This window comes from Oryx dammah, unplaced genomic scaffold (assembly GCF_014754425.2).
Source record: "Oryx dammah isolate SB20612 unplaced genomic scaffold, SCBI_Odam_1.1 HiC_scaffold_9, whole genome shotgun sequence".
NCBI lineage: Eukaryota > Metazoa > Chordata > Mammalia > Artiodactyla > Bovidae > Oryx > Oryx dammah.
In genome coordinates this window covers 37,124,968-37,269,146 of record NW_024070193.1, presented here as the reverse complement: position 1 = coordinate 37,269,146, position 144,179 = coordinate 37,124,968, and the positions used below count along the sequence as shown (strand labels likewise).

The 144,179-nt window shown below is 42.9% G+C and overlaps 3 protein-coding genes across 8 annotated transcripts; 2 read left to right on the top strand and 1 right to left on the bottom strand.

Annotated features, from left to right (window-relative positions):
* Positions 1–31,698: 31,698 nt before the first annotated feature.
* CRBN (cereblon) lies at positions 31,699–55,556 on the top strand. The gene is made up of 11 exons (XM_040245970.1): positions 31,699–31,805; positions 35,247–35,359; positions 35,966–36,168; positions 36,997–37,146; positions 41,391–41,550; positions 47,719–47,781; positions 48,845–48,929; positions 49,513–49,628; positions 49,966–50,030; positions 50,932–51,063; positions 52,426–55,556. The coding sequence occupies exons 1-11, from the start codon at positions 31,739–31,741 to the stop codon at positions 52,604–52,606; spliced, it is 1,335 nt and encodes a 444-aa protein (XP_040101904.1). The 5' UTR covers positions 31,699–31,738; the 3' UTR covers positions 52,607–55,556.
* TRNT1 (tRNA nucleotidyl transferase 1) lies at positions 53,691–73,307 on the bottom strand. 6 transcript variants are annotated; one of them, XM_040245972.1, is made up of 8 exons: positions 73,248–73,307; positions 71,995–72,168; positions 68,880–69,073; positions 62,429–62,567; positions 57,708–57,834; positions 56,434–56,627; positions 55,637–55,890; positions 53,691–55,450 (listed from the first exon to the last, which is right to left on the bottom strand). In XM_040245972.1, exons 2-8 carry the CDS (start codon positions 72,140–72,142, stop codon positions 55,202–55,204), a joined length of 1,305 nt encoding a protein of 434 aa, XP_040101906.1. In that variant the 5' UTR covers positions 72,143–72,168; positions 73,248–73,307; the 3' UTR covers positions 53,691–55,201. The 6 variants fall into 6 exon arrangements, with proteins under 6 accessions (XP_040101906.1, XP_040101908.1, XP_040101905.1 ...); XM_040245974.1 differs by having other exon boundaries at positions 71,995–72,142; positions 73,248–73,290; XM_040245971.1 differs by having other exon boundaries at positions 73,222–73,284.
* On the top strand, positions 72,563–137,705 carry IL5RA (interleukin 5 receptor subunit alpha). The gene is made up of 12 exons (XM_040245961.1): positions 72,563–73,296; positions 74,681–74,756; positions 104,400–104,484; positions 106,329–106,474; positions 107,440–107,578; positions 111,442–111,595; positions 111,670–111,857; positions 114,297–114,442; positions 118,127–118,265; positions 131,303–131,399; positions 132,741–132,825; positions 137,181–137,705. The coding sequence occupies exons 1-12, from the start codon at positions 72,563–72,565 to the stop codon at positions 137,259–137,261; spliced, it is 2,070 nt and encodes a 689-aa protein (XP_040101895.1). The 3' UTR covers positions 137,262–137,705.
* Positions 137,706–144,179: the final 6,474 nt, after the last annotated feature.

Sequence of the window (144,179 nt, the reverse complement as noted above, 5' to 3'; positions counted from 1 at the left end):
TTTCCAGTGGTCGTGTATGGATGTGAGAGTTGGACTATAAAGAAAGCTGAGCGCTGAAGAATTGATGCTTTTGAACTGTGGTGTTGGAGAAGACTCTTGAGAGTCCCTTGGACTGCAGGGAGATCCAGCCAATCCATTCTAAAGGAGATCAGCCCTGGGTGTTCATTGGAAGGACAGATGGTGAGGCTGAAACTCCAGTACTTTGGCCACCTGATGTGAAGAGCTGCCTCATTTGAAAAGACTCTGATGCTGAGAGGGATTGGGGGCAGGAGGAGAAGGGGATGACAGAGGATGAGATGGCTGGATGGCATCACCAACTCAATGGATATGAGTTTGGGTAAACTTCAGAAGTTGGTGATGGACAGGGAGGCCTGGCGTGCTGTGGTTCATGGGGTCACAAAGAGCTGGACATGACTGAGTGACTGAAATGAACTGATGCTTTTCATATCCTAAATAATTTTATAGTTTAAAACATGCATATCTGCCCCTAGGTAATTGTTTAAATAGATGCATCCCTTTATAGCAGGGGTCTCAGACCTCACTGCCTCCGAGGCCAGGGCAGGGATGGATGCATGGCTAGCAGCTCAGCTTAGCTGACTACTGCTTTGTGAAAATCTGAGCACTTTGTTACTAGTTTTGCTTTTTTTTTTTTTTTTTTAAAGAAAAAGCCAAACATGGACCTTTTTATGTGAAATTCATTAATGTGAAATTAATATAATTGTAGCAAGTGGCTCAAAAAAAAAAGAAAAGAAAATGTTGGCGAACACAATACATCCTCAGGTAGAATTTGGCCTATTTTTAGGCTGTCAGTTTTCCATCTCTGCTTTACATTTTTTCATTAGTCCAGTTGTCTCCCTTGAGGGGAGAGAATTCTCTCCCTGTGGGAGCAGAGTGGAGGGAGAGAGACTCTGGGGGTTGGTGGGGGACACAGGCAGACACTGACCAGGTTGGAGCTGTTACCAGCTTCTGTCCTCCATAATGAGCAAGTGACATAAAAGCCCCAGAGAGACGGCCAGACGGCCAGAGGAAGAGAGGAGACAGCCAGGTTAAATCCTGGGCCACTCTTTTATCTCTTTGTCTTCTTTTGGCTTTTTAAACGTATTTTTGTCGAGTTTATTTTTTAGAGCAGTTTTCGGTTTGCAGTGAAGTTGAGCGGAAAGTGCTGAGCTCCCCTGCACCCGGTCGCCACACAGCCTTCCGCACCGTCAACACTGTGAACGAGACAGTGCATTTGTTTCAGTCAGTTCACCTACACTGGCTCATCGTTCGTCCATGGTGTACGTTAGTCAGTCTGGGTGTAGGTGTGTTCATTCGATGGGTTTAGACACTTGCATGACATTCTCACTCGGTGCTTTGCCCTTCATCACTCCCTCCCCCCAGCCCCTGGCAACCACTGATCTTTTTACCTTCTCCATACTTTTACCTTCTCCAATGGCTGGAATCAGACAGTGTGCTGCCTTCTCAGATTGGCTGCTCTAGCTTAGTAATAAGGAGTGAACTTTCCTCTGTGTCTCCTCATGCCTTGACTGCTTATTTTTTAGTGCTGAATAACATTCCATGGCCTGGGTAAACCAGGGTAAACTATTCGCCTACCAAAGGACATCTTGGTTCCTTCCAGGTTTGGCAATTATGAAGAAAGATGGTATTATACACATCTGATGCAGGTTTTTGTGTGGACGTGGATTTTCAGTGCTTTGACTAAATAACAAGGATTGAGACTGCTGGATTGTAGTTATGTTCAGTTTTGTAAGAAAGCACCAAACTGTACCGTTTTGCACTTCCACCATCAGTGTATGGAGTTCCTGTTGCTCTGCCGCTCTTGTCTTTCTTTTAATACCTGATATAATGTATTGTTCTCAGCCTACGGATGGATATGCACTCACCGGGTGACTTGGTATATGACGTTGCTGCTTCAGGAGCCGGGCCTCAGAACAGCTGAAGGAGGAGAGCCCTTCTTCTGGGCCTCGTGGGTTTGGCGCGTTGTGAAAGGTGGACGCCACCTGCCAAAGCGGCGTGTCGCCAGGGTCCGGCCAAGGCACCAGGCCCTCATGAGCTCTCCCCGTGTTCTCTTGCTTTTTAAATTTTATTTATTTATTTGTGGCTGAGCTGGGTCTTCGTTGCTCCACCCAGACTGTCTCTGCTTGCAGCGGGTGGTGGCCACTCCCTCACTGCGGGGCCCCGGCTTCTCCCTGTGGTGGCTACTCTTGCCGCAGAGTGTGGGCTCCACGGCGCGAAGCTTCCAGTAGTTGTGGCATGTGGGCTAGGTTGCTCCTTGGCGTGTGGGATCTTCTCAGACCAGGAACTGAACCCTTGAGCCCCGCATTGGCAGGTGGATTCTTAATCACTGGACCACCAGCGACATCCTCTCCCTACATTTTCACCGAGAGAAATCTATTTCCTCACTACTATTCCCGGAGGAAGTTGGGCAGCATAGATTGTTAAAGATTTTTCCCTCAGGCTTTTAAAATAGCCCAGCCTTTAGTCTGAGAGGTAGTAAATTGAGCTGAGTAGAGATATGGATAAAATTAGGAAGCCCTAAAGCCTGGGTGGTAGCACACTTAGTCTTTTAACTTCTGTAATCATTTTCTTCCATAGCTAGGCTCAATATCATGCAGGCAGAAGACAACTTCATTGTCTCCCGTTATATAGTCAGATTCACCACTCGGATGAAATCTTGGCGGAATCTTAGAACATTCAAGGGTCATGCTCAGCTAATTATAAAATCTCCCAATGACTTTTAATTCTCAAAAAACAATCTCAAATCAAGGAATTAAAATCTTCTTTCCGGTGTAAGAATCTAAAAGTCTAAACTGTTATCTAATAGTACGTCTTGCTCAGTACTGCCTTGGCCTTTTAGTGTTGCTGAAGCTGGAGGAGATGGTGGGAGCCCACTGCTTTCCTTCTTGGTCTCCTGGTCCTCATCAGCGGGCTCATACTCCAGGCTGGGACCAGGGGGTGGCAAGCAGGTGAAAAGGGCTCAACCTCATGGGACTGAGGCTGCCATGAGTTGGCATCAGGACCCTCTGCACTTGGAGGATGTTTAAATCTCTTTCTCTTTGGCACATTTTTTTCCCTAGTTGGGTTTTTTTGTATGTTTCTCAGTGATTTTGCTCTAGGACCCTCCAGCTGCCCTGCAGGGATATTTCTCTTCATCCAGTAAGATTCCCTTCCTTAGGCTCTGGAATTAGATAACAGGAGTTGACATCATTAATAAATTACCCAGACTCCATGTCTCAGTTAATCTATCCTTGAAACAGGACAATAACAGAATCTACCTCATAAGGCTCTGAAAGTGATTCAGTGAAGTTATTAATGTAAAGTGTTTAGAGGTTGTCATATGGCAAGATACAGTAATAAACATTGTTATTGTTAATGTAATGTACTAATAATTTGAAGGCAATGTCTAGAAGATTATTACCAAAGACACAAATTCAGTGTCAAAGAGACTGGGAACTAGTTATGGAGAGTTCTGGCATAGAGAAATAAGAAATATGTTGTTACACGTGATGATGTGGTAAAGTAGAGAAACACCGGACTCACTTTCAGGAGACCCAGATTTCAGTCCTAGACCTGTTATCAACTGCTGTGTGTTCTTGAAAATGTAACAGAACTGGTCTGTTCTGCATCTCATGTCCCTCCCTGCATTTTGATTAAGGAACACGGTTTTCTGTTGATCTTTTGTTTTTGCTGGTTTGGTACCAGCCAAATTGTATAGACTTCAGTGTCTTCATCTTGAAACTGGAATCAGAAGCCTAGCGCATCCCAAAGTTTTGGTAAAGATCAAGCGAGATGCTCTGTAAATGAACACACCATAAACTCTAAATCCTTCATTCAGTCCCTCAGCAAACATTTATTGACCAACCTCAGTCCCAGATGCTATAAAACTGTAAACTATTGCCAACATGACCATTAAGGAACTGGGTCAACTCCAGTGTTTCTTCTTGCCCTAAAATTCTTGGAATCAGATCATATGAAAGAAGGAATCCTTCCCATTTTCCATGAGTGGTCTCCACCTGGTAGCACAGTAACTCTGTCCTGTTGCAGTTACCATGGTGATGGAAACAAGCTGTGTCCGCACTGCCCAGTTTGGGAGCCACTGGCCACATGTGGCTACTGAGCACTTTCAGTACAGTTAGTGCTATTGAGGAGTTGAATGTTTAATTTTGTTTAATTTTAAATAGCATATTTAAATAGCTGTACTTGACTAGTGGCTACTAGTGAAATACAGTTTCCAATACGTATTGGAAAGTGAACAGTTCTAGCTCCGTAAGCACAGGGTTCTGCAGGAAGGAAGAAAGAAATGGAGACCAGAAATGCAGTCCGATTTGGGAGAGACACTTGCTGCTTGGTGGGAGTATGTGTTTGACTGCAGATAGTTCATTTTAGTTTGTTTTAATATTGAACTCTGGAACTTGAATGACTGTGATGTATCAGGAAGAGAGTCCAGCTTAAATTGTAAATGTCTGACGATTACTTTGCCCTGAGAATGGAGTAGGGGAAATCCTTAAGCTTTCTGTTCTGACAGAATATAATTATGTGTGTTTCACGAACTCTGAAGAATCAGGGATTTATTAGAAATTTCCCACTCATTGGTCCTTAAAACAGGCATAAGATTTAAGAGACACTAAATACAAATGTTCTTCCTCCATATAATAGTGAATGATTTAGAAAACATATAGGAAGTGCTTCTGGTTCTATAAATCAGACACCGCTGGATGGTATTTAAGACAGGTAGTCTTGCAAATTAACACCCTGAGCAGATGTTTGGCATGTCTTTTTGAAAACAGATACTCGGAGATGCCTGGTATGGCCACAGGCAGGACAGATTCCAAGTTCATTCTCATGCCAGACCTGGCCTTTTCCCTATTTCTGCAAAGGCAGTGGAATTTCCCAAATCTATTAAAATGAGATAGTCAGAAAAGCTCTGTTTCTCCTCTACTATTCCCACAGAACACTTCTGTGACCTCATGTGTGAGCTTTCTCACACCAGCCAGTTCTCTGACCCCAGCAGGGTGTCCTGCACTTCAGTTTGGTTGTGACATTGACAACCTGGCTTTAGGACAGAACCCCCAGGTTAAACGTCCGGACCTACAAGGCTGCCCCACTTCAATGCCAACTGCAAGTCTCAGGTTGCCACCTGTGCTCTGACCAACCAGCTGTAAATCCAGGTTCCTGCAACCCTTTGGTTTGATAATTTGCGAGAGAATGGCTCACGTAACTCAGAAAAACAGAATTCACTGCTTTACTGTAGAGGATGTAACAAAGAATAGAGGGGAACAGCCAGATGGAAGAATGTTTCCTTACCTTTTCCTCCTCCTGCATTCCCCTTGCTTTCCTTGGCCTGTGGCCTTTTCCTCCATTTTTAAAGCACATTGGTTTAACCTCTGCTTCTGTTGTCGTATCTCTTTTTTTTCTCCCTTTGGCCCTCTTGCCTTCCACTTAGAAATATGCTTGTGATTAGATAAAGTCCACGCAGATAATCTCGGATAACCTGTCATCTTGAGATCCTTAAACCAATTACATCTGCAAAGTCTCTTTTTGCCATGTAAGGTAATACATTGATAGACTATGTGGATCAGCTTGTAGATATGTTTGGGGGCCATTATTCCATCCCAGAGTCCTAAGCAGGTAGCAAGCAACCTGAACAGTGAGTGTGCAGCAGCTGTCTGCTCTGCTTGGGCCAGTGGTTCCCTGAGTGCTTCCTGGACTTGGAGCATCACCCAGGAACTTCATAGAAAAGTACATTCTTAAGCCCACCGCAGACTTGCAGAATCAGACACTCTAGGGAGGTGGAGCTCAGCAGTCAGTATTTTAACAGGCCCTTAGGATGATACTGAGCACCGCTGGAATTGGAGAACCACTACCTAGGGAATCGGAGAAGGCAATGGCACCCCACTCCAGTACTCTTGCCTGGAAAATCCCATGGACAGAGGATCCTGGTAGGCTGCAATCCATGGGGTCGCTGAGGGTCGGACACGACTGAGTGACTTCACTTTCACTTCTCACTTTCATGCATTGGAGAAGGAAATGGCAACCCACTCCAGTGTTCTTGCCTGGAGAATCCCAGGGACGGGGGAGCCTGGTGGGCTGCTGTCTATGGGGTCCCACGGAGTCGGACACGACTGGAGCAACTTAGCAGCAGCAGCAGCCTAGGGAATGATGTAGGGAACAGACTTATACTCTGTTCATGCTCTTGGAAGCAGCAGTATTTCCTTCACTCTGTTTTTTCTTTAATTTCATTATTTTTATTTTCCATTATGCTGGCTCTTTGTTGCTGCATGGGCTTTTCTCTCGTTGCAACGAGCAGGGGCTGCTCTCTAGGTGCGGTGTGCAGGCTTCTCCTTGTGGTGGCTTCTCTTGTTTCAGAGGATGGGCTCTACCGTGCACAGGCTTCAGTAGCTGCAGTTCCCAGGCTCGATTGCACAGGCTCAGTAGTTTGGGCACACAGGCTTAGTTTCTCCGTGGCATGTGGGATTTTCCCGGATCAGGGATCGAACCCGTGTCTCCTGCATAGACGGGCGGATTCTTTACCACTAAGCCACCAGGGAAGCCCTTCTTTACTCTTTGTCAAAGAGAGATGCCTTTAAGTTTTTTATAGGTTAAATTTCTGTAAGATTTAATGTCATCATGTATTTGTCATAGTTATTCTCTGCACTGCATGGGTTTTCAGATGGCTTATGAAATCCAGTTAAGTTCCCTTTTAAGTAGGTGAGGTTTTAGTGCAGTTTTGTTATCACTGGGATATTTGTGCAAAGAAGACAGGAATTGGAGGAAAGGGCAGTGGAGGGCGTTGCTCCTCTCCCCCTTATTCCCTTCCCCTTTTTACCACCCCATCCCCAGTCCAGCAGAGCAGGCTTGCAGGTATTGGTTACAAGTCAGCAAACACCTTGTTGGAGGAGGTTGGTGAAGTATCAAGCCACTGATGTACAGAATTAGAAAATGATAGAATCAGAAGAGGTCTGCAGAGCATGTTTCCAAGGCTCTTATTTTACAGGGGACTCTGAGGCTGAAAGAGGTCACACACAAGGTCACATGATTAATGTGTGGAAGTCAGGACTAGCAGGCCAGATCCCTGATTTTATGCTAGTCAGGTAGCATCTCCGAGACACATTAAAAGTATGAGCTGCTCTCACCCAACACAAAGAAACTTGACTAAAACAAGGTGAATCTGACCAGCTCTCATTTTCATTAAGGCTCCACACTGTGAGGAGAATCAGTTAGCAAAACATGAGGATTGAGTTATTGGCTCTAATGCCGGAGCAGAATGAAACTGAAATTTATCTGAGGTGTGTCCAGAGCAAGAGTAGATATAAGAAATCATTATAGTCCTATAGAAATAAAAATACTTTGAAGGCAGAGATAAGAATATTAGAAAATCAGTGGGGGACCCGAGGTTTATGAAGCCAGTTGCTGGAGGAGGTGGAGGGGACTGAGGAACTGCCAGAACAAAGGGGAGGGGTTATTATGAGAATAATATGAAAATCCAGATGCTAAAATATAGTGCCAACCCAGGAGTTCTTAAAATTTATTTTTAAGAATGAAAATATACAAGAGCTTGCTGAAGAATGAAGGGGAGTATTTCCTTTCCTTTGCCCCAGAAGATGAAAATGATGATGACTTTAAACAGGAATGTGTATAGAGATGTAGGTGGGGCAGGACAAGGAGGGAATGGAGATCCAGCGAAGAAGCAGGAGAAAAATGTAGAAATTTGTCACCATGGTCTAACATATTAAAATGTGGGGCTTTAAAATAACCAAGAGAATATTTTATTGTTTTTTTTCTTTTCTTTTTCTTTTTTCTCTTTTGAGAGGGAATAAGGTTATTCTAGTGATAAATACGTTTTGGAAACTGATGAATTCAAATTATTAGCATCAGTACGTAGAGTCAGACCTCCTCCCAAGAGAGGATACCGACCCACTTACTAATTTTCACAAAGATAGGGGACATTTTTTTATTTTAAAAAACTAGTTGAGCATTTTTAATGCCTTTCTTTTCCCATCTGCTTTTGTTTCTTTATTCATTATTAGAAAGAGAGAGGCTGTGTGTGCGTGTGTGAGAGAGAGAGAGATATCCAATTTCCCTCCATGCACTCTCTGTAAATGTCAACTACACCATCTGGTGGTGACTGAATATATGTGCACTTGGCTTAAAAAATGAAAGTCAAATTCAAAAACTACCTGGGCTTCCTTCGTGGCTCAGACGGTAAAGAATCCATCCGCCTGCAGTACAAGCGACCTGGGTTTGTTTGATCTCTGGGTTGGGAGGATCCCCTGGAGGAGGGCATGGCAACCCACTCCAGTATTCTTGCCTGGAGAATCCCCATAGACAGAGGAGCCTGGTGGGCTACAGTCCATGGGGTCTCACAGTCAGACACAACTGAGCGACTAAGCAGAGCACAATATCATGACTTCTCATTACCTTCAGTCATTAAATACCAGTTCTGATGTAATGAATACAACTAGGATTCAAAGTAAAAATTAACTAGATGCTTGTTGTGGAATATTTGTTATAAAATGAAGCACAGTTAAAACTTAGTAGATACAAAACTCTTACCAGATTCTTATTCATAAACAAAGCTTGAGAAATTTCCGAGTCTGTGACGGCAGTTGTAAAGGGTTTCATTTTATACCCACACTCAAGGGGGTTCCCCAAAATCCTTATCCTTCTCTACTTCAGCCCCTTATTATTTTTTTTCAGATTTTTAAAATAACCTTTTGTTATTTTATTTGCTTCTTTGCTCCAGCATTGCTTTTAAAATGATGTAACTTTCACAACAGTAGAGATTGCTTTTCTGTTTTCCCCTGTGGTATCCCCCATGTGTATAGTAGACACTCAATATAAATACTTGTCCAATGAATTTAATTGAATTTAAAATACTTTATAATATGTGAAAAAAAATTTTAAAAGCAGTTATATGAACAATAAAATTAGAGTAATCTCTTTGAGTGGTGTGGACTAACATTTTTTCAAGAAATTCAGTCAAACTGGTTTGGATATATCTCTGGTAGTTTTAGAAACTGCAGTTTTTGAGACCATGCTTCTGACAGTATAACCACTAGCATGCATTCCTTTTTCAGTGGGGTGATATTAGTTTTGAAAAGCCTCCTTATTTAGGCTGGGGTCTTTAGGACTAAACAGGTGCCTTTCAGAATCACTGATCAACTCAAAGAACAACTTAGAAATTCACATTTTGACGTTTACCAGACTCCTCTGGGTTATGAATTGACGTTTATATAACTGATTTAAGTAGGCCCCACCACTGGGAAATAAATGGGGAAACAGTGGAAACAGTGTCAGACTTTATTTTGGGGGGCTCCAAAATCACTGCAGATGGTGACTGCAACCATGAAATTCAAAGACGCTCACTCCTTGGAAGGAAAGTTATGACCAACCTAGATAGCATACTCAAAAGCAGAGACATTAGTTTGCCAACAAAGGTCCGTCTAGTCAAGGCTATGGTTTTTCCAGTGGTCATGTATGGATGTGAGAGTTGAACTGTGAAGAAAGCTGAGCGGCAAAGAATTGATGCTTTTGAAGTGTGGTGTTGGAGAAGACTCTTGAGTCCCTTGGACTGCAAGGAGATCCAGCCAGTCCATTCTGAAGGAGATCTGTCCTGGGAGTTCTTTGGAGGGAATGATGCTAAAGCTGAAACTCCAGTACTTTGGCCACCTCATGCGAAGAGTTGACTCATTGGAAAAGACCCTGATGCTGGGAGGGATTGGGAGCAGGAGGGGAAGGGGACGACAGAGGATGAGATGGCTGGATGGCATCATCGACTCAATGGACGTGAGTTTCAGTGAACTCTGGGAGTTGGTGATGGACTTGGAGGCCTGGCGTGCTGCGATTCATGGGGTCACAAAGAGTCGGACACGACTGAGCGACTGAACTGACTGACTGACTGACACCACCGGGAGCTTCGTAAGTCGCCAGGCTTGTCGATGTCAGTACACTGGAAGCAAAGTGCTCACCTCTGCTTTCTTGGACATGAACTTAGTCACATAACAACAAGGATTCAATTTCAATCACAGTGCCACGTTTGTACTTTGACTTCTGACAAATACCAAGTGTTCCCTGACGCATATTCTAATCATGCAAAACCTACTCAAACAGCAGAAGAAATGGTGGCCAGATAACTGAATTGAACATGGATTTGAGTTGGACACTCTGCAGATTTTATTTGCCATTGAGTTCATTCCATTTAGAGAGCAATCTTGTGGGTTCCCAGAGATTCTTCTAGGGGGATTGTTCACTTTACTGAGAGATCAATTTTCCTGGCAAAGGAAAATGGGGTGCAGAGGGATTAACCACCGTAGTAGTGAAGTCTTGGTCGTATTTAGGGGAGGGGATGTGCTCTGGTTGGCTCTTTTTGCTCCCATGGTTGGTATGCAATGGACAGCTTGTAGGCAGGAATGATGGATGGGTGGGTGGGTGGAATGCTGGATGGAATGTTGAAAGATTACGTAGATTCAGGAATTTAAAGACAGGGTGAACAAGAGTAGAAGAGAGATTGGTAAAATTGTCAAGATCCCCACAGACTCTCTGCATTTATCCTAAATATTCTGATACATCATGTGTTGTATTCGCCCCCGATTTTATTTGACCTTTATTTAAATATCATCTCTCTTTAGCAACAGAGTAGTTTTGTCACTTGGGATTAAAAATGGTATTTTTGTAAAATGGCAAACCATCTTGACATTTCATTACAAACTTTTTAACAAATTCCTCTTCTCGTTCAAAATACTTCTTCCAAGTAGAACAAAGCTTCCCATCAGTGGTTTTGTTTTAAAATGCTTCTTTGCAATGTGAATCCAGAAGGGCCACGTGGAGTGGTGCAAAGAGGGTCGGCTGTGAGCCAGGAGGGCTGGAGCCCACCGGCAGCCCCTCCTCTATAATCCTGTGACCTTGAGCAAGTCACACCCCTTTCTGGACAATGTTTCTTTGTCAGCAAAGTGAGATATTTAGCCGAATGAGCTCCTGTAGGCTGTGTGTTTTTTAGAATCACTTTGAGGCTTTAGATTTACCGCCTCTCCCCCCGACCCCACCCCCAACCCCAACCCCCTCCCCCCTCCATGCCTCATCCTTGGCAGCAAAAAAAGAAAGAAAAAGACTTTCCTGAAGGCCTCCCTTGAATATATTGAGGGAGGCAGAACAATGCCCCCCACCCAAGATGTTTGTGTTTGATCCCTAACCTGTGAATGTGCTACCTTATGTGGGAAAAAAAAAAAAGGATTTTGCAAATGTTATTAGATTAAGGACTTTGATGTGGGGAGGTTAGCAGGGATCATGCAGGTGGGCTTGGCCTACTTATTGGTCCTCAAAATCAGAGAACACTTCCTGACTGTGATCAGAGAGAGATGTGATGATGGAAAGAGGGCCAGAGAGGTCATTGGTGGTTTGAAGATGGAGGAAGGGGACCAGGAGCCAGGGAGCATGTGCTGCCTTCACAAGCTGGGAAAGGTGACCGAAGAGGCTTCTCTAAAGTGTCCAGGGAGGGCCAGTGTTCCTCTGGCCTCGATTTCAGCCCAGTCAGACCGACCAGGACTTACAGAACTGTAAAGTAATACATTTGTACCATTTAAGCTGCTCTATTTATGTATATAAATACACACATATATTCAGCCAGAATAATTTTTCAGCAACTCTAGGAAAACTATTGGACAGTCTAAAAACACACTGCGTAGTTCATAACAAATGCCACTCAGGCTCAGCCACTTGCACAGGCATGCACCCAGCGTAATAGTAAAAGAACCGTCAGAGGCAAGTAGTATGTACCGTGTAACTCTGGAGCATAAAGGTAATTGATCTGGTGTGAGAAACCTGGAATCAAAAGCAGCATCCCGATAGGTGTGAAATCACAGAGCAGAAGGGGACTGTCCATCTCCCAGGCTGCCTTCTTCATTTCGCAGGTAACTAAACTGAGACTCAAAGGAACAGGAACTGTCCCCAAACAAAACCTGAAGTCCTTTCTGCTACAGGGGAAAGTTCTCATCATTGAGAAGAAAAAAGAAGTTCCCATCATTGAGAGGAAAGCAGGGTTGAAAAGTAAACTTCCATCATGGTATCTTAGAATCCACATTGCTTGGGAGGGCTGCAGCCCGGCCAATGTTCCTCTGGCCTCGATTTCAGCCCACTCAGACCGAGTAGGACTTCTGACTTACAGAACTGTAAAGTAACTTGCAAATCAGCAGTGCATCACCTTCTGAGGTCTGGGTTCCCAAACCGGGAAACTGACCCCAATTTGAGGAGGCACCAAGGGAAGGGAAGGTAGCTGGCATATATGAACTGACACACAAGCAGTCAGCTCAGGCCAACATATCTCCAAACAAAAAATAGAATCTCTGCTTTAACATGGTCTACAGTACACTTTGTCCTAAATTATCTGGAAAATGTGGATATCGTCGCTAGTTTGTTTGATCCCTTAACATGATGGTCACCATTGAGAATGTTAGAGGTAGTTTACCCCTCAGTCAGTTCAGTCACTTAGTCGTGTCCAACTCTTTGTGACCCCATGAATCGCAGCATGCCAGGCCTCCCTGTCCATCACCAACTCCTGGAGTTCACTCAAACTCATGTCCATCGAGTCAGTGATGCCATCCAGCCATCTCATCCTCTGTCATCCCCTTCTCCTCCTGCCCCCAATCCCTTCCAGCATCAGAGTCTTTTCCAGTGAGTCAAGTCTTTGCATGATGTGGCCAAAGTACTGGAGTTTCAGCTTCAGCATCATTCCTTCCAAAGAACTCCCAGAACTGATCTCCTTTAGAATGGACTGGTTGGATCTCCCTGCAGTCCAAGGCACTCCCAAGAGTCTTCTCCAATACCACAGTTCAAAAGCATCAATTCTTTGGTGCTCAGCTTTCTTCACAGTCCAATTTTCACATCCATACATGACCACTAGAAAAACCATAGCCTTAACTAGACAGACCTTTGTTGGCAAAGTAATGTCTCTGCTTTTGAATATGCTATCTAGGTTGGTCATAACTTTCCTTCCAAGGAATAAGCGTCTTTTAATTTCATGGCTGCAATCACCATCTGCAGTGACTTTGGAGCCCCAAGAAAATAAAGTCTGACACTGTTTCCACTGTTTCCCCATCTATTTCCCATGAAGTGATGGGACCAGATGCCATGATCTTCATTTTCTGAATGTTGAGCTTTAAGCCAACTTTTTCACTCTCCTGTTTCACTTCTATCCAGAGGCTTTTTAGTTCCTGTTCACTTTTTGCCATAAGGGTGGTGTCATCTGCATATCTGAGGTTATTGATATTTCTCCCGGCAATTGAATTAATATAAGACATTCCACTTCTAGAATGCCCGAGAAGCTGAGGACACAGCTTCTTGAGGGAGATTGGAACAGAAAGCACTCATTATTGGCCTCTCTTGTTCTAATCAGCAGTGTTTGGGAAAACCAGACTCCTCATACTCCTCTCATCCACGTAGCACCATGTGGACCAGGACTATTATCCAGCAGTTACCCAGACACTCAGCTTAATATACTATTAGCAGTAGATAAAGACGTCCATCCAGAGCCATTAGGTAACCTGGGATTTGATGTGAAACCTAATCGGAAGATAATATTCTAATACTTCAGACGTCAGGCCTCTGCTCAGATTGCTGAGATCATTATTCCTGATTTCTCTAAATTCATGCTCTAATAAAGAGGCACACAAATTGCTTACCTGTCAAGTGCTACCATTTTAGGAGAATTCGCTGTACTGTTAATGCTTAAGGGACCAGGGAGTTTCAGATTTGGGGTATCTGCTTTCTATTTGATACTCGATAGGTGTCCCTGTGCTAGTTTGAGATCTCATCCTAGAAATACAATGCATATGTGAGAAGAGTCATGTTCAGTGAGCCCTGGGCCTGGATTCTTCATTTGCAAAGATTGATAACACAGTAAAATACTCTTAACTTGGAAACTGTGAGTAATAAAATGTAATCTTTCTTTGATAGTTCTGAATGCACTTTAAAATTATGCATTTCCTTGGAGTCACTGCAGAGAATATAACTTTTTATAGATCATGGAACTATAGAAGTTTGGGAGTCAATGGAACTTTATGTCATTCAGTAGAGGGTTAATAACTAAGTTTGGTATACTTGCCAACTACAGTCGATGGGTATGCCTGTGGTGTGCCATGCTGAGAAGGAGTTTTTCGTTACTCATACTCAATAGATGAGTGTAATGTGATCGATTAGCAATGTCTTCCATGGGTGGGAAGAAAGAAGTCACTGGCAGAGCACATATTTCCTGTCCTTAAGAATTCCAGCCTCTTCATTTTTGGCTCAGATGATAAAGTATCTGCCTGCAATGTAGGAGACCTGGGTTCAATCCCTGGGTCAGGAGGATCCCCTGGAAAAGGGAATGGCTACGTATTCCAGTATTCTTGCCTGGAGAATCCCCAAGGACAAAGGAGCCTGGCAGGCTGCAGTCCATGGGGTTGCAAAAAGTCGAATATGACTGAGCAACTAATACTTTCACTTTCAGCCTAAGGGCAAGCGGAGATCGTAGGACTGGCCAGAATCAACCACCTGGTCTGTGGTTGAACTGGACGGGCCACTAATATTTTTATCATAGCATACCACTTCTGTAATATCAACTCACAACTTCTAGAAAATAGAAAATCAAGTACTCATTTCTTGGGTATCTAAAAACTTCAGGAATGAAAAAGCACAACAAAGCAGAAAAGGTATCTGGATGGTGATGTATTAGGAAATTGATGACAATTCATCAAATAGTTCAAAAGAATTTGAAAATAATTTTCCAGTGAGGCATCATGTGGTTTTAACAAATATAATTGTATTTTAAAATTCAGTTTAGACACTCAGGAAATATGTTTGGATGCCTTCCCAATGCAAGGGACTATATTGGAGTAGTGAGAATAGTAATGAGACATTCTAGGCAAAAATCCCTCAGGATCCATTCAGGAGATATTTCCTGAGCACTTGCTTGAGTCAGACAGTGTACTCAGTCCTGGAGATTCAAAAATCAAGTAAAACTCTGCCTTGAAATAGTTCTTCTCATAGTAGGCAATATCTGGCACCATAACCAATAGTTATAACAGCTATGTTTTGCCTTCTAGGTTTTTAGAGGATTCCAAGAAACCCAATCTAGAGATGAGGCTCCAAAGCAAGGTAGAGTGTAGTAAGGGATAAGCTGGTGATTTTTCAAAGTAAGTATCCAGTATAAATGGGAAACTTCAGGCTGTAAATATTTTAATCTTTCATTGAAGTGGATTGGATTTATTCATGTTCTATGTATTGTAGCTGTGGTTTATCATTTCTGTTACTGTAAGATATCACCCTATATAAGTAGACCTCAGTGTCTTTATCCATTCTATGGTTGGAGGATATTTCTGTTAATTTCAGATGGGAATTATCACCAAAAATATTTCTATGAACATTCCTCTTTTATTGGAGTGTAATTGCTTTACAGTATTGTTAGTTTTTGCTGTACAGTGAAGTGAATCAGCAATATGTATACACACATTCCCTGCCTGTTGGACCTCCTTCATACGCCCCACCATCCCATCCCCCTGGGTCATCAGCGTGCATCAAGCTGAGCTCTGTGCAGTATGGCATCTAAAATAACTGTTTTACACATGGCAGTGTATTGATGTCAAGCCTAACCCCCCGGTTCATCCCACTCTCCCCTTCCCCTGCTACGCCCATGTGTCCATTCTCTATGTTTGCATCTCTGTTCCTGCCCTGGAATTAGGCTCATTTGTACCATTTTTCTTGATTCTGCATACATGCATTAATATCCGATATTTGTTTTTCTCTTTCTGACTTACTTCACTCTGTATGACAGACTCTAGGTCCACTCACATCTCTATAAATAACCCAGTTTCAGTCCTTTTTAGAGCCGAGTTACAGTCCATTGATCTATGCATTACATCTTCTTTATCCGCTCATCTGTTGATGGGCCCTTAGGTTGCTTTCATGTCCAGGCTATTATAAGTAGTGCTGCAGGGAACATTGGGGTGTGTGTATCTTTTTTAATTATGGTTTTCTTAAAAACCAGAGACATTACTTTGTCAACAAAGGTCCATCTAGTCAAGGCTATGGTTTTTCCAGTGGTCATGTATGGATGTGAGAGTTGGACTATAAAGAAAGCTGAGTGCCAAAGAATTGATGCTTTTGAACTGTGGTGTTGGAGAAGACTCTTGAGAGTCATTGGGACTGCAACGAGATCCAACCAGTCCATGCTAAAGGAGATCGGTCCTTGGTGTTCATTGGAAGGACTGATGCTGAAGCTGAAACTCCAATACTTTGGCCACCTGATGCGAAGAGCTGACTCATTGGAAAAGAGCCTGATGCTGGGAAAGATTGAGGGCGGGAGGAGAAGGGGACGACAGAGGATGAGATGGTTGGATGGCATCACTGACTCGATGGACATGGGTTTGGGTGGACTCCGGGAGTTGGTGATGAACAGGGAGGCCTGGAGTGCTGCTGTTCATGGGGTTGCAAAGAATCGGACACGACTGAGTGACTGAACTGAACTGAACGAGGGTTTATGTCCAGTAGTAGGATTGCTGGGTCATATGTAGTTCTATGTTTAGATTTTTAAGTAATCTCCATATTGTTTTTCACAGTGGCTGTACCATTTACATTCCCACCAACAGTGCAAGAGCATTCCCTTTTGTCCATACCCTTTCCTGCATTTATGGTTTGTAAATTCTTTGATAATGGCTATTCTGACTGGTGTGAGGTCGTACCTCATTGTACTTTTGATTTGCATTTCTCTAATAATTAGTGATGTTGAGCATCTTTTCATGTGCCTCTTGGCCATTTGTATGGCTTCTTTGGAAAAATATCTGGGTCTTCTCCCCATTTTGTGATTGGGTTGTTTGTGTGTATGTGTGTGTGTGTGTGTGTGTGTTTAATCAAGCTTCATGAGCTGTCTATGTATTTTGGAGATTAATCCTTTATCCATTGCTTCATTTGCAAATACTTTCTCCTATTCTGAAGGTTATCTTTTCATCTTGTTTATGATTTCCTTTGCTTTTAAGTTTAATTAGGTCCCATTTGTTTTTGTTTTTATTTTCATTACTGTAGGAGATGGATAAAAAAAGTTATTGCTGTGATTTATGTCAAAGAGTGTTTTCCCTATGTTTTCCTCTGAGAGTTTTGTAGTGTCCAGCCCTACATTTAGGTCTTTAACCTTATGCATGCGTCTCTACTGGGGCTATCCCTATGACATAACAGCTGGGTCACCTGTATGAGCATTATGGAAGCCCTTCCAACAGTTTCAAAAGTGACTGGAACCAATTTAAATCCCTACTAGCAGTGTTGGAGAGTCCCCATGTTCCGTATCCTCATCACGATGTGCTATTTTCAGTATGAAAGTTAAGTTGCTCAGTCATTTCCGACTCTTTGTGACCCCGTGGACTGTAGCCCACCAGGCTTCTCTGTCCAACTTAATATTAATCAGTCTGGTAGGTATCTTACAGTTTTAATTTGCATTTTCCTAAATTACTAAGAAAGTTGAAGACATTCTCAAATTTGGTGGGCTTGCTTTGGTGAAATATGTGTTCAAATGTTTCGCTTGTTTTAATTTTGAACTTTTTTTTTTAAATTTTTGCAACTTCCTTGATAAGTTAGATTATATTCAAAGTAACAATTTCTTACAAAAGACCCCACCAGAGTGCTTCCCCTGGGGTCTGGTCAGGAAACATAGAAAACCCCCAAGTTACCTGGAAGGAGAGAGTTTAACACAAAGAATTATTAGCTAGATAGACAACTGTAGTCTCTGTAACTAAATATCAGTCCGAAAGAAAGCACTAAGGTCTCCTGGAGAGCAGCTGCAGGAGACAGTTACCCCGCCTCTAGGGACTGGAGGGAAGAACTCCTAAACGCTCTTAAACTCAGAAGCCCAGAGAAGGGGCCTTCGCCCAGCCTGCTGAGCAGGAATTTGGGTCTCTGAGGAGGAGACTCAGCCAGCTGGTGTTTGGTCTCTGAGAAGAGGCGATAAGGCTACTCTCATAAGTGCTGGGAAAGCTCCATACTGGATCTGACTGCTGGTATGAGAACAAACTCACCCTGTTGCGATGAAGTGCTTGGTGTCTTAGGGACAGGAAGCCGTCCTGAAGGCTTAACATCTCTTCCAGCCTCGCAGGATCCCGCTAGCGCCCCCTATTGGCGTCTGTGAAGCAGAGTCGAGTTTTCCTGTCTGGCGCCATCATCCCAAATGGGGGAAGAATGAGGTCAGAGCTAAGAAGGTGAAGGTTGCTCAGTCGTGTATGACTCTTTGCGACCCCATGAACTGCAACCCCCCAGGCTCCTCTATCCATGGGGATTCTCCAGGCAAGAATACTGGAGTGGGTAGCCGTGCACTTCTTTGGGGAATCTTCCCAACCCAGGGATCGAACCCAGGTCTCCCACATTGCAGGCAGATTCTTCACCGTCTGAGTCACCAGGCAAGTCCTAAAGGCGCTTAGTACTTGTCAAGAGAACATGAAAGCAAAGAGTGTGGAAGGTACAACCAACGAGGGGCTTGGATCTAGGCTTGAGATGTGTAATAGTTCAGAACTGCTAACTTTTAGGAGTTCAAGTAGCTGACCTAGGAGTGTACTTACCGCATGCCCACTTGCGTAAGGCATCACCTACGCTACATCCCAGCTGCTACTCCACGAGACCTTAGTGTTTTCCTTTAGCCTAATATTTAATTACAGAGAGGACAGTTCTGATCCTCACACCCTATCTCACAGCAACCCCTTTGGATGAGAACTCTCACTACTCCCACTGAAAAGGTGAGACCACAAAGGCAAGAGAGTTGAAATCATCTGCCCAAGGTCACACAGCCAGGAGATGCAAGTAGAATAAATATGTAATTCAGATTCATATAACTCATTTTTATTTTCATATTCAAATCCCAAAATAAAGGGGATTTACTGTAAAACTATACAGAATTATGGTAAATGAGACATGAAAATTAATAGCAGGTGTCCTGACTTCAGAGAACTCTTACAGTCATCAATATTTTCTGGTCATATGAGCTCATAAAAATATGGCAGATGGCATCAATATCTTTCCTTCTTTACTTTTTAAAAAAAGTCTTTATCTTTTTTTAGCTGGTATTTTCAGGCATCCTTGCCACTGTGGTGAAAAACCACACATTCTATTGATGTGTTTGAAATTACTTTCACTGACTGGTGCTTTGATTTCTGTACTTTCGCAGATGGTAATTGGGTGAGAACAGTCCTTCTTTGTCTTTCCTAGATTTGAAACCTAAACCCAAGCTGCTCCCAAAGCTGTAACCAATAGGAAAACTCCCTGGTTTGTTCCTTGGCTGCACGCGATTGTTTGAATGCAGTTGAAGTACCTGTAGGCCAAGTGAAGGCACTTTCTTTACCTTGAACTCGGCCTCTACATGCAGATCAGCTCTAGGTTTGGAAAAACTATGAGAACTTGTTTGTTTATTCTGAGACGAAGTGTAAGGTGTGCTAAAAATATGACTTCTTTTAAAAGATGAAACTGTGCAGCAGTCTTGTGGAACTAGGGGGCGTAGCTAGGACTCCCTGGACAGCCTCTGACTCTCAGGTGCTGTGCGTTCACTCCCAGCCCCCTCAGCAGTGTCTCCTGGCCCTGCCCTCCCCCGCCAGCTGGCCCTCCCCCTGGCAGCCAGATGCTGGGAGCAAGGGCAGACCTGCTGCCAGGACACCTGGCTCTGGGGAAGGAGGGCTGCTCAGCCGGCTCCTCAAGGTGCGCTCTCCATGCAGCCTGCCCCCAGGTCTCTGACTCGCCAGCAGTCCGCACTGCATTGCTCTCCTCTCCGCACTGCAGTGAACCGCCACTAACCCGGTGCCTTCAAGGGTGCAGATTTATCGCCTTACTCTTCTGAAGGTCAGACGTTCAACATCAGTCCCAGTGAGCTGAAAGCAAGGTGGTGGAAGGGCTGTGTTCCTTCTGGAGGCCCTGGGGAGACTCTGCTGCCTTTCCTTTTGCAGCTTCTAGAAGCCCCTGAGTTCACTGGCTGGTGCATCGCAGCTTCTCCTCTGACTCCGACCCTCCTGCATCCCTCTTATGAAGACCTTTAATGATCATATTGAGTCCCCCAAAGAGGCTCAGGTGATTCTCCATCTCAAGATTCTTCGTTTAACACATCTGCAAAGTCTCTGTTGCCACAGAATGTAACACACTCATAAGTTCCACAGACTGGGTGTGGACATCTTTGGAGGACCGCTGTGGTACCAGCCTGTGCCCCAATCCCCACCCCAGTCTCTCTGCTTTCCTCCTATTTCTCAGGACTAAATGCCCGTTGTGTTTGCCAAGGCTTTCACCACACCAGCCTCCCTTCCACTCTGCCTGCTCTCCCACACAGCGTGCTTCAGCTTTGGGCAGATAATGACCCGTCCTGCCTTCAGCTGTAGTGACTGAGTTCTTTTTGGAAACAAACTGGCCTGGGTTTGAATTTCCAGCTCTGCTACTTCCATACTGTGTAGGCTTTGTAACCACACTTACCCCTTTCCTTTGTCCTGACTTGGGGTCTGGAGGCCTATACTACTTTTTAAAATATTGAAATATAGTTTTTGTATTAATTTCAGGTGTATAGGAAAGTAATTCAGATATATATAGTGGTGGTTTAGTTGCTGAGTCATATCTGACTCTCTGAAGCCCCATGTACTGTAGCTTGCCAGGCTCCTCTGTCCATGGAGTTTCCCAGGCAGGAATACTGGAGTGGGTTGCCATTTCCTCCTCTAGGGAATATATATACACACACACACACACACATATATATACACACACACATATACACACACACATATACATGCATACACACACACACACAGACACACACACACACACACATATCTTCCCTGCTGGCTCAGACAGTAAAGAATCTGCCTACATTGCAGGAGACCCAGGTTTGATCCCTGGGTCGGGAAGATCCCCTGGAGAAGGGAATGGCTACCCACTCCAGTATTCTTGCCTGGAAAATTCCATGGACAGAGGAGCCTGGTGGGCTACAGTCTATGGGGTTGCAGAGAGTTGGATACAAATAAACGAGGAACACTTTCATTTATATGTGTATGTGTGTGTGTGTGTGTCTCTCTCTCTATATATATATATATATAATCCACATCTATATATCTCCATTTTTTTCAGATTCTTTGCCCTTCTATGTCATTCAGAGTATTGCTGTACAATAGGTTCTTATTGGTTTTCTGTTTTTATATACCTAGTGTATTTATGTTAATCCCGAACTCCTCTAATTTATCCCTCTCCCCCTTCCTCTTTGATGTAACTATAAGTTTGAGTCTTTTTGTTTTGTAAATAAACTCATTTGATTCTTACCTTTTCAGATTCTACCTATAAGCCATAATCACATGGTATTTGTCTGGCTTACTGGACTCAGTACAATAACCTCTGGGTCCATCCGTGTTGCTGCAAATGGCATTGGGTTCTCTCTGGAGCCGTGCCTCTCACAGGATAGACTATGACTAGAGAGGCAGGGGATGGACTTTTCTGTCTGTCACGTTCTTTTTCAAGTTGAATCCAGTCCGGCAGTTGTTGATCAGCCCCATCCCAGCACGGGGCTCACAGAGGTGAGTGAGGCTTGGTCCCTGTCCTCAGCAGACACACCACAGACCAAGGGACACACAAACGCAACATTTCAAAATAAAGTGGCAAATTCCATGGTTGCTTGGCGAGATCAGGACAGATTTTTGGATTTAGGGATGCTTGAGCTGAGTGAGGTAGGAAATACTGTTGCAGGAAAAGGGTTTTGCCTTTTTGTATTCATCGATTACATCACCACCCAAGGCATTGGGCCAAACCATCATCAGCAGAATTTATGCTTGAGTGTTTCAGAATAATAAGAGCTTCACCACTCTGTTCTTCTAAGCCCAAGCCTGGCACAGTGAGAGCTTTTGCTGGGGGCCTGGCTAATCCCAACATGCTCTGCTTTTCCAGAGACAGATCTGACATAAATTTGAAGGAGCTCCATCACTTTGCTGCCCAAGCATCTTAGCCAACCCAAGGAGACTCCTGCCAACAGGACAACAGCCCTGTGATAAAGCACAAACAATGTCAGGCTGGATTGTAGATCAGTGCCTTTCTGACTTTTTAGATCTTGACTCCTTAGAGCAGTGTAAAAGTCGTACCTCTGTCAATCCTGTGTGTTCAGGCTTTCTAGAACAAAAGAACCCCAAGATGGCTAAACCTTGGGGTGAACACAGTAACAATAAGATCTCTGAAAGTGCTTCAGCCAGCCAACATAATGATCAGTAAAGGCAAATCCCAGCATAGTTCCTCAGCTACGTTAATTCATGCATCAGTAGGAACAACAGTCTAGGACCAAGACCAGCGAAGACAGCGCAGATGCAATCATGTAACGTGGACTCATCCCAGGAAAGCTCTGGGGACCCTGCATCTCCTGCATGCACATTCTCAGCAGAGGCTTTGCAATGCTGCCAAGACACTGGGTGGTTGCCAGACTTCTTGATGAAATATAAAGTTAAAGCCTTGAACAAAGTCTAATAATGGCCTGGTATTTTAGCTTATGTAAATCAAGTTTTAGTTACCCTTATTTTTAAACTGTATTTATAAATAGTCCTAGTTGTGTAGCAAAATGAAAATCTATGGGTTTGTGTCTGCTGTCTCCAAAGAAAAGACTTTGACCCTGGGATACATGTATAATCCATCCAGGGAAACCCCTGCCATGTATAGTGGACTCAAGGCCACACCCTAAGAAACACTGCTCCCGAGAAACCAGTATCCATGCCTCGCCTCCCCACCCCATAGATGTGCTTTTCCAGGTCCTCTCTCCTGGGCTTCCCTGGTGGCTCAAACAGTAGAGAATTTGCACGGAAGCTGGGCAGTGTCTAAAGAAGAAGCAATAGTGCTCTAAACTGTATGAAAAGGACGAACCTGGAGGTATATGCAGGCAGTGGAGGGACAGGGTCCCAGAGGATAGGACGAAGGTTAAGGTACATCCTGTGAACTAAGATCTGAATTCACAGAGTGATAGAAAATGAAAGCTCATTAAGACCCAGGAAATCACTCAGTCTTGACCCTCTGTCTTCACAGAAAGTGACTTGTGATCATAAAAAATAGAGATGATATCACCTACATCTCAAGATTGCTGTGAATTCCGTGAGAGGATATGTGCAAAGCATGTGTATCAACTGGGCTCAGAGAAAGCATTTAATATGTGCTTTCTGGTCAGTGACAGAACGAAAACTAGGTCCTCTGACTTAGAGGAAGTGCTCTGCCTGGCTGCCAGGAAGCCCAGGTACACGGGAAACTCGTAACAAAGCATCAGCCATCTCAAGAGTGCAGTCCTGGACGCAAGCTCTGGTCCACTCAGAGGGACTGTATGTGTCTCTGTTTGGTTAGCAGTGATTATCAAGCCCAGTGTATGACTCTGTCCTCTTCTTGGGTCCTTAGTTTTGATTAAGCTTTCGGATCGCTAATGTTAAGTCCGTAAGTAATTTTCAAAAATGTATCTATTTATTAGTTCTGGCTGTGCTGGGTCTTCATCGCTGTGCGCGGGCTGGCTCTAGCTGCAGTGAGCCGGGGCTACTCTCACAGTGCGCGAGCGTCTCACTGTAGCGGCTCCTCCTGTTCAGAGAGCAGGCTCTGGGGCACGTAGGCTTCAGTCACTGTAGACCAAGGGCTCAGTAGTTGAGGATTCTGGGCTTAGTTGCTCCGAGATATGTGGGATCGTCCTCCAACAGGGACTGAACCCATGTCTCCCGCATTGGCGGGCGGATTCATATTCACTGTACCCGCAGGGACACCCCTGTAAGTGATTTTTGTGAAGGGCGGTGAGTGAGTGATACATCCCTTCAGTGCTTGCTGAAATGTGTCCCTTCCTTCCAGCAACCGTCCTTGTTCACCTGGAAAAGAATGTGGACCGTGGCCGCTGCACTGGACACTTTGCCATGGTGCTTATGTCCTTGGTTCTCCCCGCTCTGCCGTCAAGCTAGAGCACAGCCAGGAGCAGAGGTTACGTTGCAGTGGTCGTTCTGTCTGCGAGTGGCTCATTAGCCTTCTGCTCCTGGTAGGGTTAAGCTCCCCGAGGACAGGCACCCCTCTGTGTTTTCTTGTACTGGCAGTTTCCCCGGTTCCTGTAATATCACCTTGCACACGGCAGACAAGCAGCGAACAAGCTTGTTAATCTGAGTTTGAAGAAAGACAAGTGATTCAGAGTCTGGAGTCTTAGAATGGTTTTAGTCTCTGAACACTTTCAACTTCTGTTCTCAGCTCTGGCCCTGGCTTGCAAATCATCTTAGAGTTTTTCTGTCTACTTGGCTTTCCAGTTATTAATAGTTTCTCTACCGAACACATTATTAGATTATTTTATCCACTGTTCTATTTTTCTTGAAGTTCACATTTCTTGTGCACCCACTAATAACTTTATATGACATATCTTTCCTAATTAACACCCAGATTTTTCGCTGCTTTTTGATGTGAATGATAAACTGAATTCAGTGGCAGCTAAAAATTTATTTACTAGAATTTGGGGACCTGTATCATCTTCACACTATTGAAATCATATTTATTCAGACCCTCATTTGATCAGTTTTTCCACTCTTTTCATGTCCCTCATGAATTGCTTGACTTTCTCACATACTACAGATGCAATGAGATACCTTATTGTCATTATATCTGCTTTGGTCATTGTTCTGATCTCTTATTTTTGAGCTGGTAGCTTATGGAGTTACTTGATTCCTGGCCTTGGGTCACATCACGGTGTTCTAGAACTGTCCAGGGATTGTCAAACCACAGTCCCCCTTAAGTGTAGAAGAATGACGAGAGCTAAAAGCAGAAGCCTCAACTGTCCCACTTTCATTTGTTATATTTATTTATTTATGCATCTGGGCAAAGTATTCTGCAACATATATATGTGTATATTTCTGAATATGTATATACATGTATACGTACGTACATTCATATACGCACACATGGGCTTCCCAGGTGACAACAGTGGGAAAGAATCCACCTGCCAGTGGAGGAGACACAAGAGACTCAGGTTCGATCCCTGGGTTGGGAAGATCCCTTGGAAAAGGAAATGGCAATCCGCTCCAGTATTCTTTTCTAGAAAACCCTTTGAACAGAAGAGCGTGGTGGGCTACATTTCATGAGTCTAGAGAGAGTAGAACAAGACTCAGCAACGAAGCACATAAACATGTGCATACACACGTCCTTAGACATCCATGGAAAACTCCGATTTGGTTCCATCGTGTGGCTGATGTTCCTCATGCAGCCAAAGGACAGAGTGTTTTGAAGTCACCCTTGGATTCAGTTTGCCAGTGAAATGTGTGTGGCGGGGGCAGGTGTCGCTGGCAGGCAGGAGCGTTTGAGAGGCAGCGCTCAATTCGTCAAGCTTTTTCTCTGCCACAGCAGTCAGTGATTATCGACCTGTTTAAGATAAAGAGGTGCCACAAGATTGAAGCAGACTAGACTGGGGACATCTCGGAGAAGCCCCAAACCCAGACAGACCTGATGTGGGCCAGAAGCACACTGTGTGAAGCCACTGAGATTCTCTTTGAATGGCCAAACTTCACACATCCTGGCCGTTACCCTTACGACAGGCAAGGCCAAGAATAGAAGGCCAAGGAGAAGATGTTGAAATGACCCAGTCTAGATGGCTGCTGGAAACAAGGCGCTGACCAGAACCCAGGACTCGGTGCTCCTTGCTTTGCGTTCATCCTCCCCGATGCTCCAGGCGCCTTATCTGCGGTAGGAACAGCACACTGCTGTGGGGGGAAGCTCCTGGGTGAGTCTGAACACAGTGAACAAGTTTAAAACCATAAATTGCCCCACATTTTACTGTCTTGCAAAATCGCCCCTCCTTTACCTGTCAAGTCAGAGATGGATGGGATGGAAGGAAGTCTTAGTGAATTGCAGCTCTGAGTATCATCTCCCATAATCATTTTTGCGAATAATCCAACATGCTTGGGACTTGAATAGGCTCTGGTAATACTACCATAGCAGTGAAAGATGTATGTAAAGGTGTTTCTTTGAATCCCAAATTATTCACCATATTACTGAAATATGAAAGTGAGTAGTTAATGAAATTGTCAACATTTTGAAGGAGCCATGAAATATCCTTACTCCATCTGGTTTTATGCCTGCTCTCTCCCCTCTAGGTCTGCATAAAGCAGACAGGACCCATCTTTCATTCCCTGGTAACTCTGGGATTTACAGGATAATAGATGCCCAACTGCACATCCTGAGACAATGGTTGCTAGACCCAGCACTCGAAAGAGAAGGAAGGAAGAGCTGCATAGCAGGACTGAGCATTTCTTTCCCCAATACTCAAGAGTCCTCTTCAAAAAAAGGATCTCTCTGCTTGGACAAGTTTTGCAAGCTCTTTGTGGTTAATGGAAATTAGGAACATGAGAATTACCACAGTTTTAATTCCAAAGATTTTTTTTTTTCTTAAGTTACTCACAGCACAACTATAGTTAAAAAAAAAAAAAAAAACAAACTCATGAAAACGATGTCCTTGAAGCCTGAATCTCAGAGCTACAGAGGATTCAAGATCCCTAATCTCAATCCTTTCTTGTCAAAGGCAGCTAAACATGGATATGAATCCTCACATGGGTTGTTGGAGACGGTGTAGACCCAGCACGATGCTCCAAGCTCCTCTGGGCCATATGATTCGTTGTACAGACTGGCACACTTTGGGGAGTGGAATGGGGCGGTGGGTGCCCTGGTTCACTGGACACACACCACAGCTGTCCTGGGCCAGTCAGGGCATGGCGCCACTCTCCCAGTACATGCTCATACGTCAGGTTGCAAGCACAATGTCGATGGATTCTGGCAGGTACTGCACTGGCAGGCTGGGGTCTCCGGTGGGTCTGTGGGATCTCTTAGTTGCCCTGCAGCATGTGGTATCTCCTTGGACCAGGGATCGAACCTGTGTTCCCTGCATTTAGATGGGCCACCCCATGTAAAAGGGCAGCTGCCAGGTTTGGTTTAAGACATTTGTTCCATGCATGAATCTAACCTGCAGTTGCCAGATCTTCCCATTCTTAAAAGGAAATCGATAACTGCATGTGCCAATTCATTCAAAAACTCAAAACACCACAAAGACCAAACACATCCGCAGAATTCTCACTTGGGGTTCACCAGTTTTTGACCTCTGTCTTAAGAACGGTAGAGGGAACTGTCATACCGGAACACGCAAAAGGCCTCCGGGGGTGACGTAAACCTGGTACTTTACATGTGCTTTTGCATAAAAGGTGAAGAATTGGAAGATTTACGCAGTTCCGAAAGTAATGGATTCCTCCCTACATTTTTCTTGTATTTATTGATGCATTTAATTGTTTAAATGATTTGTTTTTTGAAATGTTTGGTTGCACCAGGTCTCTGCTGCTGACCACAGGGTTTCTCTAGCTGTGGTGCACGGGGACTACTCCTCATTGTGCTGAATAGACTTAATTGCCCCATGGCACTTGGAATCTTCCTGCACCAGGAATCAGACTGTGCCCCCTGCATTGGCAGGCAGATGCTTATCCACTGGGCCACCAGGGAAGTCCTCATCCCTTCCATTAAAAATGACAACAGAATATGCCTACAAGTAAATCTAGCTGTGCTTTTTCTGAAGTTCATAATTCTTTTCAAAATCTCTTAGGTGTTTGTACTCGCTTGGCTCATTTTATTGGGCAAACCAATATGGACCTTAATCTTCATCCCTGCAGGAGTGTATAGGAATGAAATCGTTTTCTTTAATCATATAGGAACATCTTTCCCTTGTCACCGTTCTCCCTGGCTGCCAGGACGACTTTGTCTGCATTACATCAGCCAGAGTTGTGTCTCATGGCTCCCACGAGCTGCAGAAGATCATGGGGGAGGGGACTGGGGCATGATGGACTGAGAGCGGACGTGAGCCCACGGGGCTGGGCACACCATCGCCCCAAACCAAAGGAGGGTTCTTAGTCAGGGAGAAGAGAGGAATTGGTGCTGGATAATCTCCCATTAAGGGTGCCATTCATTCATTCACTCTGTAAACATTTTTTGAGCACTTACTAGCTCTTGGGACACAGGAGTAAACAAAAGAGGCACAGATCTCTGACCTCTCCCACTGAGTTTACACTCTTGAAGTGAGGTTTGTTTTTTTTTTTAATAATTTTATGTATTCATTTATTTTTGGCCGTGCTGGGTCTTCGCTGCTGTGTGAGCTCTCTCTAGATGTGGCGAGTGGGGGCTTCTCTCTAGTTTGAGGGCACGGGCTTCTCACTGAGGTGACTTTTCTTGTTGCAGAGCACAGTCTCTGGGGCACATGTGCGTCAGTAGTCGCAGCTCCTGGGCTCTAGGGCACAGGTTTAGTAGCTGTGGGGCCCAGCCCTGGTTGCTCTGAGGCACGTGGGGTCTTCTCAGTTAGCGATGTGACCCACGTGGCCTGCATTGGCAGGTGGAATCTTTACCACTGAGCCACCAGGGAAGCCCAGTGACGAGGATATTTTAAAAAGTAAGCTTCACAGTAGTTTAGAAGTTGATCAGTCCTCTGAGGGGAAAAAAAAATAGATAAAACAGAGGAGGAGGATAGAGGGTGATGAGACTAGGGGTGGGGTTGCAGTTAGATGTTGGATAATCTGGGAAAGACTCCCTAAAGAGGGACATTTTATCAAAGACCTGGAAGATGTAAGGGAGCAAGTTGTGGATCCACATGAGGAAAGAGCATTCCAGGAAAAGGGAGGGGCTAGTGCAAAGGCCCTGTGATGGGAGTGGCCCCCTGCTTGGTTTAACACAGAGGCCAGAGCAGAGGGAGAGCCTGCAGGGTCACGGGAGGTCAGGACATGGGGGCCACTGGGCGGAAGTGGCTTACAGTGAGATGGGGAATGGAGGCGTGGTTCTGAGCAGGGTGTCACTGGTCTGACCTGTGCTTTACGGGGCTCACTCCAGCTGCTTTGCTGAGGATGATCTGTGGAGACCAACAGTGGAGGTCGAAAAACCATTATTCCAAGCTACTGTAGTAGCTTGACTACTTAGACCAAGGCAGTAGCTTTCTTTAACACATTAAAAATATACAGCATATGCAAATGATAAAAAAGCAGAAAGGAGCCAAAAAAAATTGTCTTCCAAGTCTGTGTATCCCTTTCTACTAACATAGTGTATAGACATCAGAAATTAAAAGTACAGTGGGGCCTTTTTGATTTGTATTTTCTCTCATCTAATATCAGCCTCAATTTTATCCTATTAAAGGTAATTCTTGAACTATAAGACAAAGCTCTTATAAGTTTGTCTTATAAGACAAAGCTATAAGTTTCCTTTCCCACTGGTTTGCTGAGCTTCTTATCAATGAACACATTTCACAGAAGCAAGAAGAAATGTGAGCTACTCTGTGTGATGGCTCGCTTCAGGATAAAGTTACCCAATTAAAAATAAATGGTGAATGATCATGTTTTCCTTTTTGGTTTTAATAACCAGGGCTTAATCCAAGAAACCTGCTTGCTGAGATGTTTTTGTTCAGTAGCCATTTGTTGTTACCCCTATTGAAAGACATAGCTATGGATGACTGGGTAGACTTGGGGTGGTGGGGGGTAGGGAGGGATGAAATGAATGCAGGAGCAGATGGTGAATGTGAATGAAGGCAAGGGAAAGGAGGCAAATGGGGGGTGAAAGGTGCACAGATGGCAGCATCGGTGACCTGGGGGCCGAGCACAAAAGAAGAAAGAGGCGCAAGTGCTTTTCCAGCCACATCTGCTGACCCCGCCAGGCTCACAGCTGTCCTCTCTTCCCCACGGGATTCTTGGCTGACCCAGGGTGCACAGTGCTGGTGCCACCTCTGGGCAGGACCCGGGCAGGTCAGAGCTTCCTTGTTTAGGGGCCAGATGTTTCCTGTGTAAAGAAACTTCTGTTGGAGGTAAGCACAGTTCTTTGAAATTCTGTGGATCATAGAACTATAAACCGAGACTGATAATGTATATACTGTGTACTTGTAATCACCCTTCTCCCTCCCTCCTTCTCTCTCTCTCTCTCTCACACACACACACACACACACCCCTTTCTCTCATAGTTCTATCATTCTTGCATTTTGCTTTCTCTCATCCTTCACCTGTCTAGAGTGACCATCTTACTTTCAATAACCCATCATGATAGTATATCTTATGTAACTGTTATTAATCTATAACCTGTAATAGTTATATATAATCATAAAAGGCAATGCTATCATGAATACTGCGGCCATTATTAGCTAGAACAAACCTGAGACACTGCTTAGCCTACTCTCGTTTGGCAAATGGATAAACTGATCATGTTTTATGGCTAGAAGCCAAAAAGGATTGATCAAGGTCACAGAGTGGTGGTTTGGGGACAGAAGGCAGAATGGCACTGAAAGGGTCCATCAGCCTCTCTCCCAAGGAGATTTTCGGCTTTTAACTTTGCAGCGAGCAAACTTTGGGAACAAACGTATTTTCAACTATTCGATTCATTATTTTCTTCCGAGCAATGCTGTTTCTTCCTCTCACCCTTCTCCCCACCATGCTTAGGTGTTCTATTTCATTCACTGAAAAGAGTGAAAAGACACTAATAAAGCTTTTGTCCATCATCCAAATAGCCCTCTGTGCACCAGTGCTGACAGAGTTTTGGAGGAACAAGGAAAAGTAGCTTTATTTCGTTGCCAGGCAGAGATGGAACACCAGAGGCGAGTCCCTCTGAAACTGTGCCCGCCTCCCTGGGGAATAGGGGGAAGTCTTATAGGCAGGGCTCATGGTCTGGGGTAAGCGAGCAGGATGAAAGCAGTGAAGTTGTTGCAAAGCAGTGAAGTTGTTGCGATCTTTCTTCTGCAGAATTTCAAAATGGCCACAAGTGGCATCAGGCAGCTAGATAACTGGGTCTGGTGGGCTCCTGGTTTATTGCCTGTGACCTTTCTGAAATGAAGAATGCTACGGGGAGTGTGGGCGAATATAGCTAATTTACTTCCTTGTACAGCAGAAACTAACACAACATTGTAAAGCAGCTACACTCCAATTAAAAACAAAATGAACGCCAGGTGATTCAGTGGAGTATATGATTCACACAGACTCAGAGAGTGATTGTGGAGTTCTTTTGTGAAGGACAAGTCTAGGTACATGTACTGTGAATAGTAAAAGGTAAAGTAAAACTAGGGTTGCTTAACTCTTACAGGCTGTTTTGCCATTCACTCTTCCCTTTGTTTGTTATTAGGAAAACCCCCTTTTTTATTTCTCTTGTAACACAATGACTCATTTTAGTTGCAGTAATAATGAGTAAGCTATTTTATATTGACAATCTCACTTGCCCATCATAAGCCTTTCTCTGTTCTCTTACCATTTCTAGTATTTGTTTCAGACCAATGCTTGTTAATTTTGGAAAAGATATATGAAAACTACTTTTGATTGTTGTAAAGAAACTAAGGTATAACCCAGCCGTCTTTGGAATAACTGATGCATTTTCCCAGTCTTCATGTATACAGTTTTTATTTTAAGAATTGGAGCTAAGGCTGTATAAATGGGTTCCTATTTGCTTCCCGTCTCCCTTGTCAAGAGCAAGGTGGAGACTGAAGAATCTGAGCCTGTTTCCCTATGTGTGTGAAATGTCCTACCAGGGACGGGGACAGGCGAGGGCTCTGTACCAAGCGCAGCGAGCACAAGGGCAGCTGACACAGCGCTTAGTCCCTGCGGTGCCGGCCGGCACGCCAGTGCGCTGTCCTCCCCGCGGGCGCCGCAAGGGGGAGCTGTGGCCCGGGGCGCAGCGACAGCGGCACTGCGCCGGCTCTCCCCCTGCGGCCCGGGCGCCGCCCTGTCCCAGGCTCCTTTGCGGGTAAACAGACATGGCCGGCGAGGGAGACCCGGAGGACGCTGCGCACAACATGGGCAATCACCTGCCTCTCCTTCCCGGTAACCGTCTGGGGTCTGTTCCTGGCGGCGGGAGGAGGCGAGGCCAGAGGCGCAAGTGGCGCGGCGGGGCCGGGGAGGCGGGCGGGTGGTGCAGAACCTGCTCGGGGCCGCGGGCCTGGGACCGTGGTGGTTCTTGCTGCAGCTCGGCTCCCCCTAGTATGGGGATGAGGGTTTGGGGAGGGAGGAGGCTGTCCCCAAAGGCAGGGACTCCGTGCTCTCCATCCTCTGTGTGCCCAGAACTTGGCTCCAAGGAAATGGCGTGAAACTGGGTGGGGAAAGAGGGAGACTGGGGCTGCCCAGCATCCCAGACTTTTCTGAGACTTCATCCCCCCCCCCCCCATAAGAGTGACAGCTAATTTATGAAGTGCTCCCGTGTCACTGGCCCTGCCCCAGGCATTTTGCGTGCATTTTTCCATTTTATCCTCCCCACGTCACTGTTGTAGTCCTGACCTGGTGGGTGAGAAATGAATTGGCAGGTTAGTGTGTGACTTGTCTAAGGTCACACAGTTGCAGGGCCAGGAGTCCTAGTCAGATCTGTCTGTCTGCATAGCTGGTGTCTCTTAACCACCCAGTGCCACGCCGGTGTTTGGTCCGTTCTTAGGCTTGTAAGGACATGGTACAAGTACATGGTAGAATACACCTAATTTTAGATACTTAGAACTGGGATATTAAATTTGGGATTCTCTTTCCTTTATGTTTTGTGAAAATTTACACCTTGGCCTTATGTTGGAATAGTGGGCAGAAAAAAAGTCTGGAATAATTGTACAGTTTTGTCATGGAATGCTGTAGACAAGAGTTGCCTTGCAAGAGGTGTATCAGCCAAACTGAGACTATTAGCGGAGTCACTTCACTGTGTGCCAGGAAGTGTGTTATGTATCCTGAAGGTAAAAAGAGGTATAATGCACAGTCTGATACTTGCAGAAGTTTTTATCATGTATATATGGTTCTTGAAAATATAACTAGCAGAAGGCCATTGATGTAGGCCAGATAAGTAAATCGTCAGAGGGAGGGATTGATTATGGCTGAGAAGGACTGGGGAAATGCCCTGTGTTGTACTACAGACATCCAAAAGCATTATGACCTAGGATAGGCTTGCAGAAGATAAGGCCTGGAAGGTAGGTTGGGTCGGAGTGTTGGAAAGCTTGCATCTCTCACCAGTGGGATCGTGAGTTTGTTCCATGGATTGGAGAGAAGCAGTTATGGACTTGAGACCTAAGGGAAGCTGTGCTTGGAAGATGACTTTGCCCACTGGGAGGGGTGTGGGCCAGAGGAGGAGGAGACTGAAGGCACGCCCCCGCTGTATGGAAAGGACCTTTTCCATGAAAATAGATTAGAATCAGAGTCAGTGGTCCATCTGGAAGCAACCTAGCTGAACTGAATTTGGTCAAAGAGCTGAGCTGTTTTTTTCAGAGACATCAGCCCAACTCTGTCCGTGCCAAATCCAGTGTGTTAGGGAAGATGCTGATGTTCTGTTGGTATCCACATGGTGCTCCTGCATGAGATGAGTCATCACACTTCACCCTGGTAGCTCTGAATGGTGTGTTTTGTCGAAAAAAAATGGAGAGCGCAAGGGACTCAGAGAGATTGTCAATATAATAGTCATACTCCTGCAAATCATATACGACTTCTTTTTAGAAACATTCATTTGTCTATACTTCCATGGAGTATGAGTTGTTTGGAAGAGTAATTCCCTTTAAGTGCTTAAGTAGTTGCTTAATATTTAAGATTTGAAGAATCTGTCCCAGCCAAAAAAAAAAAAAAAACCAACATAAAATGAAATAATACATAAACAGCCAAGTAGGGGGAAGTGAGTTCCAGCCATATATAGGAGAAAGGCTAGTTTACATGAAGGAAATCCTTTTGAGATGAAGTCAGAATAGTTAAAATGTAAACTTAAAAATTAAGAGTTCTAGCTTTTGAGCTAAAAGTTGACCTTTAAAACTTTGCATAATAGAGTGCATAACAGAGCAGTAAAGTGTCAAAAGTGCATAATGAAAGCCATGCTGTCAGAATTGTGAATGCAAGGAAGTAGATGCAGTATATTTTTGTCATCGGTTTAGATTTTTCTTTATCTCTTGGTCTCATTGAATTTTTTTGTTCTTAGGAAAATTTTGTATGCAGTGTTAAATCACTGAACATTTGAATTTAAGTTGAAATAATTAGGTTGTTCTCTTTGACAAAGCCTTATATCTAAGGACTTTGTAAGAATTAATAGAAAGGCCAAAGCAGGTGCCATATTGAAAAACATTTATGTTTTCTTGTCAGGAACCTAGCTGGAGGTGGTTAGATTTAAATAATGATATACACAGCAGAAAGTAACTGTTTTGCAAAGCTATTTTATCTATTTAGAAGTTTATTTAGGAGCTTGCTTGCTTTTTAGCCCTTTCCTCTTTCCTTCCTTCCTGTCTTCCCTAGAAACTCTAAATGCTTGAAAAAACTTTATAGAGATTGTCTTGTTCATGTCTGTCATTTTTCAAATGAGGAAACTAAGGTTTCATCATGTGGGGTGAATTGTCTACTGTGTCAGAATTGGTTCCTAGTGAGGGAGAAGAGATACATCTCCTGTGCCGAAGAACTTCAAATAATTTATGCAGGCAGTCACCCTCCAAGGAAGGGACACAATCCCTACCTGCCCCTTAGATGTGGGTTGTGCTTTGTGGTTTGCTTCCCAAGAGTGCAGTGTGGAAAAGAGGGGAAAGGAGCTTTCCAGCGGAGAAGCCTGACCAGTACGGCCCCACCAGTGGTCCAGCTCAGCTTCAGCAGCTCCACGTCACGTCAGCAGTGTGCACCCTTGATTAGACGTGATGAGAATGGCTCTTCACCTCCCTGGGCTTCCTCCCCAAGAAAATTCCGACTTGAGGGACATTCTACAAAGCACCTGACCATTAGTCCTCAAAACTGCCAAGGCCATCAAAAACAAGGAAAGTCTGGAGACCCTCCCAGCCCAGAGGAGGCTAAGGAGACCTGACGACTAAATGTAATGTGGTGTCGTGGGCAGGGTCCTGGAACAGAAGTAGCATAGTAGATAACAACTCAGGAAATCCAAATAAAATGTGTTTTATTAATGGTGCTAGGCCAACACTGATTCCTTGGTTAGGGCAAGTGTGCCACGCTAATTAAGATGTTACCTATTGAGAAACAGATGTGAGGTATAAGGAACTCTCTACCATCTTTGCAACTTTTCTATAAGTCTTAAACTATTCTAAACTTAAACATTGATTTAAGAGAAGTAGTTAGAGGCAGACCCAGCCTAGACCCCCCTCTGGCCGCCTCTTCACAGTCCTGTCGAGATTCCCAAGTGTGGATGGTGTTCATAAGAACTCCTCTTCCCACGGGCCTGGAATCCCTAAGAAGGAACTATGTATTTGAACGGGAACATAGCTTTTACATCTCCGTCCCTCTGTTTTTTGTTTTTTTGCTTATAATACTGTACTTTTACAGCAGAGGAAGAGGAAGAAGATGAAATTGAAATGGAAGTTGAAGACCAGGATATCAAAGAACCGAAGAAACCAAACATCATAAATTTTGACACTAGTTTGCCGACATCACATACAGTATGTAACTTTGTATTAGATCCAGTATGAGAGATGCGTACATTTAACTGTAGATAAAAGTTCTTGAAAATGAATGACTGCTTTTAGCATTACCTGATATTACCTCACACTTGAAATCGTGGATGAGGATGTGGGCTTCTTACCAACTGATAAATAGTGTTAAGCTGTAATTTTTAAGCAGTTTGGTACTTTGTCTATTACAAGTAATTCTTTGCACACTTGGCACCCTCCTTATATCTTGGCCAGTAATAGAACTATTAAAGTACTGCTTATTCTCTGTACCACAGGGTTCCAGGATATTATTTAACAAACTAGCATTTTATACTTGTCATTTATGCTTTTCAGACATAGAGGTGTCGAGGTTAGTCAGAATCAAATATTTTGAGCTTAAAAAATGATCTTTAATTTGTATATGAGAGAGTCTGCACAAGGAATTGAGAATTCTCCTTCCAGGAGTCACAGATTTCCCTGTGGGACGCTGATACGGCAGGTTTATTATTAAATAGGTGTACCGTCCACGCGTGTCTGTCAGTTTGCGCGTTAGTCTGTTGAGCTTGTGTTCCACTGCCTGTCCGTAACGACTGAGCCTGTGTGTGCCCTCTGCAGTACCTGGGCTCCGACATGGAGGAGTTCCACGGCAGGACTCTGCACGACGACGACAGCTGCCCGGTCATCCCGGTGCTGCCGCAGGTGGTGATGACCCTGATCCCCGGGCAGACCTTGCCTCTCCAGCTCTTCAGTCCTCAAGAAGTCAGTATGGTGCGGAATTTAATTCAGAAGGATAGAACCTTTGCAGTGCTTGCGTACAGGTAAAATCTTAGAGTGAACTGACTTGAATACTCTGTTGTGCACTCACAGGAGAGGTTGTTTTAAAGGCAAAACTGACTACTACTTTGCCTGCATAGAAGTTGGGACAAGGCTGTGAGGTGAAACACTTGCATAAAAAGCTTGCAAGTGGAAATTGGAGTATTTTGCCGTGATCATTACGATCTAAGTCAAGCTTTAACTTTCACACACAGTTAACTTTCTGGTATGTGAAAGTTTTAAAATCATTAATACATAATGAAGAACAGTTCTAGAACCTTATTTTCAAGAGCTGTCTTCAAGAAAAAGAGGGCTTTTACACTGTAAAGGATGGTTTTTACAAAGGAGTGACTATTTTCTGTCTCTCAAAATTCCCAAGTTGTCCTCTTGTAGACAAGTGGTAAGTTGAAGCTAAATGTCGTGTCCCATGAGAACTAGAGGAAATCAGTGGTGGGGGCAGGAAATTGATATAGGAAGTCCCCGCTCCCCTCCCCCTTCAACCCAGTGCAGAGCTGCTGATAAGCGGCAGAAAGGATGATCTGCTGAATAAAAGAATGTTTAGTTTGGGAAATGACAGTTTAACCCCTGTCAGCTGTGGATTATTTTCAATGGCTAGAAATCTGTTCTTCTGCTAGTGGGCTCTAATTGTACTTCCTGAAGCCCTCTTTATATATCTCAGTTCCCCGTGTGATTCTAAAATAAATAAAATAAAATACTTTGCAGTGAGAATGATTGCTATAAATTGTTCTCCCATGTATATTGCTTTTGTCAACTTTGCATATTTGAAAATTAAATGTTTAAAACTGTTTCCTTTTTAAAATTTACCTTGGAAGTAATGTACAGGAAAGGGAAGCACAATTTGGAACAACAGCAGAGATATATGCCTACCGAGAAGAACAGGATTTTGGAATCGAGGTTGTGAAAGTGAAAGCAATCGGAAGACAGAGGTTCAAAGTCCTTGAGATCAGGACACAGTCAGACGGGTAAGAAACACTGTCTATCTTAAAACTCCTCAAACTTCGTAAAATGAAGTAGTTTTCTTCTATTTTGTCTCTTTTGCTGACGTTCATGTTTTATAGCGTTTACCTAGTTGTTCTTCTCCCTTTGAAAGTGCAGCCTGGGGTTTCTAACTTTGCTGTGCATCACAGTGACCTGGGCAGTGAAACCACAGACACTTGCCTTCCTGCCCTTCCTCCCATCCCTAGAGAGTGACCGGTCGGGGAGGAAGCCGTGGCATCTTTTCTGATGATGTCCAGGTGACTCTGATGCCCCTCCAGGTTTCGGAGCAGTGATGTAACCCCAACAGGCAGTGTCATTTGGGACAGGCCTTCTTTGGGATTGAAGACATCTCTTCAAATTGGGAAGGGTGGGAAGTCAGGGCTGGTGAGCTGTGTGCAGCCTCAGGTGCCGCGAGAGCTGCGCTGGTCACGCTTGCCACCCGTTCCGTCTGGGTGTTGGAGACCACGTACCCTGCGTGCCCATCTCCGCCACACGTTCTGTCACTGCAAATGTTCTCTCACCGCAATGGATCATATGTTTACTAAGTGGTCAGGAAGTGCTTGTCACCCCTGTGCCTTATACAGTTTAGAAATGCTCTGAGTGTTCTATTTAGCACTTTAAAGGAATACCTCGTTTTAAAAAATGCAGTTCACTTTGCAGACCTCCAAAAAAACCACAGAGCATTTGTCCTCATCACTGTGTGTTTCCTTTATAGAAATGGTTCTTAACTCTGGCGCATAAGAATCACCAGTGAATCACTAGTGAAGTCTTAGAAAGATACAAATTCCTGGGTCCTCCCAGCCTTAGAGAATTGGTCTCTTTTCTGTAGTCACAGTTGAAAATCTTGTCAGAACTCTGTATTGGACAGGTAATGTCTTCTGAAATCAAGGATGTTCAGAGGGCGGCGGTGGGTTTTTTTTTTAAGAGTTAAGAATATGAACCGCATGAGGGCAGTTTCCACATGGTGGGCATTCATAAATATGAGTGTACTCAGCCCCCCTTCGGGGCTTGAGCGAGCATAGGAGCAGGAGGGGTGGAGTGCTGGAGCCCACGGGGGTTCGGTGCTCCCCGCCTGTTGCTCCCTGGAGCTGTCACTCGTGGAACTCTCACCGCGCTGAACACAGGTGGTCAGTGTCGTGCTGTCTGTCTGTCCCTCAAGAGGCAGGCTGCTCAGGCCAGTCGATGCGACTCCTGTGTGTTCTGCACTTAGGACCAGGAGTGTTCCATGGATGAGTGAGCATCCCCCTGAGGGCCCTGTGCTGAGACAGCAAGCTGTTTGTGCCGTGGGTTTTACTGACAGTTCATTTTAAAAGTACTTCCTACCTGTGTGCTTATAAAATTTTGAATATTAGTGAGTACTACATTCCAGAAACCAAAGTAGCAAATTGACTTGGGGAAAAGTATATTTCTGAGGCTGTCGACATCAGTGACTTGTGATTGTGGAAAATTAGTTTGAACACAAGATGGCAATAGAGCCTTGACTCTGAAAGCAAGTAAACGGATGTGCATTGGACTCAAGTGGAGATTAGCATCAAACTGATGAGGCGGGACAGGACTGGGAAAGGGCCAGTCCTTGGACCACCACCACGGCTTTCACAAAAATGTCTGTCTTAAAAGACCTCCGTGGAGTGAGAATCCTCTGGGTCCCCTGCCCTTCTGGCCCTATAACCACCTTCAGTGGGATGGTGAGATGGCAGAAGCTAGAGAGGATGTGCTGCAAGCCCCTCTTTTTTTAGAAAAGGAATCTGAGTGCGATGGAGATAAGACGTTTGCCCAAAGCTGTACGGCTCGTGGGCACCACTGGTGAGTTCTAGGCCCCCGACTTCCAAACCAGGGCTCTTCCCACCAAACCACAATTCCTCCCTTGCACATTTGCAACTCAGGCCAGTTTCTTTGTCTCTGTAATGTAGGACCAGACAATAGTGATGTGTCTTATTAAGACTCTTCACATATACAAGGTGTACTGCTGACCTTTCCAAGTTGTGTCTATATTTATTCGACATCTTCTGAACAGATGGAATTTTTTTTTGAAAAATTAATAAAAAAGTAGAAATGTATCATTGCATCTCTATAGGACTGTTTTAGAAAAATACTGAGTATTTCTTACATGTAGAGAGGAAGGGGAGATTAATAGTCTATTTGTAATTATAAAAGCCCTTGTGCTTATCATAATTGAGGTGAGTTTTAGTCATAAAGGTGATTAAAACTAGAATTCATGAAAAACATACATATATATCCTAAACATTTTAACTTACAATATGTAAATGCCCCTTCATTCGTTTCACATTTGACGGTGAGACAGGGCCCGTCTTTATGGCGGGTCTGCAGATGGAGCTGACATTAGTCTTTCTTGCATCAGTTGCTCTCACCACATCACCTGTGTGCAGCGCACACCTGTAGTTGTTCTTTAGAGAGATTCCGAAGATACTCACAAGGGCTTTGAGCACAGAAACCTTTCAGAGTCATGCACTTTTCTCCCTATTAGAATTGTCTGAACCTGATTTGAAAGCATTTTTTGGACTCAAGCTAGTGTTTCATTAAAGCAGTTTTAATTTTGTACTTATTTTCCTGGTTGTCATAGTATTTACATAAATTACAAAACAACAGGGCTCTACTAAATAGCCCAGGGAACTATATTCAATAACCTGTCATAAACCATAATGGAAAAGAATATGAAAAAGACCATATATACATATACCACTGAATCACTTTGCTGTATGGCAGAAGTGAACACAACACTGTAAATCAACTGTACTTGAATAAAATGTTTTATAAAGCTCGTTCCATTTCAAAAAATATTTGTATAAATTATATACCTATAATTGCACAACAACTGCCACAGACAGGTTGGGAAGAAACAAAACTAGTTTATGTTATAACCAAAACTCAGCTGCTGGGAGAAGAACCAGCCGTGTGTGCAGCAGACCCTGGGGTGCGTCACAGAGGAATAGATAGCAGTGTCCACCCTTGAGGCGATGGACACAGCTTTTGTACACTAATTATTAAAACGATCTCTAAGCTGATGTTTCTGTAACATTAATGTTTGTATCATAATAAAGTCTGAAGGATTAGGTGAGGAAAACATTATTTAGTTATTTTTGTTTTTAATGAGCTGTAATAACATAAGAACACTTGAACATAGTCAGATTTATGTTACCATTTTCCAAAGTCATGTAGACTTAAATTTGAGCTTGCAGGAAAGAAATGAAGTGAGTGGAGTGTGTCTAATATTATCATGACAGTGAACCTACATATTTTCAGACATGTTTAGCTATTTTCATTTAATAAACCAGAAGAAGTATGAAAGTGTCATAGGTTTTTGTGGATTGAGACAGTGGTCACAATGAAAGACCACTTTAGACTGAATAAAAACATTTTATTTAAGTATAGTTGATTTACAGTGTTGTGTTCATTTCTGCCATACATGAACATGAATAATAGTGAAGCAGATTTGACTTCTTCCGACTAACAGTGTTTTTTGTTCCAGCATTTGGATGTGTTGATACTTTCTGCATTTGAAAAGTTATAATAGGAGATAATTCTTTCAGTGCCTCCTAAGACAATGGCTTGGAGGTACAGCCTTTTTGGCATTAATTCATGAGAAGATACTTACAATTATGATATTCTCAAGTAGCATTGTTGAAGGATGACTTTACTATATGAGTAGAAATAATTTTTAAAGATAATATGGATTTTGATTCTTTGCATATTCAGGGTAAATGTTTAAGAATGAGAAAAGGAGCGCACATAGAAATAAGGCTACGTATAATTCTCTAGTCTTATCCATGTAAAAGGGTTCTTGAGTTTCTCTTCCTTTACCTACTTACTTCTTAGAATAGGTGATTCGTGAGAAGGGATAGAGGGGTGGGGTGGGGTGTCCAAGAATGAGAAATTTTTATAGAAGTATCAACACATCAGGGGTTGGTGGTATATTGATTTTTTAACTTTATTTCATTTACAGGCTTTGTCTGAAATGTAAAAACAGCATTTTCCATTCCACAGTGAGATAGAAAAATCTTTTGTTACCTTTGGTTTTAACTTTGGTATGATTTATGAAATACAGTATTTTTTGAAAATTTCTTGTATCTTAATATCAGGATTTGATTAATATGTTTAAAAAAGAAAACCTTGAAAATCTTAGTACTTGAAGCTATCCGTAATGGTTAGAAATGTAGTGATTAGAATTAGTTTATCCTAAAAATGAACACCGTGCCTGGTTCTCTTTCAGAATCCAGCAGGCTAAAGTGCAGATTCTTCCTGAGTGTGTGTTGCCTTCGACCATGTCTGCAGTTCAACTAGAATCCCTCAATAAGTGCCAGATATTTCCTTCAAAACCTGTCTCATGGGAAGACCAGTGTTCATATAAATGGTGGCAGAAATACCAGAAGGTGAGAAACTGATTTTTTTATGCATGTTCAGAAAGCAAAGACAGATTGCTTTTTTCCTGTTTAAAGAAAGAAACACCAACAACTCTCATGATTCTTTCCCCAGACATCTTCTGAGCAATACTATTGTTGCATTTGTTCATAGCTGGAGTTTCTAAAATTTCATAGGCAGCTGTTGATGTAAGAGCAGTTTGCAAAATCAAGTAAAATGTTACAATACTGTGAGGTATTCCAGCTACTATGCCTTTAAGTTATGAGTTACTTTGCTGTGGTTCTGAATGCTGCAGGAAACGCTTATTAGACTGGTCACAGGAGGCGCTTGGCTCTTGAGTCATAAACACCTAGACTCAGGGGAGAGTGTGGGAGAGAACTCAGTGGCAGTTGCTTCCTCCTTGTGGGCTTCTGAAAGGAAGCTGTTTTTGTGCAACAGTATGGACATCACCAAAACTGGCTTGAGAATAGGCGCTCTTTAAAAGTATTGTCTCTAGGGCATTAATTCCTATGTATATCCTTTTGACTAGATCATTCTCGTAGGACAAATACCAGTGAAACTTGTTTGTACTTATCTGTGAGATGTATCAGTTTTGAGTATAAAAAACCTAATATTTATGATTTCTCCCTAAAGGAAAAAAAATTCTAGCGTCTAAATTTAATATTACTTTTTGAGATATGTCTTTTAAAAATACGGAAAGACAATTTCTATAGTAACCTGAAGAATCCTGTACTAATCATCAAAGGTTTTAATTTTGATGTAGATTATCCTAGGGTCCTAATTTGAGATAATAGCTCAGAGGTAAAGAATCTGCCTACCAGTGCAGGAGTTCGGTTAATCGCTCAGTCGTGTCCGACTCTTTGCAACCACATGAACTGCAGCACATCAGGCTTCCCTGTCCATCACCAGTTTGAGGAGCTTGCTCAAACTCATGTCCATTGAGTCGGTGATGCCATCCAACCATCTCATCCTCTGTCGTCTCCTTCCCCTCCTGCCTTCAATCTTTTCCAGCATCAGGGTCTTTTCAAATGAGTCAGTTTTTCGCATCAGGTGGCCAAAATATTGGAGTTTCAGCTTCAGCATCAGTCCTTCCAGTGACTATTCAGGACTGATATCTTTTAGGACTGACTGGCTGGATCTCCTTGGAGTCCAAGGGACTCTCAAGAGTCTTCTCCACCACCACAGTTCAAAAGCATCAATTCTTTGGTGCTCAGCTTTCTTTATAGTCCAACTCTCACATCCATTCATGACTATTGGAAAAAACATAGCCTTGACTAGACCGACCTTTGTTGGCGAAGTAATGTTTCTGCTTTTGAATATGCTATCTAGGTTGGTCATAACTTTTCTTCCATGGAGTAAGTGTCTTAATTTCATGACTGCAGTCACCGTTTGCAGTGATTTTGGAGCCCAATGACATAAAAGTCTGTCACTGTTTCCATTGTTTCCCGATCTATTTGCCATGAAGTGATGGGACTGGATGTCATGATCTTTGTTTTTTAAATGTTGAGTTTCAAGCCAGCTTTTTTACTCTCCTCTTTCACTTTCATCAAGATCTTCAGTTCCTCTTCGCTTTCTGCTGTAAGGGTGGTGTCATATGCGTATATGAGGTTATTGATACTTCTGGCAATCTTGCTTCCAGCTTGTGCTTCATCCAGCCCAGCATTTCTCATGATGTACTCTGCATAGAAGTTAAATAAGCAGAGTGCCAATACACAGCCTTGACGTACTCCTTTCCCAATGTGGAACCAGTCTGTTGTTCCATGTCCAGTTCTAACTGCTGCTTCTTGACCTGCCTACAGATTTCTCAGGAGGCAAGTAAGGTATCCCATCTCTGAAGAATTTTCCACAGTTTGTTGTGACCCACACTGTCAAAGACTTTGGCGTAGTCAGTAAAGCAGAAGGGGATGCAGGGGATGAGGGTTCAACCCTGGGTTGGAGAGATCCCCTAGAGAGGGGAAATGGCAACCCACTCTAGTGTTCTTGCCTGGAGAATCCCATGGACAGAGGAGCCTGGCGGGCTATGGTCTGGGAGGGTCACAGAGTCTGATGTGACGTAGTGACTAAACAGCAAAGAGCTGAAGTTCACAGTAACTTGGTATAGCTGTGCAGTACTTTTGTTTTCGGACTTGATACAGGTACTTTTTTTTTTAATCTAATCTTTTATCTCTTTAGCTGTACCGGCTCTTAATCGTGGCATGCAGGATCTTTCATTGCCACGTGCAGGATCTTTAGTTGCAGCTAGAGGGATTTAGTTTCCCGACAACGGCTCGAACCCGGGCCCCCTGCATGGGGAGTACAGTTGTACTCTGGGCCACCAGGGATGTCCCCAATACAGATGCTTTACATATACTTTAAATCATGTTTATTTGACCAGTAGCACAGTGGGAGATTTTGCTCTGGAGTCATTTAGTCCCAGCAGTGTGTCGGCCCCGGGTGGTACTGAGGTGCTCTGTGGCGAGGTCACTGTGTCAGGATGCATAGTCTCTCAGGATTTAGATAGCTGTGGGTTTCAATCGTTGGATATTTTTTCCCGGAGGTATTAAGTACTTTATTTATATAATAGTTCTTCCACACCAAGATTTTTTTGTTAAAAATTCTTAAGCATTTAAAATTTCTAAGTTACCTCTTAGCACAGTTCTGAGGATAGAGTGAGAGTCTGTGGAGTTAATTCCTGACTTAAGTGCTCTGGACAGCTAGTTCTCTGTTTTTTCTGTAGGATCTTGACATCTTAAACCTGAACTTGGGTTAGACAAACAGAACTTTTAAAAATCTTTTGTGTGAATTACTGATTAACTCCTTCCTGTTCTGTGGCTAAAGCACCTCAGCTTGTTCGTGTTGAATTCAGGCGTAGGCCTCTGCAGGCGGGTTGTCAGGCGTTAGGAGCCAGATCCTCTGACCTGCCCCTGTTGTCTTATTTCTCCAGTAATTCTGGATTCTCAAACATTGGCCCTCAGTTTTCTTCATGTTCAGAACTGCTGAGGATTAAACAGAAGGTGCTGAGGAATGAGCGAGATATAAAAGGTGTTCAGAGCTACAAATGCCTTCATCTGTGTGTTTTTTCTGATCGTTCCGTTGCTTACACTTCAGGTAGAGTTTCGTAGGTTCTGAAATTTGGATCTAGATCACTAGGCCAAGGAAAAACACCAGCCGCTCTATTTTGGACTCCAGGCATCCTGCAGACTCTGCCTCACTTTAGAGAGCCCACTGGGAGCCATTCTGCCGTCATGGGGTGGGGAGTGCAGGGAAGGGCTGGTGGAGGCACTGGGGGGGGGGTTCCGGGGGCCCTGGACCCATCTCGGGCTGTCTCGCTGCGCCTGCATTGGATGCTGACTTGTCACAGTGCTTGTCTTCAGGCCGACTTGGGGCTCGGGCCAGCCCTCTGTGGAGTTTACTCAGTCTGACTGCCGTACCTGCCACGGCCCCCGCAGGGCCTCATGCATCTTTGTGTCTTAGAAGCAGTTCTCGAGGCCAGAACTGGGAGAAGCTTAGTTGATTCTTAAATAACTCACTCTAATCGGGTTGCCACCCACTTTTCCACCAGAAAATGATACTTAAAGGATCTAGGGGTGGAGTGGAGTCTTCCAGAAGTATATTCAGTTGACCTTGAAACTGTGTACATAACCTCTCAACATTTGCCATTGAAAACAAAACAATCGAAAAGACAAAAGTATTTACGCTTCGGTTATCTTCCTTCTGACAAGGGAACACTGTCCCTTAGGATTGAGAAGTTAGGTCAGTATAATCAGGCAGTGCTCTTCCAAACCCACTTCTATCTGGAAACCTTTCTCATTCAGTGATTCAATCTTTAAAACTCTAGTTCTTTATTCCCTCTTCTCACAGTGTCTTTTTCTCTTTACTGTAGCGAAATTCTCTCAAAATGAGGAAAATGTTGTTTAAACCTACTTCGAATACAGTGTATATGTTTCTAAGGATACTCCCTTCTTGCCCACACTGCTCATTTATAAAGCCCTTCCATGTTAATGAGAAAAGAGTATGAAGTGCAAAAAAGTAATGTGGAAATGAGGTAAGAAAGTGACTGAAGCTCATCTTTCTGGTCTCTGCTAAATTTATAAGCTCCTGCTTCTCATATGGAGCGGGGAAGAACTGAGCGTAACTCAAGGGCAGGAGCCACAAACAGGAGCTCACAGGTTAGCTTCTCAGTCTCCCAGAGTTTCTTTATGAAAACACAGATAGATATTCTTACTTACTTCCTTTTTCTTAGGTAGGAGGGTCCATGCTGTCCTGGCACCTTGTTTCAAGAGTGCAGGAGATTCTTCCCTCTCTGGTTTTCAGAGCAGTTCTTATTTTGAAAGCCGTGCAACATTCTCTGTATTAATGACGGACCTAGACTCAGTTATGTACACAGATGACCTTTCATGTAGGTCAGTATTTGAGAAGTGAGATTACTGGATGTCAGGGCAACTGCATTTGTAATGCTGACATGTATTTTCAAAGTTTCTCCCTTGAGATTGTTCATCTCTGTACTCGGTGTTTCAGTAAGGCTGCACAGTATCCAGCTCAATTTTTGCTGATCTGGTTAAGTGAAATACAGGAGCTTGTTGAGGGTTTACCTTGAATTTCTCTGAATGTGAATGATGTGTGACATTTTGTGTTTAAGAGCATGTCTTATTTCCTTTAGTTGGAATTGTCTTCCCCCTACTCTTTATTGCTAGTTCTTCACACACTTTTCTGTGTGTAAAGGAAGCTTATCCCTTTACCTGCAGTTAGTTTCAAACATTTTCTTTCATTTGTCATATTTGTCTTTTAACTATTTTGGTGGTCATATAGTTGAATTTTTAATACTTCTGTATTCTGAATCATAGCTAGCAATACCTCCCTGTGTGAAGGAATCTTCATTCATCAAAGAAACGTGTTGTTTTTTCCTTTTGACTTCATTTTTTCTTAATGACATCAGAATGTAAGCTTTGATCCATGTGTAGTTCTCTTGGTGTGATTCCAGCACCTGTCCAGGTAGCTGTGTTCACTCAGCACACCTGTGCTGCCTTATAGACCGGATTCCTGTTTATTTTTCTTCTGCTCTGTAATCAGTCTGTCTGTTTATGCCCCACCAGGATACATAACATAACTGTTGACGGGTTGTAATTTTGTAAGTAAAAATATGGCCACTAACCCCATCAGAGCTTTCCTCTTTTCAAGATTTGTGTGGTCACTATTGCTTATTACCTTATCCACAGGAACATTAGAGTCTGCTTTTGTCTTGGTCCAGAGTAGTGGTAAGAATGGCAGTCAGGGCAGTGGTACTTACGGATGGGAGAGACGTCTTGCAGCGGCAGGCTCTGTGTAGTGTAGGCAGAGGCTTCCTCCAGTGGAGGAATGGTTTCCCAGCACGCACTGTGAGCTTGTAGTTGTGTATCTTCCATTACGTGCTTGCAAGCCTCAGGATCTAGAAAAAGCTTACCATTCCATTCCAGTTCTTACAAGCAAGTAGGATTTGATAAATGAAACAAAAACTGTCGTGTTTCGATCACTTGGATGTTATTTTCATCGTTTCCGTTGCTGACTGCGCGAGGACCTAACACAGCAAGTAACTCCCGCGGTCACTCTAACTTGCCGTCTGGTCTTGCAGGCACAGCGCCCCTTCCCCGCCCAGTCTCACGTGTCGCCCTGTCAGTGAACGGCTTCTGTACAAAATTAACAGGTCGTAGATGTGCAGGCTTTGTTTTGTATATAGAGAAGATGTGCTCGTTCTTTATATTGTGCTTTTTTGGGTCAGCTGTAGCACCCTCTCTGGTGTAAGCATATCATACTGAACTGCTGTTGATAGCTGGCTAGGCTGTTTCCAACCTGTTGCTCTAACAGCACCACTGCAGTGCATCCTGGCAGCGTCCATGTTCTGTGTAGCACTTCTCTTTCCAGATTTTCTTGGTGGCTTTTACACATCTGTTCAGATGAACTTTAAACTGCTTCTGAATTTCAATTCATTGGTGTCACATTGAATATATACTGTGAGTCTTCCCATCAGTTACTGAAATTTTATAGGAATTAAGTAAAAACATCTTTGTCAAATATAGTCATCTCTTATGGGATTCTCTGCAGACTTTTTCATCTTTTTTGAAATTAGAACGTCTTTGTGGGCCAAGATCAGTTTTTAAATGTGGTTCCTTCTACCCTACGATCTTGATTCTGTGGTGTTTAAGTGACTTTTGTTTTCTTTTCAGAGAAAGTTTCATTGTGCAAATTTGACTTCATGGCCTCGCTGGCTGTATTCCTTATATGATGCTGTAAGTAACTTACATTGAAAGTTTTGCTTCTAGGAGAAGCCATGTCATAAGGGTCATTAGATGAAACAAGTGCCATTATATTTTTGGAACTAGTGCCATTCATTTAAGAGGAAAAGGCAGGAATCACTGCCAGACAGACCTGCCTTCGAACGTATAGGTCTTTAGTTTTCTGTCAGTGGATAGTGGCTTGTAACTTCAGGACAAGATGCTGTGGCATCTTTGGGTGTGTTAAGCATTTAAACTTTTGTTGTCAGGTTAGAGTTACATTTAGAAAAATATAGAACCCTTAACAGGGTTTTAGTTGTCTTGTAAACAAGTATGTCCACTTCTTTTGCCTGCTTTTAGTGTACTAATTGATGTATACAACAGTGCTTTTTCAGTTCAAATTTTTTATATTAGGCATCATGACAACTTGAAAAATTCAGTAAGAGACTGTTGGGATAGTTCCCAGAATGTAGGTCACAGACACAGGCTGTGTTCAAAGCCTGATTTCTATTAATTTTCTGTGGTTTGGGGCAGAACTTGAGTATAACATGGGGGTAGAGGTGCTGTTACTGTCCTGGGAGGCAGCAGAGGGTCTTAGACTTCCCTTGGGAATCAGCCTGCCCGCAGAGCTGGAGCTCTCGGCTTTACTGAACTGTAGGCCGTGGGCACTTAGCATATGGGCAGCACCGAAGGAAATGATGGTTCACTCTGCTCTTCAGCAGCGTAAGAGGCATTACAAGTACGTGATAGACCAGCGTATTTTTTATATCCACTCGCGAAAAGATAGTGAGCACTCTGATGTGGTAAACAGGCACCAGGTAAGGTATGTAGGTAGCGGCTGCTAGTGCAGCTTTTTTCTAGAGAGGGGACGGAGAGAGGCCGGAAAGCCAGCCTCATGCTGGGCTAATAAGCAGGGGCTGCAAGCATTTCTGTGTAAGAAAACAGACACGTATATACTGGAACTTTACTAGGTAGTAACTACTTACATTGCTACTAATATGTTAGATTTATTGAGTTGAAAAGCTGACAGTGAAGTGTAAAAAGTGCGTGAACCTTACTATGGCTCATTTCAAACAAGGAAACCTTAATGGATAGAATCAAGAAACAGCTACGCGAATGGGATGAAAATCTCAAAGAAGATTCTCTTCCTTCAAATCCAATAGGTATGAAAAATCAGCTTTCTTCCTGTGATGTTTTACTAAAATTGTTTTCTGTTTAATGAAACCAAAAAAATTTTATTATTATTCTGAAAAAGTATTTGTTTTCATGAATTACAGAAAAAAAATTTTTTTTAGTTAACTGTAACAAGGGTCTTAAATTCTGAGCATTCCTATCTTAGACATAAAAGGCTCGGGTTGCAGTAAATAGCTGGCATCCAGAAACACTGTCTGGGTTATAAAGACTCCTTTCCTTGGTCTTCAGGGTGCCTTTAAAGGTCACCTTAGTTCCAAGACTCAATTAGGTACAATCTAACTATTTTTCTAGTCTCTTAGTAAATAAGTGACTTCTGATAACATGGGTTTGATTTCATGTTTAAGACATTTACAAAAACAAGTATGGGAAAGTAAGTTACGTCCTTAAGATACATATATATACACTTGAGAGCTGATGCCTTTTAGTCTTGTTTGTAACTGTTTAGTGTGGCCTCTGGGGAGGGTTTATTTGAAAAGGATGTTATTGCATTCATAAGTCACATGTATCTGCTTCATAAGTTTAAAAGTTTGAAAAACCTATCCTGTCTCTCAGATTTTTCTTACAGAGTAGCTGCTTGTCTTCCTATTGATGATGTATTACGAATTCAGCTCCTTAAAATTGGTAGTGCGATCCAACGACTTCGCTGTGAACTAGACATTATGAATAAAGTGAGTAACGAATGTCTGGATACTCACATTCTGTCAGTCTGGGGTGGGGGCCGTTGCACTGTTGGGACCAACAAGGCTGTCTGTAGAGTGTCGAGTCACGTAGTCATGGAAAGAACTAATTTTAATTGCATTAAAAATATTTGAAAGGGTTATTTAAACACTTCATTTGAGACCGTAAGACAGAGAAGTTGTTTTGCATTCCTCTTTGTGTCCTAGAGGGTCATTAATTTAGTGAATATATCAGCTTGTGTCTTCCTTGTTCCATCTTTAAAACTATAGTTAGAGGAATCAACACTTTGGAGCATTTCCCCCACTAATTTTCTCTTAAATATTTTAGTGTACGTCACTTTGCTGTAAACAATGTCAAGAAACAGAAATAACAACCAAAAATGAAATATTCAGGTGAGCTCTTTATTACATTTTTAGTACACGTCTGAGTACATTTTCCCAACTGCCCTAACAGAACAACAGGCAAGACTGTATTTCTGTTCTCCATGTATTTCCCTCCATTAAATTACAAATGCTCAGCAAATGAAATCTGGGAAGTCACCTCAGTGGTAGGTAAGACACTTCTCCTGACTGGGTACCAGAACAGCAGTGGGTGTGGATGGGATTATTTTCAGCAATGAGTGAGCCTGGTGAAGGAAAACCTCCCCACCACCCCAACCTTGTTAAAAACCCATGAACTGTATCTTTCTCAGTACTTACTGACTTAGCAGGAATGCCTCGGCTTTATGCACTACTTCACTCAAATATCAGTTTCACCACATAGGGTCAGAGTTTTGCAGGACATGCTTCTGGACTTGTACTGATGTTGTGTGATACCTAGTACTGCTGTTCACACAGTACTCAGCTGCCCAAGAATGACCACATGGAACCTTTTGTTGGACTTGCCCTTTTTGGGCAAGTTGAGCTCCCTGTGTATTACAATGTGTATCTTGAAGATTTTACGAACTAGTACTACTTTCCTTTTTGTCATCATGAAAACCAGTGAAAGTCACTGAGTCATATCTGACTCTTTGCGACCCCATGGACTATACAATCCATGGGATTCTCCAGGCCAGAATACTGGAGTGGGTAGCCTTGCCCTTCTCCAGGGGATCTTCCCAACCCAGGGATAGAACACAGGTCTCCCGCATTACAGGGGGGTTCTTTACCAGCTGGGCCACAAGGGGAAATATACACCAGATAAAATTGGGCTGACTGCCAGCCTCTTGGTAGTTTTAACTCCACAGTAGCTCTTCTTGGTGAACTTTGTTGGATCTTTTCCCCTCATCTTGACTCTGCTGATTCTCTGTTTTAGTTTATCTTTATGTGGGCCAATGGCAGCTTATGTGAACCCTCACGGGTACGTGCATGAGACGCTCACCGTGTATAAGGCTTGCAACTTGAACCTGATTGGCCGGCCTTCTACAGACCACAGCTGGTTTCCTGGGTAATGTAGTGGTGTCCCCTTTTGGGTTTGTGTGTGTGCCTTAATTGAGCAGTAAAGCTCAAAAGAGTATTAAGGAGAGTTGCTAAAATTTATCATCAGAAATAGGCAATGAAATAAATAGCTATTTAAACGTTCATTTCACTAGTGGCTAGAAAAAGTTACTCTTGCACAGTCTCATTGAATGTACGGTCAGGTGAGCTGCAGTCCTTAAATCAGCTATACGGCTGATCCACACCCCTTCAGAATGAGCTGACAGGAAAATGAAATATCAACTGTTTCATAATCCAGTGAAACTAGAGTTGACCCTTGAACAGCATGCTATTGAACTGCTCACTTCCACTTAGATGCAGGTGTGCTTCAATACTAAAATACTACAATACTGGTGCTTCTCTGTTGGCTGAATTGTTAGATGCAGAGTGAATTGCAGATACAAGGACCAGCTATAAATCATAGGTGGCTTCAAGGGTCCACTGTATATCTGTATTTATAATTTGTAAAATTAGCGACTATTACCCAAGCAGTGATAGACACAAAACATGCAGAATCCAGCTTTTCTTCTAGTTTGCAGGGTTTGCTTTTTTTGGCTTAGCCTACTGACCTTCAGAGTATGACTGTGGGACCTACGACATTACCTGAGAACTTGTGGGATCCCTTCAGCCAATACTGCTGGCTCAGCCTTTTCATTTTGAAAGAGGCAAGCTGAGCAGAGCTTAGTGACTAGCTTTGTTATTCTAGACCGAGAACCATACCACTTGGACTGGCCAATCTTACGTGACAGCATTCTGAAGGACTAAAAGTAGAAATAACTGGTTAATAATGGAGAAAAAGTTTCATTACATGGTTTGGGTGACTTCTGATTTGTTTGGGATTTTTTTCCTTTAATGCCAGGGCTTATATTTTTGGTTAAATTATGTCACAAAACCATTCTTCTTTTAGAAAAGGAGTCCTTAAATCTTACTGCTATTTCCCAACTTGACTGCAATGCAAAACAACTAAGAAAATGCTGCTACAACTTACAATGTGTTCCTGGCAACCAGCATTTTGTATAAAGAAATCTGTATTAATAAGATACTCTTTTTCTTCTTCCTTGGCATTGGAGAAAAAATTTAAGCATGGCTTAAGAGCACAATCAAGTAACTTTATAAAGACTGATGCATTACCATGATGACTTGATACGAATTAGAAAATCTTTTTTGTGAGGTCTGTTTCATGGAACTGTATAAATCAAAGCTGTGAGTTTTCTCTTCCCCATCCTTAGAACTTGGCTACTAAAAGATCTGTCTTTCTAACAGGCTTCTGAGGTGATAGGGTGGGATGCAGAGATGCATCTCCTGAGCTGATTACCTTTCCTTCATCTTGTAGGTATGCCTGGACTATTGCCCAGTGCAGGATCTGTGCCAGCCATATTGGATGGAAATTTACAGCCACCAAAAAAGACATGTCACCTCAAAAATTCTGGGGTTTGACTCGATCTGCTCTGTTGCCCACCATCCCAGATACGGAAGATGACATAAGCCCTGACAAAGTAATACTCTGCTTATAAACAGATACAGTAGGGATAAGGTTACTTAACACATTGGTATTCTAACACCAGACCTGCTTTGGAAATTACTGCTTTTGATGCATACCTAAGTAAAAGCAACATTACATGGAACGTTGCAGTTTCTTAGTCGAACAACAGGATTTCAAGATTTAAACTAAGATGTTCTATTGAAGAGGATGAGAAGCAGTCTAGATACTTGGTTTGCAGGAATACCTACTTTAGGAGCTTGGTGCTGTTGTCTGGTGGACTCTTGCTATGCCTGGTAGTGTTATCACTGAGAGGACATGAGGACATCTGTGAAACTGGTGAGCATGTTTTCTGCACAAAACAAATCTGAAATTCCTATCAATCGCTGTAATTAACGCAGTTCATCATTTATTTGATCCTGATACACAGAACAGAATGGCGTGTTTGCATCAGTGCTCCAAAGGGCAGACGTTCCAGAAGGGAGGGTGCCAAGCTCTAGTACTGTTCCTTTTTGAAAGAGGCAAGGAAATGTGTAAATGGTAAAAGGGCTTTGTTCCTTTTCTTTAGTTTCTGAGATGCTGATTTGTAAATTTTGAAAATAAAGAGTTATAATATGCAGTTTGAGCCCCAAAATAAAAGTTTTCTTAACATGTTTGTTAGTGAATAGCAATATCTCGTGTATTTGCTCAGTGTTTGGTTATTCTGTTTCAAAGTTGAATCTGAACTTAAGACTACTATGGAGCACAGATGCTAAAACACGTTCTCCTTCCTACAGGCTAGAGGTGATGATGTATTTCATAGGCTATTTTGTTCAATGTAAAGTGAGAAACTCTGTAAGTAAACTGTAAAAGCAAAGCTAAACATGTTTGTTTAAATAATGTAAAATATCTACTTGGATGTGGATACTTTAGGTGTAAGAAATAATTTTTAAGGTAAAGTTCTAGACAGACAGACTTGCCACCTACCTCTTTGCTTACACATTCAAGGGGTTTATTGGATCCTTTCACATTGGTGTCATTTTGATACTCCTCCACTGCTTTACATAATTCACTGGGAAAAGTTCAGCTAATAAGGTACAACGTATGTGGCCAAAAATGGACTGTTAATGTTTCTTACGTTTTAATTTACCAATATTTTATTTTTCCAAAAATGCAATCCTTTTGACTGCCTAGACTAGAAACCTAAATTGAGTATCATGTTGCATAAAGACAGTAAACGAAAACCAACTTAAGAATGCTATTGATTCTTTAAAATATGCCTAACTTTTCTTTACCTTTTTACAACTAACAACCTTGGGTTTTTATGACTTTACTATTTGTTCATGAAGTCTTACACTGAACCAAAACTTCCTCTAAAGGGATCCACAGAGTGTTTTTTTCGGTAGCACGGCACATCTCTACATCCAACCCAGCTGTAGTAAGGAAACACTGCTTTTACAGTTGCCCCTGGAAGAGTGTAAGCTCAGAATGTTCTGTACTGTTTACTGACTCTTGCAAATAAAATATTCTGGTATATAAAATATGCATATAATACTAATCTGAGGTCTTCTAACCTGACAAAACCAGACCTCTAATAGTTCAATCTGTGTACGTCCTATATAGAATAGTAGGAATTGTAAAATGTTGCGTCCAATACATATCTTACTAGTACTTAAATATCTTAAGCGTTACTTCATAAGCATTCAATTACTGACCTGTGTGCAGATGTTTCTGAGGCTCCCTTTCTTGCAGCATAAGCCCCCATTACACTGAGTGTCACACTTCCTCTTATCTGGGTTTTAACAGAAATGTGCTTTTTTGTGTTATCAAGTCCAAAAGTACTATTTGCCCGAAGCGCACAAAGATGCTCTGACTGGCTACACAGAAAGGAAAGTTAGTTATAAAATGTCAGCACAGCAGCTGAAATAAACAGTACTTCGTGCTGTTCACCTCTTAACCTACTGAAAGCAGAGGCTCAAATCTTTAAAGAGCAGATATGTGGGTGCAAGAATGTTAAGCTAAGCTTTCTCCGCTCTCCAGGAAGTTAGGGAAATTTCATTTTGACAGAGATCCTAAACTACAGCTCCCTGCAAACACGTCCTGGGTATAGCAACGGCAGCCACGTGGGACACATCTAGTCTTCACGCTGTATATGTTATATTTTATGCAAGTTTGTCAGCTGTATTCAAACACAAGTTTATTCTAGAATTCAGAAAAAAACTGACACCATAGACCATCGTTGTACAAAATTAACCCAGTTATTTCAATTGCAAATACAAAGGAACTTGTTTTTCAAGACACTTAGCACTTCTTAGAAACAATCTCAGCTCTGTCATATGCAACAAAACCAACCAAAAATCCACTTTAAAAAAGCCTAGACAGATTAAGAGGCACCAACTACTTTTCTCAGTAGGAACTATTCCAAGAGAATTACAAGCTTCAGTGATAACAAATCAGATTAAGAGGAAGTAGACTTTAGTGCCTGAAATATAGTCTTCATAAAATAAGACCTTTATTCTTCTGAAGAGATCCCCTAAGCTGGCTTTCATTCTGCTATATATTCGAGTCTCTTAAATCTCACTAAGAGGGAGGGGAAAGAAAACTAGTCTTACCAAAAACTTTCTGCTTTTTAGTAGTCCACTCATCAACTTTAGGTCTTCTTTATGTAACTCAGTAGTTCATCTTTTTCCAGTTGGTAACCACTTTTCTTCCACTGTTCTCGCAACTGCTGTAAGAGCACCCCGATTTCTTTCCCGGAGGAAATGCCCGCTTTCCTGACGTCATGGCCACTCACAGGGAACGGGGGGATGGACCACTGCTGCATCAGCTTCAGAAGCCCGTGCTCGCCTTGGTACTTGAGGAGCTCACACACGCGTGCGGTCGCGTCCGCCTCTCTAGACTGAGGGCCAAAACCAAACAGCACCACACTTGCAGTGAGCTTATGCTGACTTTAAATAAATGCAATGTGCAAATTTTCATTTAAAATAAAGGAAATTCACATAATACACTGTGGGTCCTAGTATTAATGCATTGGTTGCAGCTAGTGGAGATATCTATACTCTGACCAAGCTGTGAAAATACTTACGTCTATGATGAAGTCTTGATAGGGTTTCAGTGGTTCTGAACTGTCTACTGCCTTAATTAAATCTTTCCTATTTTTAACAATAAATAAACCAAGATTCTTCTCTTCTTTCGAAATCTTCAACCTCAGATCCAATTTCGTAACATCATCCTGTACTTTGAACAGTGAAGTCAAGAGAGTCATTGGCTTTGGTGAAAAACCTTCCACATTTTTACTGACTTTGTTAAATTCTTCTAAACTTGCATTAGCAGGCAAGCCTGTAGGGACAGAAGCATTTACCACCCATTTTTAGATGCATTTTTAAAGCTCCCATCTTAAGCACACCATGTTCTCATACACAGAAATGTCCTGGTACCAGGACCCACTGCCTACTGTTGCTCTGAATATTAATTCTAACCCTACTGAACTGTCTGTGTAAGGCCCACCTTCTCCATGCTCTACATGTGTTAACTCCCTGAAGCACTCAGCTCTTCCATTAGACAGCTGCTATTATTTTCATATCCCTTTTTTAAAATCACAGTCAGGAAATAACCCAAGTTACAAAGCTGATAACGTGGTGAAGCTGCTCAAAGCCTGATGGACTGACTCTGGAGGCCCCTTGTCCACCCTCACATGCTGCCCTTGTGCTGTCCCCTGCCTGGGAAAACTCCTCCCCCTGGCCACTCCTGGCTCAGAGGCTACCATATTTTAAGTCCATTTTTCCTTTTGGAATTAACTAAATTAACTTTTTTTCCTTATGAAGTTTTAAACAAGATATGTTTCCTTGCCAAAAATGCAAACATTTTACAAGTTGGACTCACCTATGTAAGGAGCCACATCGAGTTCATAGATGAGGTGAATCAGATGGTTCACGTGGTTACCAGTAAGTATTTTTTTCAGTTCCACCCAGATCCTCTCTCCTGATATTCCTGCCAAGCCTTTTGCATTTTCTGCAATTGCTTCCAAAGTCTCAGGATCGTGGTCACCAGGCGTGTCAACAATTTTCCCGTAAAACCTACAAAGCAAACGTCCAAAAGCACTGCCTTTATGCTGGCATTTCACCAGAAAGCTGCGCTCTTCATTTTCCTGATGCTACTAGTGAGGTCTAGGAGGGACCTTAGAAATCATCTGCTCCTCTACCTTTTCTTTTTTTCTCAGCTCAGAAAACCTGAGCTCCAAAAAGTGTAACTTTGAGTGGCCTTCAGTAAAGCTCTATTGACTGGTACTGACAGTGGACACACAAATCAGAGCAATCTTAGGCAGGCATTAAAACAGGTCCAAGATACCGTCACGGAGTAGTCTTGCTTCCTCAAAGGTTGCCTGTCTACACATCAATGCTTTCAATTAAGAGTTTCACGTGAAACACATCTCATTGCAGACATGGGAGTGTATTTCATGGACTCTATTGGAAGCATTAAAGTATACCTGCTTTTACCGCTTATTTCTTCACAATGCATTTCTATAGTGATCTAATTATACAACTGTCTGTACCTTAGTCTGTGTCCTGTTAATTGTAAAGAGAGACTTTGCAAACGCTGAAGTCTAAAGGAATAGCAGTTATTGACAAAATGTAAAATCTGTCAATATTCTGAGCATGATCCCAAGCTGTAAAAAATTAACTATTAATAGATACAAATTAGCCAGTTACAATAGTTTCAGTGTTACAGTTCAGCATTGAAGACTGCTACCCACAAAACCATCCAGGTGCATTACATACCTTCCAGATTCATCTAACACATTTCCCACGACCACCTAGCACTGTAAGCCACATGAAGGCACACTGCCACTCGTTACTCCAGGTTCAAAGCACCCAGGACAGTGATAAGCACTCAAATACCCGTGTGATGAACAACTGGTGCAGAAAATAAAAGACTTACAACTGCATTATATAAAAGATCACCACAGAAAGGAGTGAATCAATGATTTGGAAAATGCAAAGATGAGGTGTCTCAAAGTCACTATCCTGTCTCTTGGAGACAGATGTGAGATGGCAGCCCTGTGCACTAAGCTGCTGTGCATTTCACGTGACGAGAAAGAACTGCACTTTGGTCATAATATTCAAAACTGGATTACTGTAATTCATAAAAAGCCTTACCTGAAATACCTTAAAATTCGAAGATAATCTTCTTGTATCCTCTGTTTAGCTTGTCCAACAAATCTAACTTTCTTATTTTTTAAATCTTCATAACCATTAAAGTAGTCAAATAAAGTACCATCAAAACCTAGTCATTAAAAGAGGGAAGAAAAATCACTATTAGCAAATACGAATTGGAAAACACTGGTGCATATATAATAATCATTCAGCCATAAAAAAAAGAATGAAACCTTGCCATTTGCAACAACATGGATGGATCTTGAGGACATTATGCTAAGTAAAGGAAGCCAGACAGAGGAAGATAAATACTATATGATCTCATTCTTACATAGAATCTTAAAAAAAAACAAGCTGACAGAGAACAGACTGGTGGTTGTCAGAAGCTGGGGTGGGTACAATGAGTGAACAGAGTCCAAGGTGCAAACTCCTAGCTATAGAACAAGCCCCGAGGAGGCGGCATATACTATGGCAACTAGTTCACAACGTGTGTGTGCCGTTATGTCCGACTTTGCAGCCCCGAGACTGTAGCCCACTATAGTTAACAATACTGTAGAACACACTCACAAGTTGGTAAGACAGTAGATCTTAAAAGTTTTCATCACAAGGGGAATAAAATTCTGTAAGTACATATGGTGTCAGACATTAACTAGACTTACTGTGGTGATCATTTCTGGATATATACAAATATCGAACATTGTATACTGAATCTAACGTAAGGCTGTATTTCATTACCTCAATTAAAGGAATTAAACAGAAAAAACTGGAAAACTTAAGAAAATCTACTAAAAACTATCACAAACAGTAAACTTTAGGCAAAGAGCTACACAGTGAAGTACTGATATGAGTAACATTCATCTGTATACAGTAGCAAATGGAACATATAATGGAATAAAAGGCTGCATTTACAATAGCAATAAAAAGACAACACACTAAATAAGATGTATGCCAGTATGAAATGGGCAGAAACAATAAAACAAGCCGATTTTCAAGTTAATAATGGAAAATCAACAAGAACAGCCAAAATAACCTGGAAAGGAGACACTATGATAGTCAAAACTATCTGGAAAAATGTAGTAAAAACTGTAATAAACCATAGGGAAAAAATTTATAATCTCAACGTAGGGAAGACCTTTCAAAATATGGTTACCAAAAGAAACCAAAACACACTACCAGAGACTTCAAAGAGACTATTAGTGAATCCAACTACATGAAACATTAGGTATTCATTCTTGGATAGCAAGAAAATGCCACTATATGAAATTGCATAAGGTAATATACTGGGGAAAACATTTAAAGTTCATATCACAGAGACAAATGGCTTTCTATAATCTACAAAATCATAAATACCATATATAGAAAAGTTGAGTTAGGGGAAATGTTAAACTGGTGCAGCCACTGTGGAGAACAGTATGGAGGTTCCTTAAAAACTAAATACAGAACTGCCAGGTACGACCAGCACTCCCACTCCTGGGCACATACCCGGGAAAAGCCATAAGGCAAAAGGACACAAGCACCCGTGTTCTGGCGCCGTTCCTAAGAGGCAGGACACGGAAGCCACCTAAATGCCCACCGACAGAGGAACGGACGCGAGGATGTGGGACACGCAGACGATGGAACATGACTCGGCCGCAACAAGACTGGGTCATTGATAGAGATGCGGACGGACCTGGAGACTGTCATACAGAGTGAAGTAAGAAAAACATCCTGTATATTAACACATATGTGGAATCTAGAAAAATGATAGAGATGATCTCTGCAAGGCAGAGAGAGGCCCAGAGGTAGAGAACAAAACACATGGACAGCAAGGCGGGGAGGAGGGGCTGGGATGCACCAGGTGACTGAGATTCAAATATATACACTATTGGATACTGTGTGAAAAACAGATAACTAATGACATACTGTACACAGCTTGGGGAACGGCACTCAGTGCTCTGTGGTGACCTAAACGGGAATGAAATTCAAAAAAGGTACAACTGATTCACTCTGCTGTACAGTAGAAACAACACTGTAAGTCAACTATAATAAAAATTTTTTAAAGAGAGGGAAAAAAATGACCTAAAAAAATATGAAATATAAAAAGCTTTAAAAATGAAGATTTTCAACTTTAGTTGTAAGAAGTGCACATTTATGAGATAATCATTTTTCAGACCTACATCAGCTCAGCAAGGACCTAAGTCCAATTACATGTTGGCCAGGGGTTGGTAAAATCTGCCCGGGACACTTCCCCGTGCACCCTTCTGAACTTGTGAATTCTGAACCATATGAACTTAACATCTGTTCAATGTTATAAACATATTTCCAGCACAATATCCTCTCATGTTGAACCAAACAAAACAAAAAACTTAACAATTTTAATATAAGGCACATAAAACCTCAGGTATGTGCGAAGTGACCAAGTTCTCCCAGCTATCCCAGGACTTCGCTGATTTAAAAACTGAAAATCTCCTGTCTCAAGGATACCTTAGTCCAGGCAAACTGAGACAGGTGGTCACTCTGGGATCTAAGATGGAGCAAAGACACAGGTGCCATTCAACCACCCAAATGGGGAGCTCCGTGAACCTGAGAGACCTCAGCACGTGGCATCACAGGAAGGCGGGAAAGCAAGAAAGTAACCACTCGTCATGATTATGGCAAATGCAGCCACACTCAGGCTTAACTCCTGCCAAACTCTTCTTGGCATTTTGACACTTAGAGCCAATTTATAAGGCTCCAGATTCAGAAAGATACAACAGGAAATGACAACAAACAAAAATAATTAGACAATAGGACTACAACCTACATGCAGTATACCCATCTCCTGTTACTTCTCTTACTGAATAGACACAACTCCCTGGGGACTGTGGAAACCAGATCATTTTTAGTAAAGGGAAGATAAAAATTTGATCTTTTCAAAAGGAAAAAAACACAGTGTTACAAAAGGGAAAACAAGAGTTTGAGAAACCGTGTGACCATCACCCCCAGAACTAGGACCGCTTTTCTGATAAGGCTTGAAAAAAGTCTGGACGGGAAAACGGGCTGAAGGCAGAGTGCTCTGTATCATCTGTGTGTATTTTGTTTTGCTCTGAATATCCTTTTAAAAAATGATGAGTAGAAGTTAGAAATAAAGTTGAGGTGCTGAGGATAATGCAGTGGTTAAGGACCTAACCTCTGGAACCAGGCTGCTTAACACATTAGTGACCAGGAGACTTTTGCAGAAGCTAGCTATATATATTGAATATAAACACTCTAGTCAATAACATTCAGGTAATGAAAGATGTATTAATATGTCTCTGGTAAATAAACTGTTAAGTTGGAATCCGAATTCAGCAGTTTACTGGCCGCAGGACTCTCAGCAAATTTTCCTTAGTTACACACCAAGATCTGCCTCACAGGATTGGTGGGAAGATTAAATTTCTGTGATGGGCTGAGAACAATGGCTGTCACATTTTATAAGGGCTCAGCAAATGTCAGCGAACAGTAGCACCAATAAGAATAGCTTTTATTTTTATAAAACAGTATCTTGAAAAAGAATATTAGTTTCTCTTTTAGTTATGTCTGGTTATGAGACATTAGTTAAAAAGTTTTCACACACTCAACTAGTTGGAGCAGTTTAACGCTAAGTAAAAATGATTTAAGAAGAAATTAATGCCTGGAGTTCAACCCCGTAATGGAGAGAAAACATGCCTCCAACTAGGCTCCCTTTGGTCATAAATCACCCAGGCTCTGGAAACCTGGGCGCCAATCAAAGCTCTCTGTGACTTGGGCTCAATTACTTAACGTATCTGAGTCTGTTTCCACATTTGTTGAATGAGTTTAATACCTACTTTATGGAGTTCTACTGAGCATTAAATGAGCTGAAGTACATCAAGTGAGCGCTGATGCACCTCAAGCCAGGGAGGCACCCTAGAAATGTTACTGGGCATAATGTAATTAGCAAAGTGAGCCCTCTTGGGTCTATAGCCCCTTCTCCATCCCACAAAGTGGGTACCACTGCTTCATCCTTTCCCTATTACTGTGCCACAGGTAAGAGTGGGTGCCCATCTCTTTTCTAATCCACAGACTTAACCCGGAAGAACTTGCCTAAAATTTAAAGGACAAAAAACAATGCTTCAGTTGCACACCAAAACGCTAACCTAATTCACACTGACTCCCATATGCTCCTCACTGCTTTCTTTCACGAGCAAAACGTTACGCTGAGATGATCAACAGGCTTCCTCTCACATGCCAGGGCTGAGACGAGACGGTCCGTAAGCCGCGGTGCCACGGAGGACTGTGAGGCAGAGCTGGGCACGTGGAGCAACAGAGGAGGTGGCATCACTGACCGCATCGCCACAGGCACCAGCAGAGAGGGAAGGCGGGCGTGTGTGCATCCAAGACAGGAGAAAGGGGCAACGCGCGCGTGTGCACGGGGTCCTCACTGGAAGCCTACCATCTTTCGATGCGACTCATAAGGACCCACTGACTGAACGTGCACACACACCAGGGACTCGCCACGACCGACTCCGCTAATCCTCAGGGCAGCCCTGCAAAGGAAGCTGCTCTCAGCGGCCTCGCGTTACAGCGAGAGCGACCGAGGCAGCGGAAGCCGGAGATCTCGGCTCCACAGTCAGCTTTAACCAACAGCCTGTCTCTGCAGAGACTAACACAAGCCCTCCAGCGGGAGAACACTGCCAGAAGACATGCGTCACGTGAGAAGAAAGCATTCGGACGGGATGAGGTAGAACACGACCCCCAGGCATCACCTAAAAACATGGAATTTATGGTGAGATCTCTGCGCTCAGCATCCTTCTGCCAGTCAGTTGTGAATTCCACCTCAGCGTGTCTTCCATCAGTGGCTACATCAATCCTCAGTGTAGTAATTTCAAAATTTTCTTCATGAAGCTGGAAGTAAATGTTTTTCAAAAATTAGTTTTCAGTATCACTGGACAGATTGAAAAAATATATATAAGTCCTGACAAGTATATCTTTCCTTTTTAAGTCAACTAGTACACATACCTGGAAATACAATGACACCCACAGTATTCAAAGATACATCCAAACAACATTTTTAAGAAATAATAACCTATCTTAACTTAAAAAGATAAGTTTGCATAGAAAAAATGGCTAGCCTGACAAATTATGTGATAGAAAGTAAGATCCTTTAAAATATTCTGGTTCTTCAATACAAAACCAGGCTGCTCTTTGAAATATTTTTTTAATAGCTCCGATTTTCAAAGAGCTGGATACCAATTTATAGAATATAAGCCACTGAGCAAAGGACTGATGGAGGAAGAAATACAGGCAACACACCCTGCAGCTCCTTTGCTTTCAATTACGTTAAAGTAAAGTAGCCTGTGCCTCCTGGGAAGAGAGGTTACCCCCTGCTGGGAGAAGCAGAGCAGCTCCCTTACAGGGATATGTGAGCTTAGCCTGAAAAAGTGAGTGAGATCTGGATGTGCAGATGAGGGAAGAACAACAGCTCAAGATGAGCAAAGGCACAGTGGAGAGGCAGAGGGGTACACGTAAGGGCAAGTTCACAGCATAAACAGGGCATCCACACTTAGGGGCAGACAGCAAAAGGTTTCACACGCCAAGCAGGAGTCCGGGATCTTCTCATTAGGAACGGAAAGCCATTAATGATCAGTAAAGTCGGTTCTGGCTTCCCTCATGGCTCAGCAGGTAAAGAATCTGCCTGCAATGCTGGAGACACAGGAGACGTGGGTTCAATCCCTGGGTTGGGAAGATCCCCTGGAGGAGGAACTGGCACCCCACTCCAGTAATCTTGCCTGGAAAATCCCATGAACAGAGGAGCCTGGAAGGCTACAGTCTATGGGTTGCAAAGGGTCGGACACGACTGAGCGACTAATGCGCAAAGTCTGTTCCGGAATTCCTCTCAATCTCATGTATTGTTTTCTACAAACCGGTTCTCACTGGGGAATTCCAGAATTAGGAATTTGAGGCACAAGGTAACTCAAGGAAAACGGTGTAAATATTAAGACAGTTGAAATCTACAGAAAACAATGAGACCCCCAGAGTGCCTCCCTCACCCAAGCAGAGAATCAGAGATTAACTAGAAAGGATGACCCCAAATAATCACAACTTGAGGCACCATATACAAAATCACGGGAAATGAAAATGAAAATAAGGTTGTGAAGAAAACTCAACATGATCTCTATCCCTTTCTGCAGTCAGTTTTCAAAATGTTAATCAGCAGCCTTATTCCAACCTGGGTAATGCTAGAGGATTTCTCTGGTGTCCCCGGATGAAAAGCCCTCCTGATACTGACAGCAGGGTCCCATCACTAACAAGGCTGATGCTTTCCACACAAACTACAGTAAATTGCCCAGGGCATTCTGCATGCACTCCATTACTGCAACAGAGACACTGAAAAGTTCCCACACCGAAGGAATGCCAACAGCAAAGACAGAATAAGCTCAAAGGGAATAAAGACATCATCAAAGCACCTAGCCCCTTCATGGATCACAGCCTTGTTGTGGTGAAGGGCCTTGGATAACTCAATGAACCTATGAACCACACTGTGCAGAGCTACCCAAGACAGATGGGTCACAGTGGAGAGTTCTGACAAAACGTGATCCACCGGAGGAGGGAACGGCAAACCATTCCAGCATACTTGCCGTGAGGACCCCATGAACTGGATGAAAGGTAACGAGAGATGAATCCCCCAGGTCAGAAGGTTTCCAACATGCCACTGGGGAAGAGCAGAGGACAACTATTAACAGCTCCAGAAAGAATGAAGCAGCTGGGCCAAAGTGGGAAGAACGCTCAGCTGTGGATGTATCTGGTGATGAAAGTAAAATCCCATGCTATAAAGAACAGTACTGCATAGGAACCTGGAATGTCAGGTCCATGAATCAAGGTAAATTGGATGTGGTCAAGCAGGAGATGGCAAGAGTGAACATCGACATTTTAGAAATCAGTGAACTAAAATGGACTGGACTGGAATGCGTGAATTTAACTCAGATGACCATTGTATCTACTACTGTGGGCAAGAATCCAACAGAAAAAATGGAGTAGCCCTCATAGTCCACAAGAGTCTGAAATGCAGTACTTGGGTGCAACCTCAAAAAGGACAGAATGATCTCGGTTGGTTTCCAAGGCAAACCATTCAGCATCACAGTAATCCAAGTCTATGTCCCAACCAGTAATGCTGAGGAAGTTCTGAAGCTGATCAATTCTATTAAGACCTACACGACCTCCTAGAACTAACACCAGAAAAAGATGTCCTATTCATCACTGGGGACTGGAATGCAAAAGCAGGAAGTGACGAGAAACCTGGAGTAACAGGCAAGTGTGGCCCTGGAGCACAGAATGAAGCAGGGCAAAAGCTAACTGAAATCTGCCAAGAGAAGTGGTCATAGTAAACACCCTTTTTCAACAACACAAGAGACAACTTTACACATGGACATTACCACATGGTCAATACCAAAACCAGACTGATTACATTCTTTGTAGGTGAAGATGGAGACACTACGTACAGTCAGCAAAAACAAGACCTGGAGTGGACTCTGGCTCAGATCATCAGCTTCTCACAGCAAAATTCAGGCTTAAAGGAAAGCAAGCAGGGAAAACCACGAGGCCAGCCAGGTACAACTTAAATCAAATCCCCTATGAATGTGCACTTGAGGTGACGAACAGTTTGAAGGGATTAGATCTAGAAAACAGAACGCCTGAAGGACTATGGACAGAGGCCCATAATACGGTACAGGAGGCAAAAAACAAAACCTTCCCAGATTAAAAGAAAAGCAAGAAGGCAGAGGGGGCACCTGAGGAGGCTCTACAAACAGCCCAAGAGAGAAGAGGAGGGAAAAGCAAGGGAGAAAGGGCGAGGTGCAGCCGATGGAACGCGGAGCTCCAGAGAGCAGCATGGAGAGACGGGGGCTTCTCCCGTGAACAGTGGAAAGAAGCACAGGAAAGCAACAGAAAGGGTGAGACTAGACACCTCGTCAGGAAAACTGTAAATTTCAAAGGCACAGTTCATCCAAAGATGGCTCTTAAAAAGGACAGAAGCTAACGGAAGAAGAGATCACGAAGAGATGGAAAGAATACACAGAACTGTACAAAAAAGATCTTAATGAACTGGATTACTGTGATGGTGTGGTCAGTCACCCAGAGCCAGACATTCTGGAGTGTGAAATCAAGTGGGCCTTAGGAAGCACTGCTGTCAATAAAGCTAGTGGAGGCGATGGAATTCCAACAGAGCTATTTAAAATCCTAAAAGTTGATGCTATCAAAGTGCTTCACTCTATGTCAGCAAATTTGGAAAACCCAGCACTGGTCACAGAACTGGAAACGGTCAATCCTCATCCCAATTCCCTGGAGAAGGCGATGGCACCCCACTCCAGTACTCTTACCTGGAAACTCCCATGGACGGAGGAGCCTGGAAGGCTGCAGTCCATGGGGTTGCCAAGAGTCGGACACGACTGAGAGACTTTACTTTCATGCATTGGAGAAGGCAATGGCACCCCACTCCAGTGTTCTTGCCCGGAGAATCCCAGGGACGGGGGCCTGGTGGGCTGCCGTCTATGGGGTTGCAGACACAACTGAAGCGACTCAGCAGCAGCAGCAGCAGTGTCCCAATTCCCAGGACAGTACTAAAGAGTGTCCAAACCACTGGACAATTGCACTTGTCTCCCATGCGAGTGATGTTATGCTCAAAATCCTCCAAGTTAGGCTACAACAGTACATGAACCAAGAACTTCGAGATGTTCAAGCTGGGTTTAGAAAAGGCAGAGGAACCAGAGATCAAATTGTCAACATTTGTTGGATCATAAAGAAAGCAAGGGAATTTCAGAAAAACATCTACCTCTGTTTCACTGACTATGCTAAAGCCTCTGACTGTGTGGACTGTAACAAACTGCAGAAAACTCTTAAAGAGATGGGATTACCAGACCACCTTACCTGCCTCCTCAGAAATCTGTATGCAGGTCAAGAAGTAACAGAACCTTGTATGCAACAACCAACTGGTTCAGGATTGAGAAAGGAATATGACAAGACTGTTTACTGTACCCTTGTTGATTTAACTTATACACAGAGCACATCATGAGAAATGCTGGGCTGGATGAAGTACAATCTGGAATCAAGACTGCCAGGAGAAATATCAATAACCTCAGATATGCGAATTATACCACTCTAATGGCAAAAGCAAAGATGAACTAAACAACCTCTTGATAAGAGTGAAGAAGGAGGGTGAAAAAGCCTGTTAAAACCAAATATTTAAAAAACTAAAATCAAAGCATCTGGCCCCATTACTTCATGGCAAACAGAGGGGAAAAAGTTGAAGTAGTGACAGATTTCTTCTTGGGTTCTAAAATCACTGAGGATGGTGACTGCAGCCATGAAATTAGAAGAAAATTGCTTCTTGGCAAGAAAGCTGTGACAAACCTAGACAGTGTGTTAAAAAGCAAACACATTACTTTGGTGACAAAGGTCCGTATAGTCAAGGCTATGGTCTTTCCAGAAGTCATGTGTGGTTGTGAAAGCTAGACCATAAAGAAGGCGAAGTGCTGAAGAACTGATGCTTTTGAACTGTGGTGCTGGAGAAGACTGTTGAGAATTCTTTGGACTGCAAGGAGATCAAACCAGTCAACCCTAAAGGAAATCAACCCTGAATACTCATCAGAAGGACTGATGCTGAAGCTGTAATACTTTGGCCACCTGATGCAAACAGCTGACTCACTAAAAAGACTCTGCAGCTGCGAAAGACAGAAGGCAGAAGGAAAAGAGGGCAACAGAAAATGAGATGGCTGCATGGCATCACTGATGCAATGGACCTGAACTTGGGCAAACTTCCAGGAGATGGTGAAGGACAGGTAGGTCTGGCGGGCTGCAGTTCATGGAGTCACAGAGAGTCGGACACAAGACAGCGACTGAACAACAGAGTACCGAGAACTGATCTCTCAGGGAAATACCAGCTGACACTGCGCCTGAAACAAGAACAGGAAGCTTCCAAAAACAGTCTAAAAAAGGCCTGTGACAGTATAAAAAAGACAGCAAAAGTTGCCAACAGAAAAGCTGGATGATGAAGTTAAGGCAGTTTCACAGAAATTAAATGGAAATATAAGAGATAAAAGATAAAAGTAGAGGATCAGTCCCTGTGGCCCAACATCCAGCATTCACAGAGGCTTCCACAGGAGAAGACATCTGCCAAAGGGGATGGAGTCAGGAGAGGAATGAACACAAGGAGGCCCACTCAGCACACTACGCCAAGGCAGTGCCCAATCCAAGCCAAGGCACGTCCTCTTCAAGTTAAAAACACCAGATACAAAGTGATCAGCAAAGGCTTCCAAAACGGGGAGGGGAGAATCAGTTCTCGAACACGGGAGAAATCTGAACAAGCTCAGGCTTCTCAGTGGCAACTCTGGGAGGTAGAGAACAAAGCCTTTACATTTCTGCCTGAGAGCAATTCCCAGCCTTGAATTTCACAGCCACCCAAACTATCCGATCAGCATGAATGGAGGCAAAATAACAGCGTTTTCACTCATGCCAAGCTCTCTCAGGCTACTAATATGAGGGCATAAACCAAGACAGAACAGCCCCTGGGATCAGGAACCAGGAGCTCTAATAAGGAAAGGGGCAAGAACACTCCTGGGTCTGACGCACGGGGCCCCCAGGGTGAGCCCGGGTGGGAGGAGGCAGACAGCAGCAGGTGAACTGGCTCCAGAAGGGGCTGAACCCCGGCGTGGTGAGGCCCCCAGAGGACGCGCACAGGCAGGGCACAGCGGGAGCGAGCGGCGCCCCAGAGCCGTGGCAGAGACACACCACCAGCTGCAGGGAAACCTCAAGCATGAAGCACAAGGAATGGAGCCAAAGCGCATCACGCCGTCTAGCTGCAAACAACAGGGAGGGGCGCATTTGGCCAGAAATTACGGCAGAAAGGCACTGAGGAGGCTAAGCCAGCTGCCTTGCAGGAAGTCAATAAACAACATCTGAAGACTGGAAATTTAAAACAGAAATGAAACACCGAAGCATTAGAAAGGTTTGTTTTAGAAACATGGAGGGAAAAGGTACCGGCTATAAAAATTAGCTAAAAGGGGCTGCAACAAAGGAGGGTGCAGGATTTCACAGAAGGCAGAGGAGACTTTTTTTTTAATGAGGCTTCTTTGCTATTAGGTTTTTAAACACTAGAAATCATCTATAAAATATTTTAAGTTTTCAAAAAAGACAAGGCCACCCCTGTCAAGACTCCTCGCTCACCCTGGCGGTGATGGTCCCGTGCTTCTCTCCTTTGTTGTTGATCATGCGGATGCCGACCGACTGGAACAGCTCCTTCATCTGAGCGGGGGTGGCCGTGGTGGCAAAGTCCACGTCCTGCGGCTTCACTCCACTCAGCAGATCCCTCACGGCTCCTCCCGCGATTCGCAACTCATGGTTTTCCTTGACAAATAATTCTGAGACAAAAAGGCATGTTTTTTCTTTCAGTGGGTTTCTTTCAAGAATCACAGAAGCACAAGTTCTTCCATTTGTTTGGCACAGCAGCGAGAACTGAACTCAGTCTTTTTATGTAAAACTGGGAGAGCAGGGGTGGGCTGGGGTGGGAGGTGGGAGCCGTAGCATACTCTTGGCTGATTCATATTGTGGAATGGCAGAAATCAATACAACATTGTAAAGCAATTATCTTCCAATTAAAAATTAGTAAATTAAAAGAAAAAAAAACCTGTGAGAAGAAAGCCCAGGGTTAGGAAGGGTTAGGAAGCCAAATGCAACTGGTAAAACTGTTCAAGGACCTACAGTAATCAATATCCACATTCTTGTTTCCAAAAGAAAAACACAGAAGGGGCTTCCTTGATAGCTCAGTAGTAAAGATTCCACCTGCCAAGGCAGGAGACGTGGGTGCAGTCCCTGGTCCAGGAAGACCCCGCATGCTATGGAGTGACTAAGGCCATGTGCCACAACTACAGAGCCTGTGCTCCGGAGCCCAGGAGCCATTAACTGCTGAGCTCACACACCACAAGGACTGAAGGCTTCGCGCCACAGAGCCCATGCCCTGCAACAAGAGAAGCACCTGCAATGAGAAGCCCCCACTTGCCGCAACTAGGCGGAAAAAAAAAGGCACAGCAGTGAAGACCCAGCACAGCCAAAATAAATAATTTTTCTACATCCAGTCATTTGGCTATCTTCCAAGAAACCTCTTACAGTAAAGATGGTAAGAGGAGTGGGAGCTGGGAGAGACATATAAAGAAAGAACAAACTCACATTCAATTGTAAGTCGGAACCTACAGATATGAGCTGTACACACAGTAGCCACGTGTGGTTCCTGAGCACTTGAAATGTGGTGAGTCTGAATTAAGATGGTCTGTACTAAACACCAGATATCAAAGATTATAAGCAAGAGTGGAAAATATGTCACTCATAATTTGTACACAAATAGGACTTTAAAATGACGGTATCTTAGAGGTACTGAATTAAATGAGATGTACTAAAAAGTTATTAAAATTAATTTCACCCATTTCTCTTTTTCACTCTAATTCAGAGTGAAGTATCTACTTTAGGCCCCCCACTTCAAGACCATATGAAACTATGGTCTATAAAAAACTCAAGTAGTTCTGGACCATTTATTTCTAACAAATACCTAAAAATCACCTTATTTCAAGAACAGGAAAGCAGCTTTGTCAATAAGCTACTACAGGGACATCCCCTGTGGTCAAGTGATTAAGAACCCACCTTGCAATGCAGCAGACAAGGGCACAATCCCTGGGTGAAAACCTAAGATCCCACACGTCACAGAGCAACTAAGCCCGTGTCCCAGAACTACTGAGCCCGTGTGCCAAAACTCGGGAGTCTGTGTGCTGCAATGAAGATTCCACATGCCACAGCTGAGACTGGTGCAGCCAAACAAGTATTAAAACAAAAAGTTAGCTACTAAAAGGACAGTCACTTTAAAGCAACGGTCCCTTCACCTTCTGGGCATCAGAATTAAGGGAGTAGTTTTCACAGAAATTTATAAATGCCCATACTCCTCAGAGATTCCAGTCAGTAGGGCAGGAGTGGGACCCTAGCATTTGTAAGCTATAAAAGCTCCCCAGGTGAATCTAAAGGACAAACCAACATGTAAGGTCATGTTTCTACATATATACACCTTAATATACTTCCCAAATTACTGAGGACGGTGACTCTAGCTATGAAATTAAGATGCCTGCTCCCTGGAAGAAAAGCTATGACAAACCTAAACAGTGTCTTAAAAAGCAGAGATATCACTTTGATGACAAAGGTTCATCTAGTTAAAGCTATGGTTTTTCCAGTAGTCACGTACGGACGTGAGAGTTGGACCATAAAGGCAGAGTGCCTAAGAACTGATGCTTCTGAACTATGGTGCTGGAGAAGACTCTTGAGAGTCCCTGGGACAACAAGGAGATGAAACCAGTCAACGCTAAAGGAAATTAACCCTGAATATTCACTGGAAGGACTGATGCTGAAACCAAAGCTCCAATAGTCCGGCCACCTGATGTGAAGAGTCGACTCACTGGAAAAGACCCTGATGCTCGGAAAGACTGTGGGCAGAAGGGGACGACAGAGGATGAGATGGTTGGATGGCATCATTGACTCAACGGACACGAGTTTGGGCAGACTCCAGGAGATAGTGAAGGACAGGGAAGTCTGGTGTACTGCAGTTCATAGGGTCCCAGAGAGTTGGACACGACTGAGCCACTGAACAATAACACTGCATTTATAAAGACACGACCAAGAGACCATGAAGTCTGCAATGCAGCTGTGTGCACTGTAACAGCGACAGCTGATACCAAGTTGAGAACTGCAGCAAGCAACATGACGCTCCTGTGACCAAGCACTTAGCTAAAGCCATTTCCTGTGTCCCTTCCAGATAAGGTTTGTATATGCACAAATGGAGATGACTCCCACTTACTTCTGCCTCTGGTTCTCTTGGAAAGCACTGATACCTGGGCCAGAAATACAGCTTAGTGGTGACAAGCTGGGTTCTCAAATCAGACTGCAAAAGTTCAAATCCAAGCTCTTCAGTTATTAGTTATAAAAATGGTGCCAAGGAATTTCACATTCTTAAGCCTCTGCTTCCTCAACAATACAACAAGAGAAAAAGTATCTAACCCTTAAGTCAGTAGGCCCAATTCTGTGATGCATATAAAGCACACGGGGGCAACATAAAAAAGCCATGCTTTGTACTGCCATTATTTGCCTCTTCTCATGACTTGGCTATAGTTTTGGATTATTCATAGTAAACCCTGCTTTCATTAGCTCTACATTAACAAAAAAACTGAATGTTGGCTTAAAAACATTACTTCTCTGCCTCTCTATTTATACAAGCTTCCAAAGCAAGAAGAGGCACCCGACTTCTCACCTGTCAGACTCTTCAATCCTTCTGTGAAAAGTGACTGGAATTCTGGAGACTGCAACTTCATTGTAAACACAGAGTGCTTCAGAAGGCACAGTCTACTCCAGCTGCAGCTCAGTAACTGCCTGCGCCAGGGGTCCAGGCACCTCAGCATCTGGAGAGAAAGTCACCACCTCGCATCTACAAGACAAGCATGCACACACCACGATGAAATTTACAAGCGCAGGACAGTGAGGGGATGCGCGGTGATTTTATCAACAGAGACACAGTCGTCTCCTGATCCCGTGAAAAACGGAAAACACTGACAACGTGAGGGAGAATTACATCTGGGTCTACCCCTGCAGTTACCCGGTTTTGACCTCCTGAAGCACTTGCTACTGTGTTAACACCGCATTCTACTGTCGGATGCTCTCCTGGGAGATCGGTCTCAGTTAAAGTCTGAGGGGTACAAGGCTGCCACGAACAGTGGTTCCAGAAAATGTAACTCAAACACTTGCAGGGACACTTGCTCTTCTCCAGAACAATTCACAGTCGTGTGTACATCAGCATACTTGCTCACTCACACCTGATACTAATGACCCCGGGATATGTCCTATGCACTGTAAAACAAGATGTTTTCCTATCATCTGTTCTTGCTGCCCGCTTCTTCCTCATTCACCATCCGCCTATCCCATCAAGTCTGAATCCCACCCATTCACACCCTGCCATCTGTCGTCCATCAGCATCACGCTCCGTTTTCCATGTAGGGTGGGCCTCTGGGAGGCAGCAACAGATCGCAAACAGAAACCAACAGAAATCCCAAAGAACCATTCTTTTACTTGGAAAAGCAGGTTTCACAGAGCGGCGTTTCCCACCAGGGGGCGAGTTCTCCTTATCCAAAGGACTGGGGAGGAAAAACACCGCGCTTCCCTCCACGATTCTACACAGAAAACCCAGCGGGAACCCAGGCCGTGAAACGGCGTGTCCTGTCCCCCCTCAACAGGTGCTGGACCTACAAGGGAGGCCAGAGGCCCGGCCGCAAGGAAGGGAAAGCGCCCAGGGGAAGCCCGATGAATCAGGCTGCAGTCAATCAGATGTAGCAGAAACGCGCTCCCACGACCTAGACAGTGGGCTCTATTCCCGAGGGCGGAAGAGGCCTCTCACCGCCCCCGCACCCGCCTTCCCCAAGACCAAGCCCGTGGGACAGCCCCAGGGTCCTGCCATCGCGGCCGCTCGCCCCCCAGCAGCACGCACCCGCACGTCCCCGCACGCCTTCTCACCGTCCCCCCGGCTCCGTCGCCGTCGCGCACACTTCCGGGCAGCAGGCGCGTGACGTCACCAATGCGCGCCGGTTGACCGCAAATGGGAAGTCGCAGAAGGGAGTGGGCGGTACTTTACCAGGCTCTCCCTGTCTCTCCCACTTCGCTGCGGGCAGCGACCCTACCTTCAGCAAGGTTCCTCAGTTCTTCCCAGTCCTGCACAGCCAGGCTTTGCTCCTGGGGGGACCCAAGGGACCAGGGGCTGTACATTTATTTTAATTATACCTCACCGCACCTTTCTCTGGCCCTGGGGTTGTTAGACACCCATCTGTACTGCATACCTGTGTGACTCTGGACAAGTGACACCAACTTCTTTTGTAAAATGAGACTATCAACAGAACCTATCTCAGGGAATTGCCAGGCTTAAATGTCATGTTATCCCCTAGTAAAGGGGAAGGGCTCAGTAACTGTTTGTTATTCTTGCCTGCTCTCTGGTTGGCACTTGACTCACGTTACTATTCTATACCCTAATTGGTGTGGCAAACAATTTGATATTGTAGCTGAAATAGACAAATCCTTTGAAAAAATACAACGTACTAAAATTGACCTTGGATGACACTTTAACATCTGAATCAGTTCAGTTCAGTTGCTCAGTCGTGTCCAACTCCTTGCGACCCTATGAATTGCAGCACGTCAGGCCTCCCTGTCCACCATCTCCTGGAGTTCACTCAAACTCACGTCCATCGAGTAGGTGATGCCATCCAGCCATCTCATCCTCTGTCGTCCCCTTTTCCTCCTGGCCACAATCCCTCCCAGCATCAGAGTCTTTTCCAATAAGTCAACTCTTCACATGAGGTGGCCAAAGTACTGGAGTTTCAGCTTTAGCATCATTCCTTCCAAAGAACACCCAGGGCTGATCTCCTTTAGAATGGACTGGTTGGATCTCCTTGCAGTCCAAAGGACTCTCAAGAGTCTTCTCCAACACCACAGTTCAAAAGCATCAATTCTTCAGCGCTCAGCTTTCTTCACAGTCCAACTCTCGCATCCATACATTTGCTATTAAAGAAATGGAGTTTAGTTCAACAAACTTCTAACAAAGATAATTCCAGACACAGATGGTTTCAGTGGTCAAATTTATCAACCACTTAAGGAAGAAAGGACACCAAATTTGCAGTTTTTGCTCAGCAAATAGAGGAAATGGTCTTCCTTTCATTTGAGGCCAGCATACACTGATAACAAACTTCAAATAGATACTACCGAAAAAGAATTTACAGATTAATATCCATATGAACATGAAAACAAATATCTCTAACGTAGTATTAGCAAATTGAATCCATCAAGTTGGATAATGTTGGGTTTATTCAGGAATGCAAGGTGGATTCAATATTTAAAAAACAGTCAGTGTTACTTATCATATTACAGGCTGATAAAGAAAAACTGTATCATCTGTCTAGATGCAGAATAAGTGAAACAGAGCTGGACCCTGAGGGGCTCCTGGGCACAGAAACCTTTCAAACAGTTGTCAGTCAGGTAAGGGAGGGGATGCAGAGGCAAGTGAGGAGCAGGCAAGACACAGTAATGTAGCCTTCAGACAGGGTCCTGGTTCCAACTCAAGGGATACAAATAACAGTATCTTTGAGCTCTTTTACAGAAATAAAACCCCCAACAAATTAAAGATGTTAACATTCTTTATTGTAGACTAAAGGACCAGAGAAGCTCTTCAGGAGAACATGTGAATCCTAAATAGCCAGTGCAATCTTGAGAAAGAAAAACAGAGCTGGAGGAATCAGGCTCCCAACTTCAAAATATACTACAAAGCCACAGTAATCAAGAAAGTATGGTGCTACCATAAAACAAGAAATATAGACCAATGGTACAGGATAGAAAGCCCACAGATAAACCCACCAATCTGTGGGCAATTCACATATGACAAAGGAGGCAAGGATACGCAATAGAGACAAGAAAGACTTCAGTAAGAGGTGCTGGAAAAGCTGGACAGTGACATATAAAAGAATGAAATAAGAACAGTATCTAACACTATGCTGTTGTTCAGTCACTTAGTTGTATCCAACTCTTCATGACCCCATAAACTGCAGCATACCAGGTTTCCCTGTCCTTCACTATCTCCCAGAGTTTGCTCAAACTCATGTCCATTGAGTTGGTGATACAATCGAACCATCTAATTCTGTTGCTCCTTTCTTCTCCTGCCTTCAATCTTTTCCAGTATTAGGGCCTTTTCCAATGAGTCGGCTCTTCACAACAAGTGGCCAAAATAAAATATTCAGGGTTGATTTCCTTTAGGATTGACTGGTTTGATATCCCTGATATTCAAGGGATTCTCAAGAGTCTTCCCCTGCACACAATTCAAAATCATCAATTCTTTGACCCTCAGCCTTCTTTATGGTCCAACTCTCACATCTGTACATGACTACTGGAAAAACCATAGCTTTGACTATAGGGATCTTTGTTGGCAAAGTGATGTCTCTGCTTTTTAATACATTGTCTAGGTCATAGCTTTCCTTCCAAGGAGTAAGTGTCTTTAAATTTCATGGCTGCAGTCACTGTCTGCAGTGATTTTGGAGCCCAAGAAAATAAAATGTCTCTGTTTCCACTTCTCCCCCATTTATTTCCCATGAAGTGATGGGACTGGATGCTGTAATCTTTGTTTTTTGAAGGCTGAGTTTTAAGCCAGCTTTTTCACTCCCCTCATTCACTCGCATCAAGAGACTCTTTAGTGTGTTATCTGCCAATAGTGTGTTATCATGTGCATATCTGAGCTTGATATTTCTCCCAGCAATCTTGATCTCTAGTCTTTCTCATTCTCTTGTTTTCCTCTATTTCTTTGCATTGATCACTTAGAAAGGCTTTATCTCTCCTTGCTATTCTGTGGAACTCTGCATTCAGATGGATGGCTCTTTCCTTTTCTCCTTTGCCTTTTGCTTCTCTTCTTTTCTCAGCTATCTGTAAGGCCTCCTCAACCATTTTGCCTTTTTGCATTTCTTTTTGGAATGATTTTGATCACCGCATCCTGTACAATGTCAGGAACCTCTGTCCATAGTTCTTCAGGCACTCTGTCAGATCTAATTCCCTGAATTTATTTGTCACTTCCACTGTATAATCATAAGGGATTTGATTTAGGTCATACCTAAATGATCTACTGGTTTTCCCTACCTTCTTGAATTTAAGTCTGAATTCTGCAATAAGGAGTTCATGATCTGAGCCACAGTCAGCTCCCAGTCTTATTTTGCTGACTGTATAGAGCTTCTCTATCTTTGGCTGCAAAAAATATAATCAATCTGATTTTTGTATTGACCATCTGGTGATGTCCATCTGTAGAGTCATCTCTTGTGTTGTTCGAAGAGTGTGTTCCCTGTGACCAGTGCATTCTCTTGGCAAAACTCTGTTAGCCTTTGCCCTGATTCATCTTGTACTCCAAGCCCAAACTTGCCAGGTACTCCAGGTATCTCTTGACTTCCTACTTTTGCATTCTAGTCCCCTATGATGAAAAGGCCATCTTTTTTGGTGTTAGTTCTCGAAGGTCTTGTAGGTCTTCATAGAACCATTTAACTTCAGCTTCTTCAGCATTAGTGGTTGGGTCATAGACTTGGATTACTGTGATACTGGATGGTTTGCCTTGGAAATGAACAGAGATCAGTCTGTCGTTTTTGAGATAGTACCCAAGTACTGCATTTTTAACTCTTCTGTTGACTATGAGGGCTACTCCATTTCTTCTAAGGGATTCTTGCCCACAGTAGTATATAGTGGTCATCTGAATTAAATTCGCCCATTCTGGTCCATTATAGTTCAGTGACTCCTAAAATGTCGACGTTCACTCTTGCCATCTCCTGTTTGACAACATCCAACTTACCTTGATTCATGGACCTAACAATTCAGGTTCCTATGCAATATTGTTCTTTACAGCATTGGACTTTACTTCTGATGTATAATCATAAGGGATTTGATGTAGGTCAGACCTGAATGCTCTAGTGGTTTTCCCTACTTTCTTCAATTTAAGCCTGAATCTTTTAGTAAGGAGCTCATGATCTGAGCCACAGTCAGCTCCAGGTCTTGTTTTTGCTGACTGTATAGAGCTTCTCCAACTTTAGCTGCAAAGAATGTAATCAATCTGATTTTGGTGTTGACTATCTGGTGATGCTCATGTGCAGAGTTGTCTCATGTTGTTGGAAAAGAGTGTTTGCTATGACCGTGTGTTCTGGTGGCAAAACTCACAAAAATAAATTCAAAATGGATTAAAGACATAAATGTAAAGCACTATAAAACTTAGAGAAAACACACTTTGATCTAAATCACAGCATCTTTTTTGATCCACCAACTAGAGCACTGAAAATAAAAATGGGACCTAATTAAACCTAAAAGTTGAAGCAAAGGAAATCATAAATAAGATGACAACCCTCAGAATGGGAAAAAATATTTGCAAACAAAGCAACAGTCAATGGAATAATCTCCAAAGTATATATACAGCTCATGCAGCTCAATATTAAAAAAACAAACCACCCCATCAAAAAATGGTTGGGACACCTAAGTAGGCACCTCTCCAAAGAAGATGTACAGATGGCCAAAAGGCACATGAAAAGATGCTCAACGTCATTAGAGAAATGCAAATCAAAACTACAATGAGGTATCACCTTGCACCAATCAGAATGACCATCAGTAAAAAAATCTATAAACAGGGCTTCCTTGGTAGTACAGTGGATAAGACTCCAACTCACAATGCACGGGACATGGGTTCAATCCTTGTTCCAGGAGGAGTCCACGTGCCTTGGAGCAACTAAGCCTATTCACACAACTGCTGAGACTGAGCTCTAGTGCCCGTGAGTCACAACCAGTGAAGGCCAAGTGCCTTGACCCCAAGCTCTGCAACAAGAGAGGCCACCACAGTAGGAAGCACGCACACTGCAACAAAGCATGGCCCACACTGCCACTGCTAGAGGAAGCCTGCCGAAAGCAAGGAGGACGCAGCACAATCGAAACACAAGTAATTATTTTTAAAAGATAGTAATTTCAAAAAATCTATAAATAATACATGCTGGAGAGGGTACAGAGGAACCCTCTTACACTGCTGGTGGAATTGTAAATTGATACAGCTACTGTGGTGAACAGTATGAAGGCTACTTAAAAAATTAAACCATATGACCCAGCATTCCCCCTACTGGACATATATCCAGGACACATGCACTCCAATGCTCACTGCAGCACCGCTCCCAAAAGCCAGGATGTGGAAACAACCTAAATGTCTAACAGCAGACGAATGGGCAAGGGAGATGCACTACATATATACAATGAATATTACTCAGCCACGAGAAGGACGGAACAGGGTCATGCGTAGAAACATGGGTGGACCTAGAGTCTGTCACGCTGAGTGGAGAAAGAAGGAGAAAAACAAATATTGTATATTAATGCATACATATGGAATCAGAAAAATAGTATAGATGAACCTATATCTAAGGCAGGAATAGAGACAGAGGCTTAAAGAATGGACCTACAGACATGGTGTGGGGGCGACAAATTGGGGGAGATTGGGATTGACCAATATACAGATCAGTTCAGTCACTCAGTCGTGTCCAACTCTTTGCAACCCCAAGAATCGCAGCACGCCAGGCCTCCCTGTCCATCACCAACTCCCAGAGTTCACTCAGACTCACGTCCATTGAGTCTGTGATGCCATCCAGCCATCTCATCCTCTGTCGTCCCCTTCTCCTCCTGCCCCCAATCCCTCCCAGCATCAAGGTCTTTTCCAATGAGTCAACTCTTCGCATGAGGTGGCCAAAGTACTGCAGTTTCAGTTTTAGCTTCATTCCTTCCAAAGAACACCCAGGGCTGATCTCCTTCAGAATGGACTGGTTGGATCTCCTTGCAGTCCAAGGGACTCTCAAGAGTCTTCTCCAACACCTCAGTTCAAAAGCATCAATTCTTCGCCGCTCAGCCTTCTTCACAGTCCAACTCTCACATCCATACATGACCACAGGAAAAACCATAGCCTTGACTAGACAGACCTTAGTCAGCAAAGTAATGTCTCTGCTTTTGAATATGCTATCTAGGTTGGTCATAACTTTTCTTCCAAGGAGTAGTGTCTTTTAATTTCATGGCTACAGTCACCATCTGCAGTGATTTTGGAGCCCAAAAAAATAAAGTCTGACACTGTTTCCACTGTTTCCCCATCTATTTCCCATGAAGTGATGGGACCAGATGCCATGATCTTCGTTTTCTGAATGTTGAGCTTTAAGCCAACTTGTTCACTCTCCTCTTTCACTTTCATCAAGAGGCTTTTTAGTTCCTCTTCACTTTCTGCCATAAGGATGATGTCATCTACATATCTGAAGTTATTGATATTTCTCCAGGCAATCTTGATTCCAGCTTGTGTTTCTTCCAGTCTAGCATTCCTCATGATGTACTCTGCATAGAAGTTAAATAAGCAGGGTGACAATATACAGCCTTGACATACTCCTTTTCCTATTTGGAACCAGTCTGTTGTTCCATGTCCAATTCTAACTGTTGCTTCCTGACCTGCATACAGATTTCTCAAGAGGCAGGTCAGGTGGTCTGGTATTCCCATCTCTCTCAGAATTTTCCACAGTTTCTTGTGATCCACACAATCAAAGGCTTTGGCATAGTCAATAAAGCAGAAATAGATGTTTTTCTGGAACTCTCTTGCTTTTTCCATGATCCAGCGGATGTTGGCAATTTGATCTCTGGTTCCTCTGCCTTTTCTAAAACCAGCTTGAACATCAGGAAGTTCACAGTACACGTATTGCTGAAGCCTGGCTTGGAGAATTTTGAGCATTACTTTACTAGCATGTGAGATGAGTGCAATTGTGTGGTAGTTTGAGCATTCTTTGGCATTGCCTTTCTTTGGGATTGGAATGAAAACTGACCTTTTCCAGTCCTGTGGCCACTGCTGAGTTTTCCAAATTTGCTGGCATATTGAGTGCAGCACTTTCACAGCATCATCTTTCAGGATTTGAAATAGCTAAACTGGAATTCCATCACCTCCACTAGCTTTGTTTGTAGTGATGCTTTCTAAGGACCACTTGACTTCACATTCCAGGATGTCTGGCTCTAGATGAGTGATCACACCATCGTAATTATCCGGGTCATGAAGATCTTTTTTGTACAGTTCTGTGTATTCTTGCCACCTCTTCTTAATATCTTCTGCTTCTGTTAGGTCCAGACCATTTCTGTCCTTTATCGAGCCCATCTTTGCATGAAATGTTCCCTTGGTATCTCTAATTTTCTTGAAAAGATGTCTAGTCTTTCCCATTCTGTTGTTTTCCTCTATTTCTTTGCATTGATCGCTGAAGGCTTTCTTATCTCTTCTTGCTATTCTTTAGAACTCTGCATTCAGATCCTTATATCTTTCCTTTTCTCCTTTGCTTTTCACCTCTCTTCTTTTCACAGCTATTTGTAAGGCCTCCCCAGACAGCCATTTTGCTTTTCTGCATTTCTTTTCCATGGGGATGGTCTTGATCCCTGTCTCCTGTACAATGTCATGAACCTCATTCCGTAGTTCATCAGGCACTCTATCTATCAGATCTAGGCCTTTAAATTTATTTCTCACTTCCACCATATAATCATAAGGGATTTGATTTAGGTCATACCTGAATGGTCTAGCGGTTTTCCCTACTTTCTTCAATTTGAGTCTGAATCTGGAAGGAGTTCATGATCATAGCCACAGTCAGCTCCTGGTCTTGTTTTTGTTGACTGTATAGAGCTTCTCCATCTTTGGCTGCAAAGAATATAATCAATCTGATTTTGGTGTTGACCATCTGGTGATGTCCACGTGTAGAGTTTTCTCTTGTGTTGTTGGAAGAGGGTGTTTGCTGTGACCAGTGCATTTTCTTGGCAAAACTCTATTAGTCTTTGCCCTGCTTCATTCCGTATTTCAAGGCCAAATTTGCCTGTTACTCCAGGTGTTTCTTGACTTCCTGCTTTTGCATTCCAGTCCACTATAATGAAAACGACATCTTTTTTGGGTCATAGTTCTAAAAGGTCTCGTAGGTCTTCATAGAACCGTTCAACTTTAGCTTCTTCAGTGTTACTGGTTGGGGCATAGACTTGGATTACCATGATATTGAATGGTTTGCCTTGGAGACGAACAGAGATCATTCTGTCATTTTTGAGACTGCATCCAACTACTGTATTTCGGAGTCTTTTGTTAACCATGATGGCTACTCCATTTCTTCTGAGGGATTCTTGCCCGCAGTAGTAGATATAATGGTCACTGAGTTAAATTCACCCATTCCAGTCCATTTTAGTTCGCTGATTCCTAGAATGTCGACATTCACTCTTGCCATCTCTTGTTTGACCACTTCCAATTTGCCTTGATTCATGGACCTGACATTCCAGGTTCCTATGCAATATTGCTCTTTACAGCATCGGACCTTGCTTCTATCACCAGTCACATCCACGGCTGGGTATTGTTTTTGCTTTGGTTCCATCCCTTCATTCTTTCTGGAGTTATTTCTCCACTGATCTCCAGTAGCATATTGGGCACCTAATGACCTGGGGAATTCCTCTTTCAGTATCCTATCATTTTGCCTTTTCATTCTGTTCATGGGGTTCTCAAGGCAAGAATACTGAAGTGGTTTGCCATTCCTTTCTCCAGTGGACCACATTCTGTCAGACCTCTCCACCATGACCCGCCCATCTTGGGTTGCCCCGCGGACACGGCTTAGTTTCATTGAGTTAGACAAGTCTGTGGTCCTAGTGTGATTAGATTGACTAGTTTTCTGTGAGTATGGTTTCAGTGTGTCTGCCCTCTGATGCCCTCTTGCAACACCTACCATCTTACTTGGGTTTCTCTTACCTTGGGTGTGGGGTATCTCTTCACGGCCACCGCCCCTGGCCTTATACACTACATGTGTAAACTAGCTAGCTAGTGGGAAGCTGTAGGGACCTCAGTTTCATGCTCTGTGAAGACCTGGAGGTGGGATGGTAGTGGGTGGGAGCTCCAGGAGAGAGGGGATGCTGTGCTGTGTTTAGTCACTCAGTTGTATCCAACTCTTTGCATCCCCATGTAATAAAGCCCGCCAGGCTCCTCTGTCCATGGGGATTCTCCAAGAAAGAATACTGGAGTGGGTTGCCATGCCCTCCTCTAGGGGATCTTCCCAACCCAGGGATGAAACCCCCCGGGTCCCCCACATTGCAGGTGGATTCTTTACCATCTGAGCCACCAGGGAAGTCCAAGAATTCTGGAGTAGGTAGCCTATCCCTTCTCCAGGGGATCTTCCCAACCCAAGAATCGAACTGGGGTCTCCTGCGTTGTAGGTGGATTCTTTATCAGCTGAGCTACCGAGGAAGCCTGACAAAGGGGATATATATGCATATGACCGATTCACTTCATTGAAGAGCAGAAACTAACACATATTGAAAGCAATTATATTTTAAAAAGCATCACCTGAGGCCCAGACTGAAGGAGCACAGGTCCTGCACACACCCTGATCCTATCAGCATCTCCACCTTTGCCACATAAGGCTCCTCACAAAATCCTTCTGGGCTGAGACACTGGGTTTTGAAGGCAGGAAACTGCTGTGCCCCCTTTGCCTGGCAAAGCAATTAAGCTATTCTTTTCTGCTTCACCAAAACTCTTGTCTTCAACATCCAATTCAGCACTGGAGCACAGAGGCTGGATTTTCACCATCAAAAGCACTAGAAATTCAACATATATTCATGATTAAAAACTCTGAAAATTAGTAGGACAACTTCTACAATCTTGGCAAAGAGCATCTATGAAAAACATACAGGTAATATCACACTTAATGATAAAATATTGGCCACCTTGCCGCAAACATCAGCAAAAAAATGCTTATTTCTCAGTGTTTCTTTTCAAAATTTTACCACAGTTCAAACTGTTAACATAAGGCAAGGAAAAGAAGTAAAAGATATGCTAGAAAGCCCAGAGATACACCCACACACATATAGTCACCTAATCTATGCCAAAGAAGGCAAGACTATACAATGGAGAAAAGACAGTCTCTTCCATAAGCGGTACTGGGAAAAATGGACAGCTATGGTAAACAAATGAAATTAGAATACTCCCTTACACTGTACACAAAAGTAAACTCAAAGTGGATTAAAGACTTGAATGCAAGGCCAGACACCATGAAACTCTTAAGAGGAAATCATAAACTCTTAAGAAGAAATCACAGACACAACATTCTCTAAATCACTGCAAGATTCTTTTTTGAGCCACCTTCTAGAGTAATGAAAATAAAAACAAAAATAAACAGATAGGACCTAATGAAACTTAAAAGCATTTGCACAGCAAAGGAAACCATAAAAAAGATGAAACAGCAACCCTCAGAATGAGAGAAATATGTGCAAATGAGGCAACTGACAAAGGATTAATCTCTAAAATATACAAACAGCAAATACAGCTCTATGCAGACAACTCAGTCAAAAACTAGGTGGAAGACATAAGTAGACATTTCTCCAATGAAGACATGCAGATGGCCAAAAAACATAAGAAAAGATGTTCTACATCACTAATTACTAGAGAAATGCAAATCTAAACTGCAGTGAGGTACCACCTTACACAAATCAGAATTGTCATTATTTAGAAATCTACAAACAATAAATACTGGAGAAGGTGTGAAGGAAAAGGGAACCCTCTTGCACTGACAGTGGAAATGCAAATTGATATAATGACTATTGCAAACAGAGATTCTTGAGAGTCCCTTGGACCACAAGGAAATCCAACCAGTCTATCCTAAAAGAAATCAGTCCTGAATATTCACTGGAAGGACTGATGCTGAAGCTGAAACTCCAATGTTTTGGCCACCTGATGTGAAGACCTGACTCATTGGAAAAGACCCTGATGCTGGGAAAGATTGAAGGTAGGAGGAAAAGGGGATGACAGAGGATGAGATGGTTGGAAGGCATCACCAACTCAATGGACATGAGTCTGAGTAAACTCCGGGAGTTGGTGATGGACAGGGAGGCCTGGCATGCTGCAGTCCATGGGGTCGCAGAGTCAGACATGACTGAGCGCCTGAACTGAACTGATGGAGAACAGTATAGAAGTCTCTTGAAACACTAAAAATAGAAGTATGATATGACCTAGTAATTTCACTACTGGACATACTCTGAGAGAAAAGCATAATTCCAAAAGACACATGAAACTCAATGTTCATGGAGCACTATTAACGACAGCCAGGACATGGAAGCAACCTTAATGTGCCATGAATAGCCAGAGGAATAAAGAAAGATGTGGTGGTTGCTGGTGTTCAGTCACTAAGTTGTGTCTGACTCTTGCTGTCGACAGTTCATGCACCGCCATGAGCTGCAGCACACCAGGCTTCCCAATCCTTCACTGTCTCCTAGAGTTTGCTGAGAAAGAGGCAGTATATATGTCCAGTGGAATATTATTGTTGTTTAGTCGCTAAGTTGTGTCTGATTCTCTTCAGATCCCATGGACTGTAGCCCACTAGGCTCTTCTGTCCATGGGATTTCCCAGGCAAGAATACTGGAGTGGGTCGCCATTTCCTTCTCCAGAGGATCTTCCTGAGCAAGGGATCTGCACTGGCAGGCAGATTCTTTACCACTGAACCACCAGCAAAGACCACTATGCAATATTCCTCAGCCATAAAAAGGAATAAAATTGGGTCATTTGTAGAGATGTGATTGAACCGGGAGACTGTCATACAGAGTGAAATAAGTCAGAAAGAAGAAAACAAATATCATATAGTAATGCAAATGCATGGAATCTAGGATAACAGCATAGATAATGTTACTTGCAAAGCAGAGGGAGAGAGACAAGGACATCGAGAACAAATGTATGGACACCAAGGCGGCAGGGTACTGGGAATAGTGGGAAGACTGGGATTGACAAATATACAGTACTGATCCTGTGTATACAACAGGTAACTAATAAGAACCTTCTGTTAGCTCAGGGAATTTACTCAGTGCTCTGTGGTGACTTAAATGGAACAGAAATTTTAAAAAGAGGGGATATATGTATACATACAACTGATTCTCTTTGTTATATAGCAGAAACTAACACAACATTATAAAGCAACTATACTCCAATACAAGTTAATTTAAAACATCAAATAGTTGTATTTGAGAAGGAAGCAAAACTGTTTTCAGATCACATAGTAGTTCACACATATATCTTAGGAACTGACAAAACTATCAGAACCAGTAAGTGAACCTGGCAAGGTCTTAGGATTCTAGGTTAATATATAACAATTATCTGCATTTTTATACAGAAGCACATAGTTATGGATTTGAATTTATATAATAAACAATAAATTCAAATGTAATAGTAGCTAAAGTATATGCAAACAAACACAATCCAATGCAGAAATAAACGGAATGATAGAAGCTATATGGCTGGCAACCAAGCATATGTAAACGAATTGAACAGCAACAGACATTAGGAAAATGCAAAGCAAAACCACAATGAGATGTCATTACATACCCAGGGAACATTTTAATTAAAAAAGAAAAAACAGTTTCTGAGTTCTGTATATACCCACCATACAAGGAAATCCCATTCCTAGATATTTACTTGAGAGAAGTAAAAACTTACATTCATACTTAAAAAAAAAATGTATGTGAATTGTTATAGTAGCTTTATTGATAATCCTTCAAGTCTGGAAATAAGTCAACTTTACTTCAAAAATAAATGGATTCGTAAACGGTGGTCTGTCCATACAAAGAAATATTACTCAGCAATATAAAAGAATTAACTGCTGACCCAAACAATACATCCAAAACCCCAGTCAAGAAAGCCAGACTCAGGAGGCTATATACAGACTGATTCTACTTATGGGACTCCCTGGAGGAAGAAGAAGTATAGTGACAGACACAGAAGACTCCAAATAGCCAAGACCATCTTGAAAAATAAAAACGGAACTGGAGCAATCAGGCTCCATGACTTCAGACTATACTACAGAACAGTATGGTACTGGCACAAAAGCAGAAATACAGATCAATGGAAAAGGGATATAAAGTCAAGAGATAAATCCACATATGTATGGTGATCTAATCTATGACAAAGAAGGGAAGGATATACAATGAAGAAAAGATAATCTATTTAATAACTGGTGCTGGGAACACTGAACAGCTACATGTAAATTAATGAGATTAGAACACTCCCTAATACCACTACTCAAAAATAAACTCTAAATAGATTAAAGACCTAAACATAAGACCAGATACTATAAAACTTAGAGGAAAACAGGAAAAATACTCCTTGACATAAACAGCAGCAATATCTTTTTTGATCCACCTCCTAGAGTAAGGAAAATAAAAACAAAAGTAAACAAATGAGACCTAATTAAACTTAAAAGCTTTTGCCCAGCAAAGTAAACCATCAGGAAAAAAAAAAACACACACACATAAAACAAAAAGAAAACCCACAGAATGAGAGAAAATATTTGCAAATGAAACAGACAAGGGACTAGTCTCCAAAATATACAAACAAACAGTTCACACAGCTCAAGATCAAAAAACAACAACAAAAAAAATCAAATCAAGCGGGTGGAAGATCTTAATAGCTCTTTCTCCAAAAAAGACACACAGCCAGCCAGCCAAGAGGCACAAGAAAGGGAGCTCAGTATCACTAGTTACTAGAGAAATGCAAATGAAGAGTGCACTGAGATGCCGCCTCACACTGGTTAGAATGGCCACCGTCAAAAACACCTACAAACAGTAAATGCTGGAGAGGATGCAGAGAAAAGGGAGCCCTCCTACGCTGTTGCTGGGAATGTATTAATACACTGGTACCGCCACTATGGTGAATAGTATAGAGGTTCCTTATAAAACAAAAAGCAGAATTACCGTTTCACCCAGCAATCCCACTCCTGGGTATAAACCCACAGAAAACCACAGTTCAGAAGTATCCGTGCACCCCAATATTCACTGCAGCACTATTTACAACAGCCAAGACACGGAAGCAGTCTAAATGTCCACGGATGGAGGAGTGGATAATGAAGACGTGGTACGTGTAGACAATGGCATATTACTTATCCATAAAAAGGAATGCAAGAGTGCCATATGCCGCACATAGATGGGCCTAGACATTGTCATACTGAGTGAAGTAAGGCAGACACAGAGGCAAATATCATATGATATCACTTATATGAGAAATGCAAAAAAAAAATGGTACAAATGAACCTATTTACAAAGCAGAAATTGAGTCACTGATGTAGATAACAAACTTAAGGTTACCAAGGGAAAAAGGGGCGGGGATAAACTGGGAAGCTGGGATGAACATATATACACTATTGTATTTAGAACAGATAACTAATAGGAACCTACTTCATAGCACAGGGAACTCTACTCAACACTCTTTAATAATCTATTAGGAGTAGAATCTTAAAAAGAGTGGGTATATGTATCTGTATAACTGATTCACTTCACTGTACAGTAAAAATGAAAAGAACACTGTAACTCAACTATACTCCAATTAAAAAAAAATAAACAGAAAAACTAAAACAGGATAGAAAACTACTGAGACAGAAAGCAGGTCAGCTGTTGACTGGGGGTGGAGGGAGGGGTTTACTACAAAGCAGCATGAGAGAATCTGGGAGGCAGGTTACGGGACGGGTCTGTCTTGATGACGATGGCCAGCGCATGACTGTGTCTCCCTCAAAACTCAGAACAGCACACTAAGAAGGGTAAACTTTGCTGCATGTACGTTATACCTTAATAAACTCAACCAAAATATTCTTTTCCTACAAATTAGCAAAAAAACAGCTAGACCGTGAAGTTTTTTAAGTATATATTTTAAAAGACTCTCAAGGAATGCTTATTCAATTATTAAAGCATTTACATGTAAAGGTAGAGAAAGAACTTTGAGGCTATTAAACTAGAAGGGGAAGAACTTTATACATAAAACGCCCCTCCTCGGTATAGTGAAGATGACCACCGCCCTTACAGAATTCCCTCCTCTTCCACACAGTATGTTTACTATTATCTCTTAATATAAGCTGGTCCTAAGGGACGTCAAAGTTCACCTGCCAAGGAACTGGCATTTACCACACTGCAATCCTGTTGGGAATTTTCTCTTTGTATAGTATATCGCGTGGTGTGTGCGCTCAGTTGTGTCCTCTTTGCAGCTGCCAGGACTGCAGCCTGCCAGGCTCCTCTCTGCATGAGATTTCACAGGCCAGAATACTGGAGTGGGTTGCCATTTCCTTCTCCAAGGGATCCTCCCGACCCAGGGATCAAACTCACATCTCCCATACTGCCTGCACTGCAGGCAGTTTCTTTACCACTGAGCCACCAGAGAAGCCGCAATATAACCAAAAGCAAATATTATGAACAGAGACTATTGTTAGAGAAGGGCAGGTTTCTATCATATTTCTAAAAGCACCACATTCATGAGTAGGCAACATATTAAAAAGAAATGTTAAGAATATGAGATAAGAATGAATAAGTATCAGCAATTATCATATGTACCAATATTAGGTCTTAACAGTTATCAATTCTCATCTGAAAACTCACTAATGCTGGTTAGAATATAAGTTTCAGTGTTGGTTAAAGATTCCCTCAAACGTGGACAGCTTCCATCTTTCTTCACAAGAAATCACATCTTTGATCCAGTTTATATATTTCAGTGCCAAAATTTGGTTCCCAAGTATGTAGCTGTCTCCACTCATCTAAGTTATGACTGTGTTCTCTTCTGAAACTAGAGATTCATTTCTGCAAACTAGAGAAAGAAGCAATTGTGTATGTATAGCAGGTGATGGAATTCCAACTGAGTTATTTCAAATCCTGAAAGATGATGTTGTTAAAGTGCTGCATTCAATATGCCAGCAAATTTGGAAAACTCAGCAGTGGCCACAGGACTGGTCAGTATTCATTCCAATCCCAAAGAAAGGCAATGCCAAAGAATGCTCAAACTACTGCACAATTGCACACGCTAGTTTGCATTCCGCTAGTAAATCTCACACGCTAGTAAAGAAACGCTCAAAATTCTCCAAGCCAGGCTTCAGCAATACATGAACCGTGAACTTCCAGATGTTCAAGCTGGTTTTAGAAAAGTCAGAGGAACCAGAGATCAAACTGCCAACATCCACTGGATCATAGAAAAAGCAAGACAATTTGTTGGGAAAGGAGTATGTCAAGGCTGTATATTGTCACCCTGCTATTTAACTTATATGCGGAGTACATCATGAGAAATGATGGGCTGGATGAAGCTCAAGCTGCAATCAAGATTGCAGGGAGAAATATCAATAACCTCAGATATGCAGATGACACCACCCTTATGGCAGAAAGTGAAGAGGAACTAAAGAGTCTTTTGATGAAGGTAAAAGAGGAGAGTGAAAAAGCTGGCTTAAAACTCAACAGTCAAAAAACAAAGATCATGGCATCTGGTACCATCACTTCATGGCAAATAGATGGAGAAACAATGGCAACAGTGCCAGACTTTATTTTCTTGGGCTCCAAAATCACTGCAGATGGTGACTGCAGCAATGAAAGCAATGAAATTAAAAGACACCTGCTCCTTGGAAGAAAAGCTATGAAGAACCTAGAGAGTGTATTAAAAAGCAGAGACGTTACTTTGCTGACAAAGGCCCATATAGTCAACGCTATGGTTTTTCCAGGAGTCATGTATGGATGTGAGAGTTGAACTATAAAGAAAGCTGAGCACCGAAGAATTGATGCTTTTGAACTGCAGTGTTGGAGAAGACTCTTGAGAGTCCCTTGGACATCAAGGAGATCCAACCAACCCACCTTAAAGGAAACCAGTCCTGAATATTCATTGGAAGGACTGATACTGAAGTTGAAGCTCCAACAGTTTGGCCACCTGATGCCAAGAGCCAACTCATTGGAGAAGATCCTGATGCTGGGAAAGGCTGAAGGCAGGAAGAGAAAAGGATGACAGAGGAACAGATGGTTGGATGGCATCACCAACTCAATGGACATGAGTTTGAGCAAGCTCCAGGAGATGGTGAAGGACAGGGAAGCCTGACGTGCTGCAGTCCATGGGGTGGCAGAGTTGGACACAACTGAGCGACTGAACAACAACAAACAGCAGTTGTGAATGTGATACTATTGTCTTTCATTCATTCGTCCATCCATCCAACCCAATGTTTGTTTAGTGTCTTCTATGAGCCAATGGCATTTGTGAATACTCACAATAATAAGTTCATCTAACAATTTATATTGTGCTTAGACAGTGTCAGGCATTGTATTAATAAATCAGCCTTTACAAACAGCCAGTGAGGACACTGAAGCACAGAGAGGTTAATTTGGCCAAGGTCACACAGGTGGTAAGTGGCACAAGCGGAATGCAAACCCAGACATCTGACTTGGAAACCGCCACTGTCTTCTGATAACTCTGGAGAAACAGACAGGGACCAGGTCCAGCACAAGGCTGGGCACTTCACAGGATGTTTGGGTTTCTTTTTAAAGGTAATACAAAGAAATTAAGGGTTTTCTCCATAGGGCTTTTTATAGCCCCATTTGTGTTTCCACGTGGTGGGTCTTGCAGCAACATGGAGAATGGCAGGAAGGGCCTGATGCATAAATTAGCTCATGGATCTAGAGGTCGGAGGTATAAAATGGGCACACAGGGCTAAATTCCTTCTGGAGACACCTGGAATAATAAGAATTCCAACTGCTAGTGGTGCCCTCCCTCCATCTGTACAGCACACCAGCATAATACAGTCTTTCCTCTCTCAGCCTCTTGCCACCATACAAAAGCCCTGTGATGACACTGGGTCCCCTGGAGAGCCCAGGATCATTTTCCTATCAAAATACCCTCATCCTATTCTTACCTGCCATGTAAGGTGGTGCACTGATGGGCTCTGGGAACTGGGCTGCGGACATCTTCAGGGGACCGTGTATCAGCCTACTGCAAACCCACGTGTGCTTTAGTGACTGGGGGATGGGAAGACGCAGGAAACCCAAGGATTATTATGTTAGGAAATGACTGGTCAACATGTGACATTCGTTGCATGGACCTCAATGCTGAATATATTCCCCTCTCTTTTTTTTTTTTCCTTTTCTGGATTTTAGGCAGGTGGTTTGATTTCAAGTAAAAACACAAGGTTGAACGGAGGCAGAACTATTAAATGGCACCATGACGCCCTTCAGATCACAGTTCTGTTATTTCCCCTGCCAGGACCTTTTAGCAAAAGCCTTCCTGAACAGATCACAGCTCCCAGGAGCATTTGCATTTTATATTAGAACAGAGAAGGGAGACTAAGAATTCACATAAAAATATGAATTTATAATGATAGCAGACTAGACCTCCTTGGGGAGATAGCTGAAGCAATATTTAGACAAAGTCAGATAATGATGACAAAATTTTAATATTCTGCAACTTTGGGGTGGTAGTGATTATGTTACCCACACCTCTCCCTCATATTTTTACTTTTTTGTTTATGAGTAATTTGTTTAAAAGAACACGTTCTGTTTCAAGTATGTGTTCTTTCTTTGAAACAACAAAAAGTACCTGTTTGAAGAAAAAGTCATTCACTCATTTTGTTCTCATAAAAGTTTAATAGAAGCCAACTAAAGTTTAAGATCTCCCAGAGGACAAATAAAGATATTTCTCAGCAAATGTAGAATTGCGATTTTCATTGGTGCTGGGGGATTTTACACACAAACACAATTTTATTTTACATTTAAAAGAGGTGAGTAAATAGACAAATCAATTTTAGCTGTTCTAAAATTTCATACTGGGTCATTCATTTTAAAAGATGGGACTTTGGTAACAGTTAAAAGAACAGATGCCCAAGGGTAAAGACTGAGAATGTGAAGTGAAAGTCGCTTAGTCGTGTCTGACTCTTTGCCACCCCATGGACTATACAGTCCATGGAATTCTCTAGGCCAGAATACTGGAGTGGATAGCCTTTCCCTTCTCCAGGGGATGTTCCCAACCCAGGGATTGAACCCAGGTCTCCCGCATTGCAGGTGGATTCTTTACCAACTGAGCTATCAGTTCAGTTCAGTCGCTCAGTCGTGTCCAACTCTTTGCAACCCCATGAATCGCAGCACGCCAGGCCTCCCTGTCCATCACCAACTCCCAGAGTTCACTCAGACTCACATCCATCGAGTCGGTGATGCCATCCAGCCATCTCATCCTCTGTCGTCCCCTTCTCCTCCTGCCCCCAATCCTTCCCAGCATCAGAGTCTTTTCCAATGAGTCAACTCCTTGCATGAGGTGGCCAAAGTACTGGAGTTTCAGCTTTAGCGTCATTCCTTCCAAAGAACTAAGCTATCAGGGAAGCCCTAAAGACTGAGAATAATCACCTTCAAAATTCTGACTTATCAGTAGCCTCAGATGAGAACCAAGAGGGATCTAAACCGGGTTCCTTCTGATATTCTACACTGTATTTCTTATCTTCATAGGAATTCATCTGGAATTCCCTGCTGTAATAACACCAACCCCCTCTTCTTCTTTCCTTAAAATTGCTTACCCTAATGAATTCTGATAAAACCAAGCCAGATAAAATAAAGACCTGTCCTCGCATCTAGTTGTAGAAACAAAGATGTAACACTCTACAAAAATAAAATTGTCACGGAAATGCAGCACTTAAACATACACTTAGAAGAGAGTAGAATCAGAGACAGGTTTCCCCATAGGAGTTCAGACAACCTCAAATAATTAAAAGTTTCTCAAGGGGAATCTTCCCTTCATACCTTCCCCACCCACCAACATTCAATAAAATATTTACCCCCAGTTAAGTATGTATTTTACTGTTTCTTTTAAGATAACTATCAATTATAAAGTTCTGCCATCCTGGGAAAAATGGCTTTGGAAAACATTATAAAGAAGCTCTGCTAAGTAAGGTCTTTAAGCCTCAGTTTACTCACATATAAAATAAGTTTATGGGTTATTGTATGACAATGTATATAAAGCAATTGACAGTTTCAAGCACAAAGGAGGTTCCATCTAGGCTAAAATGGAATGCTGATTTACATTAATGAAGTAAGTTTAACTTTTAGTTAGTTTTTTCACACTCTAGTTAATTTCCTGTATCTGGCTTTGAGAGCAAAGAACTGGTCCCTGCAAAATCTTTTTGCACTATATACTTACACTTAATGATTGCGTTGTTTACTTTCAACTTATACACTGTTATATGTCAATTATATCTCAGTAAAACTGGAAACAGTAAATTAGTAAAATAAAACTGATCACTGAGTAAAGAAACGAAAAAGCTTAAGTTACTCAGACTCCTTGCTGAATAAACACGTGCTTTTAATTTTAGCTATAGACAGTAAGGGGCTTCCCTGGTGGCTCAGCTGGTAAAGAATTTGCCTGCAATATAGGAAACCTGGGTTCAAACCCTGGGTTGGGAAGATCCCCTGGAGGGCATGGCAACCCACTCTAGTATTTTTGCCTGTAGAATCCCCATGGACAGCCGTGCCTGGCAGAGGTGCAGTTCGTGGGATTGGGAAGAACCGGACACAACTGAGCAACTAAGCACAGCGGCATAGACTGTAAACTGATTGATCTTATACTGGGATTGTTCAATTAATACCTGGGATACTATTTAAATTCTGTTGGTTCATTTATTTTATTTTTAGATAGCAGCTTTACTGAGACGTAATTCACATGTCATAAAATATAGCTACCGCTTTCAGTATAGTCACTGAATTGGCAGTCATCAATATAATCAATATTAGAACATTTCATCACGTTCATTACCTCAAAAGAACCCTCAAACAGAAGTAGAGAACAGTTACAGGGTAAAGTGGAAGCAGGTGGGAGGAATTGAGAGAGTGGGATTGACATATATACACTGCTGAAACTATGTAGAAAATAGACAATGAGAACATACTGTATAGCTCAGGGAACCCTACGAAATTATCTATGGTGACATGCATGAATGGGAAGGCAATCCAAAAGGGAGAGGATATGTATATACATATGCCTGATTCATTTTGCTGCACGGTAGAAACACAGCAGCATAATACAACTATACTCCAATCAAAAATAATGTTAAATAAAACAGAAACCTCAAACCCATTAGCAATCACTTGCCATTTTGCCCAAATTCTCACCATCCAGCCCTAGGAAGCCACTAATCCACTTTCTATTCCCATAGATTTGCCTATTCTAAATGTTTAATATAAGTGGAACTATACAAAGTCAGTTTTGTGAACTGGTTTTCTTCAGTTAGCTTTATGTTGTCATGACTCATCCATGTTATACCATGCCTAAGAACTTCATTCCTTTTTAAGGTTTCATAACATTCCATTTGGAGAAGGCAATGGCACCCCACTCCAGTGCTCTTGCCTGGAAAATCCCATGGACGGAGGAGCCTAGTGGGCTGCAGTCCATGAGGTCACTAAGAGTCAGACACAACTGAGCAACTTCACTTTGACTTTTCACTCTCATGCATTGGAGAAGGAAATGGCAACCCACTCCAGTGTTCTTGCCTGGAAAATCCCAGGGACAGGGGAGCCTGGTGGGCTGCCATCTATGGGGTCGGACAAAGTCGGACACGACTGAAGCGACTTAGCAGCAGCAGCAGCAGCAACATTCCATTCCAGAGATTCTCAATCCATTCATCAGCTGATGGATATCTTCTGTTGTTTCACTCTTTGGCTGTTATGCATAATACAGCTATGAACAGTCATGTAAACACTTCTGTGTGGCTGTCTGTTTTCAGTTCTCTTGGGTATTTGCAAAAGACTGGAATTGCTGGGTCATATAGCAACTCTGTGTTTAACATTTTTGAGAAACCACTAGACTCTTTTTCAAAGTGATTGCACCATTTTACGTTCCCACCGACAGTCTCTGAGGGTTCCAACTTCTCCACATCCTCACCAATACTACTGCCTTTCTTTTTCATTCTAGCCATCCCAGTGGGTGTGAAGAGGTAGGTATTTCACTGTGGTTTTCATTTGCGATAATGATGTCAAGCAGTCTCTCACGTGCATATTGGCTTTTGGTATCTGCTTTGATTTGGGTATGTGTATGTACATATATGTGTGTGTGTGTGTAGGTAAATATATATATTACATATATATGTGTGTGTATGTTAGTTTCTGCTATACAGCAAAGTGATCATATATATTACTTCTCAGGTTCTTTTCCATTATAGGTTATTACAAGATACTGAATATAGTTCCCTGTGCTACATAGTAGGACCTTCCTGTTTATCTATTTATCCCAAACTCTTAATTTAACCCTCCTTCCCTTCCTTTTTGGTAGCCATAAGTTTGTTTTCTATGTCTTTGCATTTATTTCTGTTTTGTAAATACGATCATTTGTATTATTTTTTTTAGATTCCATACACAAGTGAGATCATATGACATTGTCTTTCTCTGTCTGACACAGCATGTCATTTAGTATAATAATCTCTACATCCATCCATGTGGAGTTAATTTTTGTATATGCTGTGAGGTATAAGGGTTGAATACAATTCTTTGGCATATATTTCTGCATTATTTATTAAACAGTGATTTTTTTTTTCCTCCACTGAATTATCTTGACTCCTGTGTCAAAAACTCAGTTGACCATAAATGTGAGGGCTTATTTCTGGACTCTCAATTCTATTCCACTGATCTCTATTTCTCTAATATTAAAAAAAAAAAAACCTATTCCTGCATTTGTGTAAACATTTGCATAAATAGAAACATAAGAAGAAATGAAAGGACCTCCCTGGTGGTCCAGTGGCTAAGACTCCAAGCTCCCAATGCAGGAGGCCTGTATTCGATCCCTGGTCAAGGAACTAGATCCTACATGTCAAAACTAAGAACTTGTATACCCCAAGTAAAGATCCCACTGGCTTCAACTAAAAGATTCTGCATGCCACAGCTAAAGACTGAAGATTCCAAGTTGCACAGCAAAGATCCAGCACAGCCAAATAAATTAAATCAACAACAAATATTTTAGAAAAAGAAATGCAAAGGAAAGCTCAATCCCACTGTGGTAGAAGCAGCTACTGGTGCCAATTCTCACTCCTCTCTTGTGGTTATAAGCGTGCACACCCTTGTCTTATCAAGGTGGTAAGTGTTCTCCGGCTGTGGGCCCTTTGACTCAGGGCCTGGCCACGCAATTTGGCCTGACTCTGGGGAGGTCCGGGAACGTGACACAGGCGGACACTTCAGATGCTCGTGTCCAGTCCATCTTACTTTCTTGCACTTTGGGGATCACATGAAAAGAATACACCTTGTGTGTCCACTGGTTGCAAGTGAACAACAGATGCTTGGCATAAACCTGAACCCACTCCGTGATCTGGAATCCAGCCAAGTTTAGCCAGACCCTGGACAAAACTCTGAAGCTTGGGCAAGAAATAAATGCTTATCACTGTTTCCCACTATGGTGTTTGTGGTTGGTTGCTCTACAGCAATAGCTAACTAAAACACCTACCACTTAGAGATAACCATGCCTATCATTTTGGTCTTTTATAGAATATGAGATTATGAAAAAAAAAGTATGTATACATACATACACACACATATGTGTGTGTATATATATTTGCACTCCTGTTGTTTTTATTTAGCATTTTTCCATAGTACCCTGTGTTGACCAGTTCTTGATAAACACTCCTTTTATTATCAACCTATTTCAACCTTGAAAAAATTATATATTTCTCTTAACCATTTCCACACTGCTTTTACTATTTCAAGTCAAAGTATAATGCACTGTGTTTACCTCCCCTCTCTCATATGAATCTTGGTCTGTATTTCACGTTTTCCACAGAGCGGATTCCTACAGGTAAAATCTTTAGCAAGTGCCTTTAAGAAGGGTTCAAGGAAGAACCACATAATCCTAATTTCCATGGCATTACTATTCACATTTTCAACTATACTCTGGCTAAACCTGGATTATTTTGCTTCTTAAGAAATGCAGGCCAAGAAGGAAGGGGCATATGCACATCTGTGGCTGATTCATGTTGCTGTATGGCAGAAACCAACACAACATTGTAAAGCAATTATCCTCCGATTAAAACTAAACAGCAATAAATAAATAAATACAGGCCAATTTTTGTTTCACTTTTTGAAAAACCATTTATGTGAATTCTTCCAACGTGTTCCATTATACTATCTTTGGACATTTACAGTTTATTCTAAAGAAGACTGTTCTTGCCACAAAAAATAACTATGCAAAGCTGTGCCTCTTATTTTCTTTGGGTTTATTTGGAAATAGGGCATGGGAACAAAATGCAAGCTTGTTTCTTTGGGGTTTTAATATTGGCATGGCTGATAAAGTGTCATATACCTAGAAAGATGGTATCCAGGGTAAGAGCCAGGTCTGATTTTCTCTGTATCTGTAACAGCTTTTGGCATGTTGCATAGATGAATTTAATAAATATTTCTTGAATAAATGCATGTAAGAAACATAGAAAATGTTAAAACAGCCTTTCTGGCCAGAAATTATTACCCTCACAATGGTTAGTAACTAGTTTTAAGGTTTCGAGGATGACAAATATGCTGCAACTAAAATTAGATGCAGGACTCTAAAAAGTAGGTCAGATGGCTGATACTGTATCTAAACTTCTCTGGGTCCATCTTAGCAAATAAATGGACCTCTCTCAGTTCCCAGCTCAACTTTTCCTTTCCCCAAGGAAAACCATGTTTTTTCAGATCTAATAACAACTGATCTGGTTCTTTTATGGCAACTGCTAAAATGATTATTTGGGGAGACCCAGTGGCTGTCCTTGCAGAAGACATTCACTGCAAGAAGTCTCACCGGGGTGCCTGTCATTTTTCATCATGTAAACTGAACCCCTCCTCTCACCTGGCCATTGCCTCTCTCGCATCAGTTATGTGGGGACCCGGGCCCCTCTGTTCCCACTTCTCAGGGGCGGCTTGTCACTCACCGCCATGGGCTAAGCCTGGAGATATCCTTTCAAAGGGATAGACCTCCACCTGCCTCAGGCACTTCATAACGTCAAGTGGCATTTTCATCTATTCAAACCCTGGGAAACATATTTTTACAAGTCGGGTTTGCAAGTCACTTGCCTGGAAATTCCCTAGACAGAAATGGAACAAAGGACAGGAGAACCCAATTAGGTTTACTTAAATTGAAGGTACTGAGGAGAGGCCAGCTAGGTGCTGCACCAGGAACCGGGAGATCAGAGACAGCAGGTCTCGGGTGTGCACAGAAAAACACGGCCACTGTCCCCATGCGCAGGGAGGTCCAGACTTGCCAAGGCCAGCAACTCGTGACCCCAGAAACTGCGTCTCCCTCCTCTGCCCCGCCCCCAGCACACACCCAACCCATCTGAGGGCGCAGGCCCTGCTAACACAGCAGAGAAGGGTTAAGTAACCTCTGAAAACTGAAAACTGCTGCTCAGCTTGTAGAGAGCGGGAGATTCCTCATTTTTCTGTTAAACTGTGTGGCTGGTACTGTGTGAAAACGGCACCAAAAAACCCTCCAGCTGAACGAAGCACGTGAAGAAAACAGAAATTCTGCAAAGTGCCCAGGAAAAATTCATTACCTTGCCACCCAGGAGCCAGTGTTCACTGAAACTCCTGAATAGAGCAAAGCATCTAGAAAGACAGTGAAAATGCAGATGAGACAGTTATCAGATAGTGGCTATCAGGAACAGAGAGGGCCTTCACTCAGCAGCAGTCTAGTCCTCAGGAGTTTCGTTATAGGGTGAAGGCTCGTCCAGAACTACCTGCTTACAAATGCTCCTTGGTAGTTGCTTAGAGGAGCCCTGCTGCCCTCCCATCGTCAAGGGAACTGGCTGTGAGTTTGTAACCATTACAGCTGCGATGATGAAACAGTGAAGAAGATCTGCCTCTAAGTCAAAAGTGTTCAGAGAGAGATAAGGTTCATTTTCAGGGCCCTGCAGCAGCTTCTGATGGCCAGGCCACTGCAATTCTCTGTAAGTGAGGATCCAGAACTGATTCATCTCTGAGTGAGCAGATGCCTCTTTTTTCTCTCTGATTCCACCCTGGGCTCCACCTCCTATTAATTTCATTACATGGCAGGGGTGGGGGCAGGTGGGGAATAGAAAAAGTGAGAGAATGACTTGTAAATATATGGCAAACTGTTACATGAAGAAATGGGGGAAACAAAACCCCTTAGAACTCTATTATTAGCAGGCACGGAACTAATAACGTTACTATAGACATGTTATCAGGCCAGTCACGTCCACTCTGGGTGTAATATTCTATTCTTTTGTGTTGGGCTAAGTAACTGAGGTGTGTAGTCCGTGTGAAGGTGAGTCACACTGGAATAAAAGCTACGTTTTTTGCTGATTCTTGTTTAAGACGCTTGTTACCCGCTGTTGCAGATACTTCCGAGATTAAAATGAGAACACAGACTCTGCTAAGTTTTATGGGGAAATATATGAGTTAAAAAAATAAGGTACAGGATAAAATAACTTGATGAGGAAGTCTGAATTAATAAGAAAGTTACAAATGCAGAAACAAAAAGAGGAGATGGCTGCCCTGGCTCTAACTGAAGGCATTCTGCTTTCTGTTTCTTTTGAGGGTTATGGGATTTTGAAAAAAAAAAATTGTTTGATTGTATATAAAATCTCCAAAAACTTGCTGAAATATCTCACCCAGTTTCAGGTTCACTATTTTATTAAATATTCACCCCAATCAGTGTAAACATGTTTCCATATATACAGAAGAAATGGATGGAATGAAAAAAATAGAAGAGAGAAAGGAAGACATGGAAAGAAAAATCAGATTCTCTTAATATTCTATGAGCCTCATTAACACATGAAAAGTGACTTTTTATAGCCATATTGATTAATGTATTTGATACCCAATTTAATGAATCATCAGGTCGAAAATTGAATTACCCAGTACAATTTCTAATATTTCTTGTGAAAGGGTATGCCTTCTTTCACAGTTACTGAAAAGTATGTTAATGTATGTAGCTATCTGTTAACTGTTTGCATTTCAAACATAATAAAGTTTGGGAAATCAAATACCTCATTTGTTTCCATTACTTGAAATGCTGCTTGGGGAAATTTTTAGGCAAGGTGCCAAGAGTATCACACCTCCCCTAGACAGCCCAGGTTTGCTACGCGCTCCCTGCCTGCCGTGCTCTAGTCTGACTTGTCCCTCTGCTAGGTTTTTCCCTGCAGAGCTCGGCTTGCTAGGGGCTGTGCATTAATTTGCCTTTATTTTGTGTGGAGCCAGGCATATGCAGCATCTGCCCGGGCCTGAAGCTGAGCTAGGTGTGCGGCTGCAGCCACGGGCACTGACAGCATGGAGGCGGCCCTGGCTGCCGGCTACTGAGCGTGGATGGTCATCAGAAACCAGAGGAGTGGCCGAAGGAGACAGGTATGCCTGGGATGGGGACGTGTGGACGTGGGATGGCATGGCGCCAAGTGCAGTTAGCTGGAAGACACTGAGCCATTAGGAGATTTGGGCAGCAAACTCTTTCTGCCAGCATTTCCCAAATACTCAGGGTGGCAGCACCATTTCCACCTTGGCTAACAAGGCCTTATGACTGGCAACAGTTTGAATCGCTGAGTTGTATTTAAGGACTATTTCAGAAAATTAATCAGAAGTCCTGTAGTAAAGCAGAAAAAAGTTTGCACGCCTTATATGTGCTCCTAATGACTCATACTTTTAGGACTATGCACAATTTTTCACTCGGGGGTAATGTAACATACCTAACTAAACATGTCATTTGCATTTTACACCTTGGTTTATTTATTTATTCTTCATCTCCCAAGAGATACGTTTTATTGCTGATTACACTGTACAGGAAAAAAAAAGGAAGTAAAAAGTAAACTCTACTTTTAAGGGTTTAACGGACCATGAATCCTCTCAGTTGCTTTTCAATTTCTGTGCACTGAAGTTGAGTTTTAATTAGTTGTCACCACAGCTGACTCAAAAAGTTTCTTTAAAAAGGGTAAATACAACTTTGGTTATAAAACAAACATCCTGGGCAGCAAAATAATCTGGAAAGAGAGTGGGGAAAACGTAAGTCTGAACTTCAGTAGAATTTGACCAATTCTCAGGAACACTGGGGAAATTCATCTACAATTGTCAGGACTTTACCCTGCTTTCTAGAAACATCTGTACTGTGAGTGATGGCGCTCCTGTTTACTCCCAAATTTCAAAGAATATAACACCTACCAGATGCCAGATTCTCAGACAGCACTCGAGGAATTTTAGATCAACCCAATGAAATATGACAAGAACAGGTAGCCTGCGGTCTTTCTAAGAGACTGGGCATGCATTTCTGATAATGGTATTAATAGGTAGGCAACCCATGTTTGCTTCATTCTGAATTTGAATCTACTTTTAAAAATTTAATGGTTTTCTGCTGGATTTTAATTAGTATCCATGAGAAGAATGGATAACAAGTTATTCCTAACAAGTTATTTCTATAAATTTTACTGCAGTGAAACAGCCTACTGTACAACAAAATATTACCCAGCTGACATCTATGTAACAGTGTATCACTGAATTAAAGAGATGACCCCAGAAGATTCAAGTTCGTTTTCCAGCATGAGTGACTGCTCTGCCACGGACCAGAAATATTAAGACATGAGCAAAGGCTGAAGGTGCTTTCAGGGAATGAGCAGAACAAAGAGAATTATAGAAAAATACAGGGTCACCTGCTGAACCTTCAGTAATACCCAGGCTTTTATTGAATTTATCTGGCTCACAAAAAAATGGTTATTCTTGGTAATATTTGGACTCCTAGTTGAGTATTTTGTGTTGTCTATAGAACAACTTCTTTTATTCAAAGTTATCATCCTTTTAAACACAGAATATCACAGTAAAATGTGAAAAAAAAGTGTATGGCGGTTTTATGGCCGATAAATTGATCATCACAAATTTTTGGTCAAATTTGAAAAACAATTCTGTTTTCATGACCTATAAAATCAGAACACATAAAAAATTCTAGGGCAGACTGCTTGGTTATGTGAAATATTCAATTATCTCCACATTGAGGCATGTGATAGTTTATTACTTCAACAATTTAACTGCAATTTATTATTTTTACAAGTACTGTTATAACATACTACTTACTTTGCCAGCCAGTAGAACTTACTATAACATACTACTTACTTTGCCAGCCAGTAAAACTCACTTGGGGAAAATCAATTTTGCATTTTTTTCTGACTGAGAATTCCTCCTAGTAATAATGATTACTGAAAACTTAGAACACATATGATATAATTTCCGGAAATACTGAAATTTCAAAGACATTGCCTTCTAAACTTGAAGAGGAAGCTATTCTTGCTGTTGTCTGTTAAGGATATTCTTTCACTTTTTTTCTGTTTTTTGGCCACACTGCATAGCACGTGAGACCTTAGTTCCCAGCCAGGGATCAAACCCATGCCCGCCCCTGCAGTGGGAGCACAGCATCTCAACCACTGTGCCACAAGGGAGGTCTCTAAGGATTTCTTATCTTTGCTTCTTGGGCTTAGTAAATTACCAAGGCATGCCTTTAAATCCTTAACATTCTCACTTACTGAAACCTTTAAAAACTTTAGAACAGCTGCTTTTATCGTTCCTGTTGTTTTAAAAATTCTTTTTCTACATGGTGTAAAATCAGAGAAAGGAACAGGATGATTCTTATCAAAAGGGGCGTAACTCTGGATGCAAGGAGGAATGTTGTATGACATCTCTTATATGCGGAACTAAAAAGAAATGATACAAATGAACTTATAAAATAAAAAGTGACTCACAGACTTAACAGAACCAACTTATGGTTATGGGAGGGTGGTGGGAAGGGTGGCGGAAAGAGACAGGGAGTTCGGGATGGACATGTACACACTGCTATATCCAAAATGGAAAACCAACAAGGACCTGCAGAGAGAACTCTGCTCAACATTATGTGGTAGCCTGGATAGGAGGGGAGTTTGGGAGATAATGGGTACACGTATACGTATGGCTGAGTCCCTTCACTGTGCACCGGAAACTATCACAACACTGTTAATCAGCTATATCTCAATACAAAATAAAACATGTTTTAAAAGTGGCATAACTCTGATTAGCAATACTTGAGTTTATCTGAAAAAGAAATTAATTGATTTGTATGCTGTTTATGTCTTCCTGCTGTGACATTTTACTAATTTCATTAGTAAGTAGTAAAAGTGAAGAAAGTGTGGTTTTTGGTTCTTCCTGAATGTATCCATTTAGCCAACGCCTACCCTCTGTGGTTCTACCAGAATTATGTTTGAAAAATATCACATCACTTAAATAAAATTTTAAATTAAAAATTGTGTCACTTAAGTAAGTGTAGAACGTAGGTTTTACAGTTGGAGGAAGATCTGAGACTGGGTCTATGTTTTTTAGCCATCTTCTCACCATTGTAAATTGGATAACTACACACCCTCATCATCTGGTGCGGGGGAGGACAAAACTTAGCAGGCGGAATATTATTTTTGTTAAGTTCATATGAAAAATGTCTTCCGAAATTTTCAAAGGAAACATTCAAGATTTCTAGTCTACAATTCCCAACAAGAGATCTTTTCTTTCACGTTAAAAAAAAATATTCTTGAAACAATCTAACCACTTTTTTCAGACAGCCACACTTGAGTTATGCTAATATTTCTGCTCTAGATTCATTGTGTTTTTTTATTTAAAATAAATAGAAATATCAGTTTTATTTTCTTCAGGCCTATAACTATGTTTTCATTCCCTTTAATGGCCTATTTCTTTCTGGGTTCATCAAAAAATTCTGCCTCTCTGAAATCTGAAGTACTAAACACTTATTCCAGGTTTGTGATACAAAGCGTCTTTTTCCCACGTAAACGTTATTTTAGATTTAAGTTCCTTGTCATGCTGGACATGTCATGCTCATATGTAAATTCTTATTAGTGAAACTGGTAATGACATTTATATTCAATTTGATTAACTCTGTCTTCTACTGTGCAACCATCTGCTGTGATCTCTCACGGAATATCAACCTTCTTCTACTTTCTTTCCTCTCTTCTGGCTTTGCTTGGCTCCATGTGCCACCGTGGATGCCTTTCCTCACTTGCATGTGTGTAAGAACTCTAGTATAGCCTTTAGGACTCCATTCAGAAGTCTCTTTGCTCCTTATACACATCTTTACTAGAGCAGTTTTGAAGCTGTAGTTGCAATGATTGATTTACACTTCATTCTGTCTCTCAGATTATGGATCCATGTTGGCAAGGTAAAATCCAAGATTTGTTCATATTGGTATTTCTAACACATGAAGTTCATAAATGTCTGTTAAATGGCCAAATGACTATACTTTTCTTTAGAAAGGAGCTACCAGCTTTTCTTAGAAATGGCAACAGGTGGCCATTTGGATTTTTGTCTTTCTGTTTTCCATAGGATGTGATCATCATGGCACCTGAATTACTGGTTCTTTTGGGGGCGGCAGTAATACTGCAAGCAGACTTACTTCCTGATAAAAAATGTAAGCACCACCTATTAAATTCAATAATTAAAAAAAATAAGTACATTACAAAAAAGGATAGTATTACTTTCTCCTAAGTAAGACTCAATTAGGAAATCAAGATTTTTTTAAAAAGGGATGGAACATTTATTCTTATCAGAATATCGGTTCTTAAAACATACTATATTTTAAGAAAGCAAAGTTGGCTGAAGCGGCTATTTTATGTTGCAGTGGGAAATCGTATTCCAAGTGTGGGTAAACGGGCACTCAGAATAAAGCTGCAGCTGGTGGGCGTATTTGGACACCTTCCCAGACAAGCATATAGTTCAAAGTCCTCTCAAAGTTCTCAGAACCAAAGAAGAAGCAGCTTCCACTATGTTTGGTTCAGAAACTTGTTATCAGTGGGTTTAAAGGGAAAAAAAAACAACCCATCACATGAGTCCCCCGCTAGCACTAAAGAGAACCCACTGCAATAAGGACTATGTTCTCGTATCTGCACTGTTCAATGATACTTGACTATTGAGCGCTGGATATATGGCTCACGTAACGAAGACAGGGGACTTTGATTTTATTTAAACAGCCGCATGTGGCCAGTGGCTACCATAATGGTCGGTGAAGTACAGACGGAGCCCCAGAAGTCTGTATGGAGCAGGTGTGGAGGCAGAGTCGTGGAAAGCTATTAAATATCAAATGTCAGTGGAAATGTGCTGACGAGTAAATTCATCAAAGGTGTCATAATTGTACAATACTATAAACAAAAGAAGTAAACTCACTCAGTCATGTCCAACTTTTTGCGACCCCATGGACGGTAGCCCACCAGGCTCCCCCATCCCTGGGATTCTCCACACAAGAATACAGGAGTGGGCTGCCATTTTCTTCTCCAGGGGATCTTCCAGATCCAGGGATTGAACCTGGGTCTTCTGCACTGCTGGAGAAGGCAATGGCAACCCACTCCAGCACTCTTGCCTGGAGAATCCCAGGGACGGGGGAGCCTGGTGGACTGCTGTCTATGGGGTCGCACAGAGTCAGACACGACTGAAGCGACTTAGCAGCAGTAGCAGCTTCTGAACTGCAGGCAGACTCTTTACCATCTGAGCCACCAGGGAAGCCCAACTTTAGCAAAAATTTTAAAAGCTGTATAAATGTATACTCAAGAAAAAAAGACAATAAATGTATTACATGTTAATGCCACTCAGTGATAAAACTGTGGCTGTATTTTTTTTCTTTTTCTTTTTTATCATCTGTGCTTCCCAAGATTTCTAAGAACAGGCATTGATTTTGTAATTTAAACAAAAGCTTTGATTTTGAAGACACTGTTAGAGAGTGGTTCATGAGGGCGGAAAAAACATTTTCTTTTTATTAAATGCTGAGTGAGTAATTTTGCTTACAAGTTTTTTGACCTTGAATCATAGTAAGAAACAAATCTTTACATCCTGAACCAGTATACAAATATGTGACTATACTTATGGAACAGAAATAAGTTGTTCATGAAATAGGACTTCTTATGTTTCTATTTTCTATTCAATTTTATTACACGTCATTAAACACATTGCTACCCACAAAGTAACATATTATTTTAGTCCATTAATAGATAATGACCCTTTGAAAATTATTATACTGAATAATAATATAGTAAAATATTCACATTTCAATAAAACACCTATAGGTGTTATAGGTAAATACCTGGGCAAAGTAAAAAAGATAATGAGCTACAAACAGTTCTAAAGAACCTTTTCCTAAGATTATTTCAGTGTTATACATTCTGATAGCATAATAAAATACTATACTACACAATAAAACATTTAATGATTTAAAAATGTTCCATATAATTAAACATTGCGTGGCTTTTTTCTTTTGATCAATAGTTTTACTTCTACCACCAGTCAATTTCACCATTAAAGCTGTCAATTTAGCTCAAGTTCTTCTACGTTGGGAACCAAATCCTGATCAAGAACAAAGCAATGTCCAGCTAGGATATCATGTGAAAATAAGTGCTCCACAAGAAGAAGATGTAAGTGTTTATTCTGACAGCAATGCTTACCTAGACTGAATTTTCCTTATTAGAGGAAATTTTAACTAAAAAGAGAAAACCACTACAGAGCTTTCTGTTATATTCCTAGGAGGGCAATGTCTCTACTGAAATGGCTGAGAACTAGTGCCATACCTGCACTAAAACAGTGGCTCAGAACATTTTTAACTGTGGGACCAATTCTTCCACTTAACAATAAAGTTTAGTAACTTCTGAGTTACAGTGGTTTAGATATTGATTTTATGTTGCCTCTAAAATATTCAAAAGAACAGAAGAGAATAACCAAGCAAAAGAGGAGAGGGGCCATTGTACCTAACGGAAAAGGTCTAATTCGAATCCCAGTTCAGCCACTTCCTGCCTTTACTACCTTCCATCAGTCACTTAAGATCCCAGAGCCCTAAGTTCACTGCAGGGATAGATTAAAGCACCAGGTACCGAGCTGATGTGCAATAAATCAAACGAAGGGAGAAGCAATACTATGTCAGTCAACATGGAATTCTAGAGAATTATCCATCAAAAATTTACCTCTGGGGAGGAGATTGGAGCCAGAGATGGTGGCCACAGGAAACTGGAGTCTGAACTGTAGCATTGCTTGTTTTTGTAAGAAGCAGTTATTCAGGTATCCTTGAATAGTTATTTTCTATATTTCATTATGTATTTTTAAAACATGTACCAATCTAGAACTAGGCAATTTGTTTATTCATTTTAAAAACCACTTTATTTTTGGTAAAAAGCTGCACCTATTTAATGTGTACAACTTGATTGATGAGTTTAGGGATAAGAACACAACCTTGAAACGCTGGGTTTGATTTTTTTCTAGCAGAATGATTGCATTGCATTGTGTTTACATGCCATTTAAAAAGTGGAAGCAAACTCCTATTTGATTAAATAGTTCTCTGAAGGTCATTTCCCCTTTACATATCATGACTTGTGGGTTTTATTTTTAGTATGAAACCAGGAACACTGAGAGAAGCTTCGTAACCATCCTTCACAAAGGCTTTTCAGCAAGTGTGCAGACAGTGCCGTGGAGCGACCACTCCCTACAAGCCAGCAGCTGGGTTTCTGCAGAACTTGAAGCCCCACCAGGTAAGGCAGGCCTCTGAGAGCCTGGTTTTAAATTCCAGACTTTTGTAAACACGGGGAAGTCAGGAGAGGGACACGCCTTGCTTTTATCTTGAAGTTGGTCACTCGCCCCTACAGTATTCTTTTACCTCATCCAGGTGCTCTCCAAGACCGAGACCTCCGAGACCGAGATCACTGGCTAGTGTGCATAACCCAGTCAGTCCCATCCAGCAGCTCCCTGCAAACACTGAGAATTCTTCTCCCTCCCCAGCTCAGAAGACAGGGAGTCGTAAACAAAAGTTGAGCTCTCTCATAATTGGGTTCTAGGACATCTTTCCACTCGCTCCCCACATAAACCCTCTGCTCTTCTCAGATGACTTCCAACCATGACCCCTCCACACCAGCTCAGTCCTGCCTCTGAGCCCTCACTGCCCTGAGCTCACCTCTTCGGCCTGCTTTTCTGAATTCTACCTATACTGCAAAGCCCAAATCAAATCGTACCTGCTCTGGGAAGCCTCCTTTTTCCCATCTGAGGCACAGAGGGTTGCTGTTCCTTTCAGAGCTCATTCAGGGATGCTGTCGTGTGGTACAACACACTGTTTCATTCTTCATCTTTCACAGTAACTAGATGTTAACCCTGCCCTCCCGGGCTGTATCGCCCCGTGCGCAGGGCGGAGTCTCCCGCTTTCCTGCCCCAGCATACAAACAGCACGTGCTTCAGGCTTCAGACACAGTGTTCCCTGTTACGCCGGTGGATGCTTACAATTCTATGACCTCTCAAACGAAATTGAAGAAAACTGTGCTGACAGTTCACAGAAGCCATGAGACTGGATGGCCCGAGTGCCACAAGCAAAGAGATTAACACCTACTATGTCTAGATGGTCCTTCTGTGGAAAGCTGGGGTTTCTAATACTTAGAACCAGTGACACTTATGATTCAAACCTTGAAAACAAACAGACACACACACACAGAACAGAGAAAGAAAAAACGAGAACAGGCCACCAAGTCTTGAGACGTGTGTGTGCGCATAACAACAATGGCCTGGGCCAGTCTGGCTGTGGCTAACAGTCAAACTATCCTCTCATCACATCACTGATGAAAAGGCCACGCCTCCCGCATCAAGTGTGTGACCGAGAGCAGCAGCATGATCTTCCCATTCACTCGGCAGAACATGATGTCTGGACCACGCAGTGGCCAGTTCACAGTAGGCTTGATGTCACAGGCAGAGATAGAATCTCAGGTAGACAGAAGACCACAAATACAAGTCGTCTGCTGTACACGAAAGCACATGTCCACCTCCCTGCAGTGAGTAACCGGAGTGTGCCTATAACAAGCCTTTCGGAATTACACTTCTGCAACCTCGACTGCTCTCTGAGCACCCTGATGTGGTGTGACAATAATGAAAACGTCACTATTTCTGCCTTGAATCAGACTGAATTCATACCACATCATTCCTTGGAAGGAAACTGGGAGAGAAGCAGACCTCAGAAACTCTAAACTAACTTGGCACAGATTATCTGGTCATTTAGTGCCTGGAGAGAGTACACACACACACATATATGTGTGTATATATATGAAAATGTGTGCATACGTGTGTGTGTGTGTGTGTGCATATGTGTACATATATAAAGGCTTCCCAGGGGCTCGGTGGTAAAGAATCTGCCTGCCAATGCCGGAGCCACAGGAGACTCGGGTTCGATCCCTGGGTCTGGAAGATTCCCTCGAGGAAGGCATGGCAATCCACTCCAGTGTTCTTGCCTGACAAATTCCATGGACAGAGGAGTCTGGTGGGCTACAGTCCATGGGGTCACAAAGCGTCAGACATGATTGAGCAACCAAGCATGCATGCACACGTGTGCGTGTGTATATGCACACACATCATATATACACATATTCACATATACACACACACATATATACTTGCATACGTATACACTGCTGTATAGCAGAAACACACTATTGTACGGCAAAGTGAATCAGCCACACATATACATATAGCCCCAAAATAAATTCAAAGTGGATTAAAGACCTAAATGTAAAGTCAGACACTAAAAAGTTCTTAGACCAGAACACAGGCAGAATATTCTTTGACATAAACTGCAGCAAGGTCTTTTTTGACCCATCTCCTAGAGTAATGAAAATAAAAACAAAAGTAAACAAATGGGATCCAATGAAACGTCAAAGCTTTTGCACAGCAAAGGAAACTGTAAACAAGTCGAAAAGACAATCCTCAGAATGGGGAGAATATCTGCCCACACAGCAACCGATAGGGATTAATCTCCAAAATATACAAACAGCACATGAGGCTCAATTTCAAAAAGACAAACAACCCAGTCAAAAAATGAGCAGAAGACATGAATAGAAATTTCTCCAAAGACCTACAGATGACCAACAAACACATGAAAAGATGCTCAACATCACTAATTTATTAAGAGAAATGCAAATCAAAACTACAACGAGGTATCATCTCACACTGGCCATAACAGTCATCATCAAAAAATATATACATAAATGCCGGAGAGAATATGGAAAAAAGGGAACCCTCCTACTCTACTGGTGGGAATATAAATTAATACAACCACTATGGAGAACAGTATGGAGGTTCCTCAAAACACTAAAAATAGAGTTACCATATGACCCAGCAATTCTATTCCTGAACATAAACTTGGAAAAAAACATATTTCAAAAAGATACATGAAACCCAATGTTCACTGCAACACTATTTACAATAGCCAGGGCGTGGATGCCACCTAAATGTCCATCAATAGAGAAACGGATAAAGAAGATGTGATACATATATGTGGTGGAATATTACTCAGCTGTAAAAAGGAGCCAAACTGTGCCACCTGCAGTGATGTGGACGGACCTACTGTCAAAGAGAGTGAAATAAGTCAGAAAGAGAAAAACAAGTATCACATATTAAGAAGGAAATGGCAATTCACTTCAGTATTCTTGCCTGGAGAATTCCATGCACAAAGGATTGTGGAGGGCTAAAGTCCATGGGGTTGCAAAGAGTTGGACACAACTGAGCGACTAAGCACCGCACATGTGGAATCTACAAAGATGGTACAGATGAACTTACCTGCAAAGCAGAACAGAGACACAGATACTGAGAACAAACATACCGAAGGGGAAGAGGAAGTAGGGTGAATCAGGAGACTGGGCTTGACATATATTCACCATTACCTATAAAACAGACAACTAATGAGAACAGATTCTATAGCCCAGGGAGCTCTGCTCAATGCTCTACAGTGGCCTACAGTAGACTTTAATACACTAGTCTGTCTACTGAGTCTCTAAAGAGGCAGTGCTCTTTTGCGATGTTGCCAAAACTATTTTCTTTTGAGCGGCAATCTCTGTTACTCATGAAGCATTTGGATACTACCTAATGAATCCCTTCATTCTCTGATGCAAAGTGGCGTTAGAGACCTTCCTCAATTAGCTCTCTCAGTCATAACTAGTTATTGACAATGGAGCATCAGAACCCTGAGGCTGCTGTATACCAAGCTCTGAATGACAATCTATCACACTGCTCTTGAACTCTGATATCTATCACATATAAACCCTCCCTGCAAAGAAGCTGCAAAACTTCTGAAGTCAGAAAGTAGGGCTTAGTCATTTTAGTTCATCCTCCAGAACGCTGACCTTTTGCAAATAGCTTTCTATAACTGTGTGGTGACAATTACTTTTTTGATGTCCCCAATCCCTATGGGTTTAAAAGAAACTATCAAAAACTATTGTGGCAATGCTTTGTTCTTAAAAAAATTTTTGTTGTTGGAATAGAATTAACTTACAATGTTGTGTTACTTTCCACTGTACAGCAAAATGTAAAACAATTCATGTATATGTATATCTGCTATTTTTTTTTCTAATTTTTGACCACCTAGGGTCTCCTGGAACTGAGATTGTGAATTTAACTTGCACCACAAACACGAAGGCAGATAATTACACACACTTCCAACCATACCAAGTTTCTCTTCACTGCACCTGGCTTGTTGGCAAGGATGCTCCTGATGATACACAGTATTTCCTCTACTATAGGTTAGTACCGATTTTCACTTATGCGGATGGGTTGTTTCCTCCAGCCTTAAAAACTTATGAGTGTTCCATTATAGGTATCGCTCTCGGATTGAAGAATGTCAGGAATACAGCAAAGATGTCCTGCAGAGAAATGTTGCCTGTTGGTTTCCCAGGACTTTCATCAACAGCAAAGGGCGAGACTCCCTTGCAGTGTATGTTAACGGCTCGAGCAAGGAAGCTGTGATCAAGCCTTTCGATCAGCTCTTTGCCCTTCATGCCATTGGTAAGACAGGCTTGACACAAAACCAGAATAACTGAATTGCAGAATCTCAGCACTGGGAGGGTTTATAAATATCACCTAGTTTGGCTACTTATCTAATACTGAATGACCACATGGCTCCTGCTTAAAAACCACAGGGTCAAGGTTTCTCAGCCTCGGCACTACTCATATTATCTGGCCAAACAAGTCTCTGCGGCTGTCCTGTGCTTTACAAGGTGTTCAGGAGCAGCCCTGGTCTCCAACTGCTAGACGCCAATAGCACTCCACCCCATTCTCAAGTTGTGACAATAAAAATGTCCCCAGACTTTTTTTTAACCTCAATATCTAATGATCTTTACTTTTTTTAGTTTTATTGCGGTAAGACAGGTAAGAGGTAACATGAGATTTATCCTCCAAATCTTTGGTGCACAATATAGCACTGGTGACTATAGGGACAATGTTGAACAACAGATCTCTAAAACTTAGTCCTCTCTTTTTTTTTAAGTTTTGATTTCATATTGGAATATAGCCAATTAACAATGCTGTGATAATTTCAAGGCACGGCAGTGACTCAGCCATACATATACCTGTGTCTGTTCCCCAAACTCCTCCCCCACACAGGCTGCCACATAACACTGAGCAGAGTTCTGCGTGCTATACAGTAGGTCCTTGTTGGTCCTAGTAATTCCCCAGACATTTCAAAATGCCCCCTAGGGGATAACATCTCCCCTGGTTGAGAACCCAGGGAAAGTGAGCTCCTTGCTGAAAGCAGCCCAGACCACCGCTCAGCAGCTCTGGCTGGGCTTGTGAAATGTCTGCCCACAGATCCTGTGACGGGTTGGCATCGCCCCGAAACAAGTCTGATTCCCTCCCGACCAGAAGGTCCCTCAGCTACCCAAAGGCAGCCAGGTTCCTCATCCTGAGCTCTCTCTGCCCCCAGCTTCTCATGCATTCCTCTCACAGTCCTCTGCCCTCTGCCCTCTGGGTGTTCTTGAGTTAGCAGGTCTCCCTCACCATGTGATTCTCTGACTGAAGTGTATGAGCTAAGCTTTCGCTTGTTCAGTTTGCAAGACTGAAGGTCTTCTCCCTCACCCTAAATACTTGTGTTAATGAGACTCACCGGGAGCCCTTCACGTAGCGTTTCTGGCGCTCCGTGTTCAAGGTTCCACGATGGCGCGGTTAGCAGTGTGGGCTGTGGGGCCAGGATGCCTGGCTACAGACCCTGGCTCCCCCCTCACTCGCGGAGCGACCTCAGACAGGCTGGCCATTTCCCTGTGCCTCAGGCTTTTCACCTGAAGTATGGGGGGGAAATCGTTCTTCTTACAAGGTCTGTGTGTCAATTAAGTACATTAATAATTATAAAGTGCTTAGAATGGTGCCTGGCCTCTATCCAATAAATATGCAAAATGTTATTATTTAAAGGATGTGGTTTGTGACATATGTATGTTTCTACTTTTCTATCATCCATATGTGTATCCAGTGGAGAATAACTTTGTTTAAACAATCAGAGTACTTGCTAAAGAGGTTATACAATTCTCTTCAATAGCATATTTTAGGTCATATTAAATGAACGAAAAATGTCACTTTCATGAAAACAGGTAATACAAAATACTGACAGAGACCTATGAAACAATGATATTAATATGAAAATGGACACAGCCTGGGACAGACTAGGGGCATTTATTTTCTTGCATGATTTTCATTTTATTGAGACCAATTCCTCTTATTACTACAAAAAATCAATGTTCTCTCGGTGAAAAACGTTTTGGCTTAGGGGATGGCAGGCTCTGGAGCCAGTGGGCCTCATTTTTAGCTTATCCCTATGACTCAGTAATTGTGAGATCCAAGTCACACAACTTTAGACAAGTTCACTCAATTAGAAATAATTTCCACCCATATCAAGTGACCATAAAACAATCAAGTGAGATTTCAGGGTAAAGAACTATGGAGTTATAAGCAAAGACAGATTTAGCCCAACCCGTTCTTTTTCTGTAAGAAAAAACCAAATCCACACAACAAACGAAAACAAGATACACAAACCAAAATGAAATAAAAACTGAGGCCCAGAAAGAGGAAGTGATCAGCCCAGCCACACCTGTTCCATAGCACAGGGCTTAGCTGGGTCTCCAGGACACCGCCTCTCCAGGAACGGGTTTACCTTCAGGTTGGCCCAACTTGGCAAGTAAAAATGGGTGGTGGGGTGGGCCTTAACAAGCTGAAGGAAAGGGCATTCAACCATTCGAGACTGTTTAAGTAGGAATTTTTGAGGTTTATAGAACAGATCTCTCCTGTAGCTGTAAGATGGGAGTCAGATGCGGGCTGCCGGAGTTCTGCGGCTTGCAGATTTGTTGGTTAAATGCTGGAGGAAAATATTTGAGAATATGTAGCTTAGAAATACCTTGAGAAATGTGGGTGGACTGCACTTATCAACCATGATCACCAAGCCCTTGTTCTCTAACACAGATCGAGTAAATCCTCCAGCGAACGTCACGGCAGAGCTCAAAGGAACCTGTCTCTCTATCCACTGGGAAAAACCAGTTTCTGCTTTTCCAAGCCACTGCTTTGATTATGAGGTGAAAATTTACAATGCAAAGAAAGGATATTTTCAGGTAATAATTCCAATCATTCCATTATTTGATGACAGATTTCTTAAAAAAAAAAAATTATTGTCCATTTGACAGCTCTGGTTATAGCCTGGAAGTAACAAAGTCAAAGGTAACTATCCCAGTTTGTAAAAATAAATCAAACCTTGCTGGTTTTTTGTCTTCAAAGGACCTATTTTGGGTTGAAAATAATGTGAAGGATCAGATAAAAGTTCATTAGCACTGTTGGGGAAATGGTGCAGCTGCTATGGAAAACAGTACGGGGATTTCTCAAAAATTAAAAATAGAATTATCATATGACCCACCGATTCTACTTCTGGGTACATATCCAAAAGAATTGAAAGCAGGGTCTCAAAGCCCTTTGAACAAACATATTCACAGCAGCATCATTCACAACAGATAAAAAGCAGGAGATGGGGTGCACAGTGTGAATGTACTTTTCCTACTGAACCACACACTCAAAAATGGTTAAGACAGTAACTTTTTGTTATGTGTGTTTTACCACAACTTAAAAAAAATGCCACTTCATTAGCCCTAATGGACAAAAAAGAGGAAAGGAGCTAAATTAAAGTCAATATTTATTAAGCATCAACTATAAGTTAAGCTTTGTTAATACTTGGTTTAATTGCTCAGTCATATCTGACTTTTGTGACCCCATGGACTGTAGCCCGCCAGGCTCCTCTGTCCATGGAACTTTCCAGGCAAGAATACTGCAGTGGGTGGCTATTTCCTTCTCCAGGGGATCTTCCTGACCCGGGGATGGAAAATCAGGTCTCCTGCACTGCAGGCAGATTCTTTATCAACCGAGCCAGGGTAGGCCCTCATTATACTTACAGTTTCTCTATTATATAATTATATAATGGTCATTCCCATCTTACAGGAAAGTGAGGCACAGAGAGATTAAGTAAGTTGCCCAATATCACAAAGCAAAGTAAAAAATTGGAGAAGTCAGGATTCAAACTCCTGCCTTGCAAACTCAATCTGGTTTAACAAAGATGTTTACAAGCTGTCTTCTTAGTGAGAGATGGACAAATAGGCGCCATTTCTGCTCTCAAGGGGCCTGGTCTGCAGGATGCACTCACCCAGTCTCAGAGCTGCCTGACCAAGAGGCCAGGTGGATACAAAGCAGGGAGTCAACAAAGCAAGCTGCCAGGGCATCCACCCAAGGGAGAGGCATTGAACAAAATCTTGAAGGATGAATAGAAACCTGCCTAGTGGGAGAAGCAGAGAAGGACCTTTTTTAGCCAGCATGCCCAAGTAAATATGGCAAAAAACTGGCTTTCTTTTTAAAATGTCTAATCCACCATATACTGGTATGATTTGCTAGAGAAATCAAGTATAGCAAAGACAAACCCAGTGATCCTGAGCTTGGATGTCATGGCAATGTCAACTTGCTATGAAAGCTCCCAAATTGTTGTCTCCATTTGTATATTTCCTCCTTGAGGACCACAATAAACAGCCCTCACTCACGTCAGTCCTCCAATACACTTGGAGTGGCCAGGGCCCTAGGCAGAAGGAGTAACCAAGGTTTGAGAGAACATGGTTCCTTCAGCCAAGCTGCAGTAATTCAGTCAGCTGGACATAAGACCAATACTGGGAATCATAATTCTAGCTCTCTCATTAGGACTTCTCCCAGAATGCCTCCAAGATTTTGCTTGGAAAAAGTAGTTTCTCTTTTTAAAACCATGGCCATTAGCAATGGAAGACACTGGAGTGTTTTACTCCATAGAGAAATGTGAACACATCTGGAGAAATGCAGAATTATTTTGGTAGCAGCATAAAAGCTGGGTATGGATAGAGGGAACATGCGGAGATAGAAATAGCAGTCTCATGGCTACTGCAATGGTCCAAGCAAAAACTGATGAGAAAAATGGCAGTGTTTTTGGAGTAAAGACAAAGAAGGGAGAAATATATCCAGGAGTATGTAACGTGGAGGCCCCAGGGACATAAACTTGGTTTGGGGCAGAGGGAATTAGCTGCATGGTGAAGACACTGACCAGGAGAGAGAATATAGAAAGCTTTGTGAGAAACAGCCTCAATTCAACACTATAGAATGTTAGTCTATGTTACCTATGACAAACTGGAATTTACTGAGTGTATATTATTAAGTTGAAATACCCCAAATAGTTGTTTTTGCAGATCAAAATTGGATTGCTGAATATTAGCAGTTTTAATGTGATTCAACCCAAAATATATTTAAGCTTGGCTTTTACAAAGTTCAGTTCAGTTCAGTCGCTCAGTCATGTCCGACTCTTTGCGACCCCATGAATCACAGCACGCCAGGCCTCCCTGTCCATCACCAACTCCCGGAGTTCACTCAAACTCATATCCATCAAGTCGGTGATGCCATCCAGCCATCTCATCCTCTGTCGTCCCCTTCTCCTCCTGCCCCCAATCCCTCCCAGCATCAGAGTCTTTTCCAATGAGTCAACTCTTCACATGAGGTGGCCAAAGTACTGGAGTTTCAGTTTTAGCATCATTCCTTCCAAAGAACACCCAGGGCTGATCTTCTTTAGAATGGACTGGTTGGATCTCCTTGCAGTCCAAGGGACTCTCAAGAGTCTTCTCCAATACCACAGTTCAAAAGCATCAATTCTTCAGTGCTCAGCTTTCTTCACAGTCCAACTCTCACATCCATACATGACCACTGGAAAAACCATAGCCTTGACTAGATGGACCTTTGTTGGCAAAGTAATGTCTCTGCTTTTCAATATGCTACCTAGGTTGGTCATAACTTTTCTTCCAAGGAGTAAACATCTTTTAATTTCATGGCTGCAGTCACTATCTAGGGCTTCTTTATTTGATAATTCATTAGTTTGGTGGTATTATTCCTATTTTACAGATAAGAAAACTGAGGCTCAGAGAGGTCAAGCAACTTGCCCTGCATTTAGTTAGAGGTTAGAGCTAGGATTCAAGCCCCCTTTTCCTAGATTCAAGGGCCCTACTCTTTTCTACTTTCTTACGCACCCTCCACCCCTCACTTCTCCTCCCCAGCCCTGGCCGGGAGTGACACATTGAAACAGGGATCAGCAAGCTTTTACTGTAAAAGGTCACAGGAGATATTTTAGGCTTTGTAGACTGTTCTGTTTTTGCCAAAATTACTCAGCTCTGCCACAGATACAAGCAAATAGGCATAACTGCATTCCAGTAAAACTGTTTGTGGATACGGAAATTTCAATTTCATGTAATTTTCGTGTGTCACAAAATACTTTTTATATTTTTCAATTGTTGAGAAATACATAAGTCATTCTTAGTTTGCAGTTTCTATAAAAACAGGCAGCAGGCCAGATACGTCATAGATTGCACTTTGCTGGCACCTGTTGAGTATGATGGAAGCCACGGCCTGTTGTTAGGTGATTACAGAATATCTTGGGCAAGATGATGGGAGTTACTCATCCTGCTACTGGCCACTCTAGCCTTTCACTCTGGAAATATCAGTTGGACCCAGATGGATCATTGAGATCTTACAATTGCCTATTTATTTTGGTTGCTAGTGGCTTTCCATCGAAGGATGACTGCCCATACATCCATACTGAAGTGATCCAGAAGACACTCACTGAGTGTGTCTTACTGATTTTAAACGGGTTGCTGAACACTGAATCACTTGCATATGACCTTCCAGTCTAGTCACTGGCATCATTTAAATAGCATGTTCTGAAGAGTCTTATCATGTTATTTTTTTCCATTTAGACAGAAAAAATGACAACCAATACACTCATCACCATCATTGATGATGTTTCTAAGTATTACATTCAAGTGAGAGCAGCGGTGAGCTCTGTGTGCAGAGCAATGGGGCTCTGGAGTGAGTGGAGTCAACCTATTTACGTAGGTGAGTACCTCTTGTTTATTTTAAAGCAAGTGGCCTTACTCGTGGTTGTAACAGATCCTCCTGGAAAGTGGACATGTTCACTGCTGAGTCTTGAAATACTTTCTTTGTCTCTACTATGCCTTAACCTGTCAGTTGGCTTGCTGCCTTTCTGACCAGAGGTGGATTTACCATAAGAACGGTGAAGTTTGAACATTCAAGCTTCTCAAGAGCACAAGCTCTTCCAAAGTCTGGTGCCTATTCTTTTCAGATTACCTAATTCCACTTCTATCCAATTTTTCCAAAATATGTTTTTTTAATTTTGATATAAATTCATATACAGCTGCAAAGAAACATGCAGAAAGAACTCATGTAGACTTCATTTGGTTTCTTTCAGGAGGAACCTCTTAAAAACCTGCACTGCAATATGCTACCCCAAAAAAGTGGCAAGCAATCAACCCATCAATCTTCCTCAGATTTAACTGATTCTATATGTACTCATTTGTGTCTGTATTTAGTTCTATGCAATTTTATTCCATGCCTAGGTTCATGTATGTATTACCACAAGGGTTCCTCTTTGTGCCCTTTTATACGCACATTCATCTCTCTCTCCTCCTTCATTCCCAACCCGTCAACTACTAATCTGGTCTCTGTTTCTGTAATGTTTCCATGCCTAATTTGGAATTCTTATTTTTGTTTCATTTCATAAAGAAGATTTCAAAACTGAATAAGGTCAGGGTCCACAAAATCTGGATTCAGACCCAGCCCTTCAGCAAAAACAGACCTCAGTTCAGTTCAGTTGCTCAGTCGTGCCCAACTCTTTGTGACCCCATGGACTGCAGCATGCCAGGCCTCGCTGTCCATCAACAACTCCCGGAGATTACTCAAACTCATGTCCATCGAGTTGGTGATGCCATCCAACCATCTCATCCTCTGTCATCCACTTCTCCTGCCTTCAATCTTTCCCAGCATCAGGGTCTTTTCCAATGAGTCAGTTCTTCACATCAGGTGGCCAAACTATTGGAGTTTCAGCTTCAGTATCAGTCCTTCTAATGAATATGCAGGACTGATCTCCTTTAGGATGGACTGGTTAGATCTCCTTGCAGTCCAAGGGACTCTCGAATCTTCTCCAACACCACAGTTCAGAAGCATCAATTCTTCAGTGCTCAGCTTTCTTTATAGTCCAACTCTCACAACCATACCTGACTATTGGAAAAACCTAAGCCTTGACTAGACAGACCTTTGTTGGCAAAGTAATGTCTCTGCTTTTGCATATGCTGTCTAGGTTGGTCATAACTTTCCTTCCAAGGAGCAAGTGTCTTTTAATTTCACGGCTGCAGTCACCATCTGCAGTGATTTTGGAACCCCCCAAAATAAAGTCTGACACTGTTTCCCCATCTATTTGTCATGAACTGATAGAACAAGATGTCATGATCTTAGTTTTCTCAACGTTGAGTTTCAAGCCAATTTTTTCACTCTCCTGTTTCACTTTCATCAAGAGGCTCTTTAGTCTTCTTCACTTTCTGCCATAAGTGCAGTGTCGTGCGTATCTGAGGTTACTGATGTTTCTCCCGGCAATCTTGATTCCAGCTTGTGCTTCCTCCAGCCCGGCATTTTGCACGATGTATTCTGCATATAAATAAATAGCAGGTGATAATATACAGCCTTGATGTATTCCTTTCCTGATTTGGAACCAGCCTCTTGTTCCATGTCTAGGATTGGGCACCGCCTGGGTGCCTATATTGGTTCTGCAGATGTTTTTGTTTATGATTAAATTGACTAGCTTACTAGGCAATTAAGGTGATCACTGTATCTGTCTGTGGGATCGCAGACGGGTGATGATGTCGGCTCTGAATGAAGGGGCAGATTTCCATCCGTCCTCTATGTCAGATGGTAACCCTGGAAGTTGGAGAGGTGGTCTTGCACCATGAAGCTAGAACACACATTCCCTGTGTTTGCTGCCACCCGTGTGTCTTGGCCATGTAGGGGGCACTGTATGAGAGAAGAGGACAGTTAATAAAAACAACTACTGTTTCTCAAAACTCTAGAGTCTTCCATAGCAAGCTCAAGTTGCATACTAGCCTTGGCACATGCTAACTACTTGTTCAGACTAGAAGAGGTCACTTTTCTCTGCCCATCCTCGGGCTCCCAGAACTAAGGAGACAATATCCACTTCTCCTGCCTCACAGGTTATTGTGAAACAGAAACAACAACGTCAGTAGATAAGATTTATTGTTGACCATCTGCTCCCCCATAAGCACTGAGCCAAAGGCTTTACATGCACCCTTTCACCAGTCCTAGCCACAAAACTGTTTTGTAGGTGAGAACAAAAAGTTTTGAACATTTAGACAGTTTGCTTAATTCTGCGTGGCCAGTAAGTGGCAGAGACGGAATTCAAACCCAGGCTGACTGACTCCAACACCTGAGCTCTCAGCCCTACAGCACCATGGCTGGGATGCCACAAGCTAAAACCCTGAACAAATTAAAGACTCATTTAAGAGATCCTGGTGGCAACCTTGTGGTTCCAGCTGGTCAAGAGATCCTGGTAGCTAACTGTGTGGTTATGGCTTGTCAAGCATGTGCATGTCATATACCTCATCCTATGAGGCAGCTAATGACAGGTACTAAAGGAGAGATTTCTTTCTTTTAGCACATGCTATGATTTCCTATTTAGAAATAAGACACTTAGGCTACTGAGTGTCTCTGGAGGACATTCCTGGGCGGTGCCCACTGGCCCATGCGGATGTTAGGCCAGATCAAAGACACAGCAGGGAGATTTCCAAGGAAGGCTGGGGAAGACAAGCAAAGGCCCGAGGGATGGAACATGGTTTTGAGTCTGCAAGGCCTTGGTGAGCTGCTGAGTTTCCCAAGGGGAAAGGCGTCCCTAAAGTTGTGCCACAGGATCAGCACAGCCTTGTAGCTCTGCCCCCATATGACCCTACTGGGACTCAGAGGAGCAGCAAGAACGTTCCTGCGAGAGGGAAGCGAAAGGAAAAGAGGAACTGAGAAAACAGGCCAGACACCCCTGCCTCATGGTTCAGCCAAGGCCAGTCTTTCTCCCTCCCCCAACACCCTCCTTCCCAGGCTGGGGCCCCCAAGCTCCTCCTTAAATATCTCCGGGTCTCCATTTCCCTCAAATAAGGGAGGTGGACTTAATAATATCTAACACAGAGGTGGTACTGTCTCCTCCCCAAGAGGGGACCCAACAGAAGAAACACAAACCCATTGCAGGGAATTTTCAACAAGGTTATGAATTTCATCAAATGCCCATAGCGGAAGCTTAATTTTGATTACCTGCATTTGGTGGAATTTTGTCTTGATGTTTTGTTATTCCCCAAAGGTACAAAAATCACTGGCCCCGAAGTAGTGATATTTCCAGGTGTCTTCCCAACATTACTGCACACACAGGTTTAGAGATTTTTATTTTTTCTCAGTGCTGTTGGAGGACCTCAAACTACCTTGGAGACCATGGTGGGTACCTTGGCTGTGGAGCTAGTTCTAAAGTTTTAGTGTGTGTGTTCTGAATTCTCATCAGTATTGACTGTGAAGAGTTTAGAACTTAGAGAGGAAGAAAGCGAGAGAAGAATCAGGAGATCTAGGTTTTCATCGTGGCTGTAGCAGCGTCTAGCTCTCTGATTGAAGTTAGAGATGCAGAGATAATATTTCATGAGCCAAGTAAGCAGAGACTGTAAGGAGAGACAGACTACTTTAGTCCTCCGAAGGCAGGGCCATCTGTTGTCACCCCTGCAGGGGACAGAGTGGCTGCCCCTAACCTAGGCAGTCACCCCTAACCTCCCCAGGTCTCAGCTTCCTCCCTGTAACAGGTGAATTTCCTCCTTTGTAAGTTCTTTCCAATCTGCCTTTCACTTTCTGTTCCCCTACCCCCCGCCGTGACAGCCCCCTACCAAAGTGCTGAGAGAGATCCTGACCTAGAATGAGAGTTTATTTTAAGCTTGTTTTTAATTTATTATTCACTCTGCACTTTAGAGCTGGCACCCCATTATTATTTTCTGAACACCAGCTTCCCGGTTTGGAACTGGGTTCATTATCCTTTGCCCTCAGGTATGCCTCCCCGCCATCATCATGGCGAACCTTGTTTCATTTACTGCCACCCTGGTCATGAAGATGCACTGATTAATATTACCACTAACCTTATAAATCCATCCTTTCTGGAATTTACTCCCCTGCTCAGTTTAGGACCATTTGTGAATTTAATCAATGCAGGCTCTCCATCGCCATCAAGATGATTAATAAACTAATAGGAAGCCCAGGCTCCTCTGGGACATTTCACACGGCTCTTCCTTACCCCGTGAGGATGCAGCAATAATTATGCTCTGCTTGCAGCCCACCAGGCAGTGTTCCCGCTCCATTCATTTCCTCCAACATTCTTCCTCCTCTCCTACCTTGTCTCATAAATGGCACTCTGGAGCCCTCCCCTTCCATTTTCATGCCAAGACCCAACTCAAATACCACCTCTCTGTTAGATATTATTAAGTCCACCTCCCTTATTTGAGGGAAATGGAGACCCAGAGATATTTAATAATTCAGTAGTTATCAAACAGCCAAGAAGTGGCTATTAATGGATACTTTTCTCAAATAGGTGATATGAGTCAATTAGTTAATTGCAATAAATTCGATTGACTAGTTAACCCACGAGAGCCCAAGGATCTTGATCAAGAGAGGGACGCCAGATGAATACATTTTGATTGAGGAAAAGGGAGGATGGAAGAGTCAGGAGTGCTGTCCAGCTCGGTTGGCAAGGTCACCGCACAGTCAGGAGGCACAGGGCACAGTGGTCAGGGGTCTGCCAGTCTCTCGGTACTCTCGGTCTGCCTTGAAACTCTGTCCTCCCATGCTGGGATTTCCAGGGCATGGAACACTTTTTATTTATTCCTCAGATGGAAGAAGCAGTTTCATTTTATCTGCCCTTGTTATCAGCTGCCCTTCCTCAACTGGCTTCTCTGCCTTATCTGAAGAGCTAACTTCCCACTTTTCACACTTCTTTCTCCTTTTGTAACTTTCTCAACTTCCGGATTGTTCTGTTCCTTTATTATCTCTGCCATCTTCTGTTTACCAAAACCCGTGTCTCCTGAGGGGTTCCTGGTCTGAGTGAGGCTTTTCCTTTTCTAAAGTCCATCATCTTCTCCCTCCCTTCCCAGAAGCTCAGATGTCATGCATGAAACAAGCGATAACAAAAACAGTTTCCTACAGTAATACCTTTACCATGGAAAAGTGTTACGTGCATTCACCCAGCCATGTCACTGGTCAGGCTCAGTGGATCTGAGTCTTGCACATCAGTGATGGGTCTTTCCCACAGTCACAGGAGTTGCCTCTCAAACGAACAACTGGGCCCTTGATGAAATCAGTATCTAAAAGCCAGATCTATCAGACAAAGGTACCAAGTACCAATTAAAATGTAGTTAAAAATAAAAACATTGCTTTAGGTCTGAGATGCGTAGCACTTAGACCCAGGGGAGTAGGGGAAAATTTGCTGCACTTCTTAGATGGCTCAGCTGTGCGGTCAAGGTAAACACGGATGGCAGCTGTCTTTCGGGGTGCCTTCTACAACAGGACCTATTACTCATAGGACTGTAAGGACTTCATGAAAATAGCTGGAAGCAGAAAATCAGGGAGGGAAGTAAGATTTGGTGGGGGCAGGGGCGGGGAATGGAAGCAAGGCTCTTACAGGGAAACTCCAGTGCCTTTTTCCTTGGACCTGACATTCAAGGGCTGTGAATGAGTGAGGAAACCCGCACAGCGGCCCCAGGGCACATGAAATCCCCTCCCAGGCCCTCCAACCCACCTCCTTCACTTTACACTTTGCTGGCTCCACCCTCAGCACTCAGAAAAGAAAAAAAAGCTATAGCACAGTCTATTTGTCAGAGTCTTTCTTTAAATCCTCACACTGTGCTGGAACAGGGAGCGAACCAGGCAGGAGAAAGGTGAAGGGGAGACACTTGTAGAGGGCTCAGGTTCACTCTCCACCGGAAATGAATTCTGCAAATTCCAAAGCGTTCTGGAGAAATGGTGGGCTTCTGGGTCAACAGTGACAAAAACTAACAGAAGAATACAAAGCTGACCCAATAACACGAAACACCCACCCTCAGTATTCCCTGAGGGGGATATAACTTGTGGCAATTTCAGGTTTTCTTTACAAATGGGGGATTTGGGGTTGGTAAATGTGGTGGCTGATTTGGCCACTGCTTCCTTTCACCCAGGCTCCTGTGGTTTTCAGGCTGACAGCCCCACTGCTTACTTGTTCCCAGTGGGGGAACAGGACAGTTCAGCCCTGTGGCCTGAAGGAGGGCCAGCAGGGAGCTTTCTCCTTGTCCGCAGATGTCAGGAGCAGGGAGTTCCCACTTAGCTTTCAAGTCCAGCCCCCACCAGCTGGACTTGCCCGCGAGCTTTCTGTGCGTGACCTCCGTCTCATGATGTGCCCGCCAGCTGTTGGAAGGAAGGCGGGGCCCTGCTCTTGGGGCAGGCACTGTGCCTGGCACGTTCACTTATTTTATCTCATGTAGCTGCACAAACACGGGATTTTCCCGATTTAGAGGTGAGAAAAGAGATGCAGAGGGGTTAAGGAATTGGCCCAAGTGAGAGCTAGAAGTGATGGACTAGGGCCTGGAGTGCAGCCCCAGGACTGGGCCCACGCCCTGCTTGTTTTGTGATGCTGGTCAGGTCCACGCCCTGCTTTTTCTGTGATGCTGGTCACAGTGCACGCGCAGAAGGCAGGCGGGGGGTGGCACGGGGGCGAGCGGCAGTAAAAGGGTGACCCTGTCAGCTAGTGAGCTGGTCAGCCTCCATGCAGACCAAGCAATGGGGACATTTTCAGGGGACCTCTCCAGGCTCCTCTAGTCTAAATACCTCCTATGAGCTGTCCATGGTGTTCATTTTCACACAGACCTTCCAGAGGGTGAGAGCCATCATGCCTGATGCCCTCTTCTACTCTCCAGTATCCTGAATACTCAGTGTTTTCTTTCCCTTCAGGCCTGAGCTTATGACTCAATCTTTTGAGGATTCTGACAGGACTTGATTTTTAGTCTGGCTTTGACGATTTAGGGAAATTATCTTGGTGCCTTACTGCTGAACATGATGTATTCACTCATAATCAGTTATAAGAACTAAGATTCATTGAACACCTACTGTGAACTAGCAGTGTGATGATCACTTTACAGGAATCAACTCAGTCAGTTCTTATCCCTATTGAGCAAAGCAGGTGATGGATCTTCCCGAAGGCTCCCTGCTTAGGGACACCTCTCGTCACAATTTGGAGAACCCAGATGAAAGTGCTTCACTTATGTTTCTTAAGTCTCCGTGAGGACAGCTCTCAGTTGCTTTAGCAGGTGGACAGAGCAAGCCCAGAAAACCCCTTACAGGGAAGAAAGTTCCGGGTTGCCTGGGGCCCTATAAGACACACAGCCCTTGGTGCTGTGTGGAAAAGTCTGCAAAGAAGAAGATGGCAAAGAAGAGTTTTCCATTCAGCTTCACCAAGTTCTGCTGGAGACCAACAGTCTGGCAGCAATCCCTCTAGGGAATCCTGAGTGCATACAAGTACACACACACACACCCACACCCACACACCCACACACCCACCCCCTTGCACACCTCCCCCCAAAAGCATGTCCTTTCCATATTTTGGGTCACTGAGCCCCGTTTCCCCAGATGACCATAGTACAAGTTTTCTGCATTTTTCTCTGGGTCCTGCACTATCTACATTCTGTCCACCAAGGCTAGGTTGCTTCCCTCTTTTTGTCTCCCTAAACCAGGTGAAGCTCAAAATCCACTTGACAGCTGTCTCGGAAAGCTCATCCACCTGAAAGGCATGCTTATGACTTCTGCTTGCATTGTGAGTCTGTGACCCCTCTTGGGGGCCCCTTCACAGATGATGCCAGTCTGCCCCTCCAATGAGGGGCAAGCACAGAAGGCTTCGTACACTAACAAATCTGCATCCTCTCGGTTATCCAGCCCTGTCCATGTCCCGAGAACTCCTCCCAGTGCCTTTTGGCTCAACAGACAACAAATATGGCTGCTTCCCTGGAAGAGCCCCATCAATTTACTAATTAGTCTTTTCCCTTGGAACCTACGGTTGAGACTGAAATCAGATTCAAGATCAGTATGGGCTCCCTGAAAGTCATGCTCGTATGAAGAGCTTCAGGGTGGAACAGGCCTCCAAATCAAACTGACTGTCTAAGAGTTATCAGTCTGAACCATAAAGATCACAGAATTTAAGAACAAGTGGGGCTAGAGCACCAGCAGGGGGAAGATTTGACAAAGCTCTGAGAGCAGCCAGAGGCAGAGCTGGGACCTGTGAGTCCAGGGTCTGGGTCTCTTCAACCACCATCCTACCTCTCCCTTTCCCACCATTCACTCCCAGGTCATACAACACGTGCAGAGATTTCCTTAGCTCCCTCATTCTCCAGGCTGAATGGGTGAGATGTCAGAAACTAAAGATGCCAAGGTCACCAGAAACCAGGCAGCCTGTGCTCCCAAACGCTCCAAGTTGCCAATATTGGGAGAACATCCTGGAATAAGGCGCAGAGCCTAAACTGCTTCTCCTCCTGAGCAGGACAGGCTCTGCCACTTCCTCTTTGTAAAGCTCACCTCTGCATAACCAAACAGTGGTCACCAATCTCTTGAAAAGAAACATCTGTGGCTTCTGTTTCAATGGCACACAAGTCATTCTTGAGTCAGAGAAAAGATTCAAGTTACCTGGAAATACTTGTTCCTCAGAGAATTTCCAATGTCAGAGACCCCGAATTCAAATGAATGATGTACCGAGGGGCCTCTGAACTTTTACAGAAGTAAAATTCTTCATTTTGACCCGAAGGATGTATACTGTGAGTGGGGACTGTTCCCCTACTCAACTTTCAGTGAAGTCAGAGTAGGTGCTGTCTTTAATTCATTTAGTCACATAACTGATTCTCAACTCATTTTTGCATGAAAAAATCAGGTAACATTAGATAATCCCCAGGCAGTTTTCATTTGGTAGTGAATATGTGAACACTTTCTCCTGCACTAAATTTATCTGCCAGTTTAGGTTTTCTCTGAAGAAAAGCTGACCTCAGCTCTGCTGTCTGGGTTAGTTCTGTCCTCAGGTGATGGTCAAGGATTGGTTCTAAAACAAAGCTGGGACACTGCAGAAGCCAGGAGGGGGAAGTGACTCAAGGGCCACCTCTTCCAGGCAGGAACCATGACTGCTTCTCACCCTGCAGGCATCACCAACTTTTATATCAAAGGAAATAAAATCAGTTGTCTCTCTAAATTTTGCTAATTCAGAGAGCATCTTCACTTATTAATGCAAGTACTGAAGTGAACAGCAAGACAGTAGTTTAACTGAAAAGACTTGTGTAACCACATTCACAAGTAAACGGCACTCTTATCGGGACCTGACACACTGCTTGCAGTGAGTGGCACAACTGAGACGCCAATGGGACCCAGTGTGCCACGCTGATAATATTTACAACACTGCTCAGGCTTCCTGCAGGACTTCAGTTTCACCTGTCTAACCCACTGAAAACAGGAAGAAGTCTGCTCCTGACATAACCCTTGCTAAATTTAGATCCCATGTGGACTAGTGTGAAATTTCTGAATGTGCTTGTCAGGGGACTTGTGTAACGGCTTACTGTGTGGAACGGTGAGCTTCAGAAACGGGGCAGTGAGGCAGACAGGGTCCCTTATTCATGAAATCAGAGTGGGAAATAAAGTGAGACACTATTTGATTTGATGGTATTCTAGTTCATCCCAGTTGCTCTTTATAGTAGCCATGTGCAGTAAAAACTAGGTTTAACAGGACACTTGGTGACAACCCAGAGAACTGAATACTGATCCTAGAACAACTGAGTCTCTGTGGTACTTGGGAAAACAAAAGGTTTGTCTTTCTGAGCCTCTGTTTTTCATCATTTTACAAACCATGGCTACTGCCGGTGTGTAAAATAGCTGTCATCACATGAAACTTTTTACATGCCATGGTCAGAGTGAATCACTCCAAGTGATTCGGTCCCGACTAAAGCCTGGGGAACCACAGGAGTAGCGGCACGCAGGGCAGCCTCCTCCTCCTGGAGACACAGCCTGAGAACGCAGCCGCCTCCGGGAACTGAGCAGCAGCGCAGCAGGGCTGCCCTGCAGGGAAGTGGCATCTCGGGAAGAGGACGCTGACAGTGCTGCACAGCGGGCAGCTGTTTAGGATGGGTTCTGCGAGGCGCCTGCCCGTGCAGTGTATTCTGGGTCTGGGGGACGGGGTCCCTGCACTCTGGTTAAGAGCACAGCCGCTCAGCAAGTCCTGGCTCCTCCCCTGGCTCCCTGACTCCGCCAATCTCTGCGGCAGCTCCTCCATCCATCAGATGTGGACAGCACTCCCCACCCTCCAGCGCTGCTTTGAGAATTCAACTGAAGCCCTTTGGAGAGTGTCCGGTACCTAAAAAGTGAATGTAAAAATGTGTATAGAAAATAACCTATTGGTGACTGCCGGTTACTGCTGACTTTTCTCTTTTGTTTTCTACTACTTTCACCAATGAAAATATACTAAAATTAATTATGTGAGAGATCAGGATACACAAAATGATGGTGCCCTAGACTGACTCAGGGTACCAGGAAATGTGCTGGATTGAGAGCATTCTTAAGGGGCCTACTTCAACTCCCTTGTTTTTACAAATGAGGAAGCTGAGGTCCGGAATGGCCACCTTCACAAGACTAGGCAAAGGCATAGACAAGAGCATGCCTCTCATAATCCTGGTTGCGTGATGCACTGGCATAAGCTGAGCCACAGACAAGAGCATGCCTCTCGCACTTATGGCTGGGTGTGAGGCACTGATGTAAACAGAACCAGTGAGGAAAGGAGGTGGGGGTCTACAGTGACTGAGGAGAATCAAAGGAACTTCCAAGGACTCCAGTTTGGGAACTTGGAAGAGTGAAGACCAAACGGAGGGGTCATGAGGGAAGCTGCTTTGATGCAAAGAAGGGTGTGAGTTTAGTTTTGTATGTAGTCAGCTTTGAGGCACATCCCAGTGGGGTCCACCTATGGGCAATCTCAGATCCAGACCAAGAGATGGGCAGGAATAAAGATGCAGGAGAAGCAGCCACGGAATTAAAAGATGAAGCTGTGCTCAACAAACTTTTCAAAGTTCAAAGAATAGATCACAGTGGAAAAACACCAAGAGATCAAGGTTGAGAGGGCCAGCTGAAATTAAGAAGGAGGGAAGGAAATTATACTGAAGCAGAGGAAGATTTGGGTGGAGGATTCAGTGGCTTGGTTTCCAGGTGGGAATAACCATCAAGTCTGAAATTCAGAGGAAGGTCAGGGAAGATAAAGCTGCAAAAAGAAACCAACCATTCTTTGGCTTCAACCAGGAGGAAGTCATCCAGGATTTTAAAAAGTGGTTTCTGAGATGGGAAAATGAGAAGCTGCCTCAATTTCTTATTCAACAAATGAGTCTAGGAAATAAAGTAAGACGGTATTTGATGATCACTGAGAGAGACTGCAGAGCAAAGTAATGGCTTATTCAAGATAAAGGGTTCTATGAATATTTGAAAGCAGAAGGGGAAAGATGAAGGAGGCGAGATTAAAGCTTTTGGGAGGTAGAGGATCAACCCCAAGTAAGAGTTCTCAGGAGGCAAAAAAAAAAAAAATTGCGCAAGAGATCAAGGGAACACTGGAATCACGAGCATTAAATCCTCAAGACATCTCTCCATCCTGACACCTTGAAAGATTTGAGTTTTATGTATTTGGGGTTTTTTCCCAAGTCTTAAGATATTTACAAGGACTTGAAAATTGCACTTACATTTACTCCTCATTTTATAAAAGCAACTGTTAATGGCAAACTGAGGATTAGGACCTTCCGGTGAGGTGTGTCTGTCTCACCCCTGTATTTAGAGCTGCTGTCACTTAATTACCTGTGTCTTTATTTACTTAGCGAGTTCTTCCCTCAACTGCAGGAAGAGAAGTCTCAAATGGGTTCTTTTAACCCTGTCACCTGGCAAGGTGTATAGAGTCCAATACACAACAGGAGCTCAAAAGATATTGACTAGATGGGTGCAAAAAGGAATAAACAAACACAGAAGGGCCAGTATATTCAAGAGATAACTCGATATTTTCATCTTCTCTAAAAATGAATCAGGAAGTTTAGTAAGCAGATTATTCCCTAAACACCATTTGGTTTTTCTTGAATGCATTTCCAGTACCTTAAATGAAAACACACACACACACACACACCCCAAAGCTATCATTAAAGCCCATAGAAAGATCTACCCCCTGAATGTAGATTAGAAGGAAATTTAACTTGAGTCGGATGCCATTTACACTTTCTGTACTGAATCAGGGCAGTTAGCATCTACGTCCCTATCTGTGAAATGGATATGATTCCAACACCTGCTTTGAGAACAATTTAGATTGTAAATTGTAAGACTATAAATGCTGGGAAAGATTGAGGACTAGAGGGTGGGAGAGGATAAGATGGTTAGATAATATCACTGACTCAATGGACATGAATATAAGCAAACTCTGGGAGACACTGGAGGTCAGGGAAGCCTGGTGTGATGCAGTCCATGGGGTCACAGACAGTCGGACACAACTTGGCAACTGAACAAGATTGTAAAGTACTTTCAAGTGAGTTTGATACCTTTGTTGTTACGTACAAGTATTATTCCATACTCTACTTGCTCTAAAAGTCCAACTTTGTAAGATACTTTGATTGCAATGCAATTAGGTTACTGATTAGGCTTACATTTTTACAGTTTTTTCATCTAAAATCCTTATGACTCACCCAAAGCACTAAATGCCAAGATCCAGGTGGAATATTACCTAGAATATATCCCATAAATACCTGTTCAGTGATTAAATAATGTTTTAAGATTAAAACTGGTCTCATTGCCATTGTTTTATTTCACTCTCATATCAGCTCTGTGAGATGCCTGCTACCCTTTACAGGTAAGAAACCTAAGACTCGGGAAAGTTAAGCATCACGCAGCACCTGCAACTCAGACTCAAGCCTCTTGACGTCCTACTGTAGTCATTTCTCTTACCTACTGCTAATTCTAGTTCTGATTTTTCTTTCTTTTTTCATTAGGGAAGGATGATAAGAAGCCCTGGACAGAGTGGTTCCTTATTGCAGTTATGATGACCATCTGCTTCATCTTGTTAATTTTCTCACTCATCTGCAGAATGTAGGTATTCTTTTTATTTAGGGTGCTTTCCCTGGGATCTGAATATTGAATTACATTCTTGCCAGGCATCCACTGGATGGAGGGCTCTTGTTATCAGGTGGAGTCTACAGTATTTCTGTGTCTTCCTGGACAGCCTTTCCAAGATGAGTGTGGACTAAAGAAAAAACTGGGAAACAGGTGATTTACAGAAAATGGAAAGAGCTCAATATAGCCTCAGTTGCTGGATGTCCCCTTCTTGAATTTGCCGACAGTCTGCTAATTTCTGTGAAGGTTTCACATTTGTGTTCTTTTGCTTCCTTGACTGTCTTCCACTCAGTCCTTGGGACGTCTGTTACATCTCAGGGAAAGGAAGGCAGCCCACTGGATGCTGAAGTCACCACAGTGCCTCCTGTGTTATGATCCCCAATTATGAGGTATCGAGTCCTAGCCTGGCCCTTCTGTTATCTGGCCCCAGAGCTGCCGATCGTTCCCGGATTCTACAGATCTTGCAGATGTGGCAACCAACCCTAGAGCCTGCCAAAGCCCCCGAAGGAACTTCTCCACCCTCTGGCGTCCAGGAAGGCCAAGTGCCACTGAGGAGGCTGCAGAACATATTCTACCTTAGCTTTTTCATAGTTTAGAAAATGACTTTTAGGGGACTTCCCTGGAGGTCCAGTGGTTAAGACTTTGCCTTCCAGTGCAGGCGGTGTGGGTATGATTCCTGATGAGTGAGCTAAGATCCCACATGCCTCATAGTCAGAAAACTAAAACATTTTTTTTTTAAAGAAGCAATATTGTAACAAGCTAAATACTTAAAAAATGGTCCATATCAAAAAAAAACAACAACAACCCTTAATAAAGAAAATGACTTATCTTAAACAGCTTCACTATTTTAAACATTATATAAGATGGCATCTATACCGAGGGGTGGTGGGGGTGGCGGCGGCAGTTCAGAAAAGAGAAAAAAAGTAGACCGAGAGCCCTACATAGGAGGAAGGGTGCGTCAGCATCACAGGCGGACGACAGTGGAAGACAGTCAAGGAAGCAAAAGAACACAAATGACCTGGAAGCCCGCACACGTGATGCCCCTCGCTGTCAGAAATCAGGGCTGACAACACGTACCGACATGAAGCAGGTGTCATTTGTCGTTCTTGGATCAGAAGTCACAGCAAAGCCTTGCAGCACCCCTACATTCTTCAACTATTATTACCAAGTAGGTACTTGGAGGTTTTCGTCGATGAAGATTTTGAATTTACAAATTGGCAGGTTTGGGGATTAACCAGGTCACTGTTTAGAGCAGCTACTAAAGCACAAGAAAGGTGGCTTTTGCTCATCTGTCTCCCTCCTTTACTCTGTTTTCAGATGCCACTTATGGACCAAGTTGTTTCCACCTGTTCCAGTGCCAAAAAGTAATATTAACGATTTCTTTGTAATCATCAACAATGAGGTAATACTGAAGGTTCTCTAATGTCATATCTGCCCAGGGACCAATAGGTCCTGTCACTGAGCCACTCGTTTTCCATGTTACAAGAAAGGGCTTTTACCCAGGAGGCCAGATGTCTTCATATTGCTTTAGTCACTCTGCTCTTTGGCTGATTGTTTTAATACATGTTCATTACAATCTCTGAATATTGCAAAGGCCCCACTCAATTATGAAGGTCCTCACCAGTCAGAAAACATGAAATTTTCTATCAGCCATCTTTTAACTGACCTTGGGCAATTCCTTCAACCCCATGAGATTTGACTTCCTTTTCTGTACAGTAACAGGCATAGATGCGTCCAATGACCTGTTTAACTCTGACATTTTAAGAATTCATGTTTCTGCCCCTGAGTACCCCTAAGTTTTTCAGAGGAATTTTCCCTAGCTTCTAAATATAGAGAACCATAGAGCAGGCAAATGACTTCCCCAAATATGTTTTTGTAGGTGCCATTTATGCACTCAGAGCACTTAGGTGTAACCACTCACTCACTTATCAACATGTGTTCAATTGTTCTAGCATCAAGTGGGAAAAGTGAATTGCCTTGGTGTCTTTGCTGACAATAAGCTGCCCATGCGTATGTGTGTCTATTTCTCGATTACTGTCTATCTGTATGCCAGTACAACACTGTCTTGAAACTGAAGCTTGTAAACCTGGAGACCAGGTAGTTTAAAACTTCCAAACAGACTGTTCAAAGTTGTTTTGGTTATTCCAAGTCCTTTTTATTTTCATAAGGCATGGCAACACACGCCAGTATTCTTGCCTGGAGAATCCAATGGACAAAGGAGCCTGGCAGGCTACAATCCATGGGGTCACACAGAGTCAGACACAAATGAAGTAACTTAGCACAAGCTTCAGAGACAGTTTATCAATTTCAACAAAAAAGGCTGCTGGGATCCTGATCAAGTGATTTTAGAGAGAAGGAACATCTTACCAGTAATGAGTCTTTCAATCTGTAAACACAACATCTCACCTTATTTATTTAGATTTTAACTTCTGTCACCAAGGTCTTGTGCTGCTCAGTGTATTGATGTTCAGTTGCTTGTCAAATCTGTCCTTAAACTCAATGGATATTTACATTAGGGGCCAGGGGACTTTCTATAAAGAGCAAGATAGTATATATTTAAGGGCCAAATGTTTATCACGCAGTCATCATACTGTGAAAGCAACTACAATATACAAATAGCTCTGGACAATAAAACTTTATTTACAAAAGCAGGCAATGAGCCAGACTCAGTCCATGGGCTGTAGACTGCAGACCCTCATCAAGGAGTTTTCTTAACAAATTTAGTTTTCTCTTTTATAAAGTGACTCATGGCTGGAAAGTCAACTGGTGACTAGTTGTAGGGGATGAGTTGATCAGACACTCACCAAAATGGCTCACTGCAGGGAGCAGTGATCTTTAAAGTTGTAGTCTGGGTGTCTGGGATGACTGAGCCTATGATAGTTACTGACCCAGTGAAGCAGAGGATCAAGGCTGGCCCAAGACCCATGCCTGCGCTCAGCTCCACCCCTGTCGTCTCCCTTACCAGGGCACCCTCTGGCTTGCTCTTGATAACCCACAGCTTTTCTGGAAGGTGAGTGTGGCCCCTGGGAAAGTTGTTTGGCTTCATGTGGGTCCCTTCTGACTGGCACACTCATGCCTGGAAAGCACCCGTGGTTTAAGCAGCAGACTCAAGTTGTTTGTCCTGGGCTCTTAATGGCACATATTACTGCTGGTATCTCATTTCCCTTCAGGACCCCCAAAATTTCCTTGCATATTCTGAGGCTGGTAAAAGAAACAGGCTTAACAGTTTACTGTGTAAGTGTACAGTTTGTTGTTAATTAACATCAAGTCATGTATGCAAAAGGAACAATTCCAGGTAGACAGGTTGATTTCAGAAGAAGCAAAGGATTCATGGCAGAGCCCATCACTGCCAGGCTGCTCCTCTGGACAATACGCTCTCCTCTTACATTTGGGGTGGTGGTGAGTGTGAGCGAGAGAGTGAGTGTGTATGTGTGTACGCACGTGTCACTAAGTCATATCTGACTCTTTCTGACTCCACGGACTGCAGCCCACCGGGCTCCTCTGTCCATTTTCCAGGCAAGAATACTGGAGTGGGTGGCCGTTCCCTCCTCCACACTGCAGTGTGCCAGGTGAAAAGCAGATCTGTGAGTGGGGGTGGAGAGGAGGGGGGAGCAGGCTGAGGGGTTGAGGAGGAGCAGGGAGAGTTGGGAGAATGAAGCCTGCCTTCTGCTGTCAGTTCGACCACCCACATCCTCCCCCTGGGGGACAGGTGACTCAGGACAGAGCGGAACAGGGCTGGGCCCCAGACAGCAGCGTCCCAGCCTCGCCCTCCCAAAGCACAGCCTGTCCAGTCCACTTTGGGGGCCTCTGCTACAATGACAATGAGGGGGCCCTTTAGAGCTATTGACAAACCACCAGGAAGCCTTCCACCGATGGGAAAGGAAACCCTCTGCTCTACATCACTGCTGGCTCCTCTGAACTTGATGCTGGTACCCAGAGTCCTGGGCTTCAAGGGTGGCTACCATCCCAGAGAGGCCATTACACACATTTTTGCTTGTCCAGACCTGAGTCAGAAATTAGTTTTTTTACACTCAAGAGACTCAGGGAAGGAGAGGGAGGAAGCAAGGAAGGGGATGAGCTGGCTGAACAATAAAAAAGGCCCACTTAAAAAAAAAAAACACACACAACACTCTTATTCTAAGCATTCCATTTGTTAAAGACTGGTTTCCAGCCATTCTTTGTTTCAACACTGGCAACTGGAGAGAGTTCCTTCCAAGATTAAGTAGATCACAAACCACTCCAAGTACATAAGGCAGAGCACATGGCTGCTTGGTTCATCACTGCGTATTCAACGCGTCACATGGTATCCAGTGCAGAGTCGTGCCAAGTCGTTTCAGTTGTGTTCAACTCTTTGCGACCCTATGGACCACAGCCCACCTGGCTCCTGTGCCAGTGCAGAGCAGGTATGAACAACATGCTGAATGACTTCTACATTGTTGGTGGGACTTGCAGGTTGGTACAGACTGTCAAAAGAAGTATGGAGGTTCCTTAGAAAACTAAACATAGACTTACCACATGATCTGGCAATCTCACTCCTGGGCATATATCCAGACAAGATTCTTAATCCAAAATGACGCATGCACCCCTATGTTCATAGCAGCGTGACTTACAATAGCCAAGACATGGGAGCAACCTAATGCCCATCGACAGATGACTGGATAAAGAAGATGTGGAACACATGTACAATGGAATACTATCCAGCCATAGAAAAGAATGAAATAATGCCATCTGCAGCAACATGGATGTAACCGGAGATTAACATACTACGTGAAGTAAGAAACAGAGAAATCTCATATGATGTTACTTACCCGTGGAATCTAGACTATGGCACATATAAACCTATTTACAAGACAGAAACAGTCTCATATACATAGAGAAAAGACTTTAGGGAGAGGGAGGAGATGAGGGAGATGGATGGGCTGGGAGACTAGTGTTGGTAGATACAAACGGTTACATTTAGAATGGAAAAATAAGGCCCTAACATATAGCACAGGGTACTGTATTCAATATCCTGTGATAAGCATAATGGAAAACAATATAAAAAACAACATATATTTTATAACTGAATCATTTTGCTGTGAAGCAGAAATTAGCACTACATTGTAAATCAAATATACTTCAATTAAAAATATGAAAAAGAAATACACTGAATGAGTAAAGAAGGTGGAGGAATATGATCTCTTACAGGAAGTTTATTTTTGGTCACGAATTTTATAATTAATATTAGCATTATTTATAATAGCCAAAATAGGACACAATACCCCAATTTAGGGGAAGACTATAGTGAACTTTGGATAGTGTATGATGAGGCTATTCAAAATGACACAGCCAAAAAACATACAATCATGCTTCAGCATCTGCAGGGGGAATGGCTCCAGGAGATCCTGAGGGTACCAAAGTCCGCAGGTGCTAGAGCCTCTTATAGAAAAGAGTCAAACCCGTGGACACAGAGGGCCGGCCGTAAGTAACTCAAAATATGATACGAAGCTGCACAGAAAGCACTCAACTTATAAAGCTCTTCATGTAACTGCAAAGATAACTGAACAGCTAGAGAAAAGGGCTGAAGAGACAGTGGACTGTGCTTGGGAGGTAAGTTTATGGGTGTTTTTTGGTCTTCTTCCTACTTCATTTCCATATTTTCTTCAGTGAACATTTACTATTTTTAAGAGCAAAATGACTTGAAACCAACTGTAAAGAAATTCAAAGAATGGAAAAGTTCTCTAGAAAACATCTAAGGAAGGATTATTTGTTTTGCAGAAAACTGGTTCCAGTGAAACTGAAGTCATAAGTTATGTGGAGGAGGCTGGATTTGAGACCCTGGAAGACTCCGTGTTTTGACTGTCCCTGGAACATTCTCAAAATCAGCTCACGCTCACGAGCCTCAGTGATGACAATGGGAAAGGCTGTTTCCTGGCTGTGAGCAGTCTGGAGTTTACAGGACACTCAATTTAGCTCTAAGGTGATGCAGCCAGACAAATCCCTGACAAGTGTGGACGCCTGACCACCATCTCCTAACACACGCTGGGTGACTGACCGGTCCATCTTGCCAGGTCTCATCTCCACACGGGCAGCTCCTCCTCACCCTCCAGTCACCTGATCTGCATTACTTACCTCACACATTTCTGTGCCAGAGAGACCGTTACTAAGGCTAACGTCAGCTGTTTTCACTCTGGTAGTCAGCCACCAATAGTAAGAATCAACTAAAATCTCAGGAAGGAAGCATTCTGTACCATTCTGGAATGAACGGTGAACTTGCATTCAAGACTGTCTTTCCTCCAGCAAGTGGGAGCCACGGTGCTTTTATTCTGAGTTCAGGAATACTTTTTCAAGTGATGTGGGGGTGTGGGGGTGGGTGTGTGTGGTGGAGGGAGATGAGAGAGGGGAGAGAGGAGGGAGGGAGAGAGGTACGATCAAGTTAGCATCACTGCAGACAAACTAATTTCAAACCACAAGGAGCTAATGAATCGGTCTATACCCAATGAGGGGAAAGGATTTTATTTGAAGATTATATTCTCAAAGGCAGCCTTGATATTTCAGGAATACACTGAGAAAGGCACTGGGTAGAACTGTGTTGGAAGAGGATCACTCTATCAAGAATGACTCTTCTGAAGAGATGTCTGCTAGCAAAGACTTCAGGGCAACTTGCTGGGTATCTGTTCAGGAAGGGCTGGATCAAGCCCAGCGTCAGAGGTTTGGAATGGGTCGTACACAGTACTCATCAAACATCCCAATCTAGACAGGACTCCCTCGGACACCCTCGTGTGCTGCTGATGGTTTAGTCACTCAGTTGTGTCCGACCCCTTGCTATCCCGTGGACTGTAGACCGCCAGGCTCCTCCGTCCATGGGATTTTCTAGGCAAGAATACTGGAGTGGGTTGTCATTTCCTTCTCCAGGGGATCTTCCCGGGTCTCCTGCATTGCAGGCAGATTCTTTACTGGTGAGACACCAGGGAAGCTTGACATCTTCCTGTATTGTTTGCAACTAGATCCTGGGCAGCTGGAAATTGAAGGGACCCAAACAGTGCTGACTGTACAAGGTCCCCGCATAGGAAGCTTAGGGCTGGGAAAGGTCACAGTGCTCAGAACGGCCTCTGCCGGGGCCCGCTCTTTACATGCTTGTCATACTTGATTTAGCCAGTCAGTTCGATCCAAGAATGGGGAAGGTTGACTACCAAGTCCTTCCAAGGGCTGTTTTCCTGATGAACATCCACTGCATCTAGCAGGAACTGGGTCCAGGACAACAGGCACGGGGATCTGGCAGCTGTCAGTTACTGCCTACTTCCAAGTGTTAGGGAACAAATGTGTCCCACTCCCCATTCATATGTTAAAACTCTACACCCTACTGTGATGGCATTTGGAGGTGGGGCTTTGGGGGAAGATGAGGCTGGAACGCTCAGGAATGGGATTAGTGCTCTACAAGGGGACCCCAAAGAATTTCTCCTCCATGTGATGATATGAGACGTTGGCATTCTGCAGCCAGGAAGAAGACTCTCACCAGAACCCCAGCACGCTGACACAATGATCTGGGACTTCCAGTCTCCAAAACTGTGATAAATAAACTTCTGTTGTTTATAAGCCCCTTAGACTGTATGCTTTGTTAAGGCAGACAGGGGTTAGGAGCTGCACCAGACGCTATGCACACATCTCTCTAACCCTGAGAAGCCCACGTGGTCAGTATTATTGCTTCCGTTTTACAGATGCAATCACTGAGGCTCAGAGAGCATGTTAGATAGGAAACAGCAGATCTGATAGAGCGCCTGAAGAACTACGGATGGAGTTCCATGACACTGTACAGGAGGCAGTGATCAAGACCATCGTCAAGAAAAAGAAATGCAAAAAACCAACATGGCTGTCTGAGGAGGCCTAACAAATAGCTGGGAAAGGAAGAGAAACTAAAGGCAAAGGAGAAAAGGAAAGATACACCCATTTGAATGCAGAGTTCCAAAGAATAGCAAGGAGAAATAAGAAAGGCTTCCTCAGTGACCAGTGCAAAGAAATAGAGGAAAACAATAGACTGGGAAAGCCTAGCGATCTCTGTAGAGATACCAAGGGAACATTTCATGCAAAGATGGGCACAATAAAGGACAGAGTAAGGGCACAGATGGGCACAATAAAGGACAGAAATGGTCTGGACCTAACAGAAGCAGAAGATAATAGGAAGAGGTGGCGGGAATACACAGAAGAACTGTGCAAAAAAGATCTTCATGACCCAGATAACAATGATGGTGTGATCACTCACCTAGAGCCAGACATCCTTGAATGTGAAGTCAACTGGGCCTTAGGAAGCATCACTACGAACAAAGCTAGTGGAGGTGATGGAATTCCCATTGAACTACTTCAAATCCTAAAAGATGATGCTGTGAAAATGCTGCACTCAATATGCCAGCAAATTTGAAAACTCAGCAGTGGCCACAGGACTGGAAAAGGTCAGTTTTCATTCCAATTCCAAAGAAAGGCAATGTCAAAGAATGTTCAAACTACCTCGCAACTGCACTCATCTCACATGCTAGCAAGTAATGCTCAAAATTCTCCAAGCCAAGCTTCAACAGTATGTGAACTGTGAACTTCCAGATGGTCAAGGTGGATTTAGAAAAGGCAGAGCGGTACCACAGATCAAATTGCCAACATCGATTGTATCATTGAAAAAGCAAGAGTTGCAGAAAAACATCCACTTCTGCTTTATTGACTATGCCAAAGCCTTTGATTGTGTGGATCACAACAAACTGCAGAAAATTCTTAAACAGACAGGAATAACACACCACCTTACCTGCCTCCTGAGAAATATGTATGCAGGTCAAGAAGCAACAGTTAGAACTGGACATGGAACAACAGACTGGTTCCAAATCAAGAAAGGAGTACGTCAAGGCTGTATATTGTCACTCTGCTTATTTAACTTATACGCAGAGTACATCATGGGAAATGCCAGGTTGGATGAAGCACAAGCTGGAATCAAGATTACCAAGAGAAATATCAATAACCTCAGATATGCAGATGACACCACACTTATGGCAGAAAGTGAAGAAGAACTAAAGAGCGTCTTGATGAAAGTGAAAGAGAGTGAAAAAGCTGGCTTGAAACTCAACATTCAGAAAACTAAGATTATGGCATCTGGTCCTATCACTTCAGGGCCAACAGATGGGGAAACAATGGAAACAGTGAGAGACTGTTTTTCTGGAACAGCTTGTGGAACTCACACTCAGGCTTTGGGGACCTGTACCCCTCTTCCCTCCGCCAAGCCTTCAAAGGCAGATTTGGGTTGATCCTGTCTCTGGGGCAGCATTCTGGGTCTCTGCCCCTCTTTTAGAGTGATCAACAGTGGTCCCTAAGCTTTTTGGCACCAGATACTGGTTTTGTGGAAGAACAATTTTTCCACAGATTGGGGCTGGGGATGGGGAGGGATGGTTTTAGGATGATTCAAGCACATGACATTTACTGTGCCGTTTATTTTTATTATTATTACATCAGCGCCACCCTAGATCATTAGGCATTAGATCCCAGAGGTTGCAAACCCCCGCTCTAGGACATACCATCCAGGATGATGGGGCTCATATGAAATGTATTTTTATCTGCAGCATCTGGGACAGTCCCTGCTCTTAGAAGGGTAAGTGTTTACTGGATCCTCTTAAGCCCTCTTGCCACCCTGGCACAGATCCTTGCAGATAGCTGGAACTAAATACTATTTGGCAGAGATCATCAAGGCCTAAAATAAAAGCATGAAGAGACAGGTGTCTAATATGAACCTGATTGGAAATAACCAGGAGACCCGTGTGTGCCTGGCCACCTGGCTAATGTTGCCCGGGTCTCTCTCTGCTGACGATGTGGCTATGTTGTAATGTGTAAGTTGCCACAGGAAGGACCTGGGTTTTGAGTGGTGTGTTCTGTTTTCACTACCATGTCACAGCGAATCAGTGTGAGCAGTTCACAGTAAACACCCTCACTGCAGGTGGATTAGCCGTGGGCACTCATCTCTTTCCGTCAATTGCCAGGAGGGTGGACAGCTACCTTCCTCCCAAGAGCCTTTACAGTCACAGGCTCAGAACAAACAGTGGTTCTGCCCGACAGCCTTTCCAATAAGGATTTCAGCCCATCTCTTCAGTATTTGGGATGCACTGGGGAGACTGGAGGGGGAAGGGCAGTTTGCCAGCAGCTCGGCAACCTGGGCCTTATTGAAATGCCTCAAGGCCTGATGCTATTGATGCAGCCTGGGGAGGAACTCTGTGTGGGCAGAAAACATGTGATTAAAAATCCAAACGTTTTCACAGGGAGGCCTGTATGTGTCAGGACCATCTGTTGGTGGAATTAATAAACCTTAGGTGCTAATTTGTTAAGGAAAAAGTAGATACGTGGAAGTGAGAACAGAGAACTGAAAAGTCTTTGATGGCACAAGTGAAGGAGGAAAATCTGATTAGAATAGGACTCCGTGTCAGCCCAAGGGTCTCCACCTGTGCAGGTATTCCTGCTTTTACTGACAACAAACCAAGTTCCAGAGTTCAAACTTTTCGCAAACCATTCCCTTTTAAAGAGTGACCCTTGTTTCTCCCGCCAGTATCCTTCTTTTTAAGGCAACAGATGTGAATGTAAACGAGGTTCAGAACGGGAAACCTTTAACTTAATTGATAGTGAATTGTCCGTCTGCAAACTGAATATGAGCACATCTCATTTCCACCCCCAAATCTTGGCATTCTGTGTTCTCACTCTTGACTGCATCACCTCTGAGCTAGGACAACGCAGCAGCCTCTCAATATCTTGGCCTCCAGTATTGCCTTTCTTTGAAGCGTCTAAGCAAAAGGACATCTGCAGAGCTCAGCCCCCGTCCAAAACGCTTAACTAACTCCAGCACCTTCAAGTTCAAGCTCCTTTTAAAACAAAGCCCTCTCTGACGTGGCTCCTCCATCATCTCTCCACCCACATCACCAGGAAGCACCCCTCTATCACAAGCACCATGTCCCTCAAATACCTCCGAGCGTCCGCCAAAGCTTTCTCCGACAGAAAAGCCTTTTCCACTTTTTCCCCATCTTGTTGACAGTTTATTTTCTAAGTTTCGGCTCTTTGCTACCAGGAAGTCTCTGTTCCCCAGGTACCTTCTGTTGGATGCTACTTTTATCACTTATATTATTTAAACTTCTGTCTCGTTTAAAGCCGAAACATGCCCTGAAACATGCCCGTGAGAACACGGCCCTGTTTATCACCGTGTGCTTAACAGCAGGGTAGGAACTAGTAGAACTTAGACAATGAAAAAAGAAAGGTAGTTTCTTAATCGTAAGCCGGAAGAGAAAACTATATTCACCTCAGACCAAACGAACCAAACTCGAAGCAGCAGACTCACTTTATTAAAGCTGCGTGGGGACGGGAGAAATTAAATCATCTCTAGATTTTAATAAAGAAGTAACCACTTCCCTAGCGGTCCAGGGGTCAAGAGTCAGCCAGCCAATGCAAGCAACACAGGCTCCATTCCTGCTTCGGGAATATTCCACATGCCTTGGAGCAACTACTGAGCCCCACAACCAGAAACACCACCGCAACGAGAGGCCCGCTCGTCGCAACTGCAGAAAGCGCCAGCAGCAAACGACCCAGCGAAGCCAAAAATAAAAACAAAAGGAACAGAAAAAAAGAAGTAAAAGGAACTCACAGTTGGAGTCACTCTCCTCTCAGGAATGCCTGCCCCAACCTCGTGGGCCAGCCTTCAACTGGGCAGCCTGAGAATCCAGCTTCCGGGAGCCGGGACCACCCATTCCGCTCACGTGACGCACGTGCCTTATTTTAATATTCCAATAGCCTCTTTTCCCCATAAAAGTGGGTTATCAGTTTCGTTTCATTTATTAAAATAAAAACCCAAGATTTGCCCCTGCCACGTGATAAAAATGAATGAAAATGCATCAGCCTGGGGAAAATTGTGGGAAATAAATCAACACTTAAGTCACTGATGTCACAGTTCAGAGGTCGGCCAGATTCTTCTTAAAGAGCTGGATCCTTAAAACTTATCAGCTGTGAGAGCCAACAGCTCTAGTTCCTTGGATACACACATAGTATCCTCGGTTAAGGGGTCAGGGACTTCAACAAACCAACAGAACTTTAAATGGAAAAGCTTGTGCTTCCACCCTCAGTTAACATCACCCTTCAAAGAATTGATCACACTCAGCAAGACCCTGGAATTTTGCACTAGGAATGAATTACCTCAATAAGCAGGCGACTTTCCTACATAAGCTTGCCAGATAAAGCAAGAAAAAAGAAGAGGCCCAGTTAACTTTGAATTTCCAATAAATATTGCAAAAACAACTCGGAGACACTGGAAGCCAAATAAAACAAACAAGCAAAGAGACCATTTGTAGTTGAAGAAATCCAAGAAGTAGAGGGAGACCACCGTGGAGCAGAAAACTCACCATATGTGAGCTGCATGAGCTCTCCCTGCAGAAACCCTATGCTGCTGCTGAAGCTTTCTCCAACGGAAAAGCCTTTTCAATTTTTCCCCATCTTGTTGACAATTTATTTTCTAAGCCTTGGCTCTTGCCACCAGGAAGTCTATGTTCCCCAGTTACTTTCTGTTGGATGCTACTTTAATCACTTATTATATTATTTAAACTTTTCCTGTCTCATTTAAAGTTAAAACTCTGAGGTTGAGAACACGGCCCTGTTTATCACTGTGTTCTTAACAGAAGGGTAGGAACTGATTGAACTTAGACAATGAAAAGGAAAGGCAGTTTCTTAAGCATAACAGAAAACTATATTCATCTCAGACCAAACAAACCAAATTGAACC

What these genes read in the sequence shown, in the direction of transcription:
- IL5RA (XM_040245961.1), top strand. Translation starts at nt 72,563, where the DNA reads ATGACCCCGGGATATGTCCTATGCACTGTAAAACAAGATGTTTTCCTA. An exon ending in GTGCTCCACAAGAAGAAGAT is followed by an intron (nt 106,475 to 107,439) that starts GTAAGTGTTTAT and finishes TTTTATTTTTAG; the next exon opens with TATGAAACCAGGAACACTGA. An exon ending in CAGTATTTCCTCTACTATAG is followed by an intron (nt 111,596 to 111,669) that starts GTTAGTACCGAT and finishes GTTCCATTATAG; the next exon opens with GTATCGCTCTCGGATTGAAG.
- CRBN (XM_040245970.1), top strand. Translation starts at nt 31,739, where the DNA reads ATGGCCGGCGAGGGAGACCCGGAGGACGCTGCGCACAACATGGGCAAT. An exon ending in TCACCTGCCTCTCCTTCCCG is followed by an intron (nt 31,806 to 35,246) that starts GTAACCGTCTGG and finishes GTACTTTTACAG; the next exon opens with CAGAGGAAGAGGAAGAAGAT. An exon ending in AACTAGACATTATGAATAAA is followed by an intron (nt 49,629 to 49,965) that starts GTGAGTAACGAA and finishes TAAATATTTTAG; the next exon opens with TGTACGTCACTTTGCTGTAA.
- TRNT1 (XM_040245972.1), bottom strand. Translation starts at nt 72,142, where the DNA reads ATGCTGAGGTGCCTGGACCCCTGGCGCAGGCAGTTACTGAGCTGCAGC. An exon ending in ACGGGACCATCACCGCCAGG is followed by an intron (nt 62,568 to 68,879) that starts GTGAGCGAGGAG and finishes ATTTACTTCCAG; the next exon opens with CTTCATGAAGAAAATTTTGA. An exon ending in ATCAAGACTTCATCATAGAC is followed by an intron (nt 55,451 to 55,636) that starts GTAAGTATTTTC and finishes TTTGGCCCTCAG; the next exon opens with TCTAGAGAGGCGGACGCGAC.